Genomic DNA, 121896 nt, shown 5'->3' on the forward strand with positions numbered 1-121896 from the left:
GCCTATAGCCAGGCAGAATAAGGCTAGACGGGAAAGCCAGAGATACAGAGAGCAGAGGAGGAGATGTGAGCCAGCCACCAGAGGAACAAGATGAGCTAGAGAACAGGTAAAGCCATGAAGCCACAAGGAAAAATGTAGACTAATAGAAATTGGTTAATTTAAATTATAAGAGCTAGCTGGGAGGAAGCCTGAGCTATAGATCAAACACTGTGCAATTAATAGAGGCTTTTGTGTGATTAGTTGGGACTGAGCAGTCAGGACAAAAGAAAAGCTCCACCTCCATTTGCAGTTGCAAGTAACAGACAATTCTACCTAACTTATATAATAATGGTGTTTTACTGTTTATGGAGGCCTAAAGAAGGAAAGGTTTTAAGGTTGGTTTGTGCTAGAGTTTTTGTGCCCTCTGAGAGTCAGTATCTGCCTCTTCTTCACTCTCTTTCATTATTGTTGCCTTGTCCTAAGATTGCCATTACCTATGATAAAAGTTCCTTTTCTCCATAGTTAGGGTTTCTATTGCTGTGAAGAGACACCATGACCATGGCAACTCTTATAAAGGAAAACATTTAATTGGGGTGGCTTACAGCTCAGAGGTTTAGTTCATTATCTCATTATCATCATGACAGGAAGCAAAAGCAGCATGCAGGCAGATACTGTGCTGGAGAAGGGGCAGAGAGTCCTTACATCTTGACCCACAGGCAGCAGGAAGTGGCCTGAGACACTGGGAATGGCTTGGGCATGTATGAGACCTCAAAGCCCATCCCCACAATGACACACTTCTTCCAACAAGGCCATAGCCACCCAACAAAGACACACCCCCTCATAGTGCCACTCCCTGTGCGCTTATGGGGGCCAATTACAGTCAAACTCCCACACTAGCGAAGTGTTGTTTGCTGTCAGTGGCTGATGAATGCAGAATGCGGGAATGAACAGGGTTTGGTTGTCCCTTGTCATGTTTATTTCAAGTATTATTTTATTCCAAAACTCCCTGTCCTGGCCTAGACTGGCCCCTATCTTTGTAAGAGGGAGAAAAGAAAACAGTAAACAGCTAAAAATATTTTTTAAGTTTTTTTAAAAAAGCACTGTGTTCTTGAAAACAGCCAAAAGGTCAGCCATTTTCAACAGAGGTTACTGCTGTATATCCTACAGTATGAAAATACCTGTTGGCTCACAACAGAACCAGTCTGCATCCTGAATGGCTGTTAAATCTTTTGCTGTATGTTGCCATTACTTGCGATAGCACGAACATCTGACTGAACAATTTATACCCTGAGCTCAGGTCCCCTGTGCTGTGTGAATGTGCACTGCCAATGGGATTCTTTTTAGCTTATCTGTAGCTTAGAAACAATTTTTCTGTGATTTGACTGTGTTCCTTAGAGGGAACTGTTAGGTTTCAAACCTGGACAAACAGCTTAGGTGCCTATTTAACACATCAAGACGGACTCCGACTGCCAGGTTCTCCCAGCGTCATCCCTCAGACCCCACAGGGCCCTTCTGGCTGGCATACCTCTGGGCCCTACCTGAACTCTCTAGCCCAGGGGGCTGGGCTGCTCTTCCCTGTATAACCCAATCACTTTGGCTGCCCTCTCTTTATACCTTTGGGCCTCCAGGTTGCTGAACCTGGTTCCCCTTTCTCCCCCTCTCCCTTCCCATCCCCCCTCTCCCCACATGACTCAGGGTCATGTCCACTTTGGACTCTACCAGAGACTTCTGCCTGTGACTAAGCTCTCCCTCATATCTACAATAAACGTTCCCCTCCACCACACCTTGGTGCAGTCATGCTTGCTTCCTCTTCCTGTTTTTTTCTTTTTTCATCCAGGAGCCACCATCCGGTGAGGTTACTGGGAGGTGGTGTAATCTCTCTGAAGTGGGGCCTGGTGGGAGGAAGTTAGGTCATTGGAAGCACACTTGTCCCCTAATTTCTTTATCACCCTGATCCCCATAGGGTGAGAAGGGGGCTCCAGGGTACACCGCTGTGGTGGTGCACTGCCTTAGCACAAATCTAGAGCAACAGAACCTGCTAATAATGGACAGAAGTATCATAAGCAGTGAGCTAAAATAAGCCTTACAAGGATACAAAAGCAATACCTGGGCGGGGACAGGAGGCAGAGGCTCACCCATGCAAGAGAATGGATGCTGTGCCTGGAAATCTCTCCATCAGAGCCTTGGACCTGCCAGACTTAGCTGAGCTTCCCGAGGCCTCCCTCCTGGCCACTGCAATCACCCACCTTGAAGGTGATTTGTTCTAGGTCTGCTCTTTCTACCCATGCAATGTTTGCCCGCTGTTCTTTCAATTGTGCTCCGGGATGCGGTTTGAGCGTGAGCCGCCCCATGGGTGCGCATGTTTGAACACTAGATCTTCTTCTAGCAGCGCAGCCTGTAAAGGTTGTGGAACCCTTCCGGGATAGAGCCTTGCTGCAGAGACTGAGCTGCTGGGAGTAGACCTTGAGATTCATAGCCCAGCCCCATGTCCTATTCACTTGCAGAGTGCACATGACAGCCAGCCTCCTGCTCCTGCCACCCACCTTCTTCACCAGTTACCATGTTTCCCACCGCGGAGCACTACATCCCTCGGGAGCTAGACGCTAAAACAGGCATTTTCTCCGCTAAGTTGCTTTTGTTGTTGCATTATATCATAACAAAAAAGAAGCTAAAATATTTACTAGATAGTTAATAAACTCGCTCATTCAAAACATGCAGCTATCACAGATCATTCTTCATACATAACAGTCAAACTGCTATTCACTGTTTCCAAAAACAAACAAATATTGTTTCCCCAAGTATTTAGTAAATATAAATATACACTTTCAGTTGTAAGGATTAAAAAGCAATTAGAATGACTGCACATTCTCCACTACTTAGTAATACCAAATAAAGAATGCAAAGGATCTAAAGCTTCAATGTTTTTGCCATGGATTTAAAGGCAAGATCTCCCTGATGGCATACAGCTTCAAGAACAGTGTTAGTCATGAGGTCAAATGTTTGGTCTGTGGAAAGAATGAATGTGTCTGCATTGCCAACCTTACAGTCCACATTTCACAATTTTTAACTAAGCGTACTTTAAGTGAGATGCATTGTAGAACCATGCCTTGAAGTGTAGTTTATTGGCTATCTTGATTAAAGTACACTGAATAAAAAGATGCAATTAAGTTCTGCTCAAATCTCCCTTAAGAGAGAATGCTAAACTTAAAAAATTGCGTGGATCAGAACTAATGCTCTTTTACTAACTTGCAGCAATCACTCGGCCTGACCTACATTTAACAAAGTAACAAAAGACAGAAAGAGAGGAGAGACAAAAGGAGAGGGAGAGAGAAAACAGTATCACCACTACACTTAGTCAAGAACTGCCTCCTTTTGTGTGTTTTGCTCCTCTGGAAGAGCAAAGAGTTACTACTGAGGTAGAGCGAAGGGACAGTGTGAGCATCTGTCCTTGAGTAACGTCCTGTTCACTTCCCGGTGCTTAATGAGCCCACAAAATAAATCATCCAAAAGGTGTTAAATTCCTAGGAGGAATTTAATACTGAGGTAGTGAATAACAGTGCTGTCACCAAAAGAAGTTTCAAAAACCAGAGTTTAAATCAATAAAAAGTATTGTCTTATAAACCTGTTTGTGTATGATTCCCCTACAGTCAAATTCTAAAGACACAGTTCCAAATAATTTAATACATACACACACTGATATAAACATTATCAGTCAAGACTTAGAACATCCTCTCAGTCCAAAAAGACCCCGAGTGCTCGGCTCTGTCAATTCCACGAAGGATGTCCCTAAGGAACATGTTTTTAATGAGTCCACTCACTTGCCATGAACAGCCTTGCAGCCTTTGAGTCTTCACACACAATCAGGTACCAGTTTCCTAGGCTATGATTAGCACAGACTAGATCCTAATGAGAGACTGTTGCCACGGAGCTTCCAAACCAGGCTAGCATTTGAAGCATGACATCTCCAGGCGTGTGAGTGGGAAAGGGGTGTTTTAATCTTCCTGGCATATTCTGGAGCTATAAAGGTCTCCTAATAAGGCTAACGGGTAGGTAATTAACACAGATGAGAGCTCAGAGAAAGAAGAAACAAAAGTAGAAAGACATGATCATCACTAAAAATCTTGTCCCTTCTGTTCATTTGCATAAAATTATATATGCATGTGTACACTTAAATACAGCTTGAATGTGCAATTTAAAACATAAAAATTATAGGCACCCCAATGCTCACAATTTTTTGCAAACACTTACTGAATGAATCCTCTTTAAAACAAAGTTTTATTTCTTATTAAATATATTTCCTTGTATCTTAAAAATAAAAACAAATTAAAGCCCACAACATTATTGACTGATGGAAATGGAGAATGAGTTTTGGAGAGAAAAGCACTTTCCCGATGTAAAGCTAGCATTCTTTTCTAAAACCTGGTACCCTGCTGCCTCTCCATGATCAATAGCAGACTCCACAGGGCTTGCCCATCTCTGCTTCCTACTACATGCAGAGGATTGGGAAAGTCAGACACCAAGTCCTGTTCCTGACCCTAAGCCTGAGCATCTTGGTCAGGTGGAATCTGTGAGAGCATTTTCAAAGCATCAGGAATGTCCCGCCTGCCCATCTCCAGACAGCAAAGTCTCGTGCTATTTATTTGTACTTGCTGAAATTTGAGATGATATGGAAATAGTGATCCTGATGCTAAAAAAAAAAGCCGGACTCAAAAACACACAAAAACTTGCAGGTTTTATTCTGGGGTGGAAATACATATGACAAGAAAGTAGAAAGTAGACTGTCTGAAAAGGGGGAGGGGGATGGAGAAGGTAGAAAGAACCCCGAGAGTGAACACATCGGAAACTGTCACAAGAAACCACCGTTTGTACTGAATATGTGCTGGTAATGAAGCGCGTGAAAAAGAAATCCCTTGTGCCTGTCCTTCTTATCAAAATGGAAAAGCTGACACAGTACACAATGAAAACTTTAAACATGGCATCGTCAAAGATATTTGAAAAATGTAATAAAGGAAAAGTCGGTCTTGGTCACTTCTTAAAAATAGTAGATTAGTAGGTATATATATACACACACATTAATGACATTTCATATGTCAAACTTGAACTTAAAATGATAAAATTATAAAGATTGCAATTGTAATATATTTTATACTAAAATATTTATATTACAATTATTAATAAACAACTTTAGTAGATGTCACAATTAGGTCATGCTGAAGTAATACTTTTGACATTTTCTAATGTTGGCTATTGAGGTGGTTCAAATTTTTGATTATATAAGCACTGTGATGAGTACAGTTAAATTTATTTCCTTACAAAAATGTATTTCCCTATGTATCTTAGGTGGAAAATTACTGAGTTTGAATGTAAAAACATTATGATTCGAGCATTTTCAATTTGTTTTATAAAATATAGGAACATCTGTCAGTTAATACTGACAATGTGTATCATCAGTATTTTCACAAATATTGCCACCTTTTTAGTCCACTATTTCCTTAGAAAGCAACCACATACATGTGACATGGTTTTGTTTATGTTATTGCAGCATTCTTCTAATCACCAAAAGACTGACCACAATTCAAATGCTCAAAAATAGAAAACCAGTTAAACAACATTAAGTTATTCAATGAACATACCTAAAACAGTCACTAAATCACAGTTCTAAAAATATGTGGCAGTAGTCCAAAGGTCAGAATGGAGTATATACAATCCTGGGCATATGTATATTCGTAGCAATAGATAAGTGTCTTCAGGATGCACACATGAGCGTGTGTGTGTGTACGTGTATGTGTGTGTGCGTGTGTGTATGTGTGCGTATGTGTGTGCATGCATGTGTGCATGCCTGTGTGTATATGTGTGCGTATTTGTGTATGTGCATACATGTGCATATATGTGTGTGTTTGTGCGTGCGTGTGCGTGTGTTTATAGGAAAAGGCTAGGAAGAGCGTATCAAGTGTGTGACCCTCTTCTGAATTCCTCCACCCTCCCTCCATTAAAAGTCCCCCCCACAATGGCCCCCATTGTTGTTTCCTGTCTTCTACAACTGCTCCAAGTTAAACACACAAACCTAAAAATTCACATACTAGTGAGAGAGGGTGAAATAAAGACTTTCTGCTGCATCTTCCTGAATGGCCTCACACAGTGTAACGTTTTCCAGTTCCATGCATTTACTTGCCAATTTCACTTGTCTTTACAGCTGAATAAAATTCTATTGTGTATATATGCCACATTCTCATTATATAATTTCAATTCTGATATACTACTTCCTAGCCTTTTTCTATAAGCATGTCTGTGTGTATATATAGACAGCTTGGATCATTTCACACATCTGACTTTGTGCTCAGATTTTTTTTCATTTAACCTTAGTAATATGCCACATTGTGAAGCTGTGTGTTGCCAAATAAAAATCCCAATGTCAAATGTGGGCTACTTCCCCTCAAGTTGGTGCTTAGAAGATCCATGAGAATCAATAGAAACAGTGTGCATGTATAACATTTTTTAAGGAATAAATAGTATAATAAAAAAATAGTACATGTGTTCAGTGCTTATTCCCAAAATTATCACTCCAAAACTCAGAACAGTGCAGGGTGTTGCTGTACTCATTACACTTTGAGTTGTAGGACAGGACTCAAGCCGGTAATGTCCTGGAAATTTCCTTCCTGCTGGCTCACTTTCATAATAGCAAAGGGCTACCCTGGCTGTTGACGGAGAATCTCCAACAGCTCCGCGCAGCTGTGAACCTTGCAAGCTACAGTGACTGGTCTGCCCAACATGCCCAGGGGTAAAACAGTGTCCGTCTGTTTTCTAATTAGATTGAAAGCCCACTGGACAGGAGGAAACTCACTCCTGGTGCTTTAAATCTGGCTGAGAACATGAGGAGGAGGAACCCGCAGGCTCTAGGTCGAACTCACAATTTTGGTAAATGGACATGCTGCCAAACTGCCTTCTAAATATGTCTTTGCACTTACGAATTACCACAGCTCTCAGTTCACAGCAGAGAGCCGTGTTTGTACAGCAAATCACGGTTGATACACAGACTTACAACTAGGAGCAGTACAGAGAATGAATGTCAGCAGAGAGCAAGTGTCTGCAGAGTGCTCAGCCACAAATGGCACACCTGTATCATGCGCCTTCACCCAAAGGGCCAAAGAACGTGAGCGAAAGAGGGGCAGAAAGACTGAGCCAGCCAGAGCCCGGGAGGAGGGACAGAAGACTGTAGCAGCCTGGGAGGACTGGGTGAAACAGCGTCTCTGGGCGGGGCGGGACCACGGCACCATGAACTCACAGCAGTTATGGCTGCCTGCACAAGAGCTGCACAGAGTCAAGCCAATCAGTACCCCAGCATGGCTAGGGGAGGCCACATAAGCCCCCATCCCTAGTTCCTGACAGCTAAGAGTTGCCAAGGGCAGGTGCTTTTCTTCAGAGCTGCGGTCCCTGGTGCATTGACCGTGCTTCCGGGATGGCCACACCCACTCTTAGATGGGCGGTCCTGATTGGGTTCGCTGGGCTATTTTTAAAAAAGGAAAAATGAAGTGGAGAGGGCACACGGAGGAGGGTTTGAGGGGCTCTAATAGAGTCTGGGGGAGAGTGGAGAGTGAACACAACAGAAATAAAGGGTATACATGTATGAAATTCTCAAAAAATAAAAAGAATATTTAATAAAAAATTAGTGTGTGCACTGATTATTTCAAAGGCAATCACTTCAAATACCCCTTTGTTCATTTATTGGTATAGATTTTTACATACTCAAGATATTAATCTTTCTGGCAGCTCTTTGATATCATAATTATGCTATCATGTAAAATTACATATGCATTCATACAAGCAAAAACAAATGTAACATTTAACATATAAGAAAATTATAAGTATGTTTTAGTTGCCCCAAGTTATTTTGAAATAACATTCTATTTTAGTCTCAAAAATATTTTCAATATAGCAGATAATTCTCGTGTTACAAGAGCCTGTAGGGAAAAAGGTCCAGCCAAAGAAACACACCCTGAGCAGAGCCAAAGAAACACACTTTAGCCCTGCAAACAGAACCAAAGAAATGCACCCCAGCCCTAAAACTAAAGCCAAAAGGCTAAAAAGGACCAGGGAAAGAAACACACTTTGGCCCTGAAACCAGACCCAAATCTTACCCTAACCCTGTGCAGAAAACTAACCAATCCTCGAGCAGGAGCTCTAGTCAAGGTGAGCTCAGCATTGAATTCTGACCAATCCCCACCCTGGAAGCCCTATATAAACCCTGTGTCTGTTCAGCTTGTGGCTGTTCATGCTACCGGGCTGTCCTCTGCTACTCTGCAGAGGGCAGCCACTCTCCTGGATTCTTCCTCCCAACAAACCCCTTCGATGAGCCTTGGGTGAAGACCTTCTTTTGCAGCAGAGCAGAGACCACCCTGAGCAGAGCAGAACGAGCAGGGCTGTAACACTTTTGCCGGGGAAACCTTCCCCTGGCAGAGGGGAGTTGTTACACTCAGCTCTCCATCTCCCATCTCCCAGAGCAGAGCTGAATTGTAGCAACTTCACTCAGAAACCTCCTGCCGCAGCAAAACTGCTACACTAGGCAAACATCCCCAGCTGAAAGACCTTCTCCTACAGGAGCAGAGCCGATACACTGGGGAAGCCTTTCCCTGAGGCAGAGCTGTAAGCTGCTTGGCTTACTGGGGCCTGTGGTGGTCCTTGGCTCCCAAGCTCCAGGATACCGTTCCATCTGAGCTGTGTAACACTCAGTGTTCTGCGACTCCCGAGTGCCAGAATACCTGTTCCACCCGATACACCCGAAATGCCTATGTGACTAACAGAAGTTCCTCTGTCAAAGTGTCATGACTCCTGGGCACAGAAAGAAGGAGCAGCTGATTGCATTGTTCATTGGGGAACAGAAGTCTTCCGAGCACAGGTGACTGGACATGAGCAGAAGCACCAGAAAGAAGGGAAGGGAAGGGGAGACGAAGAAGAAATGGAGAGAACGCGATGGAAAGGCCTTGTAAGGAATGTTCATAGACTTTTTTCAGACTGACAATTTCTTCCCTTTGTTCCTATGAAATGGAACAGTATGCACATTGAACTGCTGTAAACACATTAAAATGCACACACAGAAAATGACTTGCTTATTGAAAGGCATTCAAGCAAGACATTGTACTTTTCCCAACCATTGTCCTTGTGGCTTAGATGTTTCTATGTCGAAGTACATTACACGTATGTAAAAATGTCAAAATGAAACCATCAAAAAATGGTTAAATAATGTCTTGGAAAGAACTCAATCAAATTTCTAAGGAACAATACACTGATAAAATTATTTTTACTTTGATTTTTAAAATAGTGCCAGAATCGATGACAGTTGTACTAAAGCATCATGCTGAAACTTTGTTTGTTTGTTTGATGGTGGTGGTGGTGGTGGCTGGTTCTTTTGAGAGAGGGTTTCTCTGTGTAGCTCTGGCTGTCTTAGAACTCACTCTGTAGTCCAGGCTGACCTCAAAATTGGGGCTTGAGGGATTGCTCAGAGGCTAAGAGTACATGTTACTCTTGCAGAAAACCCAGGTTTAGTTCCCAGTACATAGACATTCATGCAGGCAAAATAATCATACACAAAATAAAGAAATTGTGACCATAAAGCTATGTCCTGACAAATATAAAACATTTTTAATAAGGTGGAAATTTTATTTATAAATTCAGATTCTTCAATTACATTGAAATATCTTAAAGACTCTGATAACCATTTGTATTAAAAATTTTTAAACATAGAAATTATACATGCTGTTGGCAAAAAAATGTGGAATAACTCAAAAGGTCATAAGGAAATATTCCTGGTCACATCCCATTTTTCACATTGCTTGTGCATCCTTGCATACATGTTCACACTCATATGAACATACAATGAACCAAACAATGGAATCATAATAAACATATTTTACTATGCATAATTGCTTTTCATTCTCTATCTTGACAGTCAGTACCTTCTTATTATGTTATGATTTTTTTATTCTATTGTTATTGTTAGCATCCAAGCACACCTGGCCCTGCCCATTGGGGACCTGGCTGAGTGCATCACCCCTGTTTGAATGACAGGCAATACCCTGGCTGTGGTCCTTTTAAAAGGCAGGACTCCACCTCCTCCTTTCTCTTCTTCCTCTCCCTTCATTTAACTCTCTCTCCCTCCCTCCCCTCCTTCTCTCTTCCTCCCTCCCCTTCCTCTCTCTCTCCCTGCCACCCTTCCTCTCTCTCTCCCCCTCTCTCCCCTCCCTCTCTCTCTCTCCCCTCATCCCAGGAGGCCACTCTGTGCTCCCTTTCCCTCTCTCCCTTCCCTTCCCCCACATAAAATTTCCCACTCAAGCTCAGTCTGCATAGTGTATTTGTCCCTCATCTGTTGTGGTTTGGACTCAGCCTCCCATGGTCCCTCATGTGCAGAATCATAACAGTTATTGTTTCATTAAATTAAATTGTCCTCAGTAAAGAAAAGAAAGATGTATTCTGAAACTATTCTTCCTTTGGAAGAGAAGGTTATGCAGGAATCCATCTTGCAGAGAATAAAATTTCATGAGCTTTGCTAATGGGAACAGGGGTATTCCAATAGCACAGGAACACTCTCCAGGGCTTTTTCTATTGATAAGACAGAGCACATAAAATATTCAGATCTGTCCTAGAGGCATTTGGCTAAATGTATAGCTGTCTGGGGACAAAAGTGCATTCATTGATTTCAAAATTGGAACCTATTTTTATGCTTTTCAAACAGCTATTTGTGGTGACCTTAGAACTGCTTTAAGCTTAATAGTTGGGGCCACCAGTGTTATGATTCAACAAAAACAAGTTCCTGGAGTTCCTGAGAGCAGCAAGTTGGGAGGGCTGTCCATAACCAGCTTGTCCCTTGGGCTGCCACTATTGGGGGTCAGAGACTTTCAGGTGAATCTAGAAGTATGCTTGGGGCATCTGACTCAGCAAGAAACATGCAGAAATAAAGAGCTCTTTTCAGTCATCTGCAGCCAGTGTCATAGAGATTCTATACACTAATTTATACACAGGCACAGGCTTCCTAATCGCCTGGCTAAAAGCCTTTAGGCTCTGTGGCAAAGTTGCTACTCCAGTGGTGAGGGACTGACTTCTCACTGCCTGTCATGTAGGATTTGTTAACTTAGTCCTTTGTTTGATGCTGTGTGCAAATGTAAATGTCTGTACATGTAATGTTAGTAGATGTAGCTACTAACATTAATTAGGTTCCTCTGACAATTTTCCCCTTGGCACTTTTATTTCATCAAAAGTTATCAAATTCTGTATTTCAGTGTGTTGGTTAACCAAGATGTTTAGCTGGTGTTGTAGTCAAAGCCGTGTGGAGAGTCATGGAAGAGAAGGGACAGCAGTGGGGTTTACCACAGCAGCTTCACGGCAGTTACTGTTTGGAAGAGAAGTTCTTTGTTCAAAAAAGAAGAAGAAGAGTAGAAAAGCAGAGAACAGGAAGAGAGCCCAGCAAAGGCTGAAGGAAAGAGCAATAGCAAATTGCTGGTTGGCACCTGGGGGCACATTTCCCAGAGGGTGTGGCTAGGCCCTGGGAGAGGGGCAGGTGATAATTCAGACCTGCAGTGGATGTCTTGAATGCAGAAAGCACCACCAATGCTGGCCAGAGTACTAGAAAGTTCACTTCAGGATCTGTAGCACACAAAGAAGGGTTAGAGTGATGCTTTTCCAGTAACATTTAACAATGTTAGGGATACCAAAGTCATCCCATGACCAAAATTCGCTTCTAGAAGCTCCTCCATTTGAGGTTTTCAGTGTGTGACCCTTGGATCTCTGACAAGAAGCTTGGACTGAAACTCCTGGACTGGTGCCTGCATCCCTACACGTCCTCCTCACTTTTGCTCACTAACATCTCAGATGCCTGAACTAAGATGTCATCCTTTGTCATGTGCAAAGTCTATGCATAGCAGATAAGAGCTTTCTAGCAGACAGCAGGAGAAAGTCAGGCTGGGATAGAATGAGACAAGCAAGTTAATGGGGAGGGGAATCTTCTCTCGTCCTAATTGTCAATGGAAGAGGCTAAGCGATAAGAATGCCTCACCTACCACACACAAAAGGTTCTTGGAGCTATTTTGTTTGTTTGTTTGTTTGTTTGAGAGAAGGGTCAGACAACACTGTGAGTGACACTCAGACATTAGGGACATCTAAGTCTCCATTTCTTCTTTTGTTTGTTGCTTGCTGTTTTAACTAAATGCATAATCTCATGAAATTTCTTAGAATCAGTGACAAAATACCAATTCAATAATTATATGACTGAAATTATAAAATGAAATAGGAGCCATGACTCGCAGAACTAGCAGACATGTATGCCTCCTCTGCATTCCATAACCACTTGTATTTTCAGCATTGTCTTCTAAATACTGGAGCTCCTGAAAGGGGCTGAGCTTTCTCCATCAGAGATCACAAACTTTCTCTAATGGGAAAGGTTTTTGTCATTTTTCAGGTAACTAAAATGCCAAACCCTTCACAAGTCACACTACAGTCACTTCACAAATCACATCACACTCACCTGCCTCCTGAAGTTTATAACTCAGCAGAATTCTCTCACTGTTTTCTTCACTTAGTTTATCCATCTAAACATTCTTGAGAGCCTGTGTTTATAGCCCAGTTTTGATAAAATGTTTAGTATGCCTGACTCTTTGGCTCTATCCTCAGCACTGAAAAAAAAGTAATTATTTAGTTTAACATATTAAGGGAGCACCTACCGTGTGCCAGATACCACTTGAGGCTCCGAAGCAAGGCAGTACACCAAACAGGATCATTTGGTCCTATAGAACTTAGATTATTACACAGTAAATAATCAGCATATGATTATACTGATATATAAGATAGATGATGGATAGATAGAAAGATGATAGATAATAGATAGATGGATAGATAGATGATAGATAGATGATAGATAGATAGATAGATAGAAGATAGACAGATAGATGTCATTTCTAGTAGAAAATAGTAAGCAATAGTAATAGCAATAGTTTATATGGAGGAAACTTTGATTTTAGATAGCCAGGCAAGTAACATTTAGTACACACAAGAAGAAAGTGACATTCAATACATACCAGAAAAAAAAAACCAAGCCTGAGCAGGGAGTTTATCTAAGAGGTATTTAAGAGGCAGGTGAAGCTTAAAGGCCATGTTGGTAAAGTCAAAAATTATAAAGTGGCAACTGTGGCTGGAGTAAAGCAAGCCAGAGACAGAGCCAAGAGCCATGGGCAGACCCTATGGCACAGCCCCAGAGAGGCTGGAAAGTCTAGGGAAGCTCCATTCTTTACTTATGAGCAACATGACAAACTTGAAGTACAGAACCTTCATGGCCAGTGTCTTAGTTAGGGTTTCTATTGCTGTAAAGATCACCATGACCATGGCAATGTTGATAAAGGAAAATATTTAATTGATTATCTTACAGTTCAAAGGTTCAGTCCATTGTCATCATGGAGGAACATGGAGGAATGCAGGCAGACAAGGTGCTGGAGAAGGAGCTGAGAGTTCAACATCTTAATATGAAGGCAACAGGAAGTAAACTGTCTCATTGGGTGTAGCTTGAGCATAGGAGACCTCAAAGCCCACCCTCACAGAGACATACTTCCTCCAACAAATCCACACCTACTCCAACAAGGCCACACCTCCCATTAGTGACCCTCCCTTTGGAGGCCATTTTCTTTCAAACGACCATATTCCAGTCCCTGGCCCCCAAAGGCTTGAAGCCATATCATAAAGCAAAAATGCACTCAGTCCATCTTCAAAGGTTCCCATAGTCTACAATAGTCTTAAAAGTATTTAAAAGTCTAAAGTTCAAAGTCTCTTCTGAGATTCAACAATCTCTTATCTTTAATCATCTATAAAATTAAAATAAAAAGATCACATACTTCCAACATGTAATGGCATAAGATACATGTTACCATTCCAAAACATATAGAAGGAAGAATAGGGAGGAAATACTAGGCCAAAGCAAGATTGAAAACCAGGCGGGAAAACTCTAAACTCTGGACCTGCATGTCTGATGTTAAAATGCTCTTCAGATCTCCAACTCCTTTCATCTCTATTGACTGCAACACACTTCTCTCTCTTGGGCTGTTTTCACGCCCTGCTAACAGCTCTCCTCAGCAGGTATCCCACAGCTCTGGCAACTCCAACATCTTGGGGTCTTCAAGGAAATCCAGACTTACTTCACAGCTTCACACAATGACCTCTCTAGGCCTCCATTCAGGGTTACCGCTGACACATGCCTGGCCCTCAGTGGCTTTCATTAGTCTCAGAGGCAAATTCCACAGACCCTTCTGTCTTTAACTCTAAAGCCTCCACCAAATGGCCAAGGCTTCCAAGTTCTGCTGCATGCTGGGGCTAGAAAATGGCCCCCTTGTTCAGCTACATCTTCATCAGCTTTCTGTTCTTCACTGCCTAAGCTTGGCTGTCCTGAAACTAGACCTGTACACCAGGCTGGCCTCAAACTCAGAGTCTGTCAGACTCTGCCTCCTGAGTGTTGATATTACAGGCATGCACCACCACTCCCAGCTCTAAACTTTTCTTCAGTTCCTTTCCCCAAATTGGAAACTTAGCTGGGTGGGATCTTGCCCTGAGGTCACCACTCCATTTATTCCATTTCTTAATTTTTTTTATCTCCTTGAACACAAGACCAATCACCACTCCACTTTCTGGTGCTCTTTTTCTCCTCAAATACTTTTCCTGCTCAACTTTCTCCTTTTCATTATATATCTTCATTAGAGTTAACACTAGTAACCACAAAACAGAGTCTATACCAAGCTTTTTTGAGATTTCCTCTGCCAAGGGATTTAATCCAAAACTCTTCACTTTAGCCTCTTGTAAACCTTCCAGACAAGGGCAAAAAGTAGTTGCATTCTTCACCAAAAGATAACAAGAATGATTTCTAGGCAACATATTACATTTCTTCTCCTCTGAACCTCTTGAGCTAGCCCCTGACAGTTCAAACCATTATCAGCACCACTGTCTTCCATGTTCCTACTAGTATGCTCCACTAAACAGTGCTTAAGCATTCACTGCTTTCATAACCCAAACTCCTAAAGCCAAAATTCTTCTAAACAAAAACCTAGTCAAACGTTTCCCAACAATACCCCAATCCCTGGTGCCAACTTGTCTTAGTTAGAGTTTCTATTGCTGTGAAGAGACACCATGACTATGGCAATGTTTATAAGGGAAAACATTTAATTGAGTGACTCACAGTTCAGAGGTTCATTCCATTGTCATCATGGTGGGACATGATGGTGTGCAGACAGACATGATACTGGAGAAGGAGCTTAGAGTTTTACATCTTAAAATGCAGGTAACAGGAAGTAAACTGTGTCACTGGGTGTAGCTTGAGGATAGGAGACTCAAAGCCCACCCCATAGTGACACACTTCCTCCAAAAAGACTATATGTACTCCAACAAGGTCACACCTCCCATTAGTGCCCCTCCCTTTGGGGGCCATTCTCTTTCAAGCCACTGTAGTCTGTCTTTGTCTTTTCTCTCCCTCCCCAGTGCTGCTATCATAAGTGTGTGCTGCCACACCTGCCCTCCCCATTTTTAATTAGTATGTATTTATTGCACAAATGGTGAGTTTCACCAGGACATTTTCTTGCAAGTATATGTTGTACTTCGACTGTATTCATCCTCTGTAAATTACTCCTACCCAGCCGCCTCAAACAGGTAGTCTTAATGTTTAGGTTGGAATACCGAGTAGTACATTCTATTATGGCCTTTTCATAGATGTGTATTATTATAACTTGTCTTTATGTGCTCCCTTTCCCTTCTGCTCTCCCTTATGCCCCATGTGCCTTTCTGGTTGGTTCGTCTCCTTTCCTTAGACACTCCCCCATTCTGCTTTCTTGTATACATATTCCATTACTCTACTTACCCCTTCCCGTAAGATCCTTCCCAAGCTGGCAAGATGATCAGGAGGTAAAGGTGTTTGGTGTCCAGCATGTGATCTGAGTTTGTTCCTAGAACCAACATGATGGGAGAACTGACTCTCCCAAATTGTCCTCTGACCACCCAGTGTATATGGTGGCACATGTGCACACACACACACACACACACACTGGTGGTACATGTGTGTGCACACACACACACAGAGCAAATAAATGTTTTAAAATATCAATTTACAAAAACAAAGATTCTATCTCCCTTTTCATGCTCCCCTTTCTAGTTTCATGACATATACATATGTACATATATGAATATACACAGGTGCATGGATAACTTAAAATCTTGTCTCCACATGTGAAAGAAATGGAGTGTCTGTCTTTCTGAGTTATTTCACTTAGTATAATGATTATAACCATACCCATTTTCCTAAATCTTTCCATTTTCTTTACAGCCACATAAAATTGTGCGGAGTGTACCCGTTCATCTGTTGACTAACACCTGGACTACTCCTATTACCTTGCTATCACGAGCACATGTGCAAACATATGGTGTGGTTCATGTTCAGCCTTGGCTTTAACAACACAGCTATTTTACTCAGAATTACTGGTGGGTACTTTGGTAGAGGCAAACTTTATTTTAGAAAGACATAATATTCAGAAGAATACTCACTGTGGATTGGAGGGCATAAGAAAAGACCAAAGTGAGTAACTTTGAAAGTGAGGAGAACAGGGGGGTAGGATACAGAGGTCAAAGAGGATTCCTAAGGTTGTATGTGAGCAACATGAAAAGCTGCAATGGAGGAGACCGTGTGAGGAAGCAGTTAATTGGGAAGAAGACTGGGGATGTGCAGCCTTTAGGATGGGGAAATTCATCCCGGTGGTAAATAAACATCAACTGTTGCACTCGGGAGCTCACAGTCAAGGCACTGCTGGCAGAGCTGTTTCAGATGAGGACCATGTGCGGACAGCCACTTCCTTGCTGCGTCCTGTGTGACAGAAAGGTCTTCTTTCAACCTTCAGAGATGCATATCAACTATTTCATCAATGAATAGTTTCCGAGAATGTGGGACTTCAGAGCAAGTTCTTGGCAAACTGAAATAACACAGGAACATGGGACAAGAAAGCAGGAAACAGAGTGCGGAAGGGGTAAGAGACTCTTTTCTCAGAGTGTGCAAGGGGTAAGGGACTCTTTTCTCAGAGTGTGCAAGGGGTAAGAGACTTTTCTGAGTGCGGAAGGGGTAAGAGTCTCTTTTCTCAGAATGCGCAAGGGGTAAGGGACTCTCTTCTCAGAGTGCACAAGGGGTAAGGGACTCTTTTCTGAGTGCGCAAGGGGTAAGGGACTCTTTTCTGAGTGCGCAAGGGGTAAGAGACTTTTTCTCTGGGAGCCTCACAAAGGAAGTTTCACCTGGAAGACATCTCCCTCAACACTATTGATGAACCAGGACACTGAGACCTGAGCATTAACCACTGGATTTAGCAATACACAAGAGCTGGAGATACACACTTTAAATGTAAGTTAAGAGGAACAGGAAGGCGTAGGATTCAGACCGTCAAAACAAAACGCCAGAGTGGGTGGCTGATGTGACAGAAATTTACTTTTGCTCTCAGCCCTGAAGACTCAGAAGCCAAAATCAAGGTGCCAGGAGACTCAGTTTCTGATGAAAGCCTCCTTCTTTTGTTCTCATGGCAACCTCCTTGCTGTGTGTCCTTCACAACAGTGGGAGAATCTTTAATTCTTTTCCCTTGTAGAGAACCATGGTCCAATTCGATTTAGAGCTCACCATATATCCTCACTCAACCCTGTCTCAGGACGACTCTCTCCATGTGCCGTCAACTTGTAGGCTAGATCGTCAGCACGAGAGTTTGGAGCACAGGAAAGTACCATTCCAACCATAGCAAAGAGTAGGTTCCAAACAAAACACCAAAAGGACCATCACCAGCAATTTCAGGGATTTTTTTTCCTGAAGAACAATTGAGTAGCACTTAAAAAGTGACACAACAGAAAGGTTATTGGATTCAAACTGAGTGGGAAGCATTAAAAGTGTGCTTATTTGCTTGCAAAGAATCCAATAAAGAAAGTGGAGACGTGCCTGGAGTGATACTCGCTAATGTATGAAATGGTATGTACAATACAAACAGTTAGGTTATTGTCTTTACTATGAACACAGATGGTTTAGCTATAGAAACACGAGGGGGCAGACAGGCACAGACGCTCAGAGGTCTGCTCATGTAGTGGAGGCAGTAGGGCGGGAGACTTGTCAAAATTCCTTTCTAAACATTTCCGTTCTCCTAATGAAACAGGCAGCCAAGCTATCACTTCATAGAGAAAGTGACGGCAGTCAGAGGCCAAAGAAAAGAGGACAGAGACCCCTAGAACATCAGCAGAGCAGTGGATCACGACCTCCAGATCAGCCCGTGTGGCAGGCCGCATGTTTCCTTCAGTGGCACTCCAACACTGGAAGGTGGGTGCTTGGGGTGGAGCCACGGAGTCCATTGCTTAGGGCATCCTAGGAGGCCTAGAAGGTCCAGAACAACGGTCCTTTCGGTGATACAGCCCTTCCAGCCTTCATTTGGAATCCTCGAGGGTGGGGGTGGGGAGGGTGGGGCGAGAATAGTTGGGGGGACTGGCTCACTCACTGTCTTTCTACAGGGAGACCAAGATTTTTGATCACAGCTGATTGCTTTTCTTTTTCCATCCTTGTATTTCCAATGACCCCAGAGCAATTATTACCACTCAAAATCCTAAACAGAGGACTCCACACAGTCAAGAGGACTCGCATAATGTTGAGGCACTTGACGGAAGTCCTAAGGGTCACATCTGTGTGCAAATGATGGAAGAGACTCTCTTATTCAGGCTAGAGAGGGAGTATACAGAACGGCCCTCCTGTCCTTCCAATAACATCTCTCCAATTCCTACTGGCCGAATCCTAAATTCTTTAATTCATTCAATTACCATATATTGAGGTCCTAAATAAGAAACTACAGTGAGAAAATTCAATAAAATTGACAGACCTAAGAGACTATGAACTAACACTTATTGAGTAATTACTGTGTTCAAGGAACTATTTCTAAGAACTTCATGTATCTGATTATCATATGAAAATTTCAGTACTACACTATTATCTGATTTTGTCAGTAGAATGTAAATTTACTCAGATTGTCTTATGTGGACATACTGCAGGACAGTAAAAGCGGTATAGCAGTGCAACCTCCAGCATTTTGCTAAACAGAAAACAACTCAAAGCATTTCTACTAATAACAGGAACAAAACAAGGATGTCCACTCTCCCCATTCCTGTTCAATGTAGTTCTTGAAGCCTTAGCTACAACAATAAGACAGATGAGGGAGATAAAGGTATATAAATAGGAAATGAAGTATCCATATTTGCTGCTGATATGATTTGACACATGAAAGGCACTAAAGACTCTTTAAAAAAAACTCCTATAGTTTACAACACATTTAGAAAAATAGCAGTATATTAAATTAACATCAAAAACTAGTAACATTCCTATATGCACAAGACAAACATACCAAGAAAGAAATCAGGGAACCAATAATCTCATCCATGTGTGTGTGCGAGTGTATAGTCTTGGAATAAATACAACTAAGGAAGTGGAAGATTTGCAGAACAAAAATGTTACACCGTTCAAGAAAGGAACTGGGGACCGGGGAGGGCAGAAGACCCCAAGCACAGCGAGGCCCCACAGGCCCATGGGGGGTTGTGAGTGCCACTGTGATGGAGAGAGCGGCTCAGGCGCTGTGGAGACAGCAGAACTGGAGCCCGGATGGTGGTGACAGGTGAGAGACAGGGCTGAGCTCCACAGGCTGTCAAAGCCCAGTGAAGTCAGCTATACATCTGACGGTGTCTAGAATATGCGAAGAACTCAAAATAAAACTGCATATCAAGGAAACAACCCAATTTAAAAACAGGACATAGAGCTTTAAAAAGGGAATACAAACAGCTAAGGAACATTTTCAAAAAAATGTTCAACATCCTTAGCCATCAATATAAGGGCAAATTAAAATTGCTTTGAGATTTTATCTTACCTCAGACAGAACAGCAAAGATTATTTTTTAAGGGACACTGAATGCTGGTACATATTGGGAAAGGGAAACACTTATTCACTGCTGGTGGGAGTGAAATGTGAGGCAGATGAATATATCTAACATGATCCAGCTATAAAACTCTTGACACATACCTAAAAGACTGTGTCCTACTACAGAGGTCCTTATTCAACCACGTTTTCTGTGCTCTGTTCACAATAGCCAGGACAGGAAAACAGCCTAGACTGATGAATGGATAATGAAAATGTGGTGCATTTACTCAGTAGAGTATTGCAGGTGAGTAGACAGAACCAGAAGTCCAGCTTGAATGAGTGCAGTGGTTGGAATGGGATGTATCCATAGTCTAGAGCATTTAAACACTTGGTCCCCAGGAGGTGGCACTGTCTGGGGAGGATTGGGGGGTGTGGCCCTGCTGGAGGAAGTGTGTCAGTGGGGGCAGGGTTTGAGGTTTGAAAGCCTTGTGCCTTTCCCAGTGTGCTTTCTCAGCTTAGTGTGTGGCTCAAAACATGAGGTCTCAGCTGTTCCTGCTTTCATCTCTATTTGTAGCCATGCTTCCCACCAGAGTGGTGATGGGCTCCTGCCCCTCTGGAGCTATAGACCCAAATAAACCCTTCCTTGTCCCATAAACTGTCTTGGTTGTTTCATTCTACAGCAATAGGAAATTCATAAAGCTCAGCAATCCAGAGCCAGGAATACAAACATTGCAACTGTTGCTCATATGTGGATCCTATCTTTGAGTCTTTAGACATGTGTGCTTCCTTTGGAATACCCATTGGGGTTAGGACACTAGTGAGCAGTCACGGGACAGGGAGAAATTTTTCAAAGCAGGAAAGATGGAATATAATGACACAAAGAGGAAAGGGGAAATGTAGGAACAGGAAATACTAAAATGGGGCCAGGGATGGGAGGGTAATGTAGAGGAAGGAATATGAGGAGTGATAACTACACTAAAGACATTTTTGAAAAGCCATATGGAAACTTACTAATGTAGAAATTTTCTAAAATATGTACATATGCATACACACACAACATGTATGTATTTTTAAATGGAGTAACCTTATAACAGGAGTATAATACCACAACTGGACACCACATGCTATCCCAGAACCAGGAATGAGTTGCCTCTTTTCTTGAGTTGTTGGCCAGTGAGATCCTGTAGACCCGAAACATTTCAGGCTATTGCTGTTTATCTTAGTTACTCACTAGAACTTGCCAGGAAGGCCCTATTGCTGGAGACATCATCTGCTTGAGTCATAGAACATGGAGAAATCAAGCTTACACTGTCCTAGAAACTTCGTCCATATTGATTAGCTTTCATGGTGCTGTAAGGTGCTATGCATAATACCAGAAGAGTAAAGGAACCATTAATCTTACCCATCTGCAAACTCTATGAGCTATAGCAATGCTTCTCCTGGAAATATGTGCCCATTGGTGCAACAGTGGTGTGGGCACCTTAAAAGCAACCAACTACTTTCTTCCATCAGAACTACTAAGTTCAATCTTTAAGGCCCACTCCATGAAATGGTATCCTCACCAGGCATCATTATCAGGGCCAACATAAGTCTGAGGAGAGAACCAACTGCCATTATTCTGCTAAATGGATACAATATTAAAATGACTCTGAAGGACTTCTTGCTGTACAGATAGATTAGTGCATTTCTCAACTCTAATTGGAGAAGCTTCTTATTGTGGTGGAGGGCAGCTAAAACAGAGATCCATTAAGTGGTAACATGTAGAGAACAAGAAACTATGGAGTACTCATCCTGAATTGGGGCATAAAAATAATACCCCTCCCCACAAAGCTCCTGGATCTTTGTAGAAGAGGGGGGCAAAAAGATTATAAGCCGGAGGTAGTGGACAACTAGAAGGAAAGGTATTTTCTGGACATAGTAAGGCAGTTGCATACGTGAACTCACAAATGATTGTGACAGTATGCACAACACCTGTACAAACTCAAACTAAACAAAATTCCAGCATGTTCGGGTAGGCGGCACAAAGTCCTACCCCAGGCCATAGATCACTGGCATTTGGTAGCTGTCAGGAGTGGAAGAGTCAGTTTTGTTTTAGGGTGTGACCATGGGGAGGTCAGTCACACTCTGGGGCAGGCCTGTCACTCAAGAATATTTGAGCAACAGAAACTGGACTTAGGAGATGGATCTCAGAGGAGTTAGAAATTTGGGTGAATGTGATCTAAACACATTGTATGAAATTCTCCAAGGGAGAAGATTCTCCTGTGGTGAGTAGCTGAAAGAAAAGCTGAATGTACTCAGTGTGGTACGAAAGGGAGTACTAACCACTCTGCTAGGGTGACCTACATGCTCTGTCCTGAAACCAGAGAAGTCATTTCATTCCAGACCAGTTCTGGAATGGAACACAAGACTAAGGTTAGGAAACAAGGGTTCGTCGGCTTCATCATTGACTCGTGTGAGTCAGTTAACTCCTGTGTAGTTTTACTTGTTCTATTTGGATAGTCATCCTTGTACTACCTTCCTTATCTTATGAATTATGAGGTGAACAATGAGGAATAATTTATAAATACTACTGAACACAGATCAAAGGTTATTATATGACCAAAGCAGGTAAAGTCAGGGTAGCAAAGAAAAATGGAAGACCCTGAGAAATACTCCAGATCCAAATGAGTTTCCCCAGAAGGGGTGGCCTGGTATTACCAAGACAGCTGGTGGAGGCAAAAAGGGCAAATGATGGAGAAAAGGATGTTGAAGACTTTGCCAATAATAACCGCCACTCAGGTTCGGGCTAGAGGCGAGTTCAGCTAAGGACACAGCACCTGGAAAATACCCAGATCTGCCTCCGCCCACTTACACTCCTTATGTGAGTTAAAAATAGTTGCCCCTTTCTCAAGACTCTTTGATTCTACCCTTGAGAAAACAGTTTTAGTAGATTTCGTTTGTGAAAATATTCCCTGAAAATTACAGTAAATAAAAAATTCAGTAGCAATGGGCAATCCCTAAAGCAAGCAGTGCCAGATGGCTTTGTCTTGGAAGACCCTGAACACGGATTACCCCAACTCAGGAGCATCTCCTTACATACTGACTGACTACCAGCAAAATTTAGGTTGATCTTCACATTTCGGGATTTTGTATTTCAAGTTATACTTTACTAACACTAAGTAAGCAAGAGTCATAGATCATTAATATCCAGGAAGGATATCAATACACAAGACAGAAGTCAATGGTGTGTGTGTGTGTGTGTGTGTGTGTGTGTGTGAGAGAGAGAGAGACAGAGAGAGACAGAGACAGGCAGACAGAGAGAGAGAGAGAGAGAGAGAGAGAGAGAGAGAGAGTATACATTCAGTGTGGCTCTTTTCTCTAGCCAAATACCACAGGTTAAACAATAAGTTTAAGTACATGACTATATTCCCAGCATTCTAGAGACTGTGGTAGTAGGATCATGAGTTCAAGGCCAGCCTGAGCTACATATCAAGTAAGAGCCTATCTCTGGAAGAAAAAAATGAATTTAAGAAGGCAAACAATCCAAAACGGTTGGTGAGCAAGATCACATTCAGTTGTTTTCCGTTGAGAAAGACCTTGCTTGAATCCATTTCTTAAATAATTGTTGCCTTGTAAAGTAATGACTAGTAATAGTTACCTTTTAGTAATATCCAAATGAGAAATACAAGTATATAATTGAATTTATTATATGGTTCATGTAATCAGCCATCTGGTGGGATAAATCTTAGCTCATTTTACAGAAAAGAAAGCCAAAGCTTGAAGAAGTGATGCAATTTAATCAATAATAAATAATTAGGGTTTCAAGCCACTTTCTTGAAATCCAGAACCACCTAATTCCACTCAATGCCTGATTAGTGTCAGTGTCACTTGGTCGTGGATAAAGGGACGGTTGGGCTGGAATTGTAGTCTGCTTGTAAACCAGACAAGATTTCAGTTCTAAATTCTAAAGCTTAGCTTAGCATTGTGGGTATAATATTGGAACCAAAATCAAGGGACTTCTCTATCTCTGCATTTGAGGCTTATCTCTCAACACCCTGAGCATCATAAGTCCTGGAGCAAGGCAAACCTAGAACCATAATGTGAGCACTAACCTAGCCAATAACTTCATTTCTACATATGAAAGTCAAGTAAATTAAAAAGATATATGAAAAGTCAAATTTTAAAACTGAGGAAAACATTTTAAAACTAAAATAAGTCACCTCATTTTGCAATAAATGAATAAAATTTTTTCTAAGCAAAACTCCAGTATTTAAGTCTTGACCAATGTTATCTTCTGTTGCTATAATGGTCCTCTAATGGCCTCAAGAAGTTAGCTTCCTCAACCAGTATATATGGAAAAAGATTAAGGAATAAAAATTTTCTTTTCTCTGCTTCTAATTTGATGAAAACTGTACCCTCGTCAAACTCATCAATTGAATCTGGGGTAGGGTTTGAAACATTGGATCAATCAATGAAACCTACGATAGACCCATAAATCCTAGAGACTTAGGGACCAGGGTATAAGAGGGAGTCACTGACATCACAGATCCCTCCTGTGTCACAATGCTCTTGCACTACCTTGCCAGCGTGCTTCAGGAGCATGAAGGTTTCACTTTGCATGCCGTCAGGATTCCTTTACATTCTGGCTTTCTAAAAAGGAAAACATATTTCTGTTCCCTTCCAAAAATAAAAAGCAAGTCAACAAAAAGTAATAATAAAAGCTGGGGAATCAACTTTATGAGTTCAGGTATTTACCTGTGGACAGCTCTTTAAACATTTAAATTTCTCATATTTCGCTCTTATATTTCTTAGTATATGTAAACAAAGTAAAAAAAAAAAGACTCAGCTCTTCTCTTGGACACATTAGGATGTATGTATCTCCCAATATTCTAGGACAATTCGACTGCAACAAAGTTCCTAAATGTTTTTTGGAAGTACCTGTGGGGTAACACTGGTAGGGTCAGGAGCCGGAGTGGGGGTGGGAACTCTCAAACAAATTGGAGGCATCTCTTGAAGTCTTGCCACCTGTATAGTAGCTGGCTTCAAATTCTATACTTCCTGCTCTGACTCTGCATTCTGGTTGCCTAGATACAGATGTAAACAAAAGTGCCTCCCTGCCTGCCGATGAGCCGCCAGCTCCAACTGATGGCCCCCTTCCTGGCTCAGCCAGTGACCAAGAAAAGAAAGCAAGTACTTTCAGATATTCATATTAAGAATGGGATAGTTGGCTCACTTTCTCTGAAGCTCGGGGTTGTTTAGATTTTGAAGGAATCCCAGAAGAATGGCTTTCTTTTTTGTTTTCCTGCAGTTCCTGTTTGTTCTGCCGTGATAAAGTGACTGAGCACAGCAAAGCCACCTGAAAAACAATGAGCTCAGTTTATAAACATATTAAATGGATTGATTTTTAATATGGGGCTAAGTTTTTAATGTGATAATGATTTATTATGACTAAGGTTATTTAAGAAAATCCATAGTTATATATAATGTTCCTTTTTCGATTATTTAAGAAAACCCATAGTTATGTATAATGTTCCTTTTTCCGTACTTCTCATACTTCCCATTAACAACAAAAGCCACCATACAAAGCAAGTTGTGCTTCTGGACTTTGGTAGTTCTAATAACATCTGAGCAATATAGATGTCGTCCCCTCTCATGAGAAGGCACCAGAAAGCCAGCATAACATCAAGCACTGGCTTTGAATTCTGTTTAGCTTGGGTGATTGCTGCACCTCAGTTTCCTTCCACCTTTTGTGGCAGAGTTCTACTGAGCTACTAAAGCAATACCAGCAAAACAGGCTCAGCATACAGAGTGATCATCACACAACCCATTACTTCCCCAGGCCTCAAGTTCTTCACCCAAAAGAAACATCATCTTAAATTAGTTATTTAAAGGAACTTTTGTCATATATGCTGAAAAAAACATTGATACGTATGTAATAGAGCTATCAGAAAAATGAAATCATAATATATATGATGTTGAAATGTTATTGTGAACAGAAACATTTGAAAAAATCCCATAAGTTATTTGTGAAGGAATTTTTACATATAATCACATCTTAGCCTCTAAGAATGCATTGAAAAGGCATACATGCATGCACACACACACACACACACACACACACACACACACACACATATATACAGTAGTAGTGATAATATCCTAGTAATCATTCCATTTGGACACAGTCATTCTACAAATATTTACACAGCGTTATTGGCTGACAAATGCATAATGCATGGACCCACCAGTTGATGAAGGACCAAGCCCAGACTCCCACTACCCTTGGGGTTCCATGGAGAGGTGAGGAGGAAACATCTGGCATGAAGTGAATAAGTTCAGGACCCAAAGCAGTCACAGTAGGAAACACGGTGAGAAGCAGAAATGTGTTCAGGTCCTCTGGATACACAGGACGCATCCAGAACACAAGTGTACAAGTGTCCAGTGGGGCATTCTCTGGAGCAGTGGTTCTCAACCTCCCTAATGCTGCAACCCTTTAAAACAGTTCCTCATGCTCATACAATTATTTCCTTGCTACTTCATAACTGTAATTTTGCTACTGTTATCAATTGCAATGTAAATATCTAATATGCAGGATATATAATATGTGACCCCCCATGAAGGGTTTGTGACCCATAGGTTGAGAGCCACTGCTCTAGGGGAAGCACAGGCTAAGGAAAATTCAACCTCTTGTAGAGTCTGCTCCACAATATATCCAGGGCCAATGCACTCTCCCAAAACCTCACTAGCCCCATTCTGACTAGCTGGGAGCCTATTCTGATAGCCTCCTGCCAACTGGGTCAAGCCAGCAGGGTCACTACCAACATTCTTGATAATAGAAGTGCCTGGTTTTCAAATATTTTTCAGAGATGTGGAGAGGGATTTGCAAGTAAGTGTCTTGGCCCTTAGAATTTTAATGGAACCAACCCAGAAATAATTAACTCCATTGAAACTTCCCAAAGATCTAATTTCTGAACAAGAATCTGAATGTTTTATCCCATTGTCTCCATCAGAGTTTCTATTGCTGTGAACAGACATCGTTGCCACAGTAAACTCTTACAAGGAAAACATTTAACTGGGGCTGGCCTACAGTTTCTAATCATCATGCCCAGACATTGCAGCAAGCAGGCAGTGTGCTAGAGAAGTAGCTAAGAGTTCTACGGCTTGAGCCACAGGCAGCAGAAGGAATCTGTGTCCACACTGGGCATAGCTTAAGCATCGGAGACCTCAAAGTCCATGCCCAGAGTGACACACTTCCTCCAACAAGGCCACACCCTCTTATATTGCCAGTCCCTATGGGGGCTGTTTCCTTTCAGACCACCACACCCATTATTTTACCATGCAGTGGTATAACCCAAGAAAAATACCCAACAAACATACCTTGTTCAATGTGTTAACTGAGAATATCAGCTACAGTCCCTCCACTGAATCCAATTCAGTGACTGATTATTAAATTGGAATAAAATTTGCTTTGTGCACCTTTAATCCCAGCACTCGGGAGGCAGAGGCAGGCGGATCTCTGTGAGTTCGAGGCCAGCCTGGTCTACAGAGAGAGTTCCAGGATAGCCTCCAAAACAATACAGAGAAACCCTGTCTCGAAAAACCAAAAAAAATTTTTTGCTTTGTTTTTAAACTTTAAAAAAGGCATTAGATACTCAGGTTTTTTTCCATATATGGAAATAGTGAATATATTTGGCATCTTTTTCCTCATTGGAATGTTGCCAAATTATTAACCTTTATGGAAATAGAACCTTCTAGAAGTAGCAAAATAGTGAATTAGAGATTTTTCAGCTAAGTGTTCTTATAGCCAGCTTGTCTCATGCTACTAAATTAACATATAGCTGTTCTGTGCTTTTATTTCTCATCTATGATAATCTGACATCTAGGGTTTTTAGAATATAAAATCACTTGGATTGACTAGCTTTCTAGTTTGGGGCTGTTTTGATAATTAGCTGATACCCCTCAGAAATTTCTTTCAAAGCTCAGTCAATAATCACTGTAGTTTTCATTTAGAAGTTTTCATCTTGGATTGAAGCAAGACTTTAACATCTGAAAAGTTTTCCCTGACATGTTTACCAAACCTACATAGCAAAGCTCTTTAGGAGTGCCCCAGAGCTTAATTCAATTTTAGTCACTAACAATACAAATGGTCCCTGACATGTTTACCAAACCTACATAGCAATGCTCTTTAGGAGTGCCCCAGAGCTTAATTCAGTTTTAGTCACTAACAATACAAATGGCAAGTATACAGTTGGCTGATGCTGTACATTTTTTAAAAACTAAAAACATTATTTAAGTACAAGATTGATGAAGAGCAGCCACCAAGAAGCATTGCATGATAGATTTTGAATCTGTTGCCTCTGTTCTAGGTAAGGCTATCTCCAGCAAAAATGTCAACCAAGAACTCTACAGATCTAGTTGAATATGTTGACAGGTAAGTATATAAACTAGTGGTTTTAACTATTTACTCCATGTAATGACTCAGTAGCAATTGGAATAGCTGGATGAAACCTTTGAAATCACATAAATAGTTCTCTGCTTCCAGGAAAACCTGAACAACCTCAAACAGGCAAATCTCACCCTCTCTAGACAGATGTTACTGCCTTCTCTTTAAGTGACTTCCATAAATTCCTGTAGATTTGTGGGGGAAATAATGCAACTGGAGCAAGAGTTGACACATAACACAATGCAACACATAGATAACTAAAACTTTAAAATTAAACCAAGTTGGTCTGCTGACACTGGTGAAAAATTTTAAACCCAGAAAAACCTGAAACATGTTAATCATCAGAAAAAGTCTGACTTTTTAAGAAACCAAATTCTACATGTTTCAACTTACAGTGCTATACTTGGAACTCATTCAGGGTGGTCCATAGGAGTGGGTCCTTGGTGCCACAACTTAGAATGTAGCCATTGGTAGATTCATATTGTCCAAAGGCCCCAGAATTCTAGCTTTTAAGGGTGGATTTTTGGAAATGATGCATATGAGTTGGAGCTGTCTTCTGCTCAGCACATGAAAGGGTGCTACCTGCCCTCCTACTAATAACTTCAAAGCAGTTGGGATTTAGTCTTGGTCCTTCCATTGTTGCTATCAACCCCGTATCTGGGAAATTCAGTTCTTTCTTTTCAATTGCAAAACAAGGAGGTTGAACAAAGAGTTCCTGGCGTTTTCTGCAGCTTTAAAATAATTCTGATTCTATAATATGAATCCTAACCACAGAAGAAAAGTGGTCAAATAAATGAGTCAATGTGAAGAAAAACCATAAATAGTAGACTGATTTTTAGAGTCATCTTTGACAATGTACATGATGACATTTTAAATTCTGCTTTCTATTGCAATAGTTAGTTAAGAATTTCCCTGTTCTCAGGCAAAGGCATTTAATTCATTTCAGCAGTTCCGCGTTTCAGTTCTTATCACGCTTTCCCTGCCCACAATTGCTTAAATGAGTATGGATTTACACGGGCATGGAGAGGATCAAAACATGAGAAATTATTTTTTTTAGTGTTCAAAAATGTCCCATTTAGACAAATGAACTTTTCTGAGTTAGGACCAATGAGCCTAGTGTGCCCCAAATTGATTATAAAGGACATATTAGCTAACTTTGAAGCATCCTAGGAGAAGGGAGAATTGTTTCTGCAATTCAGGGTTAGGGTTAGGGTTAGGTCTGCATATGACAAATGGAAATTAGAAATCATTTCTATGACATAGTAAGAGAATTCCAGTTTGAAGCCAGAGTGACCTATTTTCCAGAGGCAAGAGAGTAAACCCCTGAATAACAGTAACTGTAAATCTTATCTTGGATTTCAGCCCAAGCGAAGGTTAGTTACATTTATTGTGTGTGTGTTTTATGTGTATGTCTGCGGGGGCATGTGCACACATGCGGAGGCCAGCGGACAGCCTTGGAGAGTTGGTCCTGTCCTGGCATGTGTGGTTCCCAGGTCATCAGGCTTGGTGGCGACACCTGATTTGCTTAGCTATCTCGTCCAGTTGGATTTCAGCAAAATGCAGTTAAGACAAAGATTTCCTGGCCTAACATTCGTTTCTCCCTCAGTCATACTCAGAGTCCCATCTCCCCGTGCCTAAGCCATGCATGTGTCTATTTTATTCACTACCTGAGATGGTTAGATATACTGCACTGTTCAGTTCTATTCTCTCAGGCTGCAGCCCCAAAACACAGGGTTCAGTAGCCTCGTGCTTTTTAATAACCCTGCAGTAGTCTAGCATGCTGTATTGAATACCAATTTTTGATGAACTGAAGATGACAGCTATAATGGAGAGTAAGGCAGGTGATGGGGACTGAACTATGTAGCTGTACTTACAGAAGAGCTTATGAGATGCTGACTAGCAGAAAAACAAAATGACATCCAGACATTGCAACCATCATTGCAGAATTTTGAATTGGCATATTTAATAAAAATTTAGTGGCTGTTTTTCTTTAAATAACTATGCCCTCTAAATCACGAATCGGCAACAGTGTAGTGGCATGCAGAGGAGTCCCTTAGACAAGTGAAGGTCACTATCCACTCATTAAAGCACCTGAGTAGACATTGCACAGCTTCCAGAATTTGTCCTTACAGACATTCACCTATGTGTTTAAGAAAAGAGTCTCCCAGAGCAAAACCTGTGTAACAAACGAGATCATGCTATCTGTGGGAAAGTTTGGTTTGGAGATAGACATTCTAAAGAGACTGGCAGACTGGCTTGTGTTCACGGGGTCCTTGGCCTTTCACTTGGGGTCAAACCCACATAATGGTCAGTACATGCTAAACGCTAGGTCACAGTGAATAATCTATAAGTGGGGCAGCAGAATCATTGCTAGGATAGTGGTGGCGATGCCACCATATTGAAGGCAGTGAACAGTTCTAATGTGCTAACGTTACTAGTTGACTCACAGTGAACGTATATACTTTATGGCAGTGTGCACGCGCTCACATAAGCTTAATACCTGAAAAGCACCAAAGTCTTGCTTCTTAATGCTTTTCCCCAGCTGGTGGAAGGCACACTAATGGAGCCCCTCTTCCTTTCTCTGGTCAGCTTCTTCCTTCTGTGTAAGAAGGTGGCTTTCAAGTAAGGACCTCCTGAAGACTCAGTTCTGCCAATGATTTTTCATCCACACCTTCCAGTGTGATAAAGTAGATTACATAGGAAGATGGGGGTGAAAACACATTGTTCTCATGGATCTCTATGTTCACTTAGTTGGCTTTCCTATCAGGGGAGAATTTTTTTCTCACCTTGGAATTGAACGCTTCGTGAGGTCCCGACTAACCCTTCACAAGCTGCTTATCACTCACACACGTATTGAGCACCTAGTGTGTGCAAGCACTGGGCTAAGCACCTAGTGTGTGCAAGCACTGGGCTAGGCACTTGCAGAGTCTCCAGTGAGACAATCAGACAAAGATTCCCATCACACATGCCTCTAATTCCAGAGAGGGAAGAGGCGGCAATTCTTAGTAACCTGTCGGGACAATTCTTGCAGACAGGTTGGTACTTGAGCATGTACACACCTGGGCAAAGACTGTCAGGCATGAACACAGAGGGGCTGGGGATAGTTGGGAGTAAGGAGGACGGAAATATATAAATTTCTATGATAGCAGATAGACTCTTGCCTAAGGGAAAAATTCTAAGTTCCCTAAATAAACGGGGTCCTGAGACGTAGTTGTTCCGCCGTGAGCAGTTCCTAGCCCGGCTTACAGTATCTGCACTGTCTCAGCAACCTCGCAAGGAGCTGCTGCCCGGCTGACCTCCGGTCGCTGTGTATCTCAGCAACCTTCTTGGGGGTACATTGGGAAGACGGGCCTGGCTGCTAGTCAAATAGTGTCTAAAACTGAGATAGACAAAACTTTCGGTGTTGTCAAATGGGGAGAACATACAGGATTAATTTCTGCTTCTGAGAATGTGGCATTCAGGGTCTGGAGGCAGTCACTGCCAGGTCCTCTTAGGACAGTGACAGACATTCTTTGGCGATGTGACTCATTGTTTGTGACTGTGTGATGGGTACAGATATTTCACATCCTGATGCATAAGAATAGAAGGCAAAGCTCTGATGCTAAGCTTTGGGTGGGACAAGGCAGACTGGGCGGTCACCAACCACGGGAAGTCTTTGACTTCCTGTGATCTGCCCAGGTTCACCTTTGCCTAGGATGAGCAAGTTGCTGGTGATGAGCAGGCGCAGTCACGGGCATCCTGTGCTACTCAGAAAGACGCCAAAACCCATCAGAGCAAAGTGCCTGGAGGAAACCCACTTGTCTCTGCCTCGGGAGGGTCTCAATTTCTGCCGCGTCTAAGGAATGACGAATGAAAGACCCCAGTGGAGCATAGGACATAGCCCAGCCCAGGTGTCTGGAGACAGAGTGGGCTTCAGCAAGAAGACACAGATGCGAACCACGCAGAAAGGTGTGACTGGAGGGAAGCTCCGTGGAGCTGAAAGCGGGTTGCACACTCAGAAGCAAGGGAAAGAACACTCCTGCCTCTCTGAGGGAAAAGCAGTAGTGTAGTGCGGGAGGAAAGAGGAAAATGTAGTCAAGACACTGGTCACTTCCCAGCCTCGGTCTCCTTCGCTGTGGAGATGTAACAGAATTAAAATGTGGCTCTGATTGATATGCTAGCTCTGTGTAGAAACAGGAGGGCACCAACCTCCCCCGCGCTCCAACAACTTACCACCTGCCTTGACCTCCCAGGACTGCCATGATCACCACCCAACAAAAAGGTGTATCCCACAATCATGGACGTCACAAGGCCAAAGTCAGAGTCGGCAGATTTGGGTCCTCTGTGCGCTCAGGGCGGAGCCTGTCGCTCAGGGAGGAGCCTGCCCCTCGAGGTGGAGCCTGCTTCTCAGGGCGGAGCTGTCGCTTGGGGCGGAGCCTGTCGCTCAGGGCGGAGCCTGCTCCTTGGGGTGGAGCCTGTTTATCGGGGCGGAGCCTGTTTCTTGGGGCGGAGCTGTCGCTTGGGGCGGAGCCTGTTGCTCAGGGAGGAACTGTCACTCAGGGGGAGCCTGCCCCTCTGGGTGGAGCCTGTCTGGGGTGGGGAGCTGTCGCTCAGTGCGGAGCCTGTCGCTCAGGGAGGAGCCTGCCCCTCGAGGTGGAGCCTGCTTCTCAGGGTGGAGCCTGCTTCTTGGGGCTGAGCTGTCACTTGGGGCGGAGCCTGTCACTCAGGGCGGAGCCTGCTCCTTGGGGGGTGGAGCCTGTTTCTTGGGGCAGAGCTGTGGCTTGGGGCGAAGCCTGTTGCTCAGGGCGGAGCCTGCTCCTCGGGGTGGAGCCTGTCGTTGGGGCGGAGCCCTCGCTCGCTTGGAGTAGATGTGTTGTGTAGCTTTGCTTTAAGCAGGCGTCTGGTGATAGCCCACACTCCTTGGCACTTCCTGGCTTGTAGATGCTTCACTTCAACCTTTCCTCTCCTCATTCTGCCATGCTGACTTCAGGCCCCTATACTCCACTGTGACCACATTAAAACCTCCAGACGTCTTCAGCCACCTCTTGCTTTAGGCGCACATTTTATTTGTTTGTACAGCCCAGACGTCCACCCGCACGAGAGATTTGCTTTGAACCTTTACCCATTCTCACATCTCCACAAGAAAGGAAGCCATTCACACCAGGTACAGCATCCGTGCCTAAGAGTCCAAAGCTCTCCACTGAAGATTGCAACCAGTGTCTCTAGTCTCTCCTCGATGTTCCACTGTTTGGAGCCGTCACTGTGTTTCCTGGCATGTCCCCATGCAAGCTCTGGCTGGCAACCCACCAGTCCTGGTCGTCTTTCTGCACTCTTTGCCCCAAATATGAATTGCATCTTTCACCCCTCAGAGTGTTCAGACTTAGGTTAACCTCAGCAACAAAGGCTTGCTTCCACAGCCAGCAAAGTGCGTTTGCAGGTCGGTTATAGACAAGAAAAAGAGAAACTATAAAAAGTAGTTCTTTCTAATCCATCATTCCCACATGCTCACGAATTATTTTTGTAAGTCATCAGAATACTTGCTCCATTTTTACTTTACATTTTCTTACAGGACTCTGTGAATTCAGAATGTAACTAGTCATTAACATTGATCTCATCAAAAGGTAGCAAATCTTCCCAGTATGGCCTCTTGTGTTCAGAAGAGGGTTTAAGTTTTCCCAGGATTTTTTTTTTGTCTCCAGCTTTTATGGATTTCCAAAATGGTTGTCAGAGGCTCCTAAGTAAATTTAGTGCTCTCTTCACGGGAACAGTATAGGCAGCAAAGCAAGAGGCTCCTATACCCATGCCTTTGCCAGCCACAGCTCAGCTGGTGTAAGTCACACCATCTCCAGAGAGGCAGAACTCGGAGACTGGGGAAAATCTGTTCAGATTCAGCTACAGTCAGTGATATGTGCAAAGCCTCCTGCAGAGGCTCACAGAGGTCCTTTCTCCTGTGGCTAGCAACTCCATCTGGATAGTCTGGGATATTCAGTCATTTCTTCCCTTACCAGGTGAAATTAAAAGTCAAGATCCCACTAAATGCAGTGTGTTAGTAAGAGCTAGTTGGTGTGTGTGTGTGTGTGTGTGTGTGTGTGTGTGTGTGTGTGTGTGTATAAAACCAGGATGGCCACACCTTGCTAGTGAAAGGTCTCAGGTTATATCCCCTTTGGTTTGAATACTAGTCTTCAATAATGGTAATAACCTGGTGATTTGAAGAATAGGACCATCAGGAATTTCCATTCCATTACAAATATTTAAGTTTGTTTTTCTGGTTATTGCTTCAGAGAAACAAGAGAGGAAATAATCTCCCTTACAGCAACAGGTAATCCGCAGGAGAAAGTAAGGCCTTTGTCATCTGAGAATCCTGTGACTAGAATTGACAAAGCTTTGGTTATGGCTTCAGTGAGCATTATTAACCAGCATGATAATTATGCTCTAGGTAACAGAAAGCCTTAGGCATGACAAGCTTTCCAGACACCTCCCTAGGTAGAAAATAACTTAAAAATAAGCCTTAAAATCCCCAGGAAAAGAAGAATTATAGCCCAGCATTTGTGTAAATTCTTAGGTGTCTCTAGGGAGTAGGCAAATGTATTTGCATAGCAGTATTGCTGCATTGTCAGAGACTTCAGTCACGTGCCCTGTAGACTAGAAATAGAGCTGAGCCAGCTGTGACAGGTGAGTGGAGGCAGCCCTGCTCCGCTGGCCCCTCTGCTGGGATGCATCTGCTTCTGTATCCCTCTCTAGGAACAATCGTGACCTCAGCTTACAGCATCCCATGGGGGAGACACTCGAGCCCCTAAGAGCCCTGGACTGTGGCACAGCTGTATGGCATTGGCTGGTCTACCACCCTGCTAGAGCCCCGGACTGTGGCACAGCTGTATGGCATTGGCTGGTCTACCACCCTGCTAGAGGCTTCAGCTATCATAGGTTTCTCACTCTAACCAAACAGCAAAGCTGGCCTGTTGACCCTGTTTGAAGACCTAGCAACTGCAACCCTTGGCTTCGAAGTGGTGAAGCCTGTGTTTCACCCTCAGTCTATGCTGCTTTCCAGCTTGCGGAGATGCTTCTGGTGTCTACAGAGCCTGAGAGATCACGGTTCACATTCACTGTGTACCCTGCCTTCTCTTATTCCTGAATCACACCCCCATTCTCAGCCTGCACTGTGGTCTTCAGTCTTCAAAGTGCATTCGAATCATGGAAGTGCTTTCCTTGTCTACACATCCTAGTTCTCCTGACCCATTCCAAGATTATGATTTAATAAGTCTACAGTGAAGCCAACAAATCTGTATTTAATAACCTCCCTGGCCTCCCATTTTGCTAATTCAAATGTCTTTGTGAGAAACAATGAATAACGCTAAGTCACAGAGTAAAAGATTTAGTAAATACTTACTGACTGGTATATGTTTGTTGGTAAATCATTAAATATAGGGGCTTGCAAGACACATAGGCAGGCAAAAGAACCTAGCAGTATTCCTGACCACCTGAATGGGATCCCCAGGTCCTCCACTCCTGGGCCATAGCTGCTAAGTACCCACACATACATACATATATACATACATACATACATACATACATACATACACACAATAAATTAATAATAATTAAATTTTTAAGTCACTAGATACAAACAAACACATTGCTTTTACCTTCACATAACAGAAACCCCCACTCAAAGGTGGCTTAAAAACACTGATTGGCATAGATAACAACAATTAGTGAAAAATGTGATTTGGTTAACTTGGCAGCTTAGCAAAATTGCCAAGCAATTGGGTTTCTATCCTTTCCTTTTTGATTCCTGTACACAAGATGAGTTCCACAGTTCCCTGAACCACATAGCATGACAATATCCAGCAAAAAAGGATGTCTCTTCATGTCCATCCCTCTCCTTGAAGGCCAAGATCATCTAAGCAAGTTTCTTCTTGCGTCTCCTTCTCCAGAGTTGCTTCACATGTTTCTATCTAAACCATGTACACCTCAGCCTAAAAAGAATGGGGCTACCATAGAGGATGAGGGGCAGGCAAATGAACAGAATTGGGCAGAAGTTTCCTATGGCCGTTAGGAATTTAGGCATGCAATCAACAGTGTCTGCCACAATGAAAACATGCAAGAGAGTAATCTTAGTGTGGAAGAGGGATAGCATCATTTATAAGCATCGTCTAAAACTGAAAACTAGAGAGCCCTTTATTGGCAATCCAGACTGCAGAGCACAAGGAAGCATTAGCTCAAAGAAATTAATGAGCAAACCTCCAGATCTCTTCTAGGTTACACATCACCGTCAGCAGGACCTGGTATCCTCTTCCACTAGGCCTCTGACTCACATACCTGATCCAGGGTAACACTGTCAGCAATTTGAGGAATGTATGTATCCAATCCCTTCTTCAAGAGGACTATGTGATTCGTGGTTGTCAGTGGGGATGCAGTAATGAAACCACTGAAAGGTTTCTCTCACAGACTTCCAGCATCTCTAAGAGTCTGGAGCAGAGAGAAAAAGAAGCAGACTGGCTGTAGAAGTGAGGAGTGGGAAGTCATGCGGGCCATGAGAAAGGTGTAGCTGAGGGAGGGAACCCTGTGAACCGGAACCACCTAGGTGTTGAGGGTAGAAGAGGAAGTGGGAAAGGCCAGGGCAGGAGCGTGGACTCTGACGTGTGTAACAGGTACACGTGACTGGGGACGTGTAAAGCATGGGCTTTGAAGTGGCCCTTCCTGGCAGGCAGATACCCATCTCACTGCTCCCTGAGCTTTGGCTCTCTGTACTCCAGCTTGAGCTGGGCAGACACTGTCATGTTGGGGTATCCACTAACTTCAGGGGCATGGGGGCTCCTGTTTGGACCTGACAATGGTCACACTCACTCTCAAGGCTTAAGCTCCTTCAAAGTTTCAATTTTTCAAGATGGCTGAAGCTGTTTGGGGCCCCTTAACCCCATCTAGAGCTATGTATAGAATTCTGTGGTCTCCGGGCAGTCCCACCAGGGATTCTGCAGAGTCAGTAGGACTCCTGGGCTGAGAGGAAAGCAGCATATTCATTGTACCAAAGGCTACCCCAGGAATTACATAGATCACTTCTATCATATGGCAGGTCCTGGGCCTCCAGTCAATGACAGGCAGCATCTAGGATCAGGTAGAGTCAAGGCAGACAATGGGATAGGATCGAGGCCCAGGTAGACAGTAGCATAGGATAGGACCAAAATGGACAATGGGATAGGATCGAGGCCCATTTGGTCAGTAGGATAGGGCAGGGCCAAGATGGACAAATTAATTCTTTTTTAAGCTATGCTAGTGAGGATATGATGTTAGCATCTAACCTCTACTCAGACCATGGTGTCTGCAACAGCTTCCATCTCACAGATGCCTCCTGACACACTGTATGTCTCTAGTGGACAGGCAATCCTGGCAGAGTGCCGAAAAGTGCTGAAAATGCCTTCTCTGTGACACATGTGCAGGCACATGCAGACACATGGCGACTGTGTGACAAATGTGCAGACACATACAGACACATGTCAGCGCTGTGACACATGTACAGGCACATACAAACACATGTCAGCTATGTGACACATGTGAAGGCACATGCAGACACATGTCAGCTGCGTGACACATATGTGTGCACATGCAGACAGTTATCAGATCAGCCAGTCTCCTTTTCCTCATCCAAATCATCAGCTAAAATTTAATTTACATAAAGCTTCCAAATCTCTATCTCTAGGTACAGTTCAGACTGTTCAATAGGCAGCTTTATATAAATATGAATATCTCAAGTTTATTTTCTTCCCTACATGTGGTGTTTAATTGCAATTTTGGTTAAGGCAATTATTGTTCATTAAATCCAAATTAGAACCTGCAAAATATCTGCCTTTTCCAAGCTCGTTTCCAATCTCTCTAACTCCTGGGTCTTTAATCTCTATGATGCCTGTTTGCCACCCTTGTGTCCAGAGTGGCTCGCTGGGTGATTTGGGCTCAGATGGCCTCACAAGGCTATGGTTAGCTAATCATCTAGAGGCCGGGGAATGGTCTTGCAGTGCCTCAGATCACTAGCACGTTTCTGCCAGAACTCCTGGGTTCCAGGCTGCCTGATACATCGATCTTCTGATACGTAAACTGTGTCTATGTCATGAAATAGATCCATACACCATAGTTTCAATCAAGGAAAGAGGCAGAGGTGTCTTGATGAGCCCTCTAGCAGGACAAGCTCAGTTGGTAAACATCTTGCTCTTGACCCTTTTTTCCTGTTTAAAATATAGACACGGTGTGCAAGGGTGGTGCTAGTACCTTCAGGTGCAGGGAAACATGTGCTCTGCATGGTGAGGCTCCGGGGCCCTTTGAGCTGCTACACCACTGCTGGGCCGCTCCCTTTAGACTTCCGGTTTCATCCCCAAGCCCCACTTGCTTATGTCACCGTTTTGAAGTACCTGCTAGATAGACATGCATACACGTGAAGTCTTCGGCACACAACAGTGTTCACACCAAAACAGTACTCTTGTGGAGGCTCGGTGTGCTAAACAAAAGCTCCAAGGGAAACAGATCCCTTTGCTGGGCTACAGCACAACGGAAGCCCCCATGCCTTGCACACTAGTTTGAAGTTAATATACTCCTTCCACATGAATCTAACAGATTGTAGCCTTTGAAGAGGTCAGAAATCCGCTCTCAATAGCATTAGAAGTGGCCTGTACTCCGGGGTACCATCACCTAGTGCTTTAGTCATGTCTGGAACCAGCTAGGACAAATTATTTACCTATTCTCTAATCTAGTTTCCTTTTCTGTGAAATTAATGGAATACTTTTAAACACTGATGGGATAATGCACAGTGTAAGTCACCAAAAGAAAGATACCATATTTTTCAGTTTTGTTTGGCTACAAAATTCTTTTGCAGTGGCTGAATTTGCTTACTTTTCTAGACAGAACCTCATACAAACTCTCCAAATTGTCACTATGTGTATTGTGTGTGTGTGTGTGTGTGTGTGTGTGTGTGGCTTGAGGTTAACATAATGTATCTCTCTCAATTACCCTCCACCTTATATTTTGAGACAGAGCCTCTCACTGAACATGGAGCTCACTGATTTGGCTAAACTGATTGACCAATAAGCCCCAGGGACATGCCTGATTATGAATGGGAGTTCTGGGGATACAAACTCAGCTCCTTATGCTTGCACAGCAGCATTTCACCTACTGGGTGATCTCCCCAGACATGTTTAAAGTTATATGCAAGAACCTGCATTCTTTACATTAAACTAGAATTTATATACAAGGATATAAAAGACATAAGTCATTGCAGAAGGCTTCTATTATCTTCCTTTAGGTCTACTGTAAATTTCTCCTCAACTATTACCATTTGGGCTTTAAAATTTGTCATCATTGAGTATGAATAACTCTACCTTGAGAAACATGAAAAGATGTATAATGTAATACCAAGTCTAATCTGCTCTCTAGATGAGACATAAATCAAGATTCTGAAATATCTTAAATATCTCACAGGAGATAAAACAAAAAAGTAGCAGTGAGAAAATCAGTTCAGGATCCTGGTTCCTTGGACTGAATGAAAATGACTGCTGTAGAGAGTGTCTAGGCCCTGCTCCAAATGATATGACAGACTTTGAAGATCCCCCATGGAAGACCTCACCATCCCTGGGGAGCAAAAAGGGGATGGGATAGGGAGTTAGTGGGGGGCAGGGAGGAGGGGAGGGAGAGGGAACTGGGATTGACAAGTAAAACAATCTTGTTTCTAACTTAAATTAAAAAATAGGAAAAAATGACCCCCATAGGCTCATGTATGCTTATTCCCCAGTTGACTGAACTGTTTAGAAAATTCAGCAATTCTCAACCTGTGGGTTGTGACCCCCCCTGCCCCCGTGGGGTTGCATGTCAGATATTTACATTACAATTCATAACAGTAGCAAAATTACAGTTATTAAGTAGCCACAAAAATAATTTCATGGTTGGAGGTCACCACCACATAAGGAACTGTATCAAAGGGCTGCAGCATTAGGAAGGTTGTGAACCACTGGTCTAGGAGGTGTGGCTTTGAGGTTTCAAAAGCCTATATCAGGCCCAGTGTCTCTTTCTGCCTTTCTGCCTACCTCTTGTGAGTCGGGTTATAAAGCTCTCAGTTACTTCATGCCTACACGCTGCTGCCATACTCCCTGCCGTGATAATGGACTAAACCCCTGAAACTGTAAGCAAGCCCCTAATTAAACACTTTCTTTTATAAGAGTTGCCTTGGTCATGGTGTCTCTTCACGGCAATGGAACAGTGACTAAGACAGCGCTCCTACTCATTCTTGTAACACTGTGGGGTTTCTTTTTTCTGACCAGGGCCTCCCCTTTTCTTCCGGTCATTCCAAACAACCAGACAAGTCCTCTGGAAGACAAGCTGAATAACCAGGAGCGCACCATAGCCTTTCTCCTAGAGCAGGCATTCCGCATCAAGGAGGACATCTCCACTTGTCTCCAGGGGGCCCAGGGCTTTCGAAAAGAAGAATCTCTTGCCAGGAAGTTGCTAGAAAGTCACATCCAGACCATCACTAGCATCGTCAAGAAACTCAACCAGAACATTGAGGTAGGTCCGTTTCCACGTGTCGGCATCACTGCTGAGCAAAGATTATCAACCACCAGAGGCGTTTTCCAATTATAGAAATGTGTTGCTACTGTTCCAGGGAAAGAGCTATAAGTTATATTAAAAAAATAATGGAACAAACAAAAATCTTCGCTTAACATATACTGTAATCTATTTTATGACAGTAAAGAAGGTACTTCATTATGCCAAATGTTGCACTAGTAGACTTCAGTAGTCTAAATCGTCAGCTTGTAATAATTCCAAGTAGGAGCCAACGATGACCTCCTTGAAGTCCTGTCTTCCGGCAGCCATGCTCTTCGGTGCTCTGTATTTAGACCTTCAGGTCGATGTCCCTAGGGTGGCTCTTTATTTTCTTCAAGTTCCCAGGCAAATGCTACCCTAGCCGGCAGCACTTCCTTCACACTAGAAGAGACCCCTCCTGCCTCCCAGTTTCAGCCCCCCTTAAACTCTTTTATCTGCACCTGCTACCACAACCTATCACAATCTCTGATGTCTGTTTGCCTCTTCCCAAATAGAGCCTCCATGAGCTGAGATTTTATTTAGTTCACTCTAAACCACATACCAGTCCAAAAAACAAATGATTTTTAAGATGTTAAAGGAGACAGAGTTTTGATCAAACAAAATCCCTAGACTAAACAAGAGTAAGCAAGTTTTCACTACAGGCCCTTCACTGCGACTTCTGACAGCTTTCACATCAGGAGTCTAGATGGAGAGCCTGCACTCGAGGGATGGGGCAGCATACTTCAGGCAGAAAGCTGACAAAGATGTTCAGCACTGAACTTGCCCCCATATAGTACCAGTGACACTCCAAGGCTGATTGTTTTTAATAGGATGAAACTCAAACACCATCCACGGGGTTAATTCAGTATGACTGAACTCATGTAAAGGCTGAAGGTGTTTATAAATTGGATGTTTATGTGTAGGATTAGTGGGATTCATAATGCTACTAAGAGAACGGAGAAAACTGAAAACTCACCGTGAAGTTATAAAGCCGAATGTGACAGTGGTGTTAATATACCCAGGCATGCTGGCTTGTGCCTGTAATCTCAGGATTCGGGGTAAAGACAATGGAATCACAAGCTCCAAGCCAGACTGGGCTGCATTGTGAGACCTTATCTTGCAAAATCAAAAGCTGAAAGTATTGTTTGGTGGTAGACCACAAAAACAGCATTCAAGATGTTAAGATAATCCAATTCAACATTACAAAGCAGAGACTACGAGGCTAGCTTTAGTAAATAACTCAGGTAATAACATTTTATAGGGAAATGGATGCTATTCCAATGTTTTAAAAGAAACCCAGCTCATCAACCCAGCTATTTCATTTGCATACCGAACCTAAGATATATTCAAATATGAAATAAAAGTTAACAAGCCCATGAAAGAATCGGGGGAGGGTATTTTACCACAACTGCAACAGCTCAGTGCCTGTCCCTTTTAAAAGGCAAATGTTTTTTAAGACATGCTGGCCTTGACCTGTTACTATTCAGCCTTTGCATTCCAAATGCTTGAGTACAGGCATGCATCACCATACCTAGAAAAGCATTTAAAAAAACAAACAACAAAAAAAACCAGGATTTCAGTGTAAGTTTCAAAATTAATTTACTTTCAATCAGTAAAGCAAATGTTTATGCTCAGTGCTGCTTCAATTACAGAAGATTTGTTCTAAATAGCAAAAGCAATGTTTATTCATTATCAATCATTTCAAAGTTCAGAAAGAAATTTTGAAACCTGGAAATTTTTCTCACAGTCCTACCAATCCCTACAAACACCCATAGAAATCTTTCTTTAGTCCTTGTGAGCATTCCACTTACGAGGCAGGCTATTATCAATGTAAGCACAATCTTAAAAATAAGATTGTAAACTCACATCATTACAATCTCTTTGAGTAGGGTATGAATCATGATTTGCTTAATTATTTTCTTAGTACTGAATTATGCTTGTGTATTGGATTACCTCCACAAAATGTATTGGAAGTGGAATTACTAGGATTTACTAGAGTGAAGAAAATTAAATGCTGGGCTGTTTTTTGTTTGTTTTGTTTTGTTTTTTTCTTGACAATGTCGAATAGGTATCTTTTTACGTTTAAAATGTATTTATTTATTTTTCCTTTTTTATTTAAATTATAAACAAGCATGCTTCACCTGTTAATCCCAGCTCCCTCTCCTCCTCCTCCTTCCCCTCCCTCTGTCAAATCCCCCAACCCCAATTCAACCCTCATCCCACTCCCCAGGGAGGGTGAGGTCTTCCACAGGGGATCTTCAGAGTCTGTCATTTCATTCAGGGCAGGGCCTAGGCCCTCCCCCAAGAGTCCAGGTTGGAAGAGCATCCCTCATTGTAGGATGGGCACCCAAAGTCCATTTGTATGCCAGGGAGAAATACTGATCTGCTACCCAAGGCCCCATAGATTGCCTCCTCACTGACACCCGCGTTCAGGGGGTCTAGATCAGTCTCATGCTGGCCTCCCAGCCACCTGTCGTGGGTCCAAGAGCTCCCCTTTGTTCAGGTCAACTGTTTCTCTGGGTTTCACCAGCCCAGTCTTGACCCCTTTGCTCATCAGTCCTCCTTCCATGTCAGTGGATTCCAGGAGTTCACTTCAGTGTTTAGCTGTGAGTGTCTGCCTCTTCTTCCATCAAGAACTGGATAAAGGTTCTGTTTCCAAGACTCTCCGGCAGTGGGATCACAGGCTGACACTCCCCTGGTCCATGTCTAAAATCCATATATGAGTGAGTACATACCATGTTTCTTTTTTTGTGACTGGGTTACCTCACTCAGGATGGTTTCTTCTAGTGTCATCCATTTATCTGCAAATTTCAAGATTCCATTGTTTTTTTCTACTGAGTAATACTCCATTGTGTAAATGTACCACATTTTCTCTATCCACTCTTCAGTTGAGGGGCATCTAGGTTGCTTCCAAGTTCTGGCTATTACAATGATGCTATGAACATAGTGGAACAGATGCCCTTGTTGTATGAATGTGCATCTTTTGGGTACATACCTAAGAGTGGAATTGCTGAGTCTTGTGGTGGATTGATTCCCATTTTCCTGAGGAATCTCCATACTGATTTCCAAAGTGGCTGTACGAGTTTGCACTCCCACCAGCAGTGGAGGAGTGTTCCCCTCTCTCCACATCATCTCCAGCATAAACTGTCATTGGTATTTTTGATTTTAGCCATTCTGACAGGAGTAAGATGGTATCTCAGAGTTGTTTTGATTTGCATTTCCCTGATGGCTAAGGATTTTTGAGCACTTTCTCAAGTGTCTCTCAGCCATTTTAGACTCCCCTATTGAGAATTCTCTGTTTAGTTCTATACCCCACTTTTTAATTGGATCCTTTGGTGCTTTGGAGACTTGCTTCTTGAGTTCTTTGTAAATTTTGGAGATCAACCCTCTGTCAGATGTGGGGTTAGTGAATATCTTTTCCCATTCTGTGGACTGCCTTTTTGTCTTGCTGACTGTGTCCTTTGCCTTACAGAAGCTTCTTAATTTCAGGAGGTCCCATTTGTTAATTGTTAATCTCAATGTCTGTGCTACTGGTGGTATGTTCAGGAAGCTGTCTCCTGTACCAATTTGTTGAAGAGTGCCTCCCACTTTCTCTTCTAAGAGTTTCAGTGTGGTTGGATTTATGTTGAGGCCTTTGATCCATTTGGACTTAAGTTTTGTGCAAGGCGATAGACATGGATCTATCTGCAGTCTTCTGCATGCCAATATCCAGTTATGCCAGCATCATTTGTTGAAGATGCTTTCTTTTTTCCTTTGTATAATTTTAGCTTCTTTGTCAAAAATCAAGTGTTCATAGGTGTGTGGGTTAAAATCTGGGTCTTCAATTTGATTCCATTTGGTCTACCTGTCTATTTTTGTGCCAATACCAAGCTGTTTTCAGGACTATAGCTCTATAATAGAGCTTGAAGTCAGGTATAGTAATGCCTCCTGAAGTTCCTTTATTGTATAGGCTTGTTTTGGCTATCCTGGGTCTTTTGTTTTTCCATATAAAGTTGATTATTGTTCTTTCAAGGTCTGTGAAGAATTGTGCCAGAATTTTGATAGGGATTGCATTGAATCTGTGGACTTCTTTTGGCAAGATTGCCATTTTTATTATGTTGATCCTACCAATCCAAGGGCATGGGAGATCTTTCCATTTTCTGGTATCCTCTTTGATTTCTTTCTTTAGAGACTCAAAGTTCTTGATATACAAGTCTTTCACTTCTTTGGTTAACGTTATCCCCAGATATTTGATGCTGTTTATGGCTATTGTAAAGGGTAATGTTTCTCTGATTTCTGTCTCAGCCCTTTTATCGACTATATATAGTAGGGCTACTGACTTTCTTGAGTTAATCTTGTATCCTGCCACTTTGCAGAGGTATTTATCACCTAAAGCTGGGGAAGCTGGAGGTTGGGGTCTGGAAAGACTGATGCCTTTCCTGTGTGGACAGGTCCTCTAGATGCCAGGAGCGGGTTCCTAGAAGATTGAGGGGATGGGTGATGGGCTGGGGTGATGGGGAGACCCCAGGGGGACCCAAGCTCACCTGAAGCTGGGGAAGCCAGAGGGTGGGGTGTAGAAGGATTGATGTCTCCTGTGTGGATGGGTTCTCTGGATGCCAGGAGCGGGCCCCTGGAAGACTGATGGAGTGGGTGATGGGCAGGGGTGTGTTGGTCGTAGGGAGACCCAAGCTCACCTAAAGCTGGGGATTCCAGAGGGTCTGTTCATGTATTTTGCTAATATACCTTTGGGGGTTTTATCATGTTTTAATTATGTTTAACATGATAAGCTTTTATGTAGTATGGATGATAGCAAATGGCACATTGTTAAACATTTAACAATAGGCAGCCAGTACTTTTCTGTGGCGTTTGACTCTGATATATGTGTTTCCACTGATTTCCATCAGCCCTGGTGGTGCCACAGCACACAAAGATGGCAGAGATTGCGCGGTGAGGCTTCACACTGAGGCACATGCTGACTGTCTGACATTACCTGACATCAGCGAACCCTTAGCAATAACATTTGTAATGGCTTCTTGTGCTTTTTAATCTTGTTTTTAAAGTGTGTCTACATAAAGTTAAGCCTTCAAATGTTCTGCTTTACAACTAAAAAGTAGTCAAAATTAGTGACAGCTTTTGTCGTGGTACTGTTCTGTGGTGTGTGTGTGCACGTACACACACACACACACACACACACACACACAAGCACAGCCCCCCCCAACAGATGAAGTTACATAATTGTCACCTGCATTCAGAGGGTCCATGCAGGTTCCCCAGCTGTCAGCCCATAGTCCCTGAGCTCCCACTAGCTCATGTCAGCTGTCTCTGTGGTTTTCCCCATCATGCTGCTGACCCCGCCTTTGTTCATATGATCCTTCCTCACTCTCTTCAACTGAACTCCAGGAGCTCACCCAACTCTTGGCTGTGGGTCACCCCACCTGCTTCCATCAGTTCCTGGATGTAGGTTACATAATGACAATTAAGGTAGTCACTAGTCTGACTAAAGGGAAAGGACCATTCAGGCACCCTCTCCACTACTGCTGAGAGTCTTAGCTGTAGTCATCCTATGGATTCCTGAGAGTGTCTCTAGCACCAGGATTCTTCCTAACCCCATAATGGCTCCTTCTCTCAAGATGTCTCTTTCATTGCTCTCCCCCCTCCACTCCTCTCTCAACTAAGTCTTCTCCATCCCTCGTGTTCCCATCCTACATCTCTCCCCTTCTCCCCCTCCTCCCAGTTTACCCAGGAGATCTTAACTATTTTCCCTTCCTGGAGACCTCATGTGTGTCCCTCTTAGGGTCCTCCTTTATATATAGTCTCTAGGGAGTTGTGAATTTTAGACTGATTATCCTTTGCTTTACATCTAATACCCACTTATAAGTGAGTGCATACCATATTCGTCTTTCTGGGCCTGGGTCACCTACACAGGATGGTTTTGTTGCTGTTCCATCCATTTACGTGCAAATTTCAAGATACCAATTTTTCGTTTGGGTTGCTTGCTCTTTGTTCACTAAGTAGTACTCCGTTGTGTAAATGTATCACATTTTTCCTCATCCATCCTTTGGTTGATAGGCATCTACATTGCTTCTAGTTTCTGGCTATTGCAAATAAAGCTGCTGTGAACACAGTTGAGCATATGTCCTTATAGTATGAGTGTGCATCGTTTGGCTATATGCCCAAGAGTGGTATTGCTGGGTCTTGACGTAGGTTGACTCCCAATTTACTGATCTTCATTATGATCTTCACAGTGGCTATATAAGTTTGCACTCCCACCAGAAATAGAGGGGTATTCCCCTCACTCCACATCCTCTCCAGCATAAGTTATTATCAGTGTTTTTTATCTTAGCCATTCTGATAGGTGTAAGATAGTATCTCAGAGTCATTTTGATTTTCATTTCCCTGATGGATAAGAATGTTGAGCAATTTTTAAAAGATCTTTAGGCGATTTGTATTTCTACTGTTGAAACTTCTCTATTTAGATCAGTACCCCATTTTTAAATTGGATTATTTTGTATTTTGGTGTCTCCTTTCTTGAGTTCTTTATATATTTTGGAGATCATCCCTCTGACAAATGTGAGGTTGGTGAAGATCTTTTCCAATTCTGTAGGCTGCCTTTTTGTCTTATTGATTGAATCATTTGCCTTACAGACACTTCATTTATTGAATGTTGCTCTGAGAATCTGTGCTACTGGTGTTATATTTAAGAAGTAGTCACCTGTGCCCATACATTCAAGGCTACTTCCCACTTTCTCTTCTATCAGTGTAACTGGATTTATATTGAGGTCTTTGATCCACTTGTACTTGAGTTTTGTGCATGGGGATAGATATGGATCTATTTGCATTCCTCTACATGTTGACATTCAGTTATGGCAGCACCATTTGTTGAAAATGTTTTCCTTTTTCCATTGTATAATTTCAGCTTCTCTGTCAAAAATCAGGTGTTCATAGGTGTGTGGATTAATATCAGTGCCTTCAATTCAATTCCATTGTTTTCAGCATCTAGTCAGATTTTCATGTGTTTTTTTCTTTTTTTTAATCTGGATGAATACATTGACAAATTTTCATATGATGAATCATCCCTGCATCTTCTGGATGAGGTTTACTTGATCATGTGGATGATTTTTTTTTTGGATATGTTCTGGGATTCTGTTTGTCAGTATTTTATTGAGTATTTTTGGGTCAATGTTCATGAGGGTGAAGGGTTTGTAATTGTTTCTTAGTTGTATATTTGTGTGGTTTGGGTGTCAGTATAAATGTGGCCTCATAAGAAGAGTTTGGCAATCACACACACACACACACACACACGCATATATATAATTTGTGTTTAATTTAGAAACAACATTATTTTACATATTAATCCCAGTTCCTTCTCCCTCCCATGCTCCCAAGACCCCTTCCAACCTCCATCTACTCCCTAGGGAGGGTTAGGCCTTCCATGGGGGATCATCAAAGTCCTTCATATCATTTGGAACTAGACCAAGGACATACCCCGTGTATCTAAACTGAGAGAGTATCCTTCCATGGGGAATGGGCTCCCAAAGTCCATTCATGTACTAGGGATAAGTATTGCCTCCACTGCCAGAGGCCCCATAGACTGCTCAAGCCTCCTAACTGACACCCACATTCAGGGGCCTTGGTTCAGTCCTATGCTGTTGCCCCAGCTGTCAGACTTGGGTACATGAACTCCCACCTGCTCAGGTCAGCTGTTTCTGTGGGTTTCCCCAGCATGGTCTTAACACCTTTGCTCATCACTCCTCCCTCTCTATACCTGGATTCCAGGAGTTCAGCTCAGTCTTTAGCTATGGATCTCTGCTTCTCTGCTTCCACTTCCATAAGCTACTGAATGAAGACTCTAGGATGGCATTTAAGGTAGTCATCAATCTCATTACAGGGAAAGGGTGCATTTAAGGTAGCCTCTCCACTATTGCTTAGATTATTAGTTGGGGTAATCCTTGTGGATCTCTGGACATCTCCCTAGTGCCAGATTTCTCTTTAAACCTATAATTACTTCCTCCATTAAGATATCTCTTTTCTTGCTCTCTTTCTCTATTCTTCCCCTGACACAATCTTCCCAATCCATCATTGTTCTCCTTCACCCTCTTCTTCTCCAATCGCCTTTATCTATTCTACCTCCCCTCCTAAACCCGCTGTGTTCCCAATCTGTTCAGAAGATCTTGTTTCTTTCACCTTGTCCTGGGGACCATGTATGTCTTTTTTACACTCCTCTGCATTTTCTGGCTTCACTGAAGGTGTGGATTATAGGCTGGTAATCCTTTGCTCTACATCTAATATCCACTTAAGAGTGAGTACATACCATGTTTGTCTTTCTGCTCCTGGGTTACATCACTCAGGATGGTTCCTTCTAGTTCCATCCTTTTGTCTGCAAATTTCAAGATTTCATTTTTTTTCAGCTGAGTAGTATTCCATTGTGCAATGTACCACATTTTCTTTATCCATTCTACTGTTGAGGAGCATTTAGGTTGCTTCCAGGATATGGCTATTACAAATAATTGTGCTATGAACATAGTTGAATAGGTGTCCTTGTAGTATGAATGTGCATCTTTTGGATATATGCCTAAGAGTGGAATTGCTGGATCTTGACGTAGAGTGACTCCCATTTTCCTGAAGAAACACCATACTGATTTCAAAAGTGGCTCTAGAAGTTTGCACTCCCACCAGCAATGGAGGAGTGTTCTCCTTTCTCCACATCCTCTCCAGCATAAACTGTCATTGGTGTTTTTGATTTTAGCCATTCTGACAGGAGTAAGATGGTATCTCAGAGTTGTTTTGAATTTCATTTCCCTGATGGCTAAGGATTTTGGGGCACTTTCTTAAGTGTCTTTCAGCCATTTTAGATCCCTCTATTGAGAATTCTCTATTTAGTTCTGTACCCCATTTTTAATTGGATTATTTGGTGTTCTGGTGACTAGTTTCTTGAGTTCTTTGGGTACTCCCACTTTCTCTTCTAAGAGGTTAACTGTGGCTGGATTTATGCTGAGACCTGTGATCCATTTGGACTTAAGTTTTGTGCATGACAATAGATATGGGACTATCTGCAGGCTTCTACATGCCAGCATCCAGACATGCCAGCACCACTTGTTGAAGATGCTTTCTTTCTTCCATTGTATAGTTTCAGTTTCTTTGTCAAAGATCAGGTATTCATAGGTGTGTGGCTTAATATCAAGGTTTTCATTTAGGTTTCATTGATCTACCTGTCTGTTTTTGTGACAATACCAAGCTGTTTTCAGGACAGTAGCTCTATAGTAGAACTTGAAGTCAAGGATGATGTTTCCTCCAGAAGTTTCTTTGTTGTACAGAATTGTTTTGGCTATCCTGTATTTTTTTCTGTATAAAGTTGACAATTGTTCTTTCAAAATCAGAGAAGAATTGTGTTGGGATTTTCTTGGGGATTCACTGGATCTCTAGATTGCTTTTGGCAAGATTGCCACTTTTACTATGCTGATCCTACCTATCCAAGACCATGGGAGATCTTTCCATCTTTCCTTCTTTAATTTCTTTCTTTTAAGACTCAAAGTTCTTGTCATAAATGTCTTTCACTTGTTTGGTTAGAGTTACCTCAGGATATTTTATATTGTTTCTGGCTATTGTGAAGGGTGATGTTTCTCTGATTTCTGTTTCAGCCCTTTTATCGACTATATATAGGAGTGCTACTGACTTTCTTGAGTTAATCTTGTATCCTGCCACTTTGCTGAAAGTATTTATCAGCTGCAGGAGTTCCCTGGTAGAGTTTTTCCAGGCACTTACGTAAACTATCATATCATCTACAAATAGTGAAAGTTTGACTTCTTCCTTTCCAATTTGTATCCCCTTGATCTCCTTTTGTTGTTTTATTGCTCTAGATGGAACTTCAAGTACAATATTGAAGAGGTATAGAAAGAATGGACAGCCTTATCTTGTTTCTGGTTTTAGGAGAATCATGTTGAGTTTCTGTACATTTAGTTTGATGTTGGCTGTTGGTTTGCTGTATATAGCTTTTATTATGTTTAGGTTATTCCAGATCTCTCCAAGTCCTTTTCGTGAAGGGGTGCTGGATTTTGTCGAAGGGTTTTTCAGCATCTAGTAAGATGACCATGTGCTTTTTCTTTTGCAGTTTCTTTATATGGTGGATTACATTGACAGATTTTCAAATGTGGAACCATCCCTGGAATGAAACCTACTTGATCATGGTGGATGATTTTTCTGATGTGTTCTTGGATTCGATTTGCCAGTATTTTATTGAGTATTTTTGCATCAATGTTCATGAAGGGTATTGGTCTGTAGTTCTCTTTCTTAGTTGTGTCTTTATGTGGTTTGGATACCAAGGTAATTGTGGTCTCATAAAAAGAATTTGGCAATTACCCTTCTGCTTCTATTGTGTGGAACACTTTGAGGAGTATTGATATTAGCTCTCCTTTGACCTTCTGGTAGAATTTTGAAATGAGACCATCTGGCCTTGGGCCTTTTTTGGTTGGAAGACATTTGATGACTGTTTCTATTTCATTGGGGGTTATAGGTCTATTTAAATTGCTTATCTGTTCTTGATTTAATTTTGGTAAGTGGTATCTTTCCAGAAAATTGTCCATTTCCTTTAAATTTTCCAATTTTGTGGAGTACAGGTTCTCAAAGTATGACCTGATTACCCTTTGTATTTTCTCAGTGTCCCTTGTTATGTTCCCTTTTCATTTCTGATTTTGTTAATTTGCATGTTCTCTCTGCCTTTTCATTAGTTTGGATAAAGGATTGTCTATCTTGATTTTCTCAAAGAACCAACTCTTTGTTTCATTGATTCTTTGTATTGTTTTCTTTGTTTCTACTTTATTGATTTCAGTCCTCAATTTGATTATTTCCTGGATTCTACACCTCCTGGGTGAGTTTTTATTCTAGAGCATTCAGGTATGCTGCTAATTGTCTAGTGTTGCTATTTTCCAGTTTCTTCATGTGGGCACTTAGTGCTATGAACTTCCCTCTTACCACTGCTTCCAAAGTGTCCCATAAGTTTGTGTATGTTGTGCCTTCATTTTCATTGAATTCTAGGAAGTCTTTATTTTCTTTATTTCTTCCTTGACCCGAGTGATGCATTGTTTAATTTCCATGAGTTTACAATTAGTACTATTGTTGAATTCTAACTTAAACCATAGTGATCTGATAAGATACAGGGGATTATCCCAATGCTTTTATATCTGTTGAGGTTTGCTTTGTTACTGAGTATGTTATCAATTTTAGAGAAACTTTGATGAGGTGCTGAGAAGAAGGTATATTCTTTTGGTTTTGGGTGGAATGCTCTATAGGTGTCTGTTAAATCCATTTGCAACATAGCATGTTAGTTACCTTATTTCTTTGTTAGTTTTCTGTCTGGCAGACCTGTCCTGTGGTAAGAGTGGGGTGTTGAAGTCTCGAATGTAGTAATGTTTCTTTTATAAATGTGGATACCCTTGTATTTGGGGCATAGATATTTAGAATTGAGACTTCATCTTGATGGATTTTCCTTGTGATGATTATGAAATGCCCTTTGCCATCTCTTTTTATTGCCTTTAGTTCGAAGTCTATTTTGTTAGATTTTAGGATAGCTACACCAGTTTGTTTCTTAGGTCCATTCAATTGCAAAATCTTTTCCCAACCCTTTACCCTGAGGTGATATCTGTCTTTGACTTTGAGGTGTGTTTCTTGTACATTTCTTGTGTGTCCTGTCTTTGTATCCACTCTGATAGCCTGTGGCTTTTCATAGGTGTATTGAGATCATTGATATTAAGAGATATTATGATCAATAATTGTTAATTCCTATTATACTTGATTTTGTTGGTGCTGGTGTTTCTGTGTTTCCCTTCTTTTGGGTTTGCTTAAGTGAGGTTATCTGTTGCCTGCATTTTTGTGGGTAGAGCTCACTTCCTTGGCTTGGAGTTTTCCTTCTAGTACTTTCTGTAGGGCTGGATTTGTGGATATGTAGTCTTTAAATCTGTTTTTGTCATAGAATATCTTGTTTTCTCCATCTATGGTGATTGAAAGCTTTGCTGGGTATAGTTGTCTAGGCTGGCATCTGTGGTCCCTTAGTGTCTGCATAACATCTGTCCAGGACCTTTTGGCTTTCAGAGTTTCCATGGAGAAGTCAGGTGTAATTCTGATAGGTCTGTCTTTACATGTTACCTGACCTTTTTCCTTTTCAGCTCTTAATATTCTTCCTTTATTCCTTTTGTTTAGTGTTTTGATTATTATATGGTGAGGGGACGTTTTTGGTCCAATATTTTGTTGGTTATACGTGCATCTGTAGTTCCTTTCATTTACCCAGATTTACCATTTCTAGAATTCCCTAGGTTTGGGTTTTCTTTAATGACTCTATTTGAATTTTCAAGTCTTGGAGTGTTATCTTCACTTATTTTCTTGACTTTCTTTAAGGGGTTTATTAATTTCTTCCAAATCTTTGTCTTTCCCTCCATTTCTTTAAGGGAATTTTTCATTTCCTCTTTAAGGGCTTCTATTATCATTTTTAAGGTCGTTTTCTTCTGCTTCACCTGCGTTGGGAAGTTCAGGTCTTGCTTTTGTTGAATCACTAGTTTCTGGTGCTGCCATACTGCTCTTTATGCTGTTGAATGTGTCCTTACACTGCTGTCTACCCATCTCTTCCTCCATGTGCAGGTAAGGCTTTTGGCTCCCGTGGTCACTGATTAAGACAGGGGTGGTTGGATGGGGGTGGGGAGGATGCTACTGTCTGGTTACTGGGGCTGCAGTAGATCGTTTGAGGCATGGAATGTGTCCCTGTGGGCTAGGGCCTCGAGAGCAGGGCTATTCAGCCGGGAGCTCAGACACTCACCTCTTCCTCCAGGTTGTAGGTGACTCTTTAATTGTTCTTCGAGACAGGGTCTCACTGTGTCACTCTGGATGTCCTGGATCTCTCTATCAACCAAGCTGGCCTTGAATTCACAAAGATCCACCTGATTCTGTCTCCTGAGTGCTGGGATGGATGCTGAAATTAAAGGCATGCGCTACCACACCTGACTCATATCTTGTCTTTACTGAAGGAAAAGCAATGCAAAAGACAAAACCAAAAATATGTTTTTGACACTTACTTTTAAAAGTATACTTATATTTTATTAAACCTTTCAAAATTTCATACATGATTCACTCTCGTTTCTCCCCATAAGTCTTCCTACATACATTCCCCTTCCTCATGCCATCCCAACATTTTTATCATTTAAAAAAATGTAAGCCCAACTTATGTCCAGTTTGTGCTGTCCGCACGGGCACAGGCCACCCCTGGGTTGTGTTCAGCCAGCTCTACAGAAATGGGCTGTCCTTTCTCGGGAAGCACCTGCAGCGCTTCTGACAACCGTGCCTGCTGTTCAGGGTTCTGTGCTCATGGATGGTCCCAGTCTGTCAGCTGAAAAAGCGGGGGAAATATTTTTTATTCCTATCATCCACTTTTAGGAACTCCCTTAGTCTGGTAAAATTCATCAGGTTTAAGCGCGGTTCGGGCATTTGTCTCATCTTTGTGTGCTGTGGCACCGCGAGGGTTGATTGGAATCATACTGGAAACGTTGACACCATGAGAGGAGTTGCAGCAGCGCTCTCTGACCACCAGCTCTCAAACCTGACACGGAGGTTATTCTTAAATGTGAGTGCTTGGCCTTATCTAATGCCTGTCCCGCTAGCTCTCATAACATACATTAACCTGTTTCTTTTCATCTACATTTTGCCTCAGGGTTTTTTGTTTTTGTTTTTGTTTTTGTGTTTGTGTTTTACCTTTCTTTAATTCTGTATGTCCTACTCAGTGTCTGGCTGGGTGGCTCTGGGCATCTCCCTTTTTCCTCCCTGTTCTCTTCTCTTCTCTCCCTGAGCGTAGATTCCTCTTGTACTTATTCTCTCTGTCCACCAGCCCTGCCAATCCCTCTATTGCCTAGCCATTGGTCATTCAGCTTTTATTAGACCAATCAGGTACTTTAGGCAGGCAAGGTAAAGCAGCAACACGTCTCTACATCATTAAACAATGGCAGCATAAACAAATGCAGCACAGCTTTACACAGTTAAAGTAATATTTTACAACAGGGAGTCAAACGCCGCAGACCAGGGATTTTCTCTCAGAAAAATACTGGTTGCTTATTGTTAAATGTCTTTCTAAACTCAAATGTCTCCATAAATCATAAATGATTTGTTTTTCCCAAAGTACTATGCTCTTTCTTTTTTCAACTTGCTTATCAGTGTACACTGAAGTTGTTTGTCAACTAAAATAATACTTTTAATGGATAGGTATATTTTTCATTTTTAAGTTAATAGTTTCCAATTGGTGTAAAATATTTTTAAAACCACTATTCTCAGTGCTACCAACATGCTACTATATTTTCCTACTTCTATAGGAAAATGCTAGAACACATTTGAGATATGACTAATAGGGATAAAATCTGAACACACATATGATGTAAGTCTTTTATCATCTCTAAGAAATGTAGAGTAGACCCTTTCAAAATGTCTAGTTTGGGTTTTGTCTCCTCCATTATTTGATGACTTCTTTTAGATTTTTTTTCGTGTGTGTGTGTGTGTGTGTGTGTGTGTATGAAGCCTCTACCCTAGTGGGTTTCCACATGACCGCTCAAATGTCCCTTAGAATTAGCTTTTGCACTGCTTCTGTTACCCTCTGTCAACTCAGGATCATGGATCCAGCTAGGAAATCAGAAACAATCGCCTGACACATCCTTAGACAACTTATCCACATATTCTGCATCTCATACTCCACCTAGTGCCCTGGAGGAAACGTCATTGTTGTAATTAGCATCCTGTCACCCTCCAAGCTACTATTCAATAGGACAAATTAAATATAAAAATAAAATAGCTCTCCCTGTGGTCCTTTGCATTCACCACCTCTCCTTCCTTCTCTTCATCCATGGAAATTGTTTCTGTTTCCTGTGTTCTTGTGAGGTTTTAATCCCTTCAATCATCTATTACTAGTTGCACAAAGTTTCTGGATTTCAACTAAAGTCATTTTCTGGATGTGGTGGTGCATGCCTAGAAACCCAGTACTCAGAAGTAGAGAAACAGTGCAATTGCCACAAATTTAAGACCAATCTAGATTACATGAGGGACTAACAGACCAGCCATAACTACATCTATGTAGGGATACTTATACACACACACACACACACACACACACACACACATACACACACACACACACACACACACACACACACACACAGAGTAAAAGCAAAACCTGAAAGAAGAGGAAAACAGACAGGGAGAGGAGAGAAAGGGGAGAAAGAATAAAGGAAGAAAAAGAATAAAGAAAGAACACCATCAAAATGCTTATTCTAAAACCACTAACTTTCCTTTATACGATATGGATGCTTCTCTCTTTAGGGAGCATCTAACGTATAATTAAGGCTACCTCCTGTTTCTAAGACAATGTATTTCCCGTCAATACCTCACATGGTTAAATGGAATAATTATAAACAGGGATGCTTTCCTATGGGAAAAAAAGAATTAGATGTCCCTCCCCATATGTCTTCCCTTATCCTTCTTCCCTTCTCCTTTCTATTCAATCCTCCTGTTTCAGTCTCTACCATGTCTCTTCATAGCCATATATTTTATTACCTCCTCTTTGAGAGATCCTACCCTCCCTCCTAGACCCTTACCCTATCCCTAACATTTGTGGTTATATGGATTGTAGCATGCCTATTGAATAATACTACATTTGTCTTTTGGGGGCTGTTAACTCATTGAGGACTTTTTTTCTGTTTCCATATATTTACCTGAGAGTTTCATGATTTTTTTATTTAACAGATGAATAATATTCTATTGTGTAAAGGTACATTTTCATAACATATTCACCTATTGATGAACATCTAGACTGTTTCCTATTTCTGGATATTGGGAATAGAGCATCAATGAACATGGTTGAGCAAATGCCTCTTTAGTAGGATGCAGAGTCCTTTGGGTATGTTTCCAAGAGTGGTGTAGCTGGATCTTGAGGTAGCTCTGTTCTTAGCTTCTTGAGGAACAGCCATGCTGATTTTCACAGTAGGTGCCAATATTTTTTAAATTGAGAGATTTCACATAAAGCCTGGTTGTTTAGCTAGTGTTCAAAAATTACTGGGACTTCATTAACTCCTGGAAGTGCTCAACTAGAACTATATCAACCGCCCTCAGCTAATACAACTCTGTCTCCATCTCTCTGTCTCTCTTTCTGTCTCTCTGTTTCTGTCTCTCTCTGTCTCTGTCTCTCTGTCTGTCTCTGTCTCTATCTGTCTCTGTTTGTCTCTGTCTCTCTCTCTGTCTCTCTGTCTCTGTCTGTCTGCCTCTCTCTCTCTCTCTCTCTCTTCCCCACCTACTTGACCACAATATGAATTTTAGTAATGATCTGTTATCCTAAGTATTGGGAAACTAATGATGGTGTTAACTCAAAATTACAGATCCTAGAAGACCAAATAAGGATTCGAGACCAGGCAGCCACAGGAACCAACTTTGTGGTCCAGGATCTAAGCATCAAACACCTGCAGGGAGTTGGAGACCTTCGAGGAAGAGTAGCCCGGTGAGTGGTGTGGGTAGCTAATGGTTACCACCAGACACATTTACCTATGGGATTTCTCTCAGAGGACTTCACATTTTAAAAGATAAGCTGCCAATTTATATCAAACTAACTGAATGACCTGCAGTGAGAAGTTGTCTCATAAAACTTTGAAAGTCCAATGCTTGCTTTCAGTTCCACAAACTTACATAGAATGTCCAGTTTTGGGCTAGTGGAAGTGACCAGAGTCTTGTCTTTACAGCATTCAAGTGCCCAGATGCCAACAGTTACATCTGGAACACCCACATAAACACACAAAATCCCCAAACATGTTACATTCTGAGAAATAAAGCATTTAAAATGTGCAATGATTATGTCCAATTAGCCAAACAGACAGAGTACTGTGTAGTATCTTTGGCAGGAGATGTTTAAATCAGGAGTTAATAGTGTATGAACCAGGAAAAAACCCTCTAGATAATGACAATAGTAGAAACAGTGACAGACAGATCAGAAGTTAGGTGATGAGAATGGCCTGGTCTGACAGTCGCATGAGAAATTGCGTGTGAGTGGATTCGCATGGGTGTCTTCCACCTCTATGTCTTCTGCCTGGTCTATTTCCTTGTTCCTTGAATTTTCCACCTTCATCTTATTCTTTCCAAAATTCAAATTACAATAAGAGAATTAGGTGACTGCCATCACAGTCAAACTTCTCTTAGTCTATTGATGCAGCTGTCACAGAATACCTGAAACTGGGTATTTGTTAGAGCAAAAACTCAAGTGTGTCACAGTTTCAGAGGCTGGAATTTCATGCTCCAGGACAGCAAGTTGTCTTCTGAGGGCTTAATCTTCCAGGGAATAAACAGTGCTCTTGTGTGGCAGAGACCTGAAGAGGTCCATGAAGGCCTTAACTCGGTTCATCTGGGATGAGCTCCAGTGGTCCACCACCTGTCAGCTCCCTCACCTCCTAATTCCACCACCTGTCAGCTCCCTCACCTCCTAATTCTACCACCTGTCAGCTCCTCACCTCCTAATTCTACCACCTGTCAGCTCCCTCACCTCCTAATTCCACCACCTGTCAGCTCCTCACCTCCTAATTCCACCACCTGTCAGCTCCTCACCTCCTAATTCTACCACCTGTCAGCTCCTCACCTCCTAATTCTACCACCTGTCAGCTCCTCACCTCCTAATTCTACCACCTGTCAGCTCCTCACCTCCTAATTCCACCACCTGTCAGCTCCTCACCTCCTAATTCTACCACCTGTCAGCTCCTCACCTCCTAATTCCACCACCTGTCAGCTCCTCACCTCCTAATTCCACCACCTGTCAGCTCCTCACCTCCTAATTCCACCACCTGTCAGCTCCTCACCTCCTAATTCCACCACCTGTCAGCTCCGTCACCTCCTAATTCCACCACCTGTCAGCTGTCTCACCTCCTAATTCCTAATTCTATCACGCTGACAGCACTGAGATTTGGGAAGATACAGAGCTACACAAGAATATCTATTCTAGGATATCTATTTTGTCAGTTCAGTAAAATGCCTTCATACCCAGAAATAGTGACACATACCTTTAATCCCAGAACTCCATAGAGAGAAGCAGGTGAAACTCTGAGTTCCAGGATAGCCTGTTCTACACAGTGAGTTTCATGGCATTTAAGGTTGCAATCTCAAAACAACCGAAAGCAAAACCCACAGCTCATTCAAATCATGCATCCTTTACCATATGCCAAGCTGAGATTCAGCAACTCAGTCCCCCTCGGTAGCTCTTTTACCTGGCAAAGCACCGCTATCGTGAGGACAGCACGGTCCTGAAAGCCTGCTGTGTTGTGATGTTGTCCAAACGGCCCTGCCAGAAGAGACGGCTCCAGTACTCAGGATGGGATTCTGAAAGATGTGTAGTAATGAACTAGGAAAGGTGGGAAAGACACTTTAGACAAGAGGAAAAGCGTGTGGAAATAACGAAGGGGCGGCATGTTCCAAGGCCTGCCCAAGAGAAGATACTCTGGTCGTGATTTTCTGGAGCATGCATCCGAGCAAAGATGGGTGCTGGTGATAAAGAAAAATGAGGGACTCATGGGCTGAAGTAAAGAGGTTGGACTTGTGTGTAGAAGGTTGTAAATAGCCATAGAGGATTTTAGGTGAGGAGGTGATGAATTTGGTGGCATTCTAATAACATCTCAATTGGTGCTGCACATAGAAAGAGGCACAGAGGTCAGAGGCAATCTGCTGCAGCAACCCAGGGCAGAGGTAGGTAGGGCCTGAATTAAGTCACTAACCACGGATGTCAGTGCAGAGGGCAGACACGGGAAGATCAGCCTCGATATTTAATTTTAATAGTTAATACTTAATTGAAGTTCCAAGTCCTTGAATTTTCCCTTCTTCCCCACTCCAATGTATTGGTAGTTTAAAAGCAAATGCTTCCTGTGAAGTGAATTTCTCACCTCGTACAGTTTCCTCTGAGAGTAAAAGAGAGCAGGTGAGTGTGCACAGGGCTCACAGAGCAGGTGAGTGTGCACGAGCTCACAGAGAAGGTGAGTGTGCACAGGGCTCACAGAGCAGGTGAGTGTGCACAGGGCTCACAGAGCAGGTGAGTGTGCACGAGCTCACAGAGAAGGTGAGTGTGCACAGGGCTCACAGAGCAGGTGAGTGTGCACAGGGCTCACAGAGCAGGTGAGTGTGCACAGGGCTCACAGAGCAGGTGAGTGTGCACAGGGATCACAGAGAAGGTGAGTGTGCACAGGGATCACAGAGCAGGTGAGTGTGCACAGAGCTCACAGAGCAGGTGAGTGTGCACAGGGCTCACAGAGCAGGTGAGTGTGCACAGGGCTCACAGAGCAGGTGAGTGTGCACAGAGCAGGTGAGTGTGCACAGGGCTCACAGAGCAGGTGAGTGTGTACGGGCTCACAGAGCAGGTGAGTGTGCACAGAGCAGGTGAGTGTGCACAGGGCTCACAGAGCAGGTGAGTGTGTACGGGCTCACAGAGCAGGTGAGTGTGCACGGGCTCACAGAGCAGGTGAGTGTGCACAGAGCAGGTGAGCGTGCACAGAGCTCACAGAGCAGGTGAGTGTGTACGGGCTCACAGAGCAGGTGAGTGTGCACAGGGCTCACAGAGAAGGTGAGTGTGCACAGAGCTCACAGAGAAGGTGAGTGTGCACAGAGCTCACAGAGCAGGTGAGTGTGTACGGGCTCACAGAGCAGGTGAGTGTGCACAGGGCTCACAGAGAAGGTGAGTGTGTACGGGCTCACAGAGAAGGTGAGTGTGCATGGGCTCACAGAGCAGGTGAGTGTGCACGGGCTCACAGAGAAGGTGAGTGTGCACAGGGCTCACAGAGCAGGTGAGTGTGTACGGGCTCACAGAGCAGGTGAGTGTGCATGGGCTCACAGAGCAGGTGAGTGTGCACAGAGAAGGTGAGTGTGCACAGGGCTCACAGAGCAGGTGAGTGTGCACGGGCTCACAGAGAAGGTGAGTGTGCACAGGGCTCACAGAGAAGGTGAGTGTGCACAGGGCTCACAGAGCAGGTAAGTGTGCACAGAGCTCACAGAGCAGGTGAGTGTGTACGGGCTCACAGAGAAGGTGAGTGTGCACAGAGCAGGTAAGTGTGCACAGAGCTCACAGAGCAGGTGAGCGTGCACAGAGCTCACAGAGAAGGTGAGTGTGCACAGGGCTCACAGAGCAGGTGAGTGTGCACAGGGATCACAGAGAAGGTGAGTGTGCACAGAGCCAACAGGAACGCTACAGCTTGTAGCAGCAGCTGCAGGTGGCCAACCTCCTGCTATGTTTGGCTCTTTAGGACAACAAGGCAAACCTGTATTTTAAAAAATGATAAATCATGCTGATCTGTGATTAAAAGCGAATTGTGTACTTTGAGACTGGAAGTTGAGAGAGGATTCTATTGCTTATACAGAACAGAATAAAGACATTTTCTCACTTCTCTCCCAAGGTATCTCAGTGCCAATGGAAAATTTAAAATGAAAACAAAACTTCCATTTTTAAATCTTGGGGTTTGTCACAAGAACTTGTTAGTGATTTCCTCCAAATTGAAGAATTCCCTGCTGCATGGATGGATAGATGATAGATTGGAGAATATACCTCACGAGGGGAATTGCCCAGAAATAAGAAGGAAGAGTCTGAACTAAAAGTCTCCCAGCTTCAAAGAAACTAACAGTAGCCAGGAAGTGATGGTACATGCCTTTTATCCCAACACTTAGGAGGCAGAGGCAGGTGGGTCTCTGAGTTTGAGATCATTGTGATCTACAGAGTGAGTTCCAGGACAGCCAGGGTTGTTTCACAGAGAAACCTTGTCTCAAAAGGAAGACAGAGAGAGAGAGAGAGAGAGAGAGAGAGAGAGAGAGAGAGAGAGAGAGAGAGAGAGAGAGAGAGAGAGAGAGAGAGAGAGAGAGAGAGAGAGGAACAAAACTAACAGTAAATGAAAGCTGCATGAACTTGTATGTTGGCCAAAGGCAGCGTTAAATATACAATGAGTTACTTTTCTCTTTAGAAGATGAACCCATTAGGATGATGCTTACCAAAATGTCTTAGAGTTGTAAATCAGAAGAGCTTGTGGAAATGGTCTTAGGAGGCTTAATTACCTCACTCAAATGTCTACATCAAAAGCAGAGATAATGCCACAGAGTCTCTAAAGACTTCCAGCTTTGTCTCTAGAGAGAACCAGGACAGGCAGGGAGAGGCAAGAGCAGTCCCACCGCACAGTGACCACCCTCTCCGGGAGGAGATACCTCACTATCATCCACAAGGCTCCTGAAGCATCTAGTGTTCACCCTATATTAACTGTAATTTTTATTCCTTATTTACTCTATGGTAATGTTTGACTTAATAAATTAAGTCCAGAAGAGATTAAAAACAAAATTTAAATTACAACAGTATACTTGAACAAAGTTAAGTGAATGTGGGATGGTCCTGAAAAGAATAGGGAAATGTCTGTCATATTTAAATGGAAGAAGAGCTATCTTAGTGAAGCTACCTTCCCATGGGTGACAAGCAGGTGCCATCAGAAGAGTGCAGGCCTTCCCTCGGGTGACAGGGAGTCAGGCGCCACCAGAAGAGCACAGGCTGTCCTACAGGTGACAGGGAGTCAGTCACCACCAGATGAGCACAGGCCTTCCCTTGGGTGACAGGGAATAAGGGGCCAGCACAAGAATGAGATGCACTTGAGTCCTTCTGGTCAGACAACAAATAAAAGAAAAATGCTGTCTTAAGTCATTCTCCACAAATGTGAAGGCAGACAGTCTTCTTTAGACACTTAAGTATTTGAGTGTATTTAAGCTCATCTATTAAAATCAGAAGAACAAAATCTGGCCAGCCAAGAAATAATTTGAAATTAAAAGAATTTGGGGAAGCCAACCTACTATGCCAGATTACGTTCACTCATCATGGGAGGCCCTACTTGTGAGGAGAAGTGGACTGGGGGTGGCTTGGGGTGAGGCAAGGGGAGATGGAGGAGGGGTGGGAGGGAAAACTGTGACTGGAATGTCTACAGTTGAGGTGGCAGATGTAAAAAGCCAGCAGTTCCAGTCTGCTGTGGCTTTTGAAGTAATTTATTTTAGAAATAAATATTCCTGCAGTAACACTGAACCTCTTAGAAGAGAAAGTGGGTGGTACCCTTGAACGAATTGGTACAGGAGACAGCTTCCTGAACATAACACCAGTAGCACAGACAGTGAGATCAACAATTAATAAATGGGACCTACTGAAACTGAGAAGCTTCTGTAAGGCAAAGGACACAGTCAGCAAGACAAAAAGGCAGCCCACAGAATGGGAAAAAATATTCACTAATCCCACATCTGACAGAGGGTTGATCTCCAAAATTTACAAAGAACTCAAGAAGCAAGTCTCCAAAACACCAAAGGACCCTATTAAAAAGTGGGCTGCAGAACTAAATAGAGAGTTTTCAATAGAGGAGTCTAAAATGGCTGAGAGGCACTTGAGAAAGTGCTCAACATCCTTAGCCATTCGGGAAATGCAAATCAAAACAACTCTGAGATACCATCTCACTCCTGTCAGAATGGCTAAAATCAAAAGCACCAATGACAATTTATGCTGGAGAGGATGTGGTGAAAGGGGGACACTCCTCCATTGCTGGTGGGAGTGCCAACTGGTTCAGCCACTTTGGAAATCAGTATGGAGATTCCTCAGAAAAATGGGAATAAACCTACCACAAGACCCAGCAACTCCACTCTTAGGCATATATCCAAAAGATGCCCATTCATACAACAAAGATGTCTGTTCCACTATGTTCATAGCAGCATTATTTGTAATAGCCAGAAGTTGGAAGCAACCTAGATGTCCCTCACCCGAAGAGTGAATAGAGAAAATGTGGTACATCTACACAATGGAGTACTATTCAGCAGAAAAAAATAATGGAATCATGAGATTCTCAGGCAAATGGATGACACTAGAAGAAACCATCCTGAGTGAGGTAACCCAGTCACAAAAAGAGAAACATGGCATGTACTCTCTCATATATGGATTTTAGACATAGATCTGGGGAGTGCCAGCCTACAATCCTATGGCCAGAGAGTCTGTGAAACAGAAACTTCATTTAGTGGCTGATCCAAGAAGAGGCAGACTCCCTTGGTTAAGTACTGAGCTGAACTCAAGAAAGCCAGTACCAGAGAGGGAGGACTGATGATCAAAGAGATTAAGACTGGGCTGGTTTAACCCCCAGAAACAGCTGACCAGACAAAGGTTAACTCTTGAATCCCAGGCATCAGCCTGGGAATCCAGCATGGGACTGATCAAGACCCCCTGAATCTGGGTGTCAGTGAGGAGGCCTAGGGAATCTATTGAGCCTTGGGCAGCAGATCAGTACCCATCCCAAGTATACACACGGACTTTGGACTCCCATAGAACAATGTGAGGTGCACTCTCACCCTGAACTCTTGGGGAAGGGTCTATGCCCTGCCCTATATGAAATGACAGACTATGGACACCCCCATGGAGGGCCTCACCCTCCCTGGGGGAATGAGGGGATAACGGGGGTGGGTGGTTAGGGGGAGGGCATGGGAGGAGGGGAGGGAATGGGAGAGGGACCTGGAACTGACTTGTGAAGCAACCTCGTTTCTTATCTAAATTTAAACTGGAAAATAAAATATAAAAAAAAATAAATAATAAAAAAAGAAAAAAAAACAAAAGAAATGGAGACTCATCAGAAAATCGTAATGTACCATGACAACAGTAGTCTTTACTGGAATCACAGACGAAAATGACCTATTAAGGTATCTTGTCCACCCCACATCAGCGCAGGATTGGAAAAAAAAATATTCCTGCAGTAAAGAAGTACACAGGTAGCCCTTATATCTGTGGGCTCTACATCTACAAAGTCAACCAGGTGCAGAAATCATGGTTTATAGTGGGCATGCTTTATTATCAGAAGCAAAACCACCCCAGGGAAGGGTAGACACAAAGAACAGTCCTCAGGAATAAAGAGCACAGCTCTTGAAAGCTGTTTATCAATCCTGGACTTCAACATACATGGGGCTAGGTTTTGCGGGGCAGCTCTCAGAAAAGTAAATGAAGCTGCCAACTTCATGTCCATGCCCCCACAGTGCCAAGTACTGTCTAAATAGTCCATGCTCGTTGCCTCCTCCTGGCCTTGATGTCGGGAGGTAACACCATTAGGAGAGCCACCTGCGAGTCGTGAAGGTTGGGCGGGCGGAAGACAGATGCACACGTCTGCCAGTGAGCAGTGTGGTGTAAAGTTATGCATCTGTATATACAATGACTTTAGCATCATTGGCCCCTGAACTATTTTCTTTTCAATGTAGAAAATCAAAACTCATAAGCACTAAGAAACTCACCCCAGATTACAAAGCTAGGAAGCAGCGGAGGTAGGTCTCAAAGTGCAGTTTATTTGACCAGCTTCTTAGTCAGCAGCCTCCATTGTGCACACCAGCTGTGGCAGAGAGGGGGAAGAGAGGAGAGGGTGGCAGAAGGGGACAGAAAGTAGTGCAAGAGGCAGCAGCCCCCGACTAATCTTGGGGAGGTGTGGTCCCCACGTGGATTCCCCTCAGGACTTTCTAATGAGCCAACAGCAGAGTTGCCATGAAACAGTTACAGTTTCTACGCGCAAATGCGGACAACAGTTTCCACCGTAATGGGTGCCTAGTGTGCTGTTCTCAATCAGACTGCCTGCTCTTTTGTCTCCCCAACAGCCTCCTGTTGGCCAAACATAGCCTCCCTTCACAGAGTGCTAAGCAATAGGGATGTCCTAACTCATGTTGGTTCCAAAGTCTTAAAGAAAAAAAAAATCAGTTGTGGAGCTTACAAAATATTGATAATCTTAAGATATTTGTGTTACTTGCATCACAAAATGAAATTGTGGCTTATACCAACTATTATTTGATGACGATCAAAAACAGTTGCTTTATAGAATAACTGTCCAAGGGTGCTCTGACACCTCAGTCTTATCGAAGAACAAGTCTTCCTCAGTGCGGTGTCTTTACCATTTATTCGTAAACGAGCAAGATCTGAAACTGATCCTCAGTGAGAAAGCCCAGTCTCCCAGAGGGGCGTGGGAAAGACAGGAGGGGCAGGGGTTCTACGTGCTCTTCCCTGCCATACCCTGTCACGAGACTCCCTTCCCTAAAACACCAGAGCTACCCAAGGACTGAAGTGTCATTTAGGGGTCAGTGTGAATTGCCTTTGTCCTACCACCACTAATCTGAGACCAGAGCAGCAAGAGAGAAGTTTTGTTAGAAACTAACAGAACTGGACATTGGTTTTTGAAGACAGAGTAGAACATTCGGTTTGACTGAGACATTTTTTTCCTAGCTCAAGAAAAATTGTTATTTGGGTGCTTAGAGATAAAAGTGAATTCAAAATGTAACAAAAGGAAAAATTAGCAGAATTTCTTAACTCAAGGCAACTGAGTATATTTCCCAAACACCAAAATCTTGGGGAAAAAAAACCACGCAGCTTTATCCAGGCATGCTGATATGTACCTTTAATTCCAACACTGTGGAAGGAAGGCAACTGTATCTCTGTGGTTGCAGGGCCAGCCCGGTCTACATAGTAAATTCCAGACCATCAAGAGGTACACAGTAAGACCTTGTGTTAAAAAAGAAAAGAAAAAATCCTGCAACTGAAAAGTAACAGTTCCTCCCGCTCACTCCTCCCGCTCACCGCAGTGCTCCTCAGTACCTCAGTGTTGTGGCTGGAGCGACGGGACCAGGCTAGCTTCTCAGTCTCTGCATGCCCCATCCCAACCCACCCTCCACATCTGCCAGCATGGAGAAGTGTGGGCGTCAAGTGAATGCTTACCTTACTGTACAGCTTACAGTATTGTGAGTCTGCTGATCTCACACAGATTTCCATCTTGACCCCAGATGTGATTCGAGCATTGTGAAGCTTTCCGGAGACATCCAGTCCATCAGACATGAGTGCCGACAAGTTGAGAAATCAATTCAAGAACTCTTTTCTGCCCTAGAAACTGTTTCCAAGAACTTGGATGTGAAGGTAACTGGAAAGACATGGGATTTGTAGGACAGTATATGTTGCTACTAGCAGGAAAGTGATAGATAGCTCATCAAAAGGTCTAGTCAGAAAAGAGAACCCTTTACTCCCAAGGGATTTAATATGAAGATCATTCATATACATTATGAGTTAAGTCAGCTAACCAACAAATATTTAATGAATGCCATCTCTGTCGCAGGACAGACTTCTCCTGTGAGCATGGACTGTTTCCATCATGGCTGACATTTTCTCACTTCCTGGCCTCCTTCAACACTGTGGAGCTCAGGAATATACACAAAAGGAGTTCCCATGGAAACTGATATTGCTAAAAGTCCACCATTAGTGGCATTGATAATGTTACATATCTATTTAAACGCTGCAGTGGGTTATAACTTTTACAAAAAGCATTAATACCCTTGGACCTGATTCGTAGACGCTGTTTCTTCAGTGGACCTGCTTGTTGCCTGGGCTTTCTGACTTACCCATTATGTCCACTGATACTGAGCAACCTGCAAATCACTAGTTGACTGTAGATTTGTCCATGTCCGTTCAGGAGGAAACATGTTCACTCTCATTTCCTAGGTAAACTGTGGTTGCTGAGTGGGGTTACTCACTGACGCTTGGACAATGAAGGAGTTAGTGGAGCAAGAGGCTCACTAAGGGGATGTCCATGAGGAATAGTGGAGACAGAGCTGGGTGAGACAGGGACAAAGAAACCTGACTTCTTTGAAATACACAGGAGGGAAGGACTCAGCTGGGATGCCTTGAAGAACGCTTCATCAAGTTATTTGAATGGAATGGCACTCAGAGATAGCTGGGACCAAGCTGCAGGAAGGGATGCTCAGAGTACACACAACACTGCTGTTTCCTGTAGTAGCTGTCAGTGAAACACTAGAATTAACACACTGTTTTTCTACTCAAGTGGCAAGACCTTGGTTCCATCATATGTACTCTGACCACTAATTTCCACGTAGCACAGGGAATACGGGTAGCTTCTGATCTTCTTGCATTTGGTGCAGGTTAAAATCTCCCTCCACGGTCACTTGCAAACGTTCACTGGAGCTGGGACAGATGAGCGAGTGCCAGCTGTTGGTGAGAGCCATGGCCAGTACATCTACTAAGTAAAATTTGTATTGTCCAGATCTTGCTGTAATCTTTGCTTGCATTTTACTTACTTGACCAGTGAAAAACAAGCAGTTTTTTTAAAGTCATTATTAGAACTGGAGATAGGCCCAGTAGTTAAGAGCACTTGCTGCACTTCCAGAGGACCTGAGTTGAGGTCCCAAACCCATCCAGGTTGGGCAGGTTCACAATTGCCTGTGGCTCCAGCTTCACAGGATTCCATATCCCCTGTGGCTTCTTCACAGGTCAGTAGTGCGTGTACACAAACACACATAAAAAAATAGAATGTTAAATCACTAATATGTACTCTGCTGACTCATTCTAAAAAGCTATAGCTTATATGGCTGTAAGTAAGACTCAAAGTTCTTTTTTTAAAAGCAAAATCTTTATAATTTTTATTGTTCATCATTTTGAAGATTACATATTAATCCAGGGGTTCTGAACACCATTGGGGGTTGCAAACCTTTTGAGGATCAAACAATTCTTTCACAGAGGTCACCTGAGACCATCAGAAAACACATTTACATTATGATTCATAACACTAGGAAATTACAGTTATAAAGTAGCATTGAAACTAATTTTATGGCTGGGGTTCACCACAACATGAGGAATTATATTAAAGGATCTCAATATAAGGAAGTTTAAGAACAATTCTCTTTATCCATAAATGTATTTTTCAAGCTTAGAAATCTTAAGACTCAAAGTTCTTTAGTGTGGATTTTGTTCCTCATTTTTCAAAAGTGCCTTTGTCCCACTCTTACCTAGGGTGTTTTGAATGAAGCTTTTGTGTGAATATTTCTTGGCCTGCTCCCTTTTCTTTACCCTTTTATGCATGTACTAGTCTATTCTTTTATCTTCAGCCCTTATGCTTTCACCAATTTTAATTGTTAATATCTCTTACAAAAAGAAACTATGCAGGCATGGTTGTATGCTCACTTGGTGGTTACACATCTGAACCTCCCCCCATTGTCATCTCCTCTTTGCTAAAGGAAAGACTGGTTGGAAGATGTTGGTCTTCAGTGCTCATCTGTGACAAGAGCTGTGGTTTCATTCTCTATGACTGGGATTTCTTTAGGTGTAATTTTGTGCAGTCACAGTACAATTGTTTTTAATCTGGTCCTTGTACCTAAAGGAATTTCCTCAAAGCTTTTGGAACCTTTTATTTCCCATCTCATATGCCTGAGTCATGTCAGAAATTATTTCTTGTAGTCAAGTTTGAACACTATCTGAAAATCATGGCCTTCAAATCTCATGTCCACCGTGTGTGTTTCCCTTGGAGCCTGCTGTGCACACAAACAATTAGGCACAAACTATCTGAGCACTTACACATTGCCAAGTAAGAATCTGAGCGTCACCACTGGCCATTAGGCTGATGATACAGTGGGGGAAGGATAGATGGGGACTAAAGAGAGAGGAAGTAAAGAAATAATAAAATTGTATTAATGTCAATAGTAAGTTTTTGTTACATCATCAGATAGTCTGTTACCTAAATAACATTACATACAACAAAGACAGTGGGGGGAATACTTCCTATTATTATTTCCAGGAGAATGGTGTAACTATAATTGTGAATAATTTTCTTTTACTGAAAATATATTCTTCTCTCATACCATACATCCCAACCACAGTTTTCCCTCCCTCCATTCCTCATAGTTCCCCATACCCTCCTCTATCTCAGATCCACTCCTCCTTCATTTCCTCTTCAAAAAAGACAGCGGCCAACAGAACAAGCCAAGACACAGTAAGACAAGGCAAAAGCTGGACAAGGAAACTCAGTAGGAGGAAAAGAGTCCCAAGAACAGACAAAAGAGTCAGAGATACACCTACTCCCACATCCATAGAGGCCTCATGCTTGCCCTTCAGTCTCTGTGAGTCAGTGTGAGCCCTGCGTAGTTGACTAAGTGGGCCATGGTCTCCTGGAGTCTTCCATTCCCTCTGACTCCTACTGTCTTTCCTCCCACCTTCTGTGGGGTTCCCTGATCTCCGAGAGGACAGACCTAATAGAGACCTCCAATTTAGATCCTCTCTCCACATAATGTCTAACTGTGGGTCTCTGCTCCCATCTGCTGCCAGAGGGAGCTTCTCTGATGACAACTGGACAAGGCACTGATCTATGAGTATAGCAGACTATCATTAGTAATAATTTCATTGATTTGGAAGCAGTTGTGTTTGGTTCTATTCTATCTAGGTCTCTGGGCTATCCAGTCTCCTGGATCCTGACCATCCTATCAGTATAGGAACCTGGACTCCCTCTTGTAGTCTGAGTCTCAAGCTAGATAAAACATTGGTTGGTCATTTCCAGAAATCCTGTGCCACCAATATCCCAGCATAGAAGCAGGACAGGTTGTAGGTGGAGAGTTTTGTGGTTGTGTTCGTGTCAGGTTTCTCTTTCCAGACCCAGCAGAGCGGCTTCACACCAGAGTAAAGGTGGAGGTTCTATGCCCTCACCAGTTCGAACTCTCTACTTTCAGTGAGCTGTGTGGATATTGTCCTTAGCAATGGGGCACTCCTGTCAGTTTTCAGAGAGTAACCTTGTGTCTCAGCAGCAACCAGGGTTGTTTAGGGATCTCCACAGGACCTTGTCAGCCAACAATTCAAACAGACGTAACATAGTCCCATGACTAGAAGTCTTGCCAGGCTACAAAAGATGGCCAGCTCAAACTCCATACTCTCCATTACTAGGAGCCCTCTTGGGTCACCCTTGTACATTCCAGGGTGTTTACATTGCAATAGGTTTCCACACAAGACCCCAGATGCCCCAATTCTAGTGTCTCACTCTACACTCTAACCCTCATTCCCTCCCAACCTGATCCCTCCCGTTCTTGTCCCCACCTTCCCTCAGAATCTTCCCAAGGAGACCTATACGTCCCCTATAGCCCTCCTCTTTATCTAATCACTCTGGGTCTGGATTGTAGCTTGACTATCATTTACTTCCTAGCTAATATACACATATAAATGAATACAAACCACATTTGTCTTCCTGAGTCTGGTTTACCTCACTCAGGATGATTTTTTATTTGCCTGAAAATTTCATGATGTTATTTTTAACATCTGAGTAATACTCCATTGTTTAAATGTACCACTTTTTTTTTAAATCCATTTTTTTGGTTGAGGAACACGTAGGTAGTTTTCAGGTTCTGGCTATGATGAATAAAGCTGCTATGAACATGGTTGAGCAAGTGTCCCTGTGGTGGGATGGAGTGTGGATGGGGTACACCCACAAGTGGTGTGACTGAGTTGTAAGGTATATCAGTTCCCATTTTTCTGAAGAACCACCACAGTGGTTGTATAGGTTTGCACCAGCAATGGAGGAGTGTTCCCCTTGCTCCACTTCCTTGCCAGCGTGAGATGTTGCTCATATTTTTAATCTTAGCTATTCTGACTGCTGTAAAATGGAATCTAAAGAGGTTTTGCTTTGCTTTTCCCTGATGGCTAAAGAAGTTGAATATTTCATTAAGTACTTCTCAGCTATGAGTTTCCTTTATTAAGAATTCTCTTTTTAGATCTCTACCACATTTTAAATGAATTACTTGGTTTCTTGATATCTAGTTTCGTGAACTCTTTATATATATTGGATGTTAGCCCTCTATCAGATGTGGAATTGGTAAAAAAAATATATTTTCCCATTCCGTAGGCTGCCATTCTGCCCATTTGACAGTGTTCTTTGCCTTACAGAAACATTTCGGTTTCATGAGATTCCATTTATTTTTTATTGATCTTAGTGCCTGTACTAACAGTGTTCGATTCAGGAATCTTCTCCTGTGCCAATGAGTTCAAGGCTATTCCATACTTTTACTCTATCAGCTTCAGTGTATCTGTTTTTATGTCGTTATTTTTGATCCGTCTGGACTTTAGTTTTGTGTAGGGTGATAGGTATGGGTGGTCTATTTGCATTTTTCTTTATGCAGACATTCAGTTTGAGCAGCACCATTTATTGAAGATGTTTTTTTTTCCAGTGTGTATTTCTGGCTTCTTTATAAAAAAAATCAGGTGTCCATGGGTGTGTAAATTTATACCTGGGTCTTCAACTTTATTGCATAGATCAACATGTCTGTTTTTATGCCATATGATGAAGCTACAGTTATTGAAATCAGGGATGGTGATATCTCTGGAAGTTCTTTCATTGTTCAGGATTGTCTAAACTATCCTGGGTTTTTTGTTGTTTCCCTGTGAAGTTGAGCATTGTTCTTTCAAGGTCTGTAAAGAATTATGTTGGAATTTTGATAAGAATTGCATTGAATCTGTAGATTGCTTTTGGTAGGATGGGCATTTTTTTACTATGTTAATCCTACAGATACCTGAGCATGGGAGATCTTCCTTTCTTCAAAGACCTGTCATACAGGTCTTTTACTTTCTTGGTTAGAGTTACCTCCCAAGATATTTTCTATTATTTGTGGCTATTGTGATTTCTTTCTCAGTTCCTTTGTCATTTGTATATTGGAGGGCAACTGATTTTGTCAGTTAATCTTTATTCCGCCACTTCACTGAAGGTGTTTATCAACTGTAGGAGTTCCCTGGTAGTATTTTTGGGGTCAATTACCTATACTATCATATCATTTGTAATTAACTATACTGTGACTTCTTTCTTTCCAATTTTTATCCCTTTGATCTCCTTCAATTGTCTAATTGCTCTAACTAAAACTTCAAATACTATATTGAACAGATATTGAGAGAGTGAACAACCTTGTCTTGTTGCTGATTCTAGTGGAATTTCTTTGAGTTTCCATTTGATGCTGGCTATTCTTTCTGTAAACTTCTTTATTAGTTTAGGTATATCCCTTGCATCCCTATTCTCTCCAGGACTTTTATAATGAAAGGGTGTTGGATTTTGTCAAAGGCTTTTCCAGCATCTAATGAGATGATCATGTAGTTTTTGTCATTCAATTTGTTTATATTGTGGGTTACATTGGCAGAATTTCAAATGTTGAACCATCCCCACATCACTGGAATGATGTCCACTTGATCATAATGGATGATTTTTGGTGTGTTCTTGGATTTTGTTTGCAAATATTTTATTGAATATGAGTGTTTTTGTATCTATGTTCATAAGAAAACTTGGTTTCTAATTCTCTTTCTTTGTTGTGTCTTTATGTGATTTGGGTACCAGGTAACTGTGGTGTTACAAAATGAATTGAACAATGATCCTTTTGTTTCTATTTTGTGGAATAATTTGAAGAGTACTAGTGTTAACTTTCTTTTCAATGTATGCCAGAATTCTGTGCTGATACAATCTGGCCCTAGGCTTTTTTGGTTTGGAAGACTTTTAATGACTTCTTCTATTTCTTTAGGGGTTATGGGTCTATTTATATAGTTTATTTGATCTTAATTTAACTTTGGGTAAGTGGTACCTATTGAGAAAATTATTCATTTCTTTTGATCTTTCCAATTTGGAGGAGTATAGGTTTTAAAAGCATGTCCTTCTGATTCTCTGGATTTCTTCAGTGTTGATTGTTAAATCCCCCTTTTCTTTTCTGATTTTAATTTGGATATTCTTCTGTATCTTTTAGTTAGTTTAAATAAAGGTCTTGTTGATTTTCTCAAAGAAGCAACTCTTTGCTTCATTGATTCTTTGTACTGTGTTCTTTGTTTCTATTTTATTTGATTTCAGCTCTCAATTTGATAATTTCTTTCCACTCACCCCTCTTAAATGTTCTTACTTCTTTTTGTTTTAGGGCTTTGGGGTGTGCTATATCCGATTTTATTATGTAGGCACTTAGTGCTGTGTTATTAAATATGGAATAAGGACCAGCACGATGGGTGGAGCACAAGCCATGGAGAGCATACTAACCATAGTTTATTATAGTGAGACCAAAAGGCGGGGAGAGAGAAGATGAGAGAGGATGAGATGGAGAGAGAGAAAGACGAGTGTGTGAGAGAGATGAGAGTAACAGAGAGTGAGATGATGAGAGTAAGAGAGAGTAAAAGAGAGTAAAAGCAGGCAGGGGTCAGTCCTTTGCACCTGCGTAGTTCTCACAGAACTCTGGGCTGGCCAGAGTGTTGCCTTGAGTGCATCCTGCCAGGTAACAGGGCAGGCCAGCATAATGCCTGAACCTCTCACTAAGAACTTTCCTCCTAGCACTGTGTCCCATTGGGTAATTCTGTACTTACTTTCATTGAATTCTAGAAAGTCTTTAGTTTGACCCATTTATCATTCAGTAGTGAGTTGTTCTGTTTCTATGAATTTGTAAGCTCTCTGTTGTTTCTGTTGTTGATGATATCCAGCTTTAATCAATGTGTTCTGACAGGATGCAGGGTATTATTTCAATTTACTTGTGTCTAGTAAGACTTGCTTGTATGTGTGTGGTCAGTTTTGGGGGAAAGTTCTGTGAGGTGCTGAGAAGAAGGTGTATTCTTTTGTGTTGGGTGGAATGTTATGTAAATATCTGTTAGACCCATTTGGTTTACAACATCAGTTAGCTGTGATATTTCTCTGATTAGGTTTGTCTAGGTAATCTGCCTGTCCACTGGTGAGAGTGGGGTATTAAAGTCTCCCACTGTGAGTGTTGAGGGTCAGTATGTGTGGCTTAAGTTGTAGTAGTGTTTCTTTTACAGACTGGCATTCCCGTGCATTTGGGGGCATAGATGTTAAGAACTGAAATGTCATCTTACATTGTACCTTTGATGAATATGTAGTGTCCTTCTCCACCTCTTTTGATTAATTTTGGTTTGAAGTCTATTTTGATAGATATTTAAATAGCTACACCAACTTGCTTCTTAGATCCATTTGCTTGTAATATCTTTTCCCAACCCTCTACCCTGAGGTAATGTTTATCCTTGATGTTGAGGTGGGTTTCTTATATAGAGCAAATGGATAGCCCTGTTTTTTTAAGCCATTCTGTTAATCTTTGTATTTTATTGGGGAATTGAGACCATTGATATTAAGAGATATCAATGAACAATGATTGTTGATTCCTGTTATTTTGTTGTTGTTATTGGTAGCGGCAGTGGTGTGTGTGTGTGTGTGTGTGTGTGTGTGTGTGTGTGTGTGTGTGTGTATGTTCTTCCCTTCTTTTGGTTTTGTTGATGTGAGATTATTTATTTCCTGTGTTTTCATGTGTGTAGTTAATCTCCTTTGTTTGGTATCAAAAACTTTACATGTTCATTTTTTAATGAACTCAAGGTTCAAAAAAGGAACTACAAATAAGCAAGGGAACTAAAATCTGAGGGGAAAAGGAATTGTCTCACACACAATTGTTCCTCTGCACATTCTTTATTCTTCTCTTTTCTCTCCTGCTGTTCTGTTTCTGTTTCTATCTCTGCATTTCTTTGCGTCTTTCTCTCTAACTTTCTTCTCTGTTTCTTTGTTTCTGATATCTCATCCCCCCCAAGATCTTGGGGATACAGGTGTATATATACATGTTTGTAACAGAAATTCCTTTCACAATAGAGGCTTGAGTTTCTCAGGGTCAGCAAAGCAGATAAGATTTACACACAGATCAATAAACTAAAATTGCTAGGAGAAACTTTTAGCATCAGTTACTTAGGGGTGTAAGTCAGAGAGAGGGTGTACGTTTAATTTGCACAAGAAACAAAACCTGACACCTTTCAGGCTCTGTGACAGCTTGGGTCTTTTCCCTAAGGATAAGCAAAGGGGATGATTACCTTTGTCTTTATCTTTTCAAGGGGAATAGGAGGGAGCAGTAAATCTCTGAGATAAAATCTTGAGTTAGTAAAACAAGAAGTTTGAGAATCTTTTAGTGCAGGGTTAGTTTAGATTATCACTTCTCTATCTGTCAGTGAGGTAAAGCCAAGGGCATCCTTATATTTTTCTATCCATCTAGGCAGCTATGAATCAACAACTTTGGACATGTAGTAATTCTATGTCCTTGGATGTTTGAGAATGCTTTTGCCTGGGCCCTAAATACTGACCAAATGTCTGTCAATAAGGATAATCACAGGAAGACAGGTCTCTGCAATTACAGTGGAGGGGGAACAATGACCTGATAGTAGGAAACAGGCCTCACACATAGCTGAAGAATATAATCAGTAAATGAGGACCTGTTAATGGAGAACAGGTATTTACACATAGCTAGGAAGTGTAATCAGTAAACTCCAAATTCAGGGGAGAAATTTGTTCCTAGTAAATGATCAGATGGTGCTCAACTGTGGGAAGTAAATCCCAGTTTGTTACAGAAAGGAATAAGCAACAGGAAGAATCTGCACCAAGACACAGACAATTCATTCATGACATTATAACGCCAGGTACATCTGTGTACTGGTTTCATCCTTCAGAATAATCCTTAATTAATCTAAGTTATTCTTGATGCAAAGGCTGTGTGATCTTGTGGATTGTAGCGTTTGGATTTTTCCTTATAGCAACTTTTGTAGGACTGGATTTTTAGATAGATATTGTTTAAATTTGACTTTATTGTAGAATAGCTTACTTTCTCCATTTATACTGATTGAAAGTTTTGCTGGGTATAGTAGTTTGGGCTGGCATCTGTGGTCTTTTAGAGTCTTCAACATATCTACCCAAGCACTTCTTACTTTTAGAGTCTACATTGAAACACCAGATGTAATTCTAACAGGTCTGCCTTTATATGTTAGTTGGTCTTCTTCCTTTGCAGCTTTTAATAGTCTTTCTTTGTTCTGTTTATTTAGTATTTTTATTAGTATGTGGTAAAGGGATTTTCTTTGCTAGTCCAATCTATTTGGTATTGTGTATGCTTCTTGTACCTTTATAGGTATCTCTTTCTTTGGGTTAGGAAATTTTTCTTCTATGATTTTGTTGAAAATATTTTCTGGGTCTTTGGGCTGGGGTTCTTCTCCTTCCTCTATTCTCAGATTTCCTGAATGTTTTATGTCAGGAATATTTTAGATTCAGTATTTTCTTTGACTGATGTACACATTTTTCTACCATATCTTCAATGTCTGATATTGTCTCCCCCATCTCTTTTATTCCTTTCCTTTTCTTTATTTAGAAACAGTCATTTTACATATCAATCCCCCATTCCCTCTCCCGCCCATCCTCCCATGTGCTCTACCAACCTCCCCCAACCCACCCCCACCCACTCCCCAAGGATGGTCACAACATTTTGGGGAGGGTCTAGGCCCTCCTCAGTGTGTCTGGGCTGAATAGTATCCCTCCATGGGGAATGGGCTCCCAAAGTCCATTTGCACACTAGGGATAAATACTGGTTCCACTGTTAGAGGTCCCATAGCCTGCCCAGGCCTCCTAACTGGCACCCACATTCAGAGGGTTTGGTTCAGTCCAATACTGGTTCCCCAGCTTTAAGACTGGGGTCCCTGTGTTCTCACTAGGTCAGGTCAGCTGGTTCTGTAGGTTTCTCCAGCACGGTATTGGCTGCTTTGTTCATCACTCCTACCTCTCTACAACTGTATTCCAGGAGTTTGGCTCAGTGCTTAGCTGTGGGTGTCTGCTTCTGCTTCCATCAGGTACTGGATGAAGGCTGTTCAGAAGGAGTGGTTTTGTCCTATATTGGTTTCCCAGCTGTCAGACTAGGGTCCATGAGTTCCCACTTTTTCATGTCAGCTGTTTCTGCAGGTTTTTCCAGAGTGATCTTGACCCCTTTGTTGGTCATTCTTCATTGGATTCCATGAGTTGGCCTGGGTGTTTAGATGTGGGTGTCTGCTTCTGCTTCCATCAACTACTAGATGAAGGCTCTAGGATGACATTTAGGGTAGTCATTATTCTCATTATAAGGAAGGGCTTCTTATTGTTGTTGTTGTTGCTTTGGAACATAGTGTCTTTTTTTCATTATTTTTTTACATTTTTTTAAGAAAAGAGCTTGCTTCACATGTCAATCCCAGCTCCCTCTCCCTCCCCTCCTCCCCCACCTCCCCATCATCCCCCCTCATCCTCCCTCCCTATCCCCATTCCCTTCCATATAGGGGATATCCAGAGTCTATCATTTTGTTCAGGGCAGGATCCAGGCCCTCCCCCAAGAGTTCAGGCATCCCTCTTTGTGTTATGGACACACAAAGTCCATTTGTATGACAGGGATACTGATCTACTGCCCAGGGCCCCATAGATTGCCCAGGCCTATTCACTGACTCTCACACTCAGGGGGTCTGGATCAGTCCCATGATGGCCTCCCAGCTGTCGTTCTGGGGTCCAAGAGCTCCCCCTTGTTCAGGTCAGCTGTCTCTGCTGATTTCACCAGCCCATTATTTGCCCATTTGCTCATCACTCCTCTCTGTCTGTCACTGGGCTCCAGGGGTTCAGTTCAGTGTTTAGCTGTGGGTGAAGGTTCTGGGATGGAATGTAAGGTAGTCATCAAGTTCATTATCAGGAATGGTCATTTAAGGTACTCTCCACTATTGCTTAGTTTGCCAGTTGGTGCCATCCTTATAGATCGCTAGATGTCTCACCGGTGCCACATCTCTCTTCAAACCTACAATAACTCCCTCTATTATGGTATTTCTCATCCTGTTCTTCCCCTATGGTTCCCCCAACTCAACCTTCTTGCTCCCCCATGACCTACTATCTCCTCCTCTTCTCCCCCTCTCTTCTTCCCAGCTCCCACAAGCTGCCCCCTGCTGTGCTCCCAATCTGTTCAGGAGATCTTGCCTCATTCCTCTTCTCTGGAGTACCATGCATATCTCTCTTAAGTTTTTCCTGTTTCCCAGACTTTCTGTCAGTGAATTGCAGACTGGCACTCCCCCGATCCATGTCTAAAATCCATATATGAGTGAATACATACATACCATGTTTGTATTTTTGTGACTGGGTTACCTCACTCAGGATGGTTTCTGAAGAAGGTGAAGAAATACAGCTCAAAGGTACAGAAAACATATTCAACAAAATCATAGAAGAAAACTTCCCTAACCTAAAGAAGGCTATGTCTGTGAAAATACAAGAATCTTACAGAACACCAAATAAGCTGGACCAGAAAAAGAAGCCACCTCACCACATAATAATCAAAACATCAAACCTACAGAAAAAAGAGAAAATATTAAGAGCAGATAAAGAAAAAGGCCAAGTAACATATAAAGGCAGGCCTATCCGAATTACACCCGACTTCTCAATGGAAACTATGAAAGGCAGAAAATCCTGCACAGATGTCCTACAAATGCTAAGAGAACAAGGATGCTAACCAAGACTACTGTATCCAGCAAAGATTTAAATTGAAGGAAACAAAATATTCTATGACAAAGTCAGATTTAAACAATATATATCCACAAATGCAGCCCTACAGAAAGTGCTGGAAGGAAAACTTCAACCCAACAAAGATAACTACACTCACAAAGACACAGGCAATAGATAATCCCACTTTACCAAACAATGAAAGAAAAAGGGAAGAGAACCTACACACAATAACACCACCAACAATTAATCAAAATCAAACAACAATCATCAATCAATGGTCATTAATATCCCTCAATGTCAATGGTCTCAACTTGCCTATAAAAAGACACAGACTAGCAGAATGGATGGATACGAATACAGAACCCATCCTTCTGCTTCCTACAAAAAAAAACCATCTCAACGTCAAAGACAGATGTTACCTCAGAGTAAAGGGCTGGGAAAATATTTTCCAATCAAACGAACCCGAGAAACAAGCTGGTTTAGCAATCCTAATATCTAACAAATTAGACTTCAAATTAAAATCAATCAAAAGAGATGAAGAAGGACATTTCATATTCATCAAAGGAAAAGTCCATCAAGATGAAGTCTCAATTCTGAGCATCCATGCCCCAAATAAAAAGGCACCTGCATTCATGAAAGAAACATTACTAAAGCTCAAATTGCACATAAAATCTCAAACACTAGTAGTAGGAGACTTAAACATTCTGCTCTTATGACTAGACAAAAGAACTAACAGAAGTTATGACCCAACTAGGTTTAACAGACATGTATAGAACATTCCACCCAAATACAAAGAGATATACCTTCTTCTCAGTGCCACATGGAACCTTCCTTAAAATAGTCCACATAATAGGAAACATAGCAAACCTCCACAGATACAAAAAAAATCGGAATAACCCCCTGTATCTTATCAGACCATCATGCATTAAAATGAGAATTCAACAATAACACAAACTGCAGGAACCCTACAAACTCATGGAAATTGAACAATGCACAATTGCACCATCCATGGGTAAAGGAAGAAATAAAAAAATAAAGACTTCCTGGAATTCAATGATAATGAAGACACAACATACCCAAACTTATGGAACATTCTGAAAGCAGTGCTGAGAGGAAAGTTCATAGTACTAAGTGCCCACATGAAGAAACTGGAGAACAGACATATTAGAGAATTAAAGCACAACTGAATGCTCTAGAACAAAAAGATGCAAGCTCACCCAGGAGGAGTAGATGCCAGGAAATAATCAAATTGAGTGCTGAAATCAATCAAGTAGAAACCAGGAAAACATTGCAAAGAATCAATGAAACAACGAGTTGGTTCTTTGACAAAATCAACAAGATAGACAAACTTTTATCCAAACTAACCAAAAGGCACAGAGAGAGCATGCTAATTAACAAAATCAGAAATGAAAAGGGGGACATAACAACAGACGCTGGGGAAATACAGAGAATCATCAGGGCATACTTTGAAAACCTGTACTCCTAGATCTGATAAACACCTTCAGCAAAGTGGCAGGATACAAGGTAAACTCAAAAAAATCAGTGGCCCTAGTATATACAGACAATGAAGTGACTGAGAAAGAAATCAGAGAAACCTCATTCTTTACAATAGCCATAAACAGCATCAAATATCTGGGGATAATGTTAACCAAGGAAGTGAGACCTGTATATCAAGAACTTTGAGTCTTTAAAGAAAGAAATCAAAGAGGATACCAGAAAATGGAAAGATCTCCCATGCTCCTGGATTGGTAGGAACAACATAATAAAAATGTCAATCTTGCCAAAAGCAGTCTCCAGATTCAATGCAATCCCTATCAAAATTCTGGCACAATTCTTCACAGACCTGGAAAGAACATTAATCAATTTTCTATGGAAAAACAAAAGGCCCAGGATAGCCAAAACAACCCTATACAATAAAGGAACTTCAGGAGGCATCGCCATACCTGATTCCAAGCTCTATTATAGAGCTATAGTCCTGGAAACAGCTTGGTATTGGCACAAAAATAGGCAGGTAGACCAATTGAACCGAATTGAAAACCCTGATTTTAACCCACACACCTATGAACACTTGATTTTTGACAAAGTAGCTAAAACTATACAATGGAAAAAAGAAAGCATCTTCAACAAATGGTGCTGGCATAACTGGGTACTGGCATGCAGAAGACTGCAGATAGATCCATGTTTATCGCCTTGTACAAACTTAAGTCCAAAGGGATCAAATATCTCAACATAAATCCAGCCACACTGAAACTTTTATAAGAGAAAGTGGGAGATACTCTTCAACAAGTTGGTACAGGAGACGACTTCCTGAACATAACCCCAGTGGCACAGACACTGAGATCGACAATTAACAAATGGGACCTCATGAAACTAAAAAGCTTCTGTAAGGCAAAGGACACAGTCAGCAAGACAGAAAGGCAGTCCACAGAATGGGAAAAGATATTCACTGACTCCACATCTGACAGAGGGCTAATCTCCAAAATTTACAAAGAACTCAAGAAGCAAGCCTCCAAAACACCAAAGGATTCAATCAAAAGGTGGGGTACAGAACTAAACAGAATTCTCAATAGAGGAGGCTAAAATGGCCAAGAGACACTTAAGAAAGTGCTCAACATCCTTAGCCATCAGGGAAATGCAAATCAAAACAACTCTGAGATACCATCTTACTCCTGTCAGAATGGCTAAAATCAAAAACACCAATGACAGCTTATGCTGGAGAGGATATGGAGAGAGGGGAACACTCCTCCACTGCTGGTGGGAGTGCCAACTCGTACAGCCACTTTGGAAAGCAGTATGGAGATTCCTCAGGAAAATGGGAATCAATCTACCAGAAGACCCAGCAATTCCACTCTTAGGCATATATCCAAAGGAGGCAAATTCATACAACAAGGGCATCTGCTCCACTATGTTCATAACAGCATTATTTGTAATAGCCAGAACCTGTAAGCAACCTAGATGCCTCTCAACTAAACAGTGGATAGAGAAAATGTGGTACATTTATACAATGGAGTATTACTCAGCAGAACAAAACAATGGAATTTTGAAATTCGCAGGTAAATGGATAGCACTGGAAGAAACCATCCTGAGTGAGGTAACCCAGTCACAAAAATACAAACATGGTATGTACTCACTCATATATGGATTTTAAACATGGATCAGGAGAGTGCCAATCTGCACTTCCACTGATAGAGAGTCTGGGAAACAGGAAAGAACCTAAAAGATATACATGGTACCCAAGAGAAGAGAAATGAAGCAAGATCCTCTGAACAGATGGGGAACACGGCAAGGGGTGGGGGGAGGGGTACCTGGGAAATAGAGAGGGGGAGAAGTGGAAGAGAGAGTAGGACATGGAGGAACAGGAAGGTCGACTGGGGGGTAGGATAGGGGGAAGAGGGAATCATAGGTTAGAAGACAGATCAGGCACCATTGTGACCTCTAGTGATCCAAACGGATGACACCAATTGGCAAGCTAAGCAATAGTGTAGAGACGACCTCGAATTCCTATTCCTGATAGTGAACTTGATGTCTATAACCATCCTGGAGCCTTCATCCAGTGACTGATGGAAGCAGAGGCAAACTCCCACAGTTAAATGCTGAACAGGACCCAAGGAACACAGCGACAGAGAGAGAGGAGTGAAGAGCAAATTGGCAAAGAATGGGCTGGCAAAACCAGCAGAGACAGCTGATCTGAACAGGGGAGAGCTCTTGGACCCCAGACCGACAGCTGGGAGGCCAGCATGGGACCGATCCAGACCCCCTGAATGTGAGAGTCAATGAGGAGGCCTGGGCTACCTATGGGGTCCTGAGCAGTGGATCAGTGTTTATCCCTCGAATACTAACAGACATCGTGTGTCCATAACACAAAGAGGGTTGCTCTCTCTGCCTGGACTCTTAGGGAAGTGCCTGGACCCTACCCTGAATGAAATGATAGACTCTAGATATCCCCTTTGTGGAAGGAATTGGCAATAGGGTGGGAGGATGGGGGGATAGGGGGTGCGGGAGGTGGGGAGGGAGAGGGAACTGGGATTGAAATGTAAAACAAGCTATTTAAAATTCAAATATAACAAATAAATAAAAGAAAAAACAAAAGAAAACCTGTACTCCACAAAATTCAAAAATTTAAAGGAAATGGACAATTTTCTGGATATATATCACTTGCAAAAACTAAATCAAGAACAGATAAACAATCTAAACAGACCTATAACCCTTAATGAAATAGAAGTCTCCCAATCAAATACAGTTCAGGCCCAGATGGCTTCAGTGCAGAATTCTACCAGAAATTCAAAGAAGATCTAATTCCAATACCTCTCAAAATGTTCCACACAACAGAAACAGGAGGTTCACTGCCAAACTCTTTTTATGAGGCTACAATTGCCTTTGTACCCAAGCCACAGAAAGATACAACTAAGAAAGAGGACTATAGACCAGTTTCCCTCATGAACATTGATGCAAAAATACTCAATAAAATACTAGCAAATTGAAGCCAAGAACACATCAGAAAAATCATCCACCATGATCAAGTAGGTTTCATTCCAGAGATGCAGGGATGGTTCCACATATGGGTGTAAGCTAATATCTCAGAGTTTATTTTATTTGCATTTCCCTAATGGCTAAGGATATTGAGAAATTTCTTAAGTTTCTTTCAGCCATTTTAGATTCCTCTATTGAGAATTCTCTATTTAGTTCTGTGCTCCACTTTTTAATTCACTTATTTGGTGTTTTGGTGACCAGCTTCTGTTGGGGAAGTCTTATGCCAATAAAGCACTGTCTGGCCAATAGGGAATCTAGATAGAAGGGACTAGGAGTCCAGGAGGACTCTGGGAAGGAGAAACACAGGAGAGTCAACATGTAACCACCATGGGGTAGGAGCCCGGAACTATTCTCCGGTAAGAGACATACTTAGATTAACAATTATGGGGTAATTACTTAAAGCAGAGCTAGCCAGTAAGAGACAAGCAAGGCCAACAGCTTCATAACTAATATAGCCTCCTGTGTGTTTATTTGGGGACTACAATGAGGCAGAGCCCAGGCGACTGGCAGGTGATAAACCAAAGCGGCTAGCAAGGAAAAGCTTCTCTTTACAAGCTTCTTTAGTTCTTTGTATATTTTGGAGATCATCCTCTATTAGATGTGGGGTTGGTGAAGATCTTTTCCCAATCTGTGGGCTGCCGTTTTGTCTTATTGACTGTGTCCTTTGCCTTACAGAAGCCTCTCAGCTTCAGGAGGTCCCATTTATTAATTGTTGATCTCAGTGTCTGTGCTTCTGATGTTATGTTCAGGAAGCGGTCTCCTGTACCAACTCGTTCAAGGGTACCACCTGCTTTCTCTTCTAAGAGGTTCAGTGTGTCTGGAGTTATGTTGAGGTCTTTGATCCATTTGGATATAGATATATCTGTAGTCTTCTACATGTCTGTATCCCGTTATGCCAGAACCATTTGTTGAAGATGCTGTTTTCCATTGTATAATTTTAGCTTCTTTGTCAAATCTCAGGTGTTCATAGGTGTGTGGGTTAATGTCAGGGTCTTCAGTTTGATTCCATTGGTCTACTAGTCTGTTTTTGTGCCAATACCAAGCTGTTTTCATTACTCTAGCTCAATAGTCAGGGATGGTGATGCCTCCTGAAGTACCTTTATTGTACAGGTTGTTTTGGCTATCTGGGGGGTCTTTTTTTTTCCAAATAAAGTTGGGTATTGTCCTTTCAAGATCTGTGAAGAGCTGTTCTGTGATTTTGATAGGATTGCATTGAATTTGATAAGATTGCCATTTTTACTATGTTAATCCTACCTATCCAAGAGCAAGGGAGATCTTTCCGTTTTCTGGTGTCTTCTGTAATTTCTTTCCTCAATAACTCAAAGTTCTTGTCACAAAGGACTTTCACCTGTTTGGTTAGAGTTCCTCCAAGATATTATATGTTGTTTATGGCTATTTTTATTATGGTGATGTTTGTCTGATTTCTTTCTCAGCCCCTTTCTTGTCTATCTATATTAGGGCTGCTTGTTTTTTTAGTTAATCTTGTATCCTACCACTTTGCTGAAGGTATTTATCAACTGTAAGAGTTCTCTGGCAGAATTCTTTGGGTCAGTTATGTAAACTATCATACCATCTGCAAATAGTGAAAGTTTGACTTATTCCTTTCTAATTTGTATCTCCTTGATATCCTTTTGCTGTCTTACTGCTGTAGCAAGAATTTCAAGTACAATATTGAAGAGATATGGAGACAGTGGACAGCCTTGTCTTGCTCCTGATTTTAGAGGAATTGCATTGAATTTTTCTCCATTTAGTTTAATGTTAGCTGTTTATCTGTTGTAAATTGTCTTAATTATGTTTCTGTATGTTCCTGTTATCCCTAATCTCTCCAAGACCTTTATCATGAAGAGGTATTGAATTTTGTTGAAGGATTTTTCAACATCTAGTGAAATGATCATGTGGTTTTTCCTTTTCAGGTTGTTTATATGATGGATTACATTAATGAATTTTCATTTGTTGAACCATCCCTGCATCCTGGGTATGGAGACTACTTGATCATGGTGGATGATTTTTCTAATGTGTTCTTGGATTCAATTTGCCGGTACTTTATTGAGTATTTTTGCATCAATGTTCATGAGTGATATTGGTCTGTAGTTCTCTTTCATAGTTGTGTCTTTGTGTAGTTTGAGTACCAAGGTAATTGTAGCCTCATAAAAAGAGTTTGGTAATGAACTTTCTGCTTCTATTGTGTGGTACACCTTGAGGAGTATTGGTATTAGCTCATCTTTGAATTTCTGATAGAATTCTGACATGAAACCATCTGGCCCTGGGCTTTTTGGTTGGAAGACTTTTGATGACTGCTTCTATTTCATTAGGGTTATAGGTCTATTGAAATTGCTTATCTGTTCTTGATTTAATTTTGGTAACTGATATATATTCAGAAAATTGCCCATTACCTTTAAATTTTCCAATATTGTTGAGTACACTTTTCAAAGTATGACCTAATGATTCTCTGTATTTCTCCAGTGTCTGTTCTTATGTCCCCCTTTTAATTTCTGATTTTGTTAGTTTGCATGTTCTCTCTCTCTCTCTCTCTCTCTCTCTCTCTCTCTCTCTCTCTCTCTCTCTCTCTCTTTCTCTCATTGGTTAGGTTGGATAAAGTTTTGTCTATCTTGATTTTTTCAAAAAACCAAGACTTTATTTTTTTATTTTTATTTTTTTGGTTTTTTCGAGACAGGGTTTCTCTGTGGCTTTGGAGGCTGTCCTGGAACTCGCTTGGTAGTCCAGGCTGGTCTCGAACTCACAGAGATCTGCCTGCCTCTGCCTCCCGAGTGCTGGGATTAAAGGCGTGCACCACCAACGCCTGGCCAAACCAAGACTTTATTACATTGATTCTTTGTATTGTTTTTGTTGTTTCTACTTTATGGATTTCAGCTCTCAATTTGAGTATTTCCTGTCATCTACTCCTTTTGTTTTAGTTTGCTTCTTTTTGTGCTAGAGCTTTTAGGTGTTCTGTTAATTCTCTAGTGTGGCAATTCTCCAGTTTCTTCATGTGGGCACTTAGTGATATAAGCTTTCCTCTTAGCAATGCTTTCAGAGTGTTGTGCCTTCACTTTCATTGAATTCTAGGAAGTCTTTGATTGCTTTCTTTATTTCTTCCTTTACCCAGGAGTGATGCAGTTGAGCATTGTACAATTTCCATGAGTTTGTGGGGTTTCTTCAATTTGTGTTGTTGATGAATTCCAATTTTAAGCCAGGTGGTCCTATAAGATACAGGAGATTATTCCAATATTTTGTATCTGTTGAGGTTGGCTTTATTGTTGAGTATGTGGTCAATTTTAGAAAAGGTTCCATGTGGCACTGAGAAGAAGGTATATTCTTTCGTGTTTGGATGGAATGTTCTATAGATGTCTGTTAAACCCACCTGGGTCATAACTTCTGTTAGTTCGCTTGTTTCTTTGTTAAGTTTCTGTCTGGTAGTCTTGTCCAGTGGTGAATGTGTGGTGTTGAAGTCTCCCACTATAAATGTGTGGGGTTCAATGTGTGATTTGAGTTATAGTAATGTTTCTTTTATGAATGTGTGTACTTTGTAATTAGTGCATAAATGTTGAGAATTGAGACTTCATCTTGATGGATTTTTCCTGTGATGAATATTAAATGAACTTCTTCATCTCTTTTGATTAATTTTAGTTTGAAGTCTAATTTGTTAGGTATTAGGATAGCTACACCAGCTTGTTTCTTAGGGTCATTTGCTTGCAAAATCTTTTCCCAACCCTTAACTCTGAAGTAACATCTTTCTTTGAAGGTGAGGTGTGTTTCTTGTATGTATCAGAAGGATGGATTTTGTCTTCATATCCATTCTGTTAGTCTGTGTCTTTTTATGGGTGAGTTAAGGCCATTGATTGTTGATTCTTGTTTGTTTTGGATTTGTTTTGGTGGTGGTATTGTGTATGAGTTTTCCCTTTATTTCTGGCTTTTGGCAATGTGAGGCATGAATTTCCACATAGAATGACAAAAGCTTAAAAGGAATTTTAGAAACAAAAGAACAGAGAGAAGCACGGCTTCTTGGTAGCAAAATTTTCTCAGGTGGGCTCTGTTTTGCTAGAGACAAACAGAGACTTGCATAGCCAGTTCTGGCAGTAAACTTATGCCTGCCATCTTGGAAAGACAACATTTAAACAGGCTTTGATTTTAGCAATGTTGTTTAGCAGATAGCAGACATGCGATCATAAAATCATATATTTACAGTAAAGTCAGATTCAGATGAAGTAAAACCTTTAAAAGTTTTATAGTGTGTTAAAAAATATCGAATGGGAACCTCCCTTCCTGGCAGGAGCCTATGCACCCCAGATCCCTGGTCTTCTTCTCCAATCACGGGACCAGGTAAACCAGGGCCTCTATCCTGGCCTGCCGTCCAGTGCCTGGGGTCTGTCTGGGGACTGCCACTGAGCCTCCCCTCCAGGTGGGAGTCGAGGCACCACAGCTTCCTGGTCTTCTTCTCCACCCATGGAACCAGGCAATTTGGGGCCTGTTTCTGGGCCTGCTTTCCAGTGCCTGGAGACTGCAACTGAGTTTCCCCTCCCAGCAGGAGCCTACACACAACAGCTTCCTGGTCCACTTCTCCACTCACAGGACCAGACCAGGACTAGGACCAGGAAGAGGAGAACTACCAGAGTATTGGACTTTCTTGCACCCACCGAAAGGGAACTCTGGTCCCCTAACGACCAGACCAGTAAGGGGCTCTTACTGCACAAATTAGAAGAAAGGATGGGAAGGAGACGGTACAAAACAACACTAAGCAACAGAAATACAAATATGACACCTCCATATTTTAGAGACTCTATACTAGCAACACTCAAACATTTCAATGCAAATGAAGCAGAAGAGAATGACCTTAAAAACAACTTCATGAAAATGATAGAGACCCTCAAATAGGATATGGGAAAATTCCTTAAAGAAATGGAAGAAAAACCAAATCAAAAAATGCAAGAAATGGAAGAAAAAAAAACAAACCAAAAATGCAAGAAATGGAAGAAAAAAACAAACCAAAAAGTCCAAAAAATGCAACAAATGGAGGAAAAAACAAAGCAAAAATTGCAAGAAACAATTCAAACAGTGCAAGGGTTGAAAACGGAAATAGAGCCAATAAAAAATAACACAATCTGAAGGAAGGCAGGAAATAGAAAAGCTGAGTAAACAGTGAGGTACTACAGATGCAAGCATGACCAACAGAATACAAGAGATGAAAGAGAGAATCTCAGGTGTTGAAGATACACAAGAAAAATTAGATTCATTGACCAAAGAAAATCTTAAGTCCAACACATCCCTACCACAAAATATCCAGGAAATGTGGGACACCAACAAAAGACCAAACCTAAGAATAATAGCTATAGAAGAAGGGGAAGAAACCCACCTCAAAGGGGCAGAAAACATATTCAACAAAATATTAGTAGAATACTTTCCCAACCTAAAGAAAGACATGCCAATGAAAGTATAAGAAGCTTACAGAACACAAAATAGAGTGTACCACAAAAAAATCCCCTCACCACATAATAATCAAGACCCCAAACATACATAATGAAGAGAGAATATTCAGAGCAGCCAAGGAAAAAGGTCAAGTAACATATAAAGGCAAACCTATCTGAATTACACCTGACTTCTCCATGGAAACTCTGAAAGCCAGAAGGTCCTGGATAGATATTCTATCAACACTAAGAGACCACAGATGCCAGCCCAGACTACTATACCCAGCAAAACTTTCAATAACTATAGATGCATAAAACAAGATATTCCATGATGAAACTAGATTCAAACAATATATATCCACAAACCCAGCCCTACAGGAAGTTCTGGAAGGAAAACTCCAACCCAAGGACGTTAACTACAACCAGAAAAAAACATAGGTAATAGATAATCCCACCTTACCAACAGCCAAAAGTAAAAAAGTGTAGAAATCCACATATAATTCCACCACCATCAACCATTCCAAAACAAACATAAATGAGCAATCAATGGTCATTAATATCCCTAAATATTAATGGTATTAACTTGCTCACAAATAGACACAGGCTAACAGAATGGATTCAAAGACAGAACCCATCCTTCTGCTATATAAGAAACACACCTCAATCTCAAAGACAGACATTATTTCAGAGTTAAGGTTTGGAAAAAGATTTTCCAATCAAATGGACCCAAGAAACAAGTGGGGGTAGCAATCCTAATATCTAACAAATTAGCCTTTAAAATAAAATCAATCAAAAGAGATGAAGGAGGTCATTTCATACTCATCACAGGAGAAATCCACCAAGATGAAGTTTCAATTATGAACATCTATGCCCCAATTACAAAGCCATCCATATTCGTAAAAGAAACATTACTAAAACTCAAATCACATATAAACACTTATAGTGGGAAACTTCAACACCCCACTCTCACCACTAGACAGGACTACCAAACAGAAACTTAACAAAGAAACAAAGGAACTAACAGAAGTAATGACCCAATTGGGATTAACAGACATCTATAGAACATTCCATCCAAATAAAAAAGAATATACCTTCTTCTCAGCACCTCATGGAACCTTCTCAAAAATAGACCACATACTTGGCAACATAGCAAACCTCAACAGGTATAAAAATTGTAATAACTCCATGTACCTTATCAGACAACCATGCTTTAAAGTTAGAATTCAACAACACAAATTGCAGAAACCCTACCAACTCATGGAAATTGAATAATGCACAATTGCACCACTCAAAGAAGAAATAAAAAAGAAATTAAAGACTTTCTAGAATTCAGTGAGAATGAAGACACAACATACCCAAACTTTGTCAATTCTAGTGTTTATATATTATACTTCTGTGGTCTTTGATGGAGATGAAGACAGATAGTTATAGTTATAGTTTTCCTTAGTTATAACAAAAAATAAGCTACACATAAGACTTTAGACTCACACAGATAGGATAGATGATAAAATACTTTCCTTAAGTCTTACTAAATGTTAATGGACTAAATATTGTAACTATAGTTCTTACTTGAAAACTGTTCTGTTATATATAATTTCACTTTGTTAAATTGTTTAGACAGAAAAGAAGAGACGATACACAGAGGCAAGTGCTTCTGTGTATATATTGTCCTATTGGTTGATAAATAAAGCACTGTTAGCCAATAGGGAAGCGAGATATGTGGGACTAGGAGTTGAGGAAGATTCTGGGAAATGTAGTCAAGAGTAGTCTGACATGTGTGTCCTGGGAGAAGAGGGCACAAGTCTAGCATTCTCGGTAAGATAAGACCTTATAAAATATATATATTAGAGAGGAGCCAGGGAGTCCAGGGAAGCAGCTGTTCCGGCGGCAGCATCAGGTAAATAGGCCAGCTTCTGGGCCTGTGTTCCAGTGCCTGCGGATCGCCTGGGAACTGCACAGAGCTTCCAATCCCGGCAGGAGCCAAGCACCCCAGACTCCAGGACATCTCTTCCACCAACAAGACCAGGAAACCAGAGGAGCCAGGGAGACCAGGGGAGCAGCTGTTCCGGCCGCAGGATAAGATACAACAGGATCCAGCATAGGGTCCAAGGGACCAGGTAGGAGGCTAAGCACACCAGATTCTTGTTCTTCTTCTCCACCCACGGGACCAGAACGAGGACAAGGAATAGAAGAACCACCAGATTATTGGACTTGCTAGCACCCACCAAAAGGGAACTCTGGTCCCCAGACCAGTAAGGGGCTCTCTCTGCACACACTAGAAGTGTTGGGCCCCAGCCCCATGGGGACTCTGTGAGTTGCTAGTCAGCCTACAAGTGCAACTTGTTTTCCAGTCCAAGTGCTTTCTGTTTTCTAGTCCTGGTTTACTGCCCCAGCCTTGACCCTCTGACATCAACATTCAGCAGGAGGAAAACAACAATCTCTTCTACCTGGGGTTTTTCCACTGTGCTGTAAACCTGTATATAAAGCTCCTCCCTCTTACAAGAGAGAGACCTCTTAGCACTTGCAATGAAGACACAGACACACTCTCCTGGCAATAAAGGCAGCACATGCATTCTCTTAGTACAAACAAATGGACGTCTGGTCTCTCTTTCCCTGATACCTTGGAGTTGCTTGTGGCGCTGGCACCACAATTGGAGGTTCCACTGAGATCCAGAGAGACTTGGAAAGACTGGGAAAGATCGGCCAGAAAGAAGACTCAGGGGAGGAGAGAATCGAGAAAGAAAAGAATTAAACAGGTACTTCAACTTCTAACAGTAAAATTGAATGGTCAATCTCCAGGGTTTATTTGAGAGCTCAGTTGGGGGGGTAGATTGGATTAAATCTCCAGGCCTTCGCCTGACAAAGGTCAGGAAAGTAAGGGGACCCTAAGAGATCGCCCTCAGTTGGGGGTGGATTGGATTAAATCTCCAGGCCTTCGCCTGACACCAAGGTCAGGAAAGAAAGGGGAACCTGAGAGATCACCCTCGGTTGGAGGGTGGATTAAAAGTGGGTGAATTGAAAATTGGTAACAGTTAATAAAGGAGGTACTGGTATTAAGTAAAAGAAAAGGAAAAGATAAAAGTCTCAGGGGAGGAGAGACTCGAGAAAGAAAAGAATTAAACAGGTACCTCAACTTCTAACAGTAAAATTCAATGGTCAAATCTCCAGGGTTTATTTGAGAGCTCACCCTCAGTTGGAGGGTGGATTGGATTAAATCTCCAGGCCTTCGCCTGACACCAAGGTCAGGAAAGAAAGGGGAACCTGAGAGATCACCCTCAGTTGGAGGGTGGATTGAATTAAATCTCCAGGCCTTTGCCTGACACCAAGGTCAGGAAAGTAAGGGGACCCTGAGAGATCGCCCTCAGTTGGAGGGGTGGATTGGATTAAATCTCCAGGCCTTCACCTGACACCAAGGTCAGGAAAGAAAGGGGAACCTGAGAGATCACCCTAGGTTGGAGGGTGGATTGGATTAAATCTCCAGGCCTTCACCTGACACCAAGGTCAGGAAAGAAAGGGGAACCTGAGAGATCACCCTAGGTTGGAGGGTGGATTAAAAGTGGGTGAATTGAAAATTGGTAACAGTTAATAAAGGAGGTACTGGTATTAAGTAAAAAAAAAGGAAAAGATAAAAGTATATAGAATGGAAAATACACAGAGAGTCTGGATACTGTGTACAGTTGTGGTGTCTTTAAATTGTTTAATTACTGAGAAAGGAACAAAAACTGCTAAAATACAATTGATTATTAATGCTGCTAAAGTAATCCAACTTACATGTTTTGAAAATGCTTTGACTTATAAATGTAAATATAAGGACAGGTTACTTGGGAAAAGAATTTCTGCTTTTGTTTCCACAGAACATAAAAAGCTGTGGGTTCCTTCCAGACTAGTATGGTTTGATAAAGCAAGACCACCTGAAGCAGTGGCCCAGGTGATCCAACATTTAAACAGCTGAGATGATGCAGCTTTACAGACCACAAAAACAAGAACTTTAACAGGTTTCTGGGTTTCAATTTTTTTTGTCATCATCCCCATGGTATTTCAGCGCCCCTTAACAGCAGGAAGTAGCTTGGAAAGAACAACACCCACATTCCCAAATATTGTTTATAAATGTTTATAAATGTTTGGTTTTGTGTTAAAAGACTGACATTAACGTCCTCGTCACCTGAAATAGGTGCTAATTTATATATAAAGAAGGGGGGAGATGTTGGGCCCCAGCCCCATGGGGTCTCTGTGAGTTGCTAGTCAGCCTACAAGTGCAACTTGTTTTCCAGTCCAAGTGCTTCCTGTTTTCTAGTCCTGACTTACTGCCCTGGCCTTGACCCTCTGACATCAACATTCAGCAGGAGGAAAACAACGATATCTTCTACCGGGGGTTTTTCCACTGTGCTGTAAACCTGTATATAAAGCTCCTCCCTCTTACAAGAGAGAGACCTCTTAGCACTTGCAATGAAGACACACACACACAGACACACTCTCCTGGCAATAAAGGCAGCACATGCATTCTCTTAGTACAAACAGCTGGATGTCTGGTCTTTCTTTTCCTGATACCCTGGCACTGGCGCTGCATAGAAGAAGAGATGGGAAAGAGACAATACAAAAACACACTCAGCAGCAGAAAAACAAATATGACACCACCAGATTCTAGAGACTCCACACCAGCAAGACTCCAACATTCCAATGGAAATGAAGCAGAAGAGAACGACCTTAAAACCACTTTCATGAAAATGATAGAGGCCCTAAAAGAGGATATAGGAAAATCCCTCAAAGAAATTGAAGAAAAAACAAACCAAAAAATGCAAGAATTGGAAGAAAAAACAAACCAAAAAATGCAGGAAATGGGAGAAGAAACGAAGCAAAAAATGCAAGAAATGGAAGAACAAACAAAGCAAAAAATGCAAGAATTGGAAGAAAGAACAAACCAAAAAATTCATAAAAGGCAACAAGTGGACAAAAAGATAAACCGAAAATTGCAAGAAGCAATGCAAACACTGCAAGGGTTGAAAACTGAAATAGAGACAATAAAAAAAACACAATCTGAAGAAAGCCAGGAAATAGAAAAGCTGGGCAAACAGTCAGGTACTACCAATACAAGCATTACCAACAGAATAGAAGAGATGGAAGAGAGAATCTCAAGTGTTGAAGATACACTAGGAGAAATGGATTCATCAACCAAAGAAAACCTTAAGTCCAACAAATCCTTAACACAAAACATTCAGGAAATATGGAACACCGTGAAAAGACCAAACCTAAGAATAATAGGTATAGAAGAAGGAGAATAAAACCACCTCAAAGGGGCAGAAGACATATTCAACAAAATCATAGAAGAAAACTTTCCCAACCTTAAGAAAGATATGCCAATGAAGGTACAAGAAGCTTACAGAACACCAAATAGAGTGGAACACAAAAAAAATTCCCCTCGCCACATAATAATCAAGACCCCAAATATACAGAATAAAGACAGAATATTAAGAGCAGCTAAAGAAAAAGGTCAAGTAACATATAAAGGCAGACCTATCAGAATTACACCAGATGTCTCCATGGAAACTCTGAAAGCCAGAAGGTCCTGGATAGATATTCTACCAACACTAAGAGACCATGGATGCCAGCCCAGACTACCATACCCGGCAAAGCTCTCAATCACTATAGACGCAGAAAACAAGATATTCCATGACAAAACTAGATTCAAGCAATATGTATCCACTAACCCAGCCCTACAGAAAATTTTGGAAGGAAAACTGCAACCCAAGGAAGCTAACTACAACCAGAAAAACATAGGCATTAGAGAATCCCTCTCTACCAACAGCCAAAAGAACAAAGGGGTGAAATTCCACACATAATTCCACCAACAACAACCATTGCAAATCGAAGAAGGATGAGCAATCAATGGTCATTAATATCCCTCAACATTAATGGCCTTAACTCACCCATAAAAAGACACAGACTAGCAGAATGGATTCGAAGACAGAACCCTTCCTTCTGCTGCATACAAGAAACACACCTCACCCTCAAAGACAGACATTACCTGAGAGTTAAAGGTTGGGAAAAAAATTTTCAATCAAATGGACCCAAGAAACAAGCAGGGGTAGCAATCCTAATATCTAACAAACTGGACTTTAAAATAAAATCAATCAAAAGAGACGAAGGAGGTCATTTCATATTCATCACAGGTGAAACCCACCAAGATGAAGTGTCTATCCTGAACATCTATGCCCCAAATACAAAGGCATCCACATTCGTTAAAGAAATATTATTAGAACTTAAATCTCATCTAAAGCCCCACACAGTTATAGTGGGAGATTTCAACACACCGCTCTCACCACTAGACAAGAATACCAGACAGAAACTCAACAAAGAAGCGAAGGGTCTAATAGAAGTAATGACCCAACTGGGATTAACAGATATCTATAGAACATTTCATCCACATAAAAAAGAATATACCTTCTTCTCACCACCACATGGAACCTTCTCAAAACTCGACCACATAATTGTCAACATATCAAACCTCAGCAGCTACAAAAAAATTGGAATAACTCCATGCATCTTATCAGACCACCATGCTTTAAAATTAGAATTCAACAACACAAAATGCAGAAAAACTAGAAACTCATGGAAATTGCATAATGCTCAACTGCACCATCCCTGGGTCAAAGAGGAAATAAAAAAAGAAATTAAAGACTTCCTTGAATTCAATGAGAATGAAGACACAACATACCCAAACCTATGGGACACTTTGAAAGCAGTGCTACGGGGGAAGTTCATAGCACTAAGTGCTCACATGAAGAAACAGGAGAACAGTTATACCAGAGAATTAACATCACAGCTGAAAGCTCTAGAACACAAAGAAGCAAACTCCCCCAGGAGGAGTAGATGCCAGGAAATAATCAAATTGAGGGCTGAAATCAATAAAGTAGACACTAGGAAAACAATACAAAGAATCAATGCATCGAAGAGTTGGTTCTTTGAGAAAATCAACAAGATAGACAAACCTTTGTCCAAACTTACCAAACAGCAGAGAGTGAACACGCAAATTAACAAAATCAGAAATGAAAAGGGGGACATAACAACAGACTCTGAGGAAATCCAGAGAATCATCAGGTCATACTTTGAAAACCTGTACTCCACAAAATTCGAAAATTTAAAGGAAATGGATGACTTCCTGGATAGCTATCACTTGCCAAAACTAAATCAAGAACAGATAAGCAATTTAAATAGACCTATAACCACTATGGAAATAGAAGCAGTCATCAAAAGTCTCCCAACCAAAAAAAAAGTCCAGGTCCAGATGGCCTCAGTGCAGAATTCTACCAGAAATTCAAAGAACAGCTTATACCAATTCTTCTCAAAGTGTTCCACACAATAGAAGCAGAAGGGTCTTTGCCAAACTCTTTCTATGAGGCTTCAATAACCTTGATCCCCAAACCACACAAAGACACAACTAAGAAAGAGAACTTCAGACCAATATCCCTCATAAATATTGATGCAAAAATACTCAATAAAATACTGGCAAATCGGATCCAAGAACACATCAAAACAATCATTCACCACGATCAAGTAGGTTTCATCCCAGGGATGCAGGGATAGTTCAACATACGAAAATCCATCAACGTAATCCACCATATAAACAAGCTGAAAACAAAAATCACATGATCATCTCACTAGATGCTGAAAAAGCCTTTGACAAAATCCAACACCCCTTCATGATAAAGGTCTTGGAGAGATCTGGGATTACAGGGACATACTTAAACATAATAAAAGCTATATACAGTAAACCAACAGCCAACATCAAACTAAATGGACAGAAACTCAACGCAATTCCTCTAAAATCAGGAAGAAAACAAGGCTGTCCACTCTCTCCATACCTTTTCAACATTGTACTTGAAGTTCTAGCTATTGCCATACGACAACAAAGGGGGATCAAGGGGATACAAATTGGGAAGAAAGAGGTCAAACTTTCACTGTTTGCAGATGATATGATAGTTTACATCAATGACCCAAAGAACTCTACCAGGGAACTCTTACAGCTGATAAATACTTTCAGCAAAGTGGCAGGCTACAAGATCAACTCAAGAAAATCAGTAGCCCTACTGTATACAGATGATAAAAGGGCTGAAAAAGAAATCAGAGAAACATCACCCTTTACAATTGCCACAAACAACATAAAATACCTTGGGGTAACGCTAACCAAACAAGTGAAAGACCTATATCGTAAGAACTTTGAATCTTTAAAGAAAGAAATTAAAGAAGTCCTCAGAAAATGGAAAGATCTCCCATGCTCTTGGATAGGTAGGATCAATGTAGAAAAATGGCAATCCTGCCAAAAGCAATCTACAGATTCAATGCAATCCCCATTAAAATCGCAGCACAATTCTTCACAGACCTTGAAAGAACAATAATCAATTTTGTATGGAAAAACAAAAGACCCAGGATAGTCAAGACAACCCTGCTCAACAAGGCAACGTCCGGAGGTATCACCATCCCTGACCTCAAGCTCTATTATAGAGCTATAGTCCTGAAAACAGCTTGGTATTGGCACAAAAATAGACAGGTAGACCAATGGAATCGAATTGAAAACCCGGATATTAACCCACACACGTATGAACATCTGATCTTTGACAAAGAAGCTAAAAATATACAATGGAATAAAGAAAGCATCTTCAACAAATGGTGCTGGCATAACTGGAGGCTGGCATGTAGAAGAATGTGGATCGGTCCATGTTTATCGCCATGCACAAAACAAGTCCAAATGGATCAAAGGCCTCAACATAAATCCAACCACAATGAACCTCTTAGAAGAGAAAGTGGGTGGTACCCTTGAACGAATTGGTACAGGAGACAGCTTCCTGAACATAACACCACTAGCATAGACAGTGAGATCAACAATTAATAAATGGGACCTACTGAAACTGAGAAGCTTCTGTAAGGCAAAGGACACAGCAAGACAAAAAGGCAGCCCACAGAATGGGAAAAAATATTCACTAATCCCACATCTGACAGAGGGTTGATCTCCAAAATTTACAAAGAACTCAAGAAGCAAGTCTTCAAAACATCAAAGGACCCAATTAAAAAGTGGGCTGCAGAACTAAATAGAGAATTTTCAATAGAGGAGTCTAAAATGGCTGAGAGGCACTTAAGAAAGTGCTCAACATCCTTAGCCATCCGGGAAATGCAAATCAAAACAATTCTGAGATACCATCTCACTCCTGTCAGAATGGCTAAAATCAAAATCACCAAGGACAATTTATGCTGGAGAGGATGTGGTGAAAGGGGGACACTCCTCCATTGCTGGTGGGAGTGTCAACTGGTTCAGCCACTTTGGAAATCAGTATGGAGATTCCTCAGAAAAATGGTAATAAACCTACCACAAGACCCAGCAACTCCACTCTTTGGCATATATCCAAATGAGGCCCATTCATACAACAAAGATGTCTGTTCCACTATGTTCATAGCAGCATTATTTGTAATAGCCAGAAGTTGGAAACAACCTAGATGTCCCTCAACTGAAGAGTGGATAGAGAAAATGTGGTACATCTACACAGTGGAGTACTATTCTGCAGAAAAAAACAATGGAATCCTGAGATTCGCAGGCAAATGGATGACACTAGAAGAAACCATCCTGAGTGAGGTAACCCAGTCACAAAAAGAGAAACATGGCATGTACTCTCTCATATATGGATTTTAGACATAGATCTGGGGAGTGCCAGCCTACAATCCTATGGCCAGAGAGTCTGGGAAGCAGAAACTTCATTCAGTGGCTGATGGAAGAAGAGGCAGACTCCCTTGGTTAAGTACTGAGCTGAACTCTAGAGAGCCAGTAACAGAGAGGGAGGACTGATGACCAAAGGGATTAAGACTGGGCTGGTTTAACCCCCAGAAACAGCTGACAAAGGTTAACTCTTGAATCCCAGGCATCAGCCTGGGAATCCAGCTTGGGACTGATCAAGACCCCCTGAATGTGGGTGTCAGTGAGGAGACCTAGGTAATCTATTGAGCCTTGGGCAGTAGATCAGTACCCATCCTGAGTATACACCCGGACTTTGGACTCCCATAGAACAATGTGAGGTGCACTCTCACCCTGAACTCTTGGGGAAGGGTCTAGGCCCTGCTCTATTTGAAATGACAGACTATGGACACCCCCATGGAGGGCCTCACCCTCCCTGGGGAAGTGAGGGGATAATGGGGGGGGGTCGGGGGGAGGGCGCGGGAGGAGGGGAGGGAAAGGGAGAGGGATCTGGAACTGACTTGTGAAGCAACCTTGTTTCCTATCTAAATTTAAACTGAAAAAAAACACATGCTCATATCATCCCATGTGTGTGTCTAAATATGAATGTGTATGACTATGATAACATTGATAATCCTTTGCTTTCACAGAGGATGAAAAACTATGGAAAATTTTTATCATAATCAACTGCTTGATACTATCAAACATAGGGCTCAATAAGTAATACTCAAAACATTGGATAATTAATATTTAAAATTCTAACATTTTACCAGTATGTGTAACTTTTATCTGTATTAAAATAATGTGTATTAAATGCAAAAAAAAGGCATGGTTTTCTCTTCCTCCTCTGTCTTCCTCCTCCTCCAGGCAGATGCCAAGATTTACATTTTGCCTAACTTGTTGTTTTTCTCTCAAACTCTAATAAAATTGTCCTGGACCTTCAAATATATATATATATATATATATATATATATATATATATATATATATATTAGTAATTGTGGGTTAATAATTAATTCAGAGCTAGCCATTAAGAAATCATAGCGAATGGCCAACAGTTTAGTAATAAATATAGTATCCTGTGTGTTCATTTGGGACTGATGGGGCTCTGGGACCAGGCTGGCAGAAGGATGCACATTACACCTATGTTCTTATGAGTGTAGTTAACTTCCTTGGGTTGGAGTTTTCCTTCCAGTACTTAGTTAACTTCCTTTTGTTGGAGTTTTCCTTCCAGTACTTTCTATAGGGCTGGATTTGTGGATATGTATTGTGTAAATCTGGTTTTATCATGGATTATCTTGTTTTCTCCATCCTTAGTGATTGAGAGTTCTGCTGCATATAGTAGTCTGGGCTGGCATCTGTGGTCTCTTAGTGTTTGTCCAGGACTTTCAGAGTTTCCATGAAAGTGTAATTCTGATAGGTCTGACTTTATACATTATTTGGTCTTATTCCTTCACTGCTCTTAATATTCTTTATTCTGTATGTTTGGGGTTTTTATTTTGGTGTTCGGTAAGCTTCTTGTACTTTGATAAGCATGTCCTTCTTCAGGTTGGGAAAGTTTTCTTCTGTGATTTTGTTGAATATGTTTTCTGCACCTTTGAGCTGGACTTCTTTGTTTTCTTCTATACCTATTATTCTTAGGTTTGGTCTTTTCACAGTGTCCCATATTTCCTGGATATTTTGTGTTAAGGATTTGTTGGATTTCAGATTTTCTGTAATCAATGAATCTGTTTCCTCTAGTTTTATGTTCAGTGCCTGAGATTCTCTCTTCCATCTCTTGTATTCTGTTAGTTATGCTTGCATCTGTAGTTCCTGATCGTTTACCCAACTTTTCTATTTCCAGCATTCCCTCAGTTTGTGTTTTCTTTATTGTCTATATTTCAGTTTTCAGGTCTTGAACTGTGTGAATTGTTTACTTCATCTGTTTGATTGGTTTTTCTTGGATTTCCTTGTTTTCTTTAAGAGATTTGCTGATTTCTTGCATTTTTTTGGTTTGTTTTTTCTTTCATTTCATTAAGGGATTTTCTTATATCTTCTTTGGGGTCCTGTATCATTTTCATGAAGTTGTTTTTAAGGTCATTCTCTTCTACTTCATCTGCATTGGTATGTTCAGGTCTTGCTGGTGTAGAATACCTAGGCTCTGGTGGTGTCATATTAGTCTTACTGTTGTTGAATGTGTTCTTATACTCTTGTCTTCCCATCTCTTCTTCCAGTGGGTACAGGTGGGGTCTCTTGCTCTCCTCTCTCTCTCTCTCTCTTTCTCTTTCTCTCTCTCTCTCTCTCTCTCTCTCTCTCTCTCTCTCTCTCTCTCTCTCTCTCCCACCCCTGCAGGGTGGAGGGACAAGACAGGAATTCTGGATCCTCTTCCATCTCTTATAGTCTGTTGATGAAACTTGTCTCTGTGGTTCCTGTTCACATTACTAAATTTTTCATTTCCAGGACTTGCTCACTTTGTGTGTGTTTTTTTATTGCTTCTATTTCCATTTTCAGTTCCTGAACACTTGTATTTATTTCTCTCAACACTTTGTTTTTTTCTCAATTTTAAAAAGATATTTATTGATTTCCTCCAAATGTTTGTGTTTTCCTAGTTTTCTTTAAGGGAGTTAATTCATTTCCTCTTTAAGGACCTCTATTATCTTGGTTAAAACAATCTTGGTTTAAAAAAACCCATCATAGTTGTTTTTAAGGCCTTTTTCCAGTGTTTCAGCTATGTTGGAATATTCAGCAACTCCTACAGTGGGATAGCTGGACTCTGGTGAAGACATACATCCCTGGCTGTTATTGATTATGTTTTTACAGTGGTATGTAGGCATGTGGGTTTGGGGTGATTGTAGGTCTAGGTGTTGACTTCTGGGTTTGTCTTGGTTGGATGAGAGCTATATTCCTTGGCTTCCATTTCCTCTGGACTTTTAGAGAGTGTGCTGGCTGAGTGTTGTGCCTGTTCTACTTGTCTGCTCTGTTGGCATGTTTGGTGGTGAGGGCGTGGGGAGAATGTGGGGAAGTTTGCTGGTATTGGAGGCTGTGGGGAAGGGGAGGCTGTGGAGAGATGGTCTGAGGACTCTACGGTGGGCATGGACAGGGGAAAGGGGAAGCTGCCCCTGATGTTCTGTTCCAGTACAGGGGGCGACCCTGAGAATTGGGTCTGGGATAACAGAGAAGTGGTGAAGTCTTCTGGTAGGGACGGGAGTGTCTACCTGGGTTGGTGGCTGGGATACAGCTGGAGATGGGAGGAGCAGGGGAAGATGGTCTCTGGGATCTACATGAGGCATGGGTGATGGTGGGGGAGCTACAGCTGGTGTTCTACTGAAGTGCTAGAGATACCCTGAGAATTGGTCTGGGGTAACAGAGAAGTGGGAAAGGTCTGAAGGCAGCTATAGTGTTCTTCTGGTCAGTGAATAATTTTCTAAATTGGTCTGCTCTAGGTTTCTCTAGAAAGCAATAGTGTGTGTGTGTGTGTGTGTGTGTGTGTGTGCGCGCGCGCTCACGCGCACGCATACTGGTGGCTTGTTCACACATACACACATCTTGTCCTTCCTTCAGGTAATGCAGCTCTTAGGAAAGATAGAGGCATCTACCTCAGAGCACACCTCAAACTTAAAGATGGTCCAGGGAGATTATCAGCACGAAATGAACCTCTTGGAATTCAAGTAAGTAAATGGGTGATTTTTAACTCTGTTCAGTGAATTTAAAAGAGTTTTGCATAAAGAAAAAACTGACAATAAATAAAACTTATTCCAGGAATTTGGGCCTGCACAGGAAATAAAGCAGCAAATTGTTAGGGCCTATGAGAAAAGACCAATGACGACACAATCAGAAAGAGCATTTGTCATACCACATGCATGCGGAGTTGTGCACCCTTGCAAAATGATGACCCCTCCAGAGAGATTTGGAAGCTCCTTTTAAGCACAGCTGCAGGAATTTTAAAAGCAGTGTGATCATTCTACTTAGGATTGGCTTATGCAAGTGGCAATCATATCAATACATTTCTAACTGGTTAGGTCTAGCAGGGGTGGGTGAAGACTATAGTGTTCCCATTCTGGGGCAAGTCTGGACAAGTCCCAGGCTCTGTCATTATTTTGTCATCACCTGGGTGTATGTGTGTGTGTATTGGGGGTGGTGTTGGCCTGGCCCTCTCACAGATCAACTCAGTAGACATTCCACACTAAGGTAATTTATACAGTGTCCATAGAGAATACATGTGAATTTTAATTTTAACATTATTTAAATTATTTACATTTTAAATCATTACATTGAATTATTTATGGGGGTGTGCATGGCAACCATAGGGTTGATTCTCTGTTTCCATCATGTTCATCCCAGGGGTCATCAGGCTTGGAGCCAAGCACCTTTACCCACTGAGTCATCTCACCAGCCCATGAATATTAATTGTATTGTTTTCTTTGCCTATCAGCTGATATGGAAAACTTACTCTAACACTTTTCATAGTGTAACTTTAATTTAGTGTCAATTTTATATTAAAGTGTACCAATGTAAAGTTCTGCTGAACACAAATTAATTTCCAAAGGTTATCTGATACACTTTAGAACAATTTTGGTTTATTTAATCTTCCTCTGTGGCTATGCAGTCACTGCTTTACATTACCCTCTCTGCAACTGGGGCTGATTAAACAAATGTTTGAATGACTGCCATCATTCTCAAGGCCCCTTTCTGTGATTGGCCTATTAGTTGTCAAATTTTACATCAAAAATTTAAAATCATTTTCTTAGCAACTTGTAGGGTCCTTTCCCATTAGGGTTCCTAACCTTTTGGCTGAGGTGTGTGTTACAGATACTTTTGAATAAATGCAAAATAAGGTGGGCAGGCCAGGTAAGGCACCTCTGCTTTGACCAGGAATAGGAGGCTTTCTCATCTACCAGAGCTGCTTATATACCCCAGTAAGCGTGTCTGCAACTCCCTGCAAGTATGCAGCTCTGCTGATATCAAAATGTTTGGACATAAATTTATGTTTTGAGTGAATTATGTGAGGAATTTGCTTTTCTTTCTTTCAAGAAAGCATCGTCTCTGAACAAAGAATGTGGCTTCAATAAAAAGATTTTAGTAAACTTACAGCTAAATTTCAATAAGCAATTTCACATTTAGAGACTGTAACAAATTTTTCTGTCAATTAAACATATTTTAATTGAACTTAGAAGCCCCCATGCTGTGTGTGGGCTTCCCAGTGACACCTATCATGTTGCCACCTATCACTAGATCTAACACTAGACATGTGCATTAGAGTTCTCCCAAGAGCCACCTCCTACCTGAGGCAGCTCAGTCAGCTGTCCAGCTAAGTAATATCCTAAGTCAACAATTCAATGCTTATGTAGCAAGAACCTACCCATCATGAGAAGGAGCTGTCTTTTAATATGGGTTTGTGAGGGGCAGCCCACACCAGCCACTCTGTGAGTAGTTCTCACTGCTTAATAGATAATGGTTTAGGAAAGGTCAGTGATGTAAAAGCATAAAGTCTAGTCTTATCACCAAAATTCAAAAATGGTGCCATGGTGGAAAACTGAAAAGTCCCCCAGCTTTGACACCTATCTTTGTATACTCGGCATTCCACATATTCAAACACAAATGGAAGTCAATGAATGAATGGGCGAGCTTTGAGAATTATACATGTAACTTACACTAGACACGTGCAGGTGGGAAGAAAGCATGGGTAACTGAAAAGCTAAACCCAGGTAAAGCCAGAGCAGCACAGCGTCAAATGACATAGAGAGAAATAAAATACATAGTAGCTGTTTACAGGATCCTTCCAGTCCCTAAGACCTCAAGACTCAAAGTAAGCAGGCCTGCATGGCAAGTCTCATCACTACTCAAAAGACAGGACATCTTGAATTATTGTGATGAGGCGGTCTTGCCAAATCACACAAGCAGTGTCTAACTCCAAAAGTCAGGTAGTTACTGTGAGCACATACCTCTAAGACATTCACTTAGTTTTTCCTTTTTTATTTGGTCCAGTGCTGGAGATCAAACCCAGGGCCTTATGCACACTAGAAGGATAACTTCATAGTATATCCCTGCCCCTTGATGTAAGTTAGTTTAAGGGAAACATTCTTATAGGAATGAGCTTAGGAAAAAACATATTTGTTGATATTAATTTCTCACATCAGACATGAAGCTCAAAACTGACTCAGTCTTCAAAATTATAGCACACAGTCTATCATACACATGTAAATATATACTTATAAAAGTAAAAATATCTTCTTTGTTTATAAATTCATGACAATCCATTGCTTTATTTCTTCTCTTTTTAATTTTTAAATTCAATTTCTCAAAGCCACAGTCTGAATTTTAAAAAGAAAAAAGTATTTAAATGTTTTAGTTTTATGCAGTGAATTGTGTAGGGAAAAACATTGTTTTGGGGGGCATTAGTGGTAACACTGGCTCAGAATGGAGCTGGGTGGTTTAAATATGCCTGATCCAGACCCTCCTGAACCTGGGTTTCAGAGAAGGGGGGATGGAGTGGGGTGTTGGAGGGTGGGGGGAGGAGGGGAGGGAAAGGGAGGTGGGAGTAACATGGTAAAAAGTTAAATAAAAATTATTATAAAAATAGTAAACAAAAAACTCTATGCCAGCCGTAACCAAGGGGTTTGCACCATTAGCCTTACCACAGCTCTGGCTGGCCTCTGCTGTAGCTTCTGCTTCCAATTATATCTTCCTAGAAATTCCCTGGGGTGAGAGTTAGCCTTTGTTTCATCTAATTAAAAATTAAACAAAACAAAAAGAGTAACCTGCACTGTATTACTGAGTGTTCATACCACATTGAATAGTCTGGCTTTTGTCTTTGAAGAAAACTATTAAAAGGGGTATCTACCTATCAACCTGCCTGGCTGCCTGCCTGGCTGTCTGTCTACCTATCCATCACCTATCTATATATGATCTATCTCTCTATGGTCTCTCTCTATATATGATTTATCTATGATCTATCTATCTACTTATGATTGAACTACTCCTACACCCAGTATACTAGAGGATCAGATAGCCAAATTGTCACACACATAAATTAATGATATTGCAATTTTAACTATTTATTCTATGATATACAGAATTAGGGCAAATCATGTCCATGATGCTAGAGAAATTCTAAGCAAAGATTTATACAAACTTATATTACTTTATCTTTGAAGAGAAGTGCTTTTTAAAATGCTTAGAAAAGTTCTAATGTATTGCCAGCAGATGGAGTCTGATTTCCAATGCTAGTAGGAAAGTCAGTCTCCTCTGGCCTTGTAATAAAGAGGTCACAATAGTAATTGTGTCTCTGGCTTTATTTTAATTTCAAAATTTCAATTAGCAACACTCCCTTCGAGAAGGCATTACTTGGGTATAGTTAGTGTTTTCTTGTTCAGAGAGACTTCATACTGTATACATGATAAGGGAATAAATGCTAGCATTCATTACAATCAAAAGTGAACCTGAAGCCTCAGTTCTCAGTTGTAAGACTACTGAGTACCTGGGACTTACTGTCCCTGTAAAATTGTGACAATCAATTACTTCCCCCAGACAGAGAAAATACGATGAAACTCAAAGCATATTATGTTTCTAAATAGGTTGACAAGCTCTTTTTCTGTCCAGTTGTATTTTAATCTTAATTTTTTATTTGAAGAAGAAACAAGCTTGCTTCACCTGTCAATCCCAGCTCCCTCTCTCTCCCCTCCTCTCCCATCCTCCAACAAGCCTCCCAGCCCCTACCTAATCCCAATCCCATTCCCCAAGGAGGGTGAGGCCCTCCATGGGGGAGCTCCAGAGTCTGTCATTTCATACAGGGCAGGGATGAAAGTAGATCCCTCCATGTAGAATGGGCTCCAAAAGTTCATTTGTATGCCAGGTATAAATACTGATCTACTACCCAAGGCCCCATAGATTGCCAAGACCTCTTCACTGACACCCACATTTAGGGGGAGTGGATAAATCCCATGCTGGTATCTCAGCAATCAGTCTTGGTCAGCTGTTTCTGTGGGTTTCACCAGCCTGTTCTTGACCCCTTTGTTCAATCACTTCTCCCTCTCTGCAACTGGATTCCAGGAGTTCAGGTCAGTGCTTACCTGTGGGTGTCTGCCTCTGCTTCCATCAGCCACTGGATAAAGGCTCTAGGATGGCATATAAGATAGTCATCAATCTCATTATCAGGGAAGGACATGTAAGGTAGTCTCTCCACTATTGCTTTGATTGCCAGGTGGTGTCATCCTTGTAGATCTCTGGAAATCTTACTGTTGCCAGATCTCTTCTCAAACCTATAAAGACTCCCTCTGTTATGGTGTCTCTCATCCTGCTCTCATCTTTCCTCAGACTCAACCTTCCTGCTCCCTAATGTCCTCCTCTCCCCTTCACTTCTCGGTTTCTCTTTCTCCCTGCTCCCTCTCCCCTCCCCCATGCTCCAAATCTGCTCAGGAGAACCTGTCCCATTTCCTTCTCTGTGATACCATGCATGTCTCTCTTAGGGTCCTTCCTGTTTCCCAGATTATCTGGCAGTGGGATTGCAGGCAGGCAAACACCTGCTCCATGTATAAAATCCATATATGAGTGAGTACATATCATGTTTGTCTTTTTGTGACTGGGTTACCTCTCTCAGGATGGTTTCTTCCAGTGCCATCCATTTGCCTACAAATTTCAGCATTCCATTGTATTTTTCCACTGAGTAGTACTCCATTGTGCAAATGTAGCACATTTTCTATATCCACCCTTCAGGTGTGGGTAATCTAGGTTGCTTCCAGGATCTGGCTATTACAAATAGTGCTGCTATGAACATAGTGGAACACACATCCTTTTTGTTTGAATGTGCATCTTTGTGGTATATGCCTAAGAGTAGAATGGCTAGGTCTTGTTGTAGACTGAGCCCCATTTTCCTGAGAAATTTCCATACTGATTTCCAAAGTAGCTGTACAAGTTTGCACTCCCACCAGCAATGGAAAAGTGTTCTCCTTTCTCCACATCCTCTCCAGCATAAGCTGTCATTGGTGTTTTTGATTTCAGGCATTCTGACAGGAGTAAGATGATATCTCAGAGTTGTTTTGATTTGCAGTTCCCTAATGGCTAAGGATGTTGAGCACTGTCTTAAGCACTCTCAGCCATTTTAGACTCCTCTATTGAGAATTCTCTATTTAGCTTGTAGCCCACTTTTTATTGGATCCTTTGGTGTTTTTGGTGACTAGCTTCTTGAGTTCTTTGTAAATTTTGGAGATCAGCGCTGTCAGAAGTGGGGTTAGTGAATATCTTTTCCCATTCTGTGGGCTGTCTTTTTGTCTTGCTGACTGTGTCCTTTCCCTTACAGAAGCTTCTCAGTTTCAGGAGGTCCCATGTATTAGTTGTTGACCTCCGTGTCTGTGCTACTGGTGTTATGTTCTCCTGTACCAATTCATTCAAGGGTACCTCCTAATTTCTCATCTAAGAGGTTCAGTGTGGCTGGATTTATGTTGAGATCTTTGATCCATTTGGACTTAAGTTTTGTGCATGGTGATAGATATGGATCTATCTGCTGTCTTTTGCACACCAGCATTCAGTTACTCCAGCACCATTTGTTGAAGATGCTTTCTTTTTTCCATTGTATAATTTTAGCTTCTTTGTCGAAAATCAGGTGTTCCTAGGTGTGTGGGTTAATATTAGGGTGTTCAATTCGATTCCATTGGTCTACCTGTCTATTTTTGTGCCAATACCAAACTTTTTTCAGGACTATAGCTCTATAATAGAACTTGAAGTAAGGAATGGTGATGCCTCCAGATGTTGCTTTGTTGAGCAGGGTTGTCTTGACTATTCTGGGTCTTTTGTTTCTTCCATATAAAGTTGAGAATTGTTCTTTCAAGGTCTATGAAGAATTGTGCTGGAATTTTAATGGGGATTGCATTGAGACTGTAGATTGCTTTTGGCAGGATTGTCATTTTTACTACATGGATCATACCTATCAAAGAGTGTGGGATATCTTTCCATTTTCTGGTGTCTTCTTTAATTTCTTTCTTTAATGACTCAAAGTTCTTGTGATACAGGTCTTTCACTTGTTTGGTTAGCATTACCCCAAGGTATGTTATGGTGTTGTGGCAATTGTAAAGGGTGATCCCAGCCCTTTTTATCATCTGTATATAGTAGGGCTACTGATTTTCTTGAGTTGATCTTGTGTCCTGCCACTTTGCTGAAGGCATTTATCAGCTGTAAGAGGTCCCTGGTAGAGTTTTTTGGGTCACTTGTGTAAACTATCATATTATCTGCAAATAGTTAAAGTTTGACCTCTTCCTTTCCAATTTATATCCCCTTGATCTCCTTTTGTTCTCTTATTGCTCTAGCTAGAATTTGAGTACAGAATTGAAGAGGTATTGGAAGAGGGGACAGCTTTGTCTTGTTCCTGATTTTAGAGGAAATGCCTTGAGTTTCTCTCCATTCAGTTTGATGCTGGACGTTGGTTTGCTGTATATTGCTTTTATCATGTTTAGGTATGTTCCTGTTATCCCAGATCTCTCCAAGACCTTTATCATGAAGGGGTGTTGGATTTTGTCAAAGGCCTTTTCAGCATCTAGTGAGATGATCATGTAATTTTTGTTTCTCAGTTTGTTTATATGGTGGATTACATTGATGAATTTTCATATGTTGATCCATCCCTGCATCCCTGGGATGAAACCTACTTGATCATGGTGGATGATTATTCTGATGTGTTCTTGGGTTCGATTTGCCAGTATGTTATTGAGTATTTTTACATCAGTGTTCATGAGTGATATTGGTCTGTAGTTCTCTTTCTTAGTTGTGTCTTTGTGTAGCTTGGGTAACATTGTTGTTGAAGTCTCATAAAAAGAGTTTGGCAAAGACCCTTCTGCTTCTATTGTGTGGAATACTTTGAGGATAATTGGTATAAGCTGTTCTTTGAATTTCTGGTATAATTCTGAACTGAGGTCATCTGGCCCTGAGCTTTTTTTGGTTGGGATACTTTTGATGACTGCTTCTATTTCCTTAGGTGATATAGGACTATTTAAATTGCTTATCTGTTCTTGATTTAATTTTGGTAAGTGATACATATTCAGAAAATTTCCCATTTCTTTTAAATTTTCGAATTTTGTGGAGTATAGGTTTCAAAATATGACCTGATGATTCTCTGGATTTCCTCAATGTCCATTGTTATGTCCCCCTTTTCATTTCTGATTTTGTTAATTTGCATGTTTACATTCTGCCCTTTGGTGAGTTTGGATAAAGGTTTGTCTATCTTGTTGATTTTTTTCAAAGAACCAACTCTTTGTTACATTGATTCTTTGTATTGTTTTCCTAGTTTCTACTGTATTGACTTCAGCCCTCAATTTAATTATTTCCTGGTGTCTGCTCCGCTGGGGTGAGTTTCTTCATATGGACTCTTAGTTCTATGAATTCCCTCTTATCACTGCTTTCAAAGTGTCCCATAAGTTTGGCTATGTTGTGTCTTCATTCTCATTGAATTCTAGAAAGACTTTTATTTCTTTTTTTGTTTCTTCTTTGACCCAGGAATGGTGCAATTGTGCATTATTCAATTTCCATGAGTTTGCAGGTTTTCTGCAATTTGTGTTGTTGTTGAATTCTAACTTTAGAGCATGGTAGTCTGATAAGATACATAGAGTTATTCCAATTTTTTGTACCTGTTGAGGTTTGCTATGTTGTCAAGTATGTGGTCAATTTTTGAAAAGGTTCCGTGTGGTGCTGAGAAGGTATATTCTTTTGTGTTTGGATGGAATGTTCTATAGATATCTGTTAAACCTAATTGGGTCATAATTTCTATTAATTCCTTTGCTTATTTGTTAAGTTTCTGTCTGGTAGTCCTTTCTAGTGGTGAGAGCAGAGTGTTGAAGTCTCCCACTACAAGTGTGTGAGGTTTTATGTGTGATTTGAGTTTTAGTAATGTTTCTTTTACGAACGTGGATGCCTTTGTATTTGGGGCAGAGATGTTAAGAATTCAGACTTCATCTTGTTCGATTTCTCCTGTGATGAGTATGAAATTACCTCCCTCATGTCTTTTTATTGATTTTAGTTAAAAGCCTAATTTGTTAGATATTAGGATTGCTAACCCCACTTGTTTCTTGGGTCCATTTGATTTGAAAATCTTTTCCCAACCCTTAACTCTGAAGTAGTGTCTGTCTTTGAAGCTGAGGTGGGTTTCTTGTATGAAGCAGAAGGATGGATTCTGTCTTTGAATCTATTCTTTTGGCCTGTGTCTTTTGATGTGCAAGTTAAGACCATTAATATTGAGGGATATTAATGACCATTAATTGTTCATTCTTGTTTGTTTTGGAATGGTTGGTGGTGGTGGAATTGTATGTGGATTTCCACCAGTTGTTTCGTTTGCCTGTTGGTAAAGTGGGATTATCTATTGCCAGTGTTTTTCTGGTTGTAGTTAACTTCCTTGGGTTTGAGTTTTCCTTCCAGAATTTTCTATAGGACTGGGTTAGTGGATATGGATTGTTTAAATCTGGTTTTGTCATGAAATACCTTGTTTTCTCCATCTATAGTGATTGAGAGCTTTGCTGGGTATAGCTGTCTGGACTGACATCCATGGTCTGTTAGTGTTTGTAGAATCCAGGACCTTCTGGCTTTTAGAGTTTCCATGGAGAAGTCAGGTATAATTCTGAAAGTTTTGCCTTTATATGTTTCTTGACTTTTTCCTTAGCTGCTATGAATATTCTTGCTTATTCTGTATGTTTGGGGTCTTGATTATTATGTGTCGAGGGGAATTTTTTGTATGTGTGGTCCAGTCTATTTGGTGTTCCATAAGCTTCTTGTACCTTCATTAGCATGTCTTTCTTTAGGTTGGGAAAGTTTTCTGCTATGATTTTGTTGCATATGTTTTCTGCCCCTTTGAGGTGGATTTCTTCACCTTTTTCTAAACCTATTATTCTTAGGTTTGGTCTTTTCACGGTGTCCCATATTTCCTGGATATTTTGTGCTGGGGGTTTGTTGAACTTAAAATTTTCTTTGGTCGATGAATCTATTTCTCCTAGTGTTATCTTCAACACCTGAAATTCTCTCTTCCATTTCTTGTATTCTGCTGGTTATGCTTGCATCTGTAGTACCTGACCATTTGCCCAACATTTCTATTTCCAGCATTACTTCAGACTGTTTTTATTTTCATTTCTATTTCAGATTTCAGCCCTTGCACTGTTTGAATTGTTTCTTGCAATTTTTGCTTTGTCTTTTCCTTCATTTCTTGCATTTTTTGTTTGTTTTTTTTCTTCCATCTCTTTAAGGGATTTTCTCATATCCTCTTTGAGGGCCTCTATCATTTTCATGAAGTTGTATTTAGTGTCATCCTCTTCTGCTTCATTTGCGTTGGGATGTTCAGGTCTTGTTGGTGTAGGGTCTCTGGACTCTGGCAGTGTCATATTTGTTTTCTGTTGCTGAGTGTGTTTTTATATTGTCCCCTTTCCAATCGTTCTTGCAGTGGATTCCAGAAGGAACCTCTTCCTCTCCTGGTGGGTGTGGGACCAGGGTTCCCTTCAGGTGGGTGTAGACAAGTCAATGCTCTGGGAGCTCTCCTCTGCCTGGTCTTGTGGGTGGAGAAATGGAGTAGGATGCTGAGGTGCTTTGGATCCTGCTGGGATGGATGGAATCCCCAGTGGTAGACCCCTGGCACAGGAGGGCAGCCTCAGTACATGCCCTGCTTGATTTAGTCTTGTGGGCAGTGCAGGAGACTAGGATAGCATGGTCCATTGGCTCCCGCTACTGGGATGGAAGCTGAAGTGGTAGATGATTAGGATATATTGTATGGAAACTTTTTCAATTAAAAATGTTTTCCTCCAAAATTAAGTATTTAGGAAAATATCTAATTAAATAAGTGAAAGACTTTTACAATAAATAATTCAAGATATTGAAAAAGAAAATCTCTATTTCATACTCTTGGGTAGATAGATTTAATATTGTGAAAATGTCTATAGTATCCTAATCAATTAAACAGAACTAAGGCAAAACGTAACAAAATCTCCATGTCACATTTCACAGGTATAGGAAAAATCAACTCAAGAATTCACACAGAACCACAATAGAGCACAAATTGGCAAAGCAATCCTAAGGAGTAAAAGTCATGCTGGAGGTATTATAGCACCTGACCTCAAATAATGCTACATAAGTTACAGTGATAAAGATGGCTTGGTTCTGGCATTAAAATAGAGTAGAAGCCCTATAAATAAAATGGCAAAGCTATGAGGTCTGGTGGTTTGCATGAGAGCAGCCCCACAAGTTCAAATGTTTGGATGCTTGGTCTCCACTTAGGGCAGCTATTTGGGAAGGGTTGGGGGCGTGGCCTTGTTGGAGGAAAAATGTCACCAGGGCTGGGCTTTGATGTTTCAAAAGCCCACACTAGGCCCAGGATCTCTCTTTCTCTCTGCCTATGGATCAGGAGGTGGCTCTCAGCTCAGGCTCCAGTGTCACAGGTGCCACGATGATAATGGACTAGCCCTCTGAAACTGTAAGCGAGCCCTCAATAAAATGTCTTCTTATAGAGCACTCATGATGTGTCTTCACTACAGTAGAACAGCTAAGACATGGGGTGAGCAAATGTCACATGAGCTAAATGGTCCGCTTTCTCAGGGTGGTCAGAAAAGAGACTCCTATTAAAAAAGCGTCACCTAGCAGTCAAGTCTGAAGGGGTGGGTACAGGAGAGACGGAGGAGGCCTCGCACCACGAGGAGAGTGTCCACCCGGATGGTGCTGTCCACGTCTCACTTACCGGTCTCATTTCTCTGAGTTCTAACAGCAATTAGCCAGTTGCACACGTGACTGGGAACCATGGCACTGATAAGAAGGGAAACTGGTTTCGAGTTCTTCAGTGTTGACTCAACTGAATCAAGATACATTTTGTGTGTGTGCCAGAAATTACTGTGAGAAAGTTTAGATGCGACAAAGATCAGAATGAAATTAGCCTACTCTCCCCAAACCTTGCTTTGGGACCCAAGTCAGGGTTTCCAGCCTTTAGCGTTACTGATGATGGCTGTGAGCCCCTGGAGGATGCTCAGTAGCATCCCAAGTCTCTATTCACTAAATGCCAATAGCACCTCCCAGTGCTGACAGTGAAAACTGTCTTGGGACATTGCTCCACGTCCTGCAGGTGACAGCCACTGGTCTAAACAGAAGTTATCGTGTGGCATCTGTTTTCGCTTGCTGATGTCTTTTTCTTCCTTTCCATCCACCCCATTCTCTCCTTTGTATGGAGACAGCGTCTCACTGTATAGTACTGTCTATTCCACAATTAGATAAGTAGACCAAGCTTGCCTTGAACTTGTAAACAACCGTCTAGCCTCTGCTCCCCAAGTGCTAGGATCATAGTTGTGTGCTAACACAATCAGCTGACATTTCTATTTTTTTAATTATGAATCCAAACAGTTTTTTGGAGCAAGAAAGATATAAATATGTGCATATGTCCCTCACATCTTTTGATTTCTAAAGATTAATACCATAAACTAAGCTGTGCCTAACTTTATCAGAAAAAATATCAGAGCAATTATTACTTTGTTAATACTACACACTGTGGAGTATTTTATCATCAGTGACAAACAGCATGCATCACTCTTGACACCCTAATATTGTGGCCAATTGCCATCTTAGGAACTACTCACAAGCCTCCACATCTCTGTGACTTCAAATGTGCCGCTTGGCCACTCTACAGTGACATTTATATATTCTACCTGTTTGCAACACTTTTACTTCTGAAACAACACTCACTTCCATTTATTAAAATCTTCTGTTCTTTGTTATTTAACACTGTTACCCTTTCTGTAACTGCTGCTTCGGGCTTGCTTGTTTGGGTCCTTTGTTTTGCCTCATAGTAACTCGGCACATATGATATCACCAGCAGCCCCAAATCCACCCACACAGGCCTCCAAAGCTTGAACACTTCTCTCCAGGTCCTTTTGCCCACTGGCTCACGGGCCCCCCCGACCCCCCAGCCCTCCCCCCCTCCCCCTTCCTCTACTGAACATTGCAGGTCCTTTTGTTCAGTGGAGCATTAGAGCTCGGGCAGCCAAACTGCTCAAAAGTGATGCGCTTTATACTTTTAAATATTTTTTTAAAATTTATACTGCATGACCCCAAAATACTTTGTGAAATTTGACTCTGGAAATACACAAACACATTTGACTAGAGCAAAGCTATGCTATTTGTGTGTTTATGGCTATTCTACCACAGTGGCAGCATTGTTTGACAAAAAACCACGATGCTATAGGGCCTAAATCCGGCTCTTTACAAAAATAAAATAAAATAAAAAACAATTATAAGCCTCCACCGTGAAATGACTTGAGTATTTCTTTCCCTCGCACGGTGAGCCTTAAGTTCTGAGGGAATTCCCACATGGATAACAAAATGCATTTCAGTGCGAATGCTACCATGAGCTTACAGAGCACCTGTCACCACGCACACAGCCTTACACGCTGGGGTCTGCAAAGGGCTGCCAACAGTGGCTGGGATGCACTGGAGCCTAGGGCAGTACCCCCCCCCAAGTTATCCCATAAGCACTTGCCTAGGCGCGTGGGGCCGTTATCTTATCGCATCCTTTTGAATGCTAAATTTTTACATCTACTCATTAATTTTTTTCTTAGATTTAACTCACTTTCTACAAATGTGTATGAAGAAATTGAAAACAATCAAAAATGGGCAGAAAACCAGTTTATCAAGTACAGGAAAGACCACCTGGGCCACATAAATGAATGTCTGAAGGTTGTACAGGAAAAGCTGGTAAGGGGCTCCGCCATCTCCTGAAGTTCACACAGCTGCAAAGTCGCTGTCCTCTGGGTGGTCTGGTGACTGCCCCCAGCCTTGACAGTAGTCTCTGCTGCATGGGAGTGCGTTTATACTTTAATACGTCTGTGGGAGTCGGTGCCTACCTCTGGTCCGGGAAGTTTCCCAGAGTATGCTCTCCTGTAGCGGCACAGACTAACGACGGGACTTGGTTTAATATAGGCTAACTTTATTTGAAAATCACTTACATAAGAAACCAATGACTAGCAAGTTCCTGCTGCAAGGATCCACACCCAGGCTGCTGTCTGTGACCCGACCGGAACCAAGAGCGAGCGAGCTGAGGTCCAGGACCCCAGACCTAGCCTTCCACATCTACATTTGTGACCACACCTAAATGGGCAGGATCGATGCAGCAGGTTCGGGCAGGGTAGATAGCTCACTACACTCCCTGCACCAAAACAATTTGAGAAAACTTTCTTTTTAAAGAATAAAACTTAAAAAAAAAAGTTCTCACCCAGACCTAAGAATCAATTTTCTGGGGTCCTCCAGTAGGAACCTGTGACTCTAGACAAGGTGCCTGGGTGAAATTCGACCCTGTGACAGCTGGAAAGCTTATGGACAGACAAGAAATTTACCCTAAGCAAAGTTACGTTTGTTTTTCTTCTTGAGATGGGATCTTGCTATGCAGCTCTGGTTGGCACTGAACTCGCTCTGCAGACCGGGCTGTTGTGGAGTTCACAGAGATCCGACCGTCTCTACCTCCTGATTGCTGGGACCATGCCTGGTATAGAAGGAAAATTTTAAGAACTCTCTTCCAGATCAGACCATGGGAAGAAAGCCCCAGTCTTTGGAGGATTATACTTATGTCCGGGTTTCTTTCTCCCACTCCAGCTGCACCCCAAGTCTGCAGAGGGGCAGGACAAGGTCTATGGTCGTCCGTGGCTGCCCAGTCATAAACACTGAACAAATAAGATGTTCTGAGAACTGCATTAGCGGGACTGCCAGCAGCACAGCCAGCCGTGTCCCGAGCCCACTCCCGAGTTTGCACATAGCCAAGTGAGGTAGACGCCAAGGCTGGATCAAAGCGACAGCTTTATCACTGCTGCTCCGACTACCAAAGCCTGTGTAGGCCGTCACACGGCTGCCAAGTGAGCCTGCTTGTTCAACTCCATAAGCACCCAAATCCCTCTAGAAGGTGACCGGGGTCACCCTGTGAGGAACAGAAAGACTGAATCCGCCATTCCTGAAGCAAGCAGCAGGAAACAGATTCAAATGAGCCCCGTGTGTTCATCCCTCCTCCCCATTCTCTCTGGCACACCACTGCTCCCTATTCACACCTTAGACTCACCGCTGGACTCTCCCTCTGTGCTAATTCCTAACCAGTGGAGTCAGAACTTCTGGAGCGGGGTATGACCTAGGAGGTGGTAGAAAAAATGAACCGCTGGAGTGGGAGTCACCCTTCTCACTGATTGGGGTCCTCATGGAAATGTAAAGGGTTAGAGGCGTTGCCAAGGAACTTAGTTAGAGAGAGCAGCATCTATTGTCTTCCTCTGAGACTTCAGACCAACATTTCAAACCTTCCACCCTTCAGCAATTCCAGGCCATGGAGCCTCTCGAGAGCCCAGAAATGACAAGCCAAACAACGGAATTACCTCTCGCATTCGGGACCACAGTTTGAGGCATTTTCTCTAAGGTCAGCTCCTCTTTTCCAAAGAGTTTAACCCATGTGATCTCCTTTTTTTTTTTTTTTTTTTTTTTTTTTTAGGAAAAGCATGAGACAAAAATTGAAGAAAAAATGTTGCAGCTTTCAAGCACCTTGGAGAATTATATTAACTCCCAGAAGCAGGAAGCAGAAGCAAGCAAAATAAAACTCGTAGAAAATAAACTGTCCAGGAAGATGAACCAAATGGAAAAGCGGATCTGGGGTGAACTAGAGAAAATGCAAAGTGACTATCAGTCAGGTGAGTGGAGAAGAGCTGGACTTCCCGTCCCAGTTCCTCCCGTTTCTACTCTCAGCCAGTCTTGTCGTTAGTGACATCCTCATGCATTTAATCTGGCTTCCCTAAACATCTTACAGATCAGCGTAACACTGACAGGTAACTAAAGGAGTAGCCATTCTTTTCCACTTGGCGATGTCACCTGCCTGCCATTGCTGTGAAAAGTTTTATTTCTAAGATCTTTAGGCCATAGAACTGTGAGGGTGCAAGTTCTTGGGCTCACAAAGACTGGACCTGTGCCTCCATTATGAAGTTAGAAGACTAAGCCAAATGAAATGTCCTTCTCATTGAATTAGAGGTAATTAGACAGATGGCAGATGGAACCTTGACCTTTACAAGTGAGGAAGACATGAGTGAACAGTCTGGGTGGTGACTGCTTTTCTGCTTAAGAGGCAAAGGCAGGAGTGTCAAGCTGAGCTGACTTCAAAGGCGGGATTCTGTCAAAGGGAAGGAGAAGGAATAGGGCTGTGGAGCAGCAATCTGCCTGGAGTCACAATTCTGAGGGACACAAGGACATTTTATTAAAGAAAGCTCTAGTCTGGCTTGTGTCCTCCAGGTCTTAGAAAATACACATGTAAATTCCACAAAGTTTTGGCCCCAGAGAGGCACACTGCAGGTGTGAGAGAGTATGACAGCTCTATCCACCCAGTGTTCCTAGCGTGTAAGTAGAACTTCACGCCTAGAAAGCCAACCCTCCCAAGCCCCACCTCCTTCCACCAAGCTAAAATAGTGACTTAGATGGCCAAGAGCCATATCCCAAACTCTGTGGACTCTTCTGACAGAGGTTTAATTATGCTAATTGTTGCTTAAGGTGAGTGGAAGAGAATTTTTCAATCTTTGTCTTTATTTTACTAAGCGGGAGTTCTAGCTAAGAGAGAGTGGTTTACTCCTTTGTGCTTTTAATAAAAAGGGGTTGAGAAGCAACTATTTGGAAGACTTCAGGGAATAGGAAATGGACTGTCCTCTAAGCTTGTGGTCTGACAAGTCTACGGCCCTGGGGGACAGCCATGAGTAAGACACAGGAGAGTCCTGGGTGGGAAGAGGAGGGCAGCAGGCCCACTTTTTAGCTCCTTCAAACAGGGTACCTGTCATGAGGGTAACAGGGATTTTTTTTTAAACCTGCAAATCTTCTCTCAAAGCCTACAGAGAGAAGACAATATTTTAAGTATCTCCTGAAAGATAGAATTGTTAGCCAGTATGTGATGATGGAGGCTCTGTCCCACTGGTCCCACAGCTGTTTAGCCCCAAATAATCACACCGAGACAGTAATTAGAAACTGTTTGACCGATGACTTAGGTTTCTTACTGGCTAGCTCTCTCTTAATTATTAACCCGTAACTATTAATCTATGTATTTCTACATGGCCTTCTTACCGGAGAATGTCAGGACCTGTTACTCCTTCAGCAGCTACATGGTGTCTCCCGGAGGCTCACTCACTGAGTCCTCTCTCCAGAATTCTCCTCCTTGGGTAGCCCTGCCTATACTCCTGCCTGGCTACTGACCACTCAGTGTTTTATTCATCAACTGATAAGAGGAACATGTATATAGAAGGACATTCCCATGAAGCATGTTTACAGGGAGGGGAAAGAAAATAGTTTTCACAATAAATCCAGATTCCAGTTAAGGTGCTATGAACTAATTCATCTTTGTATATTTTTAATTTGTCTTAATATAATTTAATGTGCTTTGAATTAAATGACGATCAATTATGGAAGGACTGCTGAAGAACAAATTTGGGGAAGGGAGAGATCCAATGCATTGTTTTAGTGTATCTATTCTCTTTTTCTCTGCTAGGATTCAAGTCAATTCATGACTCCCTCAGTTCTCTTCAACAAATACAGAAAACAAAAATGGACTTAGAGAAATATAAAGTACAGAAAGACCTAAAGAAATTACAGCGTAAAATAGTGGAACTCCAGGAAGTGTAACTTTGAAGTTACTTTCTTTCCCACTAGCTAGTGGGATAAGCTGTGAAGAAGAAAATTAACATCTTTAGGATGCTGACTACTTCTAGTGTTTCCTATCATCTCTTAAGGAAATTGATGTACCAGGAAAAAAAAACACAATAAATCAAAAAGCTTCATGATGCCTTTAATTTATTATTTAAAAATTAAGAACTTTCCTTACATGCACATTCTGTTAAATTTTTACTGCCCACAAATAAGGGAAGAGCAATCTACATCGTGAATGCAGATGAATAAAATAACTGCAGATACGTGGCATTCTAGATGAACTGGCGAGTCTGCCTCAAAATAACAGCCACACTGTGGCTACCAACTTTTTATTAACATGAATTTTGTTCATTATTGCAAAACATATCTCCTTTTCAAAAGAAACATCACTATTTTAGCACTAGCATTTGAGATAAAAATGGTTTACACATGTATGATCAAAATACTTCATAACTATATGGGAAACATTTGTGAAATGTATACACCAGAAGGCTAATTTACAACTTCTGACCCAGAAAATTCTCTTTTCTAACAAAATCAATATCGACAGCAAATCTAACTTATGCATATTTAAAATACATTGTCATTGGACTCAATATGTATCAAAATTGTTAAGTACTATCCCCTGCAAAACAAAATATACCAGCTTCAACTAAAAATCCCCCAAAACATTTAGCCTACATGCTAAACTCAAAAGTATCTCAAAACCACTGATTTCCTGTCAACTCAAAACACACAGTTTAAGTACAGAGCTGTTATGGTTGCCTTTCTGCTCCTGTGATGAAGCACCCCAACAAAAAGCAGCTCTAAGGGAGGAAGGGTTAATTTGTCTTACAACGTATTGTAGAGAAAGCAAGCTTCGGGAGCTGGCAACAGTTCTTCACATGACACAGCTGGAGCAAGAGAGATGCATGCACAAGCGCTTCACGTGTTTACTTGTGTTCCTCTGTCTGCACCCTTCTACAGGTCAAGACCCCTGCCTAAGGAATGGTACCACTCACAGTGGGCATGGTTTTCCCACATCAATTAATCTAAAACAGTTTCCTACGAATATGTTCACAGGCCAACTAAACTGTACATAATCTCTCACTAAAGTGTTCTTCCCAAGTGAGTCTAGGCTGTGTCAAGTTGACAATTAAAGCTAATTATTACGAGAACCATTGGTATAAGGCATCTTTATTTATGGAAAATAAAACCAAACTATTTGTGGCATACACTATTTGTGCTGGAACAAGAACTAATTTCTACTCACTGATTTTTGTAAAGCTGACAAGGGCTACCAGATACAGGAACCTTATTTGGTTTATAGAATTGGAAGGAATTCCACAGTAGATTTAAGAGTTCAAGACACAATGGTGTCCTTTGTAATCAAATGTCATGCTAGGATCAAAATCTGATACAAATGTTTGCAAATCATCAAGAAAATAATACACTCAAAATTTTATTTTCAAAATGGTCACAGAATATAAATAGGTAAGTGACAGAATATAATAACCAATGGAAGTATGAAAAAATGTTTTACTTCACTATTAAAGGAAAAATCAAGGGAGCTCAGATCCTGTTTTCAGATTGGCAGAAAGTGAGTCAATTGACAATACTGCACGAACGAACAAATGTGAAAAAGAAAAGAAAGCTCACATTAAGGGTTAACGAGCTTGTAAACTGATAACAATGATTCAGAGAGCAATTTGGAAGCATCTAACAAGTGTTCCCTTCCTTTGCTCTCCTCTCCTCAACTCCTGACTCTACACACCCTTCAGACCTGCAACCCCATACCTGTAAGTTCACATCATAGACTAAACTCTCCCAAAGACCTTGTAAGCACACACCCAGGAGCGGTTCTGAAGCTGAGGGACCTGCGGTGGCTACAGAACCATTGAACCTTTGTTTAGGGGACACTGGAGCACTGGACCTCTCTCCCCTTGCATTATTCCACTCCTGTTCACTGAAAAGTCTTATCAGCATGAATAAGTTGCTTTTTTGAGAGAAGGTCAAGACAGACACATGGCACTCACTCCATGTCAAACACTTTTGCTTAATCATTTAGGAAATGTCGGACTCCCCCACAAACATGGGCTCATGCTGGAGCACTGTAATTCTGTAATCACATGCAGAATGCATGATAAAGTAGCTCATATGTCTTTGTATACTAACGCTGCTTACACATTCTTAAATAGTGCAAGAATCCTGGTATCTCCCAGCATTTACTTTCCTTTTATTAGAACCTGCTGCTGGAAAAACCTCTCAACATTAGTTTTAGCAGTGAGTAAGGAATGGGGTGGGGGCAGAGGTGAGGGGTGTGCAACTACATCGAATGAAAAGGTTTGCACACAGCAAACATCATGAAAGCACAGTATGGGGGGCCCACGGATGGCTCAGTGGATGAGAATATTCGATACACATGTTGAGACCCCAGCACCCACAAAAAGAGTTGATGTGTGCTCACCTGCACCTGCTGAGACAGAAGGATCCCTTATTGATGCCTGTGTAACCCCAGGGTCAATGAAAGACCCTGTCTCAAGTGAACGGGGTGAAGCGTGGTAGAAAGGATACTTGATGTTCTCCTCTAGCTTTGAATGTGTGTCCACGTGTGTGTCGCACACACACACACACACACACACACAGATATATACACACACACAGATATACACACACAC

General features: G+C 41.6%; 1 protein-coding gene and 1 long non-coding RNA gene across 3 annotated transcripts; one reads left to right on the forward strand and one right to left on the reverse strand.

The window, feature by feature from the left end:
* Positions 1-11206: 11206 nt before the first annotated feature.
* Positions 11207-12757, reverse strand: LOC121133126. The gene is made up of 3 exons (XR_005869866.1): positions 12687-12757; positions 11542-11613; positions 11207-11359 (listed from the first exon to the last, which is right to left on the reverse strand). It is a non-coding gene; the product is annotated as an uncharacterized LOC121133126 (long non-coding RNA).
* An 11785-nt stretch (positions 12758-24542) lies between these two features.
* On the forward strand, positions 24543-119370 carry Fam81b (family with sequence similarity 81 member B). 2 transcript variants are annotated; one of them, XM_040729059.1, is made up of 10 exons: positions 24543-24626; positions 24968-25065; positions 28246-28310; positions 40601-40844; positions 57233-57351; positions 66672-66801; positions 67818-67890; positions 102161-102267; positions 117057-117252; positions 119082-119370. In XM_040729059.1, exons 1-10 carry the CDS (start codon positions 24617-24619, stop codon positions 119213-119215), a joined length of 1176 nt encoding a protein of 391 aa, XP_040584993.1. In that variant the 5' UTR covers positions 24543-24616; the 3' UTR covers positions 119216-119370. The 2 variants fall into 2 exon arrangements, with proteins under 2 accessions (XP_040584993.1, XP_040584992.1); XM_040729058.1 differs by lacking the exon at positions 67818-67890 and adding an exon at positions 115153-115288 and having other exon boundaries at positions 24602-24626.
* Positions 119371-121896: the final 2526 nt, after the last annotated feature.

The sequence above is a fragment of the Mesocricetus auratus genome, unplaced genomic scaffold, assembly GCF_017639785.1.
Source record: "Mesocricetus auratus isolate SY011 unplaced genomic scaffold, BCM_Maur_2.0 Super-Scaffold_100020, whole genome shotgun sequence".
Classification (NCBI taxonomy): Eukaryota; Metazoa; Chordata; class Mammalia; order Rodentia; family Cricetidae; genus Mesocricetus; species Mesocricetus auratus.

Bases quoted from the DNA above. Each gene is read 5' to 3' on its own strand.
- Fam81b (XM_040729058.1), top strand. The intron at 28,311-40,600 runs GTAAGTATATAA...TTTTCTGACCAG, and splicing joins CTAGTTGAATATGTTGACAG to GGCCTCCCCTTTTCTTCCGG. The intron at 66,802-102,160 runs GTAACTGGAAAG...TCCTTCCTTCAG, and splicing joins CCAAGAACTTGGATGTGAAG to GTAATGCAGCTCTTAGGAAA.